The 144179-nt window shown below is 37.5% G+C and overlaps 1 protein-coding gene across 1 annotated transcript; it reads right to left on the bottom strand.

Moving 5' to 3' along the window:
- Positions 1 to 60884: 60884 nt before the first annotated feature.
- On the bottom strand, positions 60885 to 129129 carry LOC105483595 (transient receptor potential cation channel subfamily A member 1). Its single transcript, XM_011744518.2, has 28 exons — positions 129064 to 129129; positions 114756 to 114919; positions 111167 to 111323; positions 108111 to 108286; positions 104502 to 104609; positions 102418 to 102526; positions 101757 to 101902; positions 100590 to 100726; positions 98350 to 98398; positions 96685 to 96784; positions 95890 to 95990; positions 94706 to 94875; positions 94456 to 94620; positions 92784 to 92898; positions 91642 to 91808; positions 89638 to 89731; positions 86026 to 86085; positions 85421 to 85516; positions 78882 to 78952; positions 78025 to 78187; positions 77153 to 77242; positions 75459 to 75628; positions 72889 to 73018; positions 72284 to 72466; positions 68606 to 68674; positions 64625 to 64738; positions 62463 to 62560; positions 60885 to 61802 (listed from the first exon to the last, which is right to left on the bottom strand). Exons 1-28 carry the CDS (start codon positions 129083 to 129085, stop codon positions 61592 to 61594), a joined length of 3435 nt encoding a protein of 1144 aa, XP_011742820.2. The 5' UTR covers positions 129086 to 129129; the 3' UTR covers positions 60885 to 61591.
- Between the last annotated feature and the right edge of the window lie 15050 nt (positions 129130 to 144179).

Genomic DNA, 144179 nt, shown 5'->3' with positions numbered 1-144179 from the left:
TACTCCACTACCATCAAGCCTTCACCTGAAAATGTCTCCATTTAACATGGCAGTGCTGTCAATTAAGAACCAATTTGACTTAACAAATTCAAAGAACCTACTAGTAAGTTTATACTCATGTACAAGTTCCAATGTACTATTTGTAACTCCTCCCCGGTCTGTTCCATGCAAGAAAGGCTCTTAAAGTCCTTCCCTTTTCATTGTACTACTTTGCTTCTACTACTAATACATATGAATGCCAAAGCAGCTGCCTCTCTAGAATTCCTCTTCCATTATAGAATCTTAGAAGTTGTGACTTTCATTTGTGCCAGGGATCTATCTTTATCTGTGGTTAATGCAAAAACCTGAGTCCTATACTTAAATACAACATTAGAGCTGAACAATAAGGATGTCAAATATTATAATCTAATTTCAGAACTATGATGCTACAGAAATAGTTAATTATAGAATTACTTAGAACATACTAGAAATAAATAGGATATTCTTGAAATACACATCAAAAGTCATATTACTCTTTCTTTTAGACCTATAGATGGGGTCGCACACCATGCTTCAAAGACTGGAGTATCTCCATGAAATGACTTGATCCTATTAAGTGCATTCTGCTATGTGGTTGCCTCACCAACTCCCTTCTTGCCTGGACTATTACAGTAACCTGTGGATTGGTCTCCTTGCCTTGAGACGATGACATTTCTGGCACTTAAACCCATCAGCATCAAGTTGTTCTTTTGAAAACATAAATATGGCCATGTTACATGTTTTTAAACCTTTCAATGGAATACCTTTAACTACAGGATAATGTTTAGATTTTTTTTTTAATATACTTTATGTTCTAGGGTACATGTGCACAACGTGCAGGTTTGTTACATATGTATACATGTGCCATGTTGGTGTGCTGCATCCATTAACTTGTCATCTACATTAGGTATATCTCCTAATGCTTTCCCTCCCCGCTCCCCCCACCCCAAAACAGGCCCCGCTGTGTGATGTTCCCCTTCCTGTGTCCAAGTGTTCTCATTGTTCAGTTCCCACCTATGAGTGAGAACATGCGATGTTTGGTTTTCTGTTCTTGCGATAGTTTGCTGAGAATGATGGTTTCCAGCTGCATCCATGTCCCTACAAAGGACATGAACTCATCCTTTTTTATGGCTGCATAGTGTTCCACGGTGTATATATGCCACATTTTCTTAATCCAGTCTGTCACTGATGGACATTTGGGTTGTTTCCAAGTCTTTGCTATTGTGAATAGTGCTGCAATAAACATACGTGTGCATGTGTCTTTATAGCAGCCTCATTTATAATCCTTTGGGTATACACCAGTAATGGGATGGCTGGGTCAAATGATATTTCTAGTTCTAGATCCTTGAGGAATCACCACATTGTCTTCCACAATGGTTGAACTAGTTTACAGTCCCATCAATAGTGTAAAAGTATTCCTATTTCTCCACATCCTCTCCAGTACCTGTTGTTGTTTCCTGACTTTTTAATGATCGCCGTTCTAACTGGTGTGAGATAGTATCTCATTGTGGTTTTGATTTGCATTTCTCTGATGGCCAGAGATGATGAGCATTTTTTCATGTGTCTGTTGGCTGCATAGATTTTTTAACGTGGTATGCATGACCCTTCACTCTCTGGTTTCCACACATTCTCCAGAATTACTTCGTGTTGCTCCCCTATGTCTATTCCTGCCTCCAAGAATTCCCAGCCTCTTGTGCTGTGGACTATGGCTCTCTATGCCTCATACCTGTGCTGTCCTGGAGCACTTCCTTCAACTGATGCACAAGGAAATCTTGCTTATTCTTTCCTGATCTACCTGGGTTTCACCTTCACCTGTATGCAGAGTTAATGCCTTCCCACCCCCTGTTCCCATATCAGGCTGTGTACTATTGAAACATTCATCAATCCCTTCAGGCTGTGGCTTAATGTGCCCATCTCCTTATCAACCTTGGCAATTTAAGGACAGAGGTTTTGTTTTGTTTTGTTTCTTGTTTTTTAATCTCTCTCATTTTTGTGTGTTCTCAGGGGCAGGAGAGAAGGGATGTTAATATGTTGAATTAATGTTCGTCATTAAAAGGGTCACAGCCCCAAATTTCTTTAATCCCTATTTATTCCAAATTGATTGAATTTATAACATTCTTATGAATTTTGAATGATCTTAAAATGAAATAATCTTATTTCACAAAATAATCCTTTGTTGAAATATCATTCAACAAAGATATTATTCTAAATACTGAAAACCAAAAGATTTTTAATTGGAGAAAGCATAAGTCATAGAGCTATTTGGTGGTCAGTTAAGAAGAAACTTGGACAGGATGCTACCAACAATGGGAAAAAAAGAAAAGCTCCGATAACCATCCTGTCTTATAACCTACAAATAATATTATATACAATTTTAAATTCAAATGTATTTGTTAGCATGTTTGAAACCTATTTTTGTTTGTTTGTTTGTTTGTTTTTCTGGGCTCCTCAGATAGTGAATTGGACTTAGGAACAGATTGTGAAGAATAAACTAGAATCAGTCAAATGGATGGAGGGTGAATGTCCTCTAGGGAGGTAACTTACCAGAAAAAGAGGCCGAAGAGTAGGCAGCGAGGGAAGAGCTGGTGGCTCCTCATCTGCAGCACAGGGTGTTGTGAAAGTAGGAGAGAGAAGGCTGGCACAGGGTCGAGGGAGTCCACAGTAGATCATGGAGGGTTGTACAAACCTCACTAAATTCCAGAGACCACAGGAAGTCTCAGAAGCATTTTTCCAGGGGAGGGATGCTATCAGATTTGCAAAAAAGCAGACTTGAAAATCATTCTCAAGGTAGCACAGGTGCTGGAAGAATAATGAAAATTATTGACCCTTAAAAAGTCCTTATTCTGTGCCTGGTATTATTCTAGGCATATTACATATGCTACTGCATTTCATTTTCAGCAAACTAAGAGGCAAATACTAACATTTCTTCTTTTACTAAGCTATATGCACATTAAGCAGCAACACTGAGATCCAAATCAAGGTAATCAGGCAGGAGAGTCCGTGCAATTACCCCTGCTATAGTGCCTGCCCCAAGCCAGGAGGAACTGTAGCCTGGAGGTGGATAGCTTAGTTAAAAAACAAAACCAACAGTAGAAGGAAGAAATAATAACCTAGGGTAGTGATGAAGCAAAAAGAGAGATAAACGTAAGAGATATTTAGAAGGCAAAATTAATTAGGTTTGATAACCCCTTAAAAATCAGGTAGAGGGTGACGTTCAGTGTCTGCACCAGACAGGTGGAGGTGCTATTTGCAAGAATAAAGAACAGAAACAGCATATTGGGTGTCAGGTGGAGAGGGAGCTTTTGGCAATGTTTGGGATTCAATTTGTGAAGCTAATATTATAAAACAGTGTACCAAAATGATATATTAGCAGTTATAAATGCACAGAGGAGGAAATGACTCATTCTGATTAAAGAAGACTCAGATAAGTTATCTGAATTTTGAAAGATGTGTAGATTTTCCTCAGTTGCAATATGAAAGAACGGGTATTACAGGAATATGTGCAAGTTAAAACATTGTAGGAAAGCAGGGTGAATCCCAAAGTACAGTGAGAATCCGGGCAGGCTGCACAGTGCATGGCAGAGAATGGGAGCTGATGCTGAAGGAAAGCAGGAGTGAAACTGGGAGAAGTTTCCACGTGCTTAGGAGCTGTTCCTCTCTGCTCAGGAGCGAAATACACTCTCATGAGTCCCAGGGTCGGTCAGTGCTTGTGTGTAGGTGTCCCTTTGGAAAGTTATGCACAAGGCAACATGTGAAAGCTGCTGGCCAGGTTTAGGGAATCATGAAGGAATTGAAGGCTGAAGCTCACAGGCTGGCCAGCCCCAGAGGAACTTCTATTTTTGCATGAGGATTCTGCTTTGCACTCTAGCCTCAGAATGTGCCATGGTGGCAGCTGTCATCAGTATAGCATCTTACACATGGTGTGCTCCTTGGCTAGGAAGATATGCCCCTTAAGAGACTTCTGGACAATGGCGGGCATCATTTCCAATTCCCTCTCCAGGTCCCTACATCTCTCATATAGGAGTCTGCTACTGATGACAAATCTGGTTTTCTGAGCAACTTATTATGCCTTGCAAGCCACCTTATGTATTAAGTGGCATGCTTTCCTCCCTTTCCTGGCTTGTGCCCCAGTCACTCAAGTCTCAGGAATGTATTCTTTTCATTTCTTTTATTTTTTAACTTCATCTCAATTTTGTTTTTTTGTTTTTTTGTTTTTCAACTTTTATTATAGCTTCGGGGGGTACCTGTGCAGGTTTAAAGGAATATTGTGTGATGCTGAGGTTTGGAGTACAAATGAATCCATCTCCCAGGTAGTGAGCATAGTACCCAGTAGGTATTTCTTCAGCCCTTGCCCAGTTCCTCCCTCCCTACTCTTGTATTCCCCAGCATATATTCTCATCCTTATGTCCATGTGTACTTTATGCTTAGTTCCTAATCATGACTGAGGACATGTGGTATTTGGTTTTCTATTCCTGCATCAGTTCACTTAGGATCATAGCTCTAGCTGGAACCATTTTGCTATAAAGGACATGATTTTGTTCTTTTTCATTGCTGCATAGTATTCTGTGCTGGATACATATCACATCTTTACCCAATCCACAGTTGATGGGCACCTGTATTGATTCCTGGCCTTTGCTAATGTGAATAGTGCTGCAGTGAACATAAGGGTGCATGTGTATTTTTTGTAGGACAACTTATTTTCCTTTGCATTTATACGCAGTAATGGAAACTTTTCTCTATGCTTTCAAATTTTATGCCCTGCCATCATTCTAGCATCTATCACACTTGGTTTAATTGTTTGTTTAAGTCTATGTGTCCTCCCCTGGACTGTGGTTTTCTTGCCCCTACTCCACGCCCACCCCCTTATTTCTGTAACAGTTGTGCCTAGAACAGTGCCTGGTACATAGTAGGCACTCACTAAAGTTTCTTGTTGAAAGTCGTTGAATAGTATGTAAGAAAAAGGGAAGCTTTTTATTTATTTACCATGGAAATTTATCTCAGTGTGATTAGTAAGCAAACTTTCCTTCTTCCTTCACTTTTCCCCATAGTCAGAACCTCTCACTGCAGGCTTTGGAAATGCGATCCTTCATAGAGCTTGATGCTTGGCTACTCTCACAGTGGATCAAGACTGCACTCTTATTCCCGTATTTCAAATGATAATTTTTCTTGATTATGTGTGAAATGCACTTATCTGTGGAGGAATCGATCAGTTCTGACTATTTACACAGTTCACATCTGCAGGAGGAAACTCTTTCATAAATAAGATACAGCAAAGTCCAGAATCTGTGAAATCATTTTAGTCCAAATGAGTCTTTTGTGTCCTTTGTTCATGGAGATTGTGTGAAGCAAGGCGCACCTGTTTCAATAGTAACTGCAGCCCCACACTGAGAAAAGAATTTTTGAGTTGTGTCATTAGAAGTCATAATTGCATATGTGAGAGAAGAGAGGAAGGATAGGGCAGGATGCAGTCACATAACAGGTAAAAGGGGAAAACACTGTTCTCTTAAAATAGTGGAGTGCTTTAATTTGGCCTTAAATAGCAGTTGTATGCATTTTGCTTCCAATTCCAGTGTTCTCAGTGAAAAAAAAAAAAAAAAAAGGGAAGCTGACCATGGATTTATTCCAGGGCATTTATGCCTGATCTGCTACCTGTTGTGGACAGAGCATCTTGTAGGTTCTTTATCCTCATGTATGGACATAGGGGAAGACAATACTGACTAGTTAATCTTGACAGGTAATTATTAGGAGATGCCTGTTTTGTTTGTTTTGAATGTCTAAATTATCCCAGAAGGAGAAAAAAAGCAGGCTTCTCAAAGGGGTTGGCATCTGAGCTGAATTTTGAAGCATGAGAAGTTATCAGGCAAAGACTATGGGGAATGAGTATTCAAAACCTAGGGCACCAACATGCACATGCAGGGAAAAAGAAACCAAGGTGTTGTACTCAGAAAATGCAGAAATACTGAGAGTAGCTCAATAAGACTAGAGTGTAGCTTAAGGGAGTGAGAAATGAACCTAGGCAGGCATGTAGAAGCCTGATGAAAAAAAGACCTTACAAAACACCCCAAAGACTGTGCCACTTATTTAGAAGTGAATGAGGAGTCAGTTGAAGATTTTAAGAAGGAAAGTCACATGGTTAGGCTTTTATTATAGAAAGACAACTTTGGCAATGGAACCCAAAAAACACGTAATTGAGGCAAATCTGTAGACAGGGGGAAGGCCCGGCAATGCCAGGCCCAGTCCAGTATGTACACCTGAGAAAAACTTCCACATGTGCATATAAGACACAAAGAGATTTGTTTCAGCCTTCTTTGCAATAGAAGTACTAGAAACAGTCTAAACACTCACTATTAAAGGATTGTGTATATAAAATGCAGCAGTGTCACAGAATGAATGTATTACCACAATTAAATGGCATGAACTTGATCTTTATATATATCAATGTAGATTGGCCTAAAAATAATCATGTTAAATGAAAAAAGCAAGAAACGTGAAATTTCAATTATGGAATTATCTAAATTTATATAGATTTAGAAAAAGCACACAGACCTAAATAACATATGGCTACCTGTGTGTGTAAGTAAAAATTTAAAGTGAAGCGGAAGGTTATACACCAGTCTCACATAATGTTTGTGTGAGGAGAGGGGGCAGAGAGGGAAATAGAACTAAATAAAGGTGGTGAATAAAAATGGCTTTAGCTTTTTCTGAAATGCAATATTTTTGTATGTCTTTAAGGGAAATATAGATTATATTACTTATGTAATTTTTCTAAATATATAATTAGGGAAAAGAGATTAATAGCAAATATGATACAATATTAACAGGTATTCTGAATTGTGGGTGTGTTTGTTCAATTATACTTTGTATTATTTTATACTCGAAAAATAATTTATCTATCTTCTTATAAGTAAAATTGTGTGTATGTGGTGTGTGTATGCATGTGTGTATGGTGGCCAGATTCATGTGAGTATTAGCTGAATCTGCTAACTATGAAACCAGGTGATAGGAGAGTTTCAGATGCATTGTCAACCAGGTTACGATAAGAACAAAAAGAGTTGAATCAGTTTGTGACTTAGCAGGTCAACACTGACCTTGATAGGGATGACCTCAGCAGAGTAGTACAGGTGGACATCAGATTGCAGTGGATTCAGAGAATGAATGAAATATGAAGAAGAGGTGACAAGTGTCATCTATGTCCAGAAACTTGGCTGTAAAGAGGAAGAAATAGATGGACTAGTACGTAGAGGAGGATATAGGTTTAATGAAGGTGGTTGTTATTTTTACGAGTAAGGAAACTTGATATTGCTTATCTGAAACAGGAATAATATAATAAAGAGGAGAGGTCAAAGATACAGCTGAGAGAGGCAATAAGTGGTGAGGTTAGGGCAGAAGAAAATAGGAAGGAAGAGAGTCTACTATGGGAAGGTGGAGCCTCCCTGAGCAGTGAAAGTCAAGAGAGGCAAGGAGAAACTCAGAAGTGCAGAAAGGAAGGCATGATATGAGTTTGAGGAATTTCAAATGAACAGCTTCAATTTTTTTAAAAATGCAAATTGTGTAATTCTGCCTTGACTGAATATTCTCACTTGCATGGAAGAAATATAAGAATGTGTACTTTCTTGTACATAAATAACTATAGCTATTTATCTTCTTGTTATTATAGAAAATTATCAAAAGCAGTAGTAATATTATTGTTCTTGCAATTACAGCAATTATGGTTTTGGCAAGTATAATGAATATTAGAAAGAAAAGCAAATTACCAAGTAATGTGGACAGGGATGTGCTTTTAAATAATAGAATCTGTGCTTAGACCATGAAAGTTGTTAGGTCTATATTACACCAATATATCATGTTGGACATTAAACATATTATATTTTACCATGTGCTAATTACATGAAATACTCCATAGAACTACACTGATGTACAATTCTTAACTGATTTCTCTTTCCTCCTTTTCCATTTGTATCCCACTGAATGTATTCTTTATTTGACCTAATTGATTAGATTAATGGATATTTTTAGCACTTTTTAGTGACACCTTCATATATAATGCAAAATACTTGGAAATACTATCAATTGACTTCATTCATTTGAGAATACCAGTGGAGCTCCCAACATCATAATTTCTCGTAACTTGATTTTCATGGGATCATGGAATTCTAAAATTGGAAGAAATATGTTTCTAGTCATCTAGTATAGCTTCCAATCCATAGGCTGAATCCTTATGGCTAATGAAAGCCTGGAAGAACATTAGAACCTCCATGAGGAGGTAAGGAATGAGCAACATTTTCTTCTTTTTCTAGGCGAGGCAATTATATATGACATACTGTCTGTTGACGAATATGCTAAGTGCATCAGTAAGCATTTATTTCTATTCATTTGGCCAATAGTGGCCAGGCATATATTTATTGAATCAACATATAGTTACACAGGAAATGGCACACTCTGCCAACTAGGAGTTTCCAGTCACATACAGGAGACAAGACATCAGATAGCTAATAAGACACACAAATCCTCAGTACTCAAAGGATAACCCAACTTGCTTTATAGTCATACAGAAACAATTATTTGTTTGTGGACATGGAGCATCCTTGGAAAGCTATTAGCTTCCATGTGAGGAAAGCTACATGAATGCTGATTATAACATGTTACAATTGAACATCAGCACTGCAAAGAAATGTCTGTGCTTTCACTGTTGGACTGCCTAACAGTTTCAAAGAGTTCCCAATCAAAACTTTGTGTGGTGGTATTCTTGAAAAGGGGGAGAGTCATTCGTGAAGCATTCCATATTTTAAAAAAAAAAAGTAAAGCAAAGAGGGAGAGTGGGTAGAACTTATGAGAGGAGCAAAATGCTCAGTTAGGGATGTTGGCCGGGTACCATAGCTCACTCCTGTAATCCCAGCACTTTGGAAAGCCAAGGTGGGTAGATCACTTGAGGTCAGGAGTTTGAGACCAGCCTGGCCAACATGGGGAAACCCTGTCTCTACTAAAAATAGAAAAATTAGCTAGCACGGTGGTGCATGCCTGTAATCCCAGCTACTCAGGAGACTGAGAAGGGAGAATGGCTTGAATCCAGGAGGCAGAGATCGCACCACTGCACTCCAGCCTGGGTGACAGAGCGAGACTCCATCTCAAAAAAAAAAAAAAAGATGTTTACCATGAGCCCAACATTTTAAAAAATAATTGTGCCCCCAAACTGGGATGCAAAAAGGAAGAATAAATTAGTCATATTTTCAGTAAAGAAATTGCATTGTGAGGCCAGGTACGGTGGCCCACACCTGTAATCCCAGCACTTTGGGAGGCCGAGGCAGGCGGATCACTGGAGGTCGTGAGTTCGAGAACAGTCTGACCCACATGGAGAAACCCCATCTCTACTAAAAATACAAGATTAGCCAGCGTGGTGGTGCATGCCTGTAATCTCAGCTACTCTGGAGCCTGAGGCAGGAGAATTGCTTGAACCTGGGAGGCAGAGGTTGCGGTGAGCCAAGATCTCACCATTGTACTCCAGCCTGGGCAACAAAAGTGAGACTCCATCTCAAAAAAAAAAAAAAAACAAAAAACAAACAAACAAAAAAAAAACCACTTTCATTGTGACGTTGGAACCCACGACTCTTTCTTATAAAGAACTAAACTTTTTTTTTTTTCTTTCTTTTTTTTTGAGATGGAGTCTCGCTCTGTCACCCAGGCTGGAGTGCAGTGGCCCGATCTCGGCTCACTGAAACCTCTGCCGCCAGTGTTCAAGCGATTCTACTGCCTCAGCCTCCTGAGTAGTTGAGACTACAGGGGCCTGCCATTGCGCCCAGCTAATTTTTGTAGTTTTAGTAGAGACGGGGTTTCACCGTGTTAGCCAGGATGGTCTCGATCTCCTTACCTCGTGATCCTCCTGCCTCGGCCTCTCAAAGTGCTGGGATTACAGGCGTGAGCCACCACGCCCGGCCCAAGAACTGAACTTTTAATATAGCATTTAATTTCAGCCGAGACCCTTACGAAGCTGTGCTTTCATACATGTTACACTGTTTTAAGCAGATGATCTGTTGATTCAGAAGAGTGGGAGTTGAAGTCAAATGACTCCTTTTTTTCCTGAAAGCATCTTCATACTCTATTACAGAGAAGGCTGAGGCAAATTTCATGGTTAGATTCATATTTGAAAATTTTTTCGATTGCTTTGACATATTTTATGCAAAGTATTTTATATTCTATAACTAAAGTTATAATTTTTGTAAACAAAAACAAAAAAGGTAATTAGTTAAGAAGATGGGGGTACATCTTACATTTCCAATAAATCAAGGAGCAAAGTTTGCAAAGCCGAGCTATTATGCGCAAAACCACCATCTAGTGACTAGAATGAGTAACTGCATGCACACAAGCCATAAGAATATAAAAGCATCAAGGACCCATGAAGCGGCGGGTACAGGGACTTGCTCCCATGTTCTCACTCATTAGCCAATATGAATGAAAAGTAATTTGTCAGTAATTAGTCTCAAGTCCTACTCTCTACACTCAGTGAGCCCTTTGGGTTTTACAATTTTATGCAGTCTCCCCCTTTTCAGTATTGGCTGTATTTTGAAATGACCTAATAATCATATTAAGTTGCAAATGACAGATAATTGACTTAACACGTTCTCCTCCCAGGACATATTTAAATTTTGAAAGACATTACTAATCAATAGAGCAGGGATTTTATGTTAGTAGGGCCTTAGCTATTTTTTTAATTAAAAAAATAAATCAACTTCTAAATAATTGACCAACTATTCATTGCATTTCCCCTGATTAACTGGCATGGTCATTAGAAAACCTTTGAAACATCACTCGGACATTAAAGTTCTGACTATTAGTGCTTTTCTCTTACTTAGGAAGGCAATACATACAAAGCAGAACACTATAAAGTTAGATTAACATATTTTGGCATGATGTGTTATCATATGTTACCTTGTATGCAATATCACATTTTTTGTTGTTTCCCTGTGTCAAAAACATAGCTACCTGGCTAGGCTCAGTGGCTCACGCCTGTAATCCCAGCACTTTGGGTGGCCAGGCAGGAGAATCGCTTGAGCCCAGGAATTTGAGACCAGCCTGGGCAACATAATGAGGCCCCATCGCTATGAAAGAAATTACAAAGCTTATGAAAAATCTAAGAGATGGCTGATATGCCTTTTATGAAGAAGAAACAGATTCCTGAGAGTGCATTACAACAAGTGTATTATAATTTTTTTGGGGGGGGGGCTTGGATTTTCAACCTACTGCACAACCTGCCCTTTCAGAACACTCCTAAATGCTCTATGGCTCAGAAAAATGTCTTCTGATTATCAGAGGGTATCCCTACTACTTGTTCAGAAAATAGTGTCCACAAACTAAATGTCCAACAATAGCAGAATGTTTAAATTAAACGCAGCATATCTTCATGCTGGACTAACTTATAGACAACAGAAGTCAATTGTCTGCAAATATTCAATGACAGAAGAAGTCTTTGAATGTAATTTGATGGGTTTTTAAAACCCCTATAATTGTATTTTTAGTAGGATTTCAAGTTTGAAAAAAATAATTTTTTTATCCCTAGAAAAAAATACTGGAATAATGCACTTGAAATGTTAAGAGTGGTCATCTACGGATGGTAGGATTTGGGGATGCATTTTAATTTCCTATTTTACCTCACCTGTCTTTTCCAAAATGTCAGCTACCATGTTTTCCAGATTGCATTAATGCCCCCAGTTCTTCACTCATGTCTGCATCCATGCGCTTCCCCTCTAATTTTGTAGTTCTTCCAGTAAAAAGGTAGAGTATTTTCCCCACACCGTATAGTTGGGTTCATCCCTGTGGGTGGCTTTGGTTATTGGAAAGTTAGTGGAAATTTCATGAGTCAAGGCCTGGAAAGTGCTTTTATTGGTCTTACCCTCTTGTACCTCTGCCATATGCATGAGAAGACTGGCCTGAACTGGAGGATGTTCTCCAGTGGAGGATGACATTCACAAGGAGCAGAGCTAAGCCCCAAGCTGGGCCCAGCCGATCCCCACTTACCTGCACATCTTTGCTGCTGGGATTGTTGAAGCTGATTGCTACGCAGCATTATTGTAGCAATAGCTATCTAATTCACTGTTACTACAAATAAGCAATATGTGTGATTCAAAGTAGTATCCAGTGTAATTGTGGAGTAGGAGGAGAGACCCAAGGATCGAACAGTTGTCTCTTTGCTGCAAAACAAGTACAATGCTTCCCACTCCCTGGGCTTCCTGCAAATTTTCTTTTATAGATGTCTTCTTAGATATTGAGTTCAAACACACACTGAAATCTGTCATATGGGTAGGTAGAGACTGCTAGGACCACAGGTCAACTCAACTCAGGTATGTGCTTTTCCTATAATTTTTCCTCGCTTTTCCTGGTATTAGTTGTAAAAAAGGAAAAGTATCAATAATACATTTACATATATTCCTTGTCAAAATCACTGTATTATTTTTCAATTTTTCATGCTCCAATTGCTATCTTCACCCTCTCTCTCTCTTTGTCTCTCCTTCCTTTCTGCCTCTATGGTTTCCTGTATTACCATGGGGAAACAACACAAAGGGGCAGCAATGACAGAGGGTTCTTAAGAAGAACCCCTCCTTGAAACAACTCAGCTTAGTACAGCAATATTTCACTCCCTGAAATATTTTTCCCTGAATAGGTGAATCTTATGTGCCATCCTCTGGTTTATGGGCACTCCAGTGCATTTACAGAAGATATTTGACTACACTGATCACCCATGCTAAATGCAACAAATTCACTCACCATTCCATTTACCTCATGCCAGCGCTAGCAGAGCTTTAGTGAAGGCTGAGGACTCAGGACCAAATCAGTCTATCCAGAGTGGGTTTGAGGGACTACTAACACGACCGTTCTAAGACCTGGGGTATTACAGCTAGTCCTGGATCTTCAGTGATGCTGAAGAACCAACATTGCACCCGTCCCACCCCTTGGCTCTGGGCTAGCTGACATTTGGACACTTGACAGAGAGAGGGTACTGTAAGCCACCCATGGCTGCATGGGGAAGCTGTGAAAAAGGACAGAAAATGAGGACAACTTCGTCACAGTCTCCAAGGAGGCTGACACTATCTGGTCTCCTCTTTCCTCCTCCTGCCAAACCTCAAAGGAGTAGGCATACGGAAGAAGGCGTCCCATCTTGCCTCCACCCTAGGCCCCTCTGGCTGTGCTGATTTGTGAATTAGGAAAGCCTAAAATGAACATGAGATTCAAGTTTAGAAACAAAACAGCACTAAAGTATACTTTAAGAGCTAATACACAATAGTTTTGATAAATTGAAATGACTTAGATGGACTCAGACATGTACTATTAAGGAAAACTGAGAGCCAGCTAGAGGGGAGCATTTGACAGACAAGCGATGAGAGTACATATTGGAAAACTAAAAGTGTTTCATGTTCAGACTCCCAGCCAGTTGAGACTGCTTGCTGAACCACCTTCCTCAACTGACTTAGCTATGGATTTGGGTTGGGGAAGAGAAGAAGAGGAAGAAGGAAACAGATTATGAATGTTTCTTTTTCTTGGCCTGCTCCTGGCAAAATGTTTGTCCCCTGCACTTCCCTACTATCTCTTTCTGGCCCCTTTCTGCATGCCCCAGTGGGGACTCTGCTGGTTTTGTGACCCAGTGTCTTTCATACAAGTGACAATTTCCAGACAGGCATGTTTCGGTCTTGTAGGAAGAGGGACCAGCTGGCCACATCAATTTGAGAAGATATAGTTGATGCTCCACATACTCTGTGTTCCTTGTAAGACCCCCTTCTTCTTTATCATCCATCCTCCTCTTGTACTGATGTGTGTGGGGAGAGAGGAGATTGGTGAGGAGGGGGTGCTTGTCCCAATTATCCTGAAATGGGGCTTTGGAAATCTTCAAACCTAGAATGGAAGTGCCACTCTCCTTTTGCCCTCATACACAGGCTGTAGGAGTTAATTCCAGGAAAACAAGAAGCACTTCCTCAGCCCCTCACACTGGCTTGTTAGAATTCTGTAGAGACCACCCAGGCAGGGGCATTGCATTCCAGGGCTCATCCCCACTGCCTCTCATTTGCCCAGTCAGCCACTTGGCTTGGCCCACTGTCTTGGACTTGTTTTTATTCCCACTGCCACAGCCACTAAAGGTAACAGTAGTTTATAAAAAACTACCAGAGTGGTTCCTCTGTGCAAGGGTCCTTCACAGCCACACCCTGCCAAGGAATGTGAGGTTACCCTTGTCTTACCTGTCAGAAAAGGATCAGACGGCAAGAGATTTTCCAGACCCTACACTAGGTTCCAAGGCTTTACAACAATAATGTCCGTATGTTCTCTTGAGAATAACATGGCAAACTATTTCTTACACATTAAGATAAGATTGACTCCCTAGTGTGTGGGCAAGAGGTCTCCCACTCTGGTGGCTTTTTGCTCCCTGACTCTACTAACTTAGGCCTCCCTTTGTGGGGCCCATCTTTGTAGCTTTCTCTGTGCCCTGTCCTGCTTTACTCCAGTGACTTCCTTTCCTGCTTGGTTCCCACTTCGGGTATCACCCAGAGAGCCCTTGGAACTGCTAGATTGAGCCATATGAGAGAGCCATGTTTGTAGGTCAAAAAGTCAAATATTAGGATATTTGTATGCTTTAACTTAAAAAACAAACAAACAAACAAAAAAACACTGTGTGCACCTACCAAGCCCAAGGAGAGTACAATGAGGGATTTATGTTGTGTGAAGTCAACCACTATACATTTTATTAGAACTGTGTCAGAAGATCCAATATTTTAATAAGCCTAATGGAAATCTTTTTATTCCTTAAAATTTCTTTTTCTAATATGAATAAGTATCTGATGGAACATCTTTATTTGGCACATGGGGTCATTTTCTTGCTAAAGTCAAGCTCATCAATATCTGTTTAACAGAATTAACTATGACTAATTCTGTCAAATATCACATTAGATCTCATTGCATGTCAAGTTGAAATATCAATAAAAATATATTAATATGCTTTCTTAAGTAAAGGCTAAACCCAAGGAAACCAAGTCAGGAAGCATTCATGGACTTGTCCATTTGAGAAAACTTACAACTATTGTTCATGAAAAGCAACTTTCGTTTACTTCAGGTGTTCTCAATTCTAAGAAGTTCATGTTCTAACTGAGAAAGAATAGAGTTTAGCGTTTCAGGGAGAAAGAGGTTATTTGGAGTAGGTTAGTTTTCTTTAAATATGACTTAACCTCAGATTCCAAGTGAGCTCCTAAGCTGCTTGCTTCTCTCCAATTCTAACTTGAAGCATTTAGAAAGGCCCTTTCCTTTTGGTTAAAGTCACACATCCTAAAATCCTGCAGCTGTTCACCTAAGATTGCCAGCGAGATAACTGCTATAAAACTCAAACCATAAGATGCAAAATTTTGCACATTTTCTCAATTCCAGCCTCTCCAAAATATTCTGCATCCTTCCCTGCTTTGCAGGGTTTTGTGGGAAAAGGAGCAAATTTGCAAACCAGCTGAGCTCACCATGTGTCTCGGCTTCTTCAGAGCCTACGATTTGCCCAGGAGTGACTTAGTTGATAAATGCTGTGTTTGTTTCAAAGGATGGTAGACGCACTAAGGACCATCTTTGAAGTGAGTGGATATAGACCACCCTTTTTTGTTCACCCAGTGAACAAAAGCGCTGCCTTTCTAGTTCTAACAGTTTACACTAATACGGTGTGAAAAACTAAATATAGAATACTTTTGTTAAAATCAGATTAGACTAATTCTATATGAAGTGCTTTAATGAAAAATGTTTAATGGTTGAAATACTATAACTCTGGAGTTAATGTGCAGGTGCAAGAATGATATTCTACACTCCCTAGAGAGCAAACTAGTACATACTGTGAAATATCAATTAAAGTTTATAGTTGCCTGGGTCAGCTAAATGTCTTTTTCATGGGAAATTTTCATTCTTATGAAATAATCATTTGGGGTTAAAATATGTGCTGAATTATGTGGGCATTCTGAGTTATTAAGAAATGGATTTATTTTTACAAGCAAGCTGTAAGCATTCTTTGCTGTTTTTATGAGGTCATCGACATGACTTTTAAGTGGGGCTCCAGGCCAACTCTGATTCTCACATCAGTTCATTAATTCACACAGCTGTCTCTAAAAACTACAAGAATAATATATACTGCAGACAGAGGGCCAGCAAGGGGGTGGGTGAGATTTAAGGCTGTATTTCAATCGAGAGATCCTGCTGACATCATAAACTATGAGAAGACAGCTTAAGCTGTTTGGGGAGCAGCAGCAGCCCCCCTGATGGAAATATGGCTAGTTTAATTGATTCTTTTCAGTTTCAGAATATACAGAGTGGGGACACCCAGTCGTTTTTATTCTGAGCACAGTCAGAACATTAAAGGCAGGCACTGCAGGAATGCATTAGCAGGGAAACCCAAGCAGTGACTTAAGGTGTGGGGATGGATTTGATTGTGTTAATGATACATGAGCAGCCGCACTGACATATGAAGGGCATGGCAGAGTTTATCGCACAGGGATTTTGTTTTATAGGCAGTTGTGAACTCACTGCCTCTATGAAGAGTTTTACCAAATGAGTTGTGACAAGGATGATATGATTGTAGCATGAGTGAGGGGTTGAGAGAACCAAGTCCTCTCTCTACTTCCTGATTTGTAACAAACATTGAATGTGGGGGACTAAACATACCCTGTGATGGGACTTCTGACAGCTTTCCCCTCTTGATCAGAAAGGGGAATAGCTAATTTTAGCACTAAAAACTCATTCTAACACGAGCCCACATTCCAGAGAATTTCGTACCAAAGTGAATTTGGAGACAACTTATATGCAACTAATGAGAATGTCCTCATTTCTGATGCTTCATTCAGCATTAATATGATATATTTTTTAAAAAAGGATATCTGTAGTTTCATATCCTTTAAATTCCAAATTTGTTTCAGTTGACATTAGAAGGTGAACTAAATCTCCCTGAGAGTAATTTCAGTTTTACAAATAAATGCAGCCAAGTTTTTATGTCTTTGGATGGGGGAAAGTTTTATGAAATGTGACATTTTAAGTGTGCTCTTCAGTAACTCTCCATTAAAACACTGACACCTGTGTACATGTGGATACAGGAGATTTGGTTACTCTTATCTCATTTGTATACACAAACGTCTTTTTGTACATGTGAATTGAAGCTTTGCATGAAAAACAGATGTGTCCTTAAAGAGTCTGAGACTGCTAAAGTATAAGAAAGACTGAAAAAAATGCAAATTAATGAAAAGATTGGGGTTGTGTCTCTTCTAGGCAACCCCTACATATATGCTTTTATAGTCCTCCTATAAGTAATTATCTTGTGGACAGTTGCTGTGGACTTTTCTCTTGGAAGTTTGAGAATACATAAAAGCTAGTGACACACAGGCTGCAATTGCCAAGTGTTCCCTGAGAGGCTTTCGAGCTGGCAGAGCTGGCTCTGCACCCACCACTCAAGGGCCCTATCACACTCTCTGCAGCCTCTTCCACAACTCGGTGGATGATGGTGAGACTGGGCCAGTCAGCAGTACTTCCTTGTCAAGACAAGGTTGAGAACTCCTCATGAATGCATTTGAAACCTTATTAAGAAGCAGGTCCACCCCTTGATAGTAATATTTTGAGAAATTCAAGTTTAGTTAAATAGACTGTAATTTGTTTTAAAAGATGTTTTGTGTTACATTTGTTTAGATAAAGGAAATGGGAGGACCAGGTATGGTGGGTGATGCCTGTAATCCCAGCTTTGGGAGGCTGAGGCAGGAAGATCACTTGAGGCACACAGTTCAAGACCAGCCTGGGCAATATAGCAAGACCCAGTCTCTGGTACATATATATGTGTGTGTGTGTGTGTATGTATACATTCATATACAGTATGTACATATATATAGTGTGTATATATAGTATATGTGTGTATATATAGTATGCATGTATATATAGTGTGTATATATACATATGGTATATGTATGTATATACAGTGTGTGTATATATAGTATATGTGTGTATGTATATATGTTTGTGTGTGTGTGTGTATATATAGTGTGTGTGTATATATATAGCTAGGCATGGTGGCAGAAGCCTGCAGTTCTAGATAATTGGGAGGCTGAAGCGGGAGGATCACTTGAGTTAGAAGTTTGAAGTTCCTGGGAGTTATGATTGTGTAACTGCACTGCAGCCTGGGCAATTGAGTGAGATGCTGTCCCTCTTAAAAAAAAAAAAAAAAGAAATGTGAATGTGTGATTATAGCTTATTAGTGGATATTCATTTGTCAAAGGAGAATGCTTCTCAATTTTCTTGCTAGAGGAGGCAGTTGGATGGGATAAATGACAGCTCTTGAGGAAGAAGTGACCATCATTAGGCAAAATTGGACAGTTTTAATTAAGTAGGAGTAAATATAAATTCGACCAGGGAGCAGGAACTAAAGAAAATCTAGCACTAGTAAGAACTTTAAATGTTTGTTCAGCAACCAATATTCAGAGAGTTGGTTGAAATCAGAAGCAAATCAGGTTAGTTTTATGAGGGATAAAACTTCTTTAGTTAATAGTTGTCTGGTGTTATGGGACTAAATATTTGTGTCCCGTCCCACCCTCACCCCCAAATTCATATATTGGAGCTCTAACCCTCAATGTGATAATATTTGAAGGTGGGATCTTTGGGAGGAAATTAGGGTTAGTTGATGTCATGAGGTGGAGCTAGTGTCCTCATAAGAAAAGGAAGAGACACCAGGGCACTCACACTCTCTGTCTCTCTTTGCCATGTGAGAACACTGGCAAAGAAGAAGGTGGCTGTCTGCAAGCCAGCAAGGGGCTCTCATCAGGAACTGAGTCCACTGGTGTCTTGATATGGGACTTCGCATCCTCCAGAACTGTGAGAAATCAATGTTGTTAAGCAACCTAATCTGCGATATTTTGTTATAGCAGCTTGAACTGAGACAGCAGGTTTACTACAGATTTTATGAATTTGTTTTGTTGGAGGAGTCTTTTTTTAAGCTATTAAACTTTCTTTTTGTCAAAAGATTAGTTTATTTTATTTATGGATTATAGGTACCCACACTTTTGAATTGTGTAATTGTAGCCAAGTTGTCTAAGGTAAAGATTTCCAAATTGCTATTCAGGTCATTGTTCGTGCTGTGTCATTCGCACCTTACCAGCAACTGGTAGCAGCAAAACTGGTGCACCAAGGTGACGATGAAGGCATCAAAAGCATTCCAATAAAATCAGCATATTTTAGGACTTGTGGATCTTTTATATGCTTTTCCAATACAAATCTAACATTTTCCTTGGTATATATAAAAGGTGAGGGCATTAGAAATGACTCCTTTTTTTGTGGGAATGTGTGATATTGATTCAATAATGATTCAAGCCCTATTTTTGCCCCTCATTCTCAAATAAAAAACTACTCTGGGCATGATACCCCAAACATTGCATAAATTCATTTTGGGAATATTTATTATTTTATCTATTTCAAATATAGAAAATCATTGCAAGTCTGATTTCAGGTACTTTTCTTGTAAACAACAGTCTAAAGTTCTTTGGAGACTGATAGTATTCCGTAATAGCTGCCCATTCCTTCTGAGATTAGATTGCATTTTTTTTGACTGACATCCCTCTGGTTTGTTCTTAGAAAGATAGCAGACTACTTGAGATAACCCCATTATATTTTTGCAAGGATTCTTCAATATCAATTTTCTTTATCCTCAGGAGTACCTGAAAATTATTTCTCAGTCATTGACCATGGGCTTTGCCAATCTGGTGTCTGGGTTTGTGGTCTTGTGATGAACCAGATGGTTGGACCAATATCCAGCTATCAAGACCAAGTGGCCTTCAGCCTTTCCTCCTCTGCCCAGGCCTCCCCATTCCCTTAGTTATCCAATGTTTTCACGTGGGCCCCTCGTGGCTCCCCTTTACTGTGTCTGAGACCCTGAGGAGTAGTGTTAATAGTAGTTAAAAGCATTGACTCTGGTTTCAGACAGATCTTGGTTCTACTTCTGAAATACTGTATGATATTGGGAATGACTGTTTCTCCATCTATAAAATGGGCATACGACCTCATGAAATAGTTGTGACGGGCACAGTGAGAACACGTATGTTTAGTACTTGAGAGCACCTACACATAGTAGGGGCTCAGGAAATGTCAGTTCTCTTCTGATCTCTGCACCTGGATCCCCTTATTTTGTTTCTTTCTCAGTTTCAACCCAAAGCTGACCTCTTGTGGCTATCCCATTGTACCAAATACAAAAGGTTTTACACATAAATAGCAGTAACTGATGAAAGAGTTTCTGGGAAGCTATGTAACTTTCCCAAGATGATAGAGGAAATGGCAAAGTCAGACTCACAGTGGTTTGACAGCAAAGTCCATATCCTTAACCAGTATACCTTAAAGCCTCCCAGGAGCTGCCACTCTACCCGCAGATAATGGGAACATTCTCCAGAGGCATTTGGACATATAGATGGTAAAAAGAGCAGGGTGGACAATGCACGGCCAAAAATAAGCACATGATCTTTATCAAAGGTTTTATAGTACCACCTTTCACCAATAGTGGGGAAGTACATCCATTTATCCACACACTGGCCAACACTGGATATCACTGACCTTTTTTAGTTTTGACTTTCTGATGGATGACAAAATATCACTTTACTGGCCATTTGTACTGATTTTTCAGTAATAGGTTACATTTGAATTTGACTGATTTCTAATGTCCATCCATTCAAAGACGTTTTCCAAAGGAAAGGCCTATTTTCTAAAGGAAATAACAAAACAGCTTTCTGATAAAGTGGTCTTTACATGGTTTAAAATGGAATTTATTATGCCATTATTATTCAGAAGATAGCAGCTCTTTTTTGACTCATGAAGTTAAAATGACAGAGAGTATATTTAATATGCTTATGGTGTGGTTTTTGAATAAGAAAAAAATAGAGATATGAAGAATCCCTAGAGCTAACAGTGGATTCCAGCAGACCCACACCAAATCTTAGAACTCTGGTGAGTGCTTGGCACAGTACCTATGACAGCCATTTATCTCTCTTAGGAAATTGTGTTTTCTTCAAGTTGTACCATTTTCTTAATACCTTACACTCTTGGCATCAGGAACTGAGCATCTAGATAAAAGCAGTATGTGTTTGGAATTTGTTTTTCAACAATTCATATTTACAGAGCTTTGGGATAACAAGTGATGCACACTGGTTTGACATCTCATGAAAACACGTGTATACGTTTCTATACACTGTGTAAATAGGCATATAACCACATTGATTTCTATTAGTAAAATGTCCTGTTGGGACCAATGTAACATTCATAAACACACTTCACATGCCAGAGCACAAAGTAAGTAACAAATATATAATAATTTTTGTACAATGAGACAGGCTATATTCTCTTGGTAGAGTGCAATTACGTGAGTGACAATTAACCAAAGATAGCCTCCAAATGCTTTTGGACCATTAAAAATCATTCCTACATAATTCCTCAGTCAATGAAAAAAATCATAATGAAAATCTTACTTTTGACTATAGAAGAAATTTCAGAGAAAACATTTGCATGTTGAATCAACCAGTGTATAAAAAAATGTATCAGGACCAATTGTTTGTCATAGGAATGCAAGGATGAGTTAACATTAGAAACTCTATTCAAATAAATTAATGCACTAACAATTTGTTGGAATATTGCATTGTAAGTTAAGAGGAAAAGTGGTGGACAGTTAAGTTAAAACTTTTAGGAAAATTGGCTAAAACCTGGGAAAAATAAAATTAAGTCACAAATTCACACCATACACAAAAATGAACTCCAAATAGCTTAAAGGACTTAACTGGAATAGTAAATTTTAAAACTTCTAAAAATATGTGTAATTAAATCTTTTTACAATATCAGGATAATGAATGATTTCTTGAGCACAACATAAAATGAACAAAACATAAAAGATTAACAAAATTTACATCATAATTTTTTAAACTTTGATGAAAAAATATCCCACCATGAACAAACAAGCATAAGTCATAGACTTATAGGAGGTTATAGAATATAATAGGCAAGAAATAATTCATATAAGGAATGTATTTTAAAAGTCTTACATCTCAATCAGAAAAAAAGAGAGTGACCAATAAACATATTAAATTCATTGACCAATAAACGTATTAAAATATGTTCCCTTTTATTAGTAACAAGGAACAGCAAGTTAAAATAACAATGTGATACAATTTCACAATCACAAGTTTAGCAGACGTTCTGATAACACTAGATGTTGATGAGGGGTTGGGAAATGGAAACTCATATACTGCTATAGTGGGAATATAAATTGCTACAGCTACTTCGGAGGGTAATTTAGGAAAATCCACTGAAATTGAAAAAGTACATAGCTTGGAGGCTAGACAGTACTATTATTTTTGTAACAAACCTTTTAGGACTATTTGATTCTCAAAACATATATGCAACTTTAAGAAAATGAAAAAAATTTTTAATGAGATATACAACTTAAATAAAAATTTAAATATTAATTACAAATAAACAGAATAACAAGGAACAATGCCTGGAAGTGTAGGCTAAAGCCAAACTTTCAAAGCCTCTGAATATCAAACTAAACTCTAGTTGTAACTGATGAACGTGGTAATGGTTAGTTGCTGAATGGTATTGGGCAGCAAAGTTACAAAGCAAAGCTATTCCTTGGAACTATCTTGCCAAAATGTGGAGGGGGCAATGATCAGCCACGAAACCTTGCCTTAGTAAGGGAATAGACTATTAGAAGCTGAACTCAGGCACAGTGCTAGGAATTGAGAAGAGAAGACAGATTGGAGAAACAGCCCATCTCTCTGCCTGCTGCCCTGTGCTACCATTCATCTCTTACGAGTGCAAACTTCTGCCCTACTAAGGACAGCCTGGCTCTCACTTGTCCCTACTGGCCCCTCAGCCCCCAGAGTCTCCAGGCCGTTTTGGACAAGGTAGCCCTTAAGACCATTGCCTGACTCATAACCTCATCCTGCTGGCCTTTCCGAGGTTTGCCTCTATGCCCAATAAGTGTCTTCTCACTCTTTTGGAAGATAACTTTGCTGAACTTCCTCCCATGCACACCAAAGAAGCAAAGAAGCTGGCCCCTCTGTTTTCTTTTTATCTTTGGTAGTATGAGCATTCTGTGTGATCTACCTTCAGGATTCCAGCGCTTCTACATCTTAAAGCACATTCTCAATGACTAAAGTCAACACTTTTGCAAGAAAGAGTTAATGTCCTGTGAACTAACAAAAAAAATTTAGATATACAGACGCTCCTTGACTTACAATGGAGTTACGTCCTGATAAACCCATGATAACTTGAAAGTCTCATAAACTGAAAATACCCTTAATACACCTAATCTACAGAACAACATAGCCTAACCTAGCCTCCATAAATGGGCTCAGAACACTTACATTTGTTTACAGTTGGGCAAACTCATGGGGCAACACAGTGCACTGTACAGTATCAGCTATTGACCCTTGTGATCACGGGGCTTACTGGGAGCTGCAGCTGTGGCTGTCCAGCGTTAAGAGAGAGTATGATACCCATATATTGCTAGCTCAGGAAAATATCAAAATATAAAATTCGAAGTATCGTCTCTACTGGGTGCTTTCATACCACCATAAAGTAAAAAAACATCCAAAGTCAAACCATTGTAAATCAGGGACCGTCTGTTTGTCCTAGAGAAATGTTTACACACATGAACACAGACATGTGTGAGAATGTTCAATACAATATTTTTATTTAGCAAAATACTAAGAACAAATTTAATGTCAATCAAAATAGGACATATTCATAAAAGGGGATACATAGCAGCTAAATGGATTAATAAGACACTACATTTATAGTGATGAATCTCTAAACAATAAAAGCTGAGGGGAAGAAGTTACAATTGTGATAAGAGTTTTGAAAGGATATGTAATAAATTTATAAGTAGTATCTCTGGGAACCGAGAGAAGAGAGTAGTGAAGACTGAGTAGGAATTGGCTATACCCTTGATATTTGATTTCTCAAAGAAGCATAGAAAATGACTATTAAAAGATGAAGTCTGTGTCATAGGCTGGGACATAGTGGCTACTAATGTACTCCATTCTCCCTATTAAAATGCCATTTTGAGGCCAGGCATGGTGGTTCACGCCTGTAGTCCCAGCACTTTGGGAGGCTGAGGTGGGAGGACTACTTGAGCCCAGGAGTTCAAGACCAGCTTGGACAACATAGCAAGACGCTGTGTCTATTAAAAATAAATTTAAAATGCCAGTTTGAGATAGAGCTGTACACCACCATTTTCCATAACAAAAGCCTGGGCTGGAAACCCAAGCCGCAATCCAAGAAAATCATTGTGATTGTACCCATAGCTAGTCTCAGGCAATCTGGAGAGACTTGCATCCTATCCTGGGACCCAATAATTGGGAAAAGACAATCATTACTATTGCTTTCTTACCAATCACTTTCCCTATAATGAAATAAACACTCTTGGTCTTGAAAAAATAAAAAAAACATGAAGCCAATAATGTAAAGTGCTAATATTTGCTAATGAGAGGTGGTAGCAAAATAGAGTCCATTATATTATTTTCTTTACTTTTCTGCATGATGGAAACAATTTTAATTAAGAAAATAAGCAAAAGCATATGCTTCAAAGTCCAGCAGACATTAGTTTTAAAGACAACATCCCCACTTAAGCGCTACCCATTGAGAGTAATAGCAGCTCCCTCCTAGGTTTCGGGTTAAGTGAGAAAATAGGTGTAAAGTTCTCTCACAGGGTCTGACATATTAGGCTCAATTAATGCTAGTTTCTTTCCTTCTACCTCACTAAGCATGTAAGAAAAGCTCTATAAACATTCAGAGAATTTAAAAACTTATCTATACACACACAAACACACATAAATTATTTATTTATTATTGTAACAACAAAACTTTATCTTCCATTGATATCTGACAGCAAATAGCACCTGATATAAGTTCCCAATTGTTTATAAAATAAACTAATTAGTTTTTATAATATAAAAAGTGAGTCTTTAAAATACTTGATTAATTATTTCTTATGGCATTCACAACACTGAATTGAGATAATAAATGTTTTCTTTGTTAGTACATTAATGTATTTTCAAGGTTAATCTTAAAATCTTAAAAAGAACATATTTTATGTGAAGGCGTATTATCAGAAATTGTCCAATAAATCTAGTAAACACCATTAGAGACTGAAAACTGATACCAAAATACCATGGAAGCTCTTTTTTCTGGAAGACTTCAAATTAAAATGATTCAGATTCTTTCCAAATTAATTCTTCTGGAATTACTTATTATGTCAACTTTTATGTATTTAAACCTAAATTCTGTGGGTAAAATTCCAACACTTCGATGGGTCTATGAGAAGTTTCCATTTTATTTGCAATCAGCACAGGACATTCAATCCTTCTTCCTTTTTAATGACAAGAAGGTCAACTAAGTAAAGCCTAAAACAGTGAAATTTAACTTTTATTTAATCATATTAACTTCCTAAAAATCAAAGCTGATTTTTCAAATTTCCTTATTGTGTTAGGTTGGGATTTTGCTAGTGTTATATTTTCTCTTTTAAAAATTATTTATGCATGGGAAAAAAATAATACGTAACTGGAAATTGGGCACAAAATTTCAAATCCATTTCCAAATGTCCAAATGTTCCAATTTTACTTAGTAGGTTATAATCAAATATTGATCCTATCCTTGATAATAAAGAACCACCTTAACAACAATAGTTTTATTAATGAATACATAAAATACAATATGAGGAAGTGGTTTAAGTACTACAATTTCTTTTACAAAATAGATTTCTTTATCTCATTTTAATTTAAAATGACCAACTTTTATAACAGTTGAGTTTTTAAATGGTGATATATGTAAATATTTTTGTTTGCTTATTTTTACAACTAGAAATTCTTTACTAAATTGTATATGGCTCTTAAATAGGATTGTTTGTAGCACAGCTTGTATAAATAAATACAGTTAAGTTAGTTCATTGAGGTCAGTTTTGGTTCATTTATGGTTCTATGTAGTACTGTTACTTTTCTTCCCACTTTTAAATGAGATGCTTACAACAAAAATATTGTTAAGGTATAACAAGAAGAGAAAGTCAGTTTATATGAAATTTGCCTCTTGTCTGGTACCATTTGTGACCATGAGGCTGATGATGCTGACCACAGGCTGTGGAAAGAGCTTTGTTTTCACAGGTAACCAAATGCACACAAAAGAATGAGTGTATGTAACTTGCCCTAGATGGAAATGGAATTTCACATTGAAATAATTAATTTATTGCATATTTGACCCATTAGATCTTATGAAGAAAAAGTATTCCAGAAAAAAATGTAGTACCTCCTATAATGAACTTTTTAGATGGATATCCTGTGCTATTCATATTTTGAACAGATTGTTGTTTTCTCAGGTCCTTGTCAGATAAAAGAAAAATAGTCCTCTATCAAACTAAAAATGAAATTACATATTTTAAAGTTTAATTGAAGATGAACTTTCTCTGGGTCAAAGACTGAAGCTTATTTATGTAAATGCAAATTACACAACTGACAATAGAAAATTGTGTGTAACTATTACCAAAATTTTCTTTCAAAATTAACTCAGCTTGTGGAGTTTGAATTCTTCTTTTCCATAATGTCGGAGTGGCTTCCTGAGTAGACACAGTTGTCGTTTATTTGAAAGGAGGCTTTCAATAACCTCAGGAGAGACTTTCTTGCTTCCGACCTCTTTCCCATTCAGTTGCCACAGCATCTGGTATTTGCCATTCTGGATCTTTCTATTACTTTAAGCAATTACTTAGTGCAACAGAGAAATTACCCACCTAGCTGCTCTAGCTAGAAATGTGTGTATCCTCAGTCCCACTCTCTCTTACCAGCCCCCACATCCAACTGATCACCAATTCCTTCCAAATTCTGTCCTCCTTCTGCACCCCTCCAGCCATTTCCTGGTGCCTCTGAGGATCACACTTCGGCTCCTGCAAGGCTGCTCCCACGCACTGTGCTGTCTCCCTCATCCCCGCAGCCACTGCTGTCACATCTTCGTAGCTTCAGCTGCACTAAGTTTTCACCTTTCCCAGAACAGTTCTGGCCCTTTCACAACTTTATGACCATCTCTTCCTGGATATAATTTTCTTCTATTTAGGCTAGAAAAAGTCTTCTTACCAATGAATATTCATCTCAAGTGCTACCACCTCTGTGAGGCCTTCCCTGATTGTCTCTTCTGTGCTCTGACAGCACGTCTCTTACAGCAGGACCATATTTTGGTAAAATTGTTTTTAACCAACACCAAGACCACTATACCAAGCTGCTGGGGAGCAGGGGTGCCCTCTTACTCTTCTGGGTCACTGTCAGGATGGCATCATGCATCACTGTGCCTGGCATACCATAGGTGCTCAATACATGTTTGGTGAATAAATGGCTGAACCAAACTCCAACATTCAGTAGTAAAACATGAACCCTCTACCTCCAAATATGTTTACTAGGCTCAGTTCTCTGGGCCTGGAGGTACCAACTAGCAAGGTAACACTGGGGGTGTTTGGGAACCTGATGGAACACAAGAGAGGACAGATGGGACTGAAGAGGCCATCAGACATGCTTCATCTACCTCACAGCGGGACCAAGGCAAACCTGGCCAATGTGATCAATACCTGGTTGCTAAAAATAGTAACCAAAAAAAAAAAAAGAGAGGAGGAAGAAGGGAGAGAGGGGTTGTTTCTAGACATTTAGATCACTTAATAACAACTCTGTGGATAAATACATTTTAAAAAATTGTGAAATTTGAGTAACCTAAAAGTAACTGTTTTAAAGAGAAAAATTCAGTGGCATTTAGTGCATTCACAATCTTGTGCAAGCAGGAGTGATGGTACTCTTTTAGAGCTAGATGAATACATATTTTTAATTCTTCACTCCTGCTCCTAATCCACACAGTATCTCTTCAGTAGTTGAACACACTCTATAGCTATTCTCACTTTTAATCGTGAAGCAAATGTAAAGCCTGGGTGTTTTCTTCAAATGCCCAAGACGTCTAAATTCTACCTAACTGTGATATAATTGCATGAGGCTGAGAGAGGGGTTGGAAATGCCTGTTGGATGAATGACACTAGATCCAGACTGAAAGACTGAACCTCACATTTCCGCTTTAAAGTTTGGGACAATAAATGCATTTATTGTGGGACTTCTATGTTTGATTTCAGATGACAGATGCCACACAAGGATAATTCCTTTATTTCAGGGAGAAGCAAGGGGCACAAACCACATGAGTAGTGTGGATTTGGAACAGATTAACCTCTACCTGGCCTTCTAGGGAAATACAGTGGGGTGGGAGTAGAATGTGAGTATAAATCAGCAGTTAGATATAGTCAAGGTATTCTCTTTATAATGGTGTATATGTTGTTAAATTTGAACTTTGTAAATGCATAGCTATGATTCTACTTCTCTGTACTTTCTAATTGGTAAAACACCCAACATAGCAGAATGTAGAGACCAATATTGACTAGGGCAAATGTAAGTATACAATATTACAGCCCAGCCATCTGTCGAAATATCTGAAATATGATAAGTGCAAAGAGCATATCTGTCACAGGATATTGAGATCACATGGCTATAGATCAGTTTTAATTGATGAATTAGATATAATGAATGTAAAATACTAAGAGGATGTATATCAAATCTGAAAATCACAACTGACAACCTGTGCTAATATATTTATTATTTTGATTTTTAATTTTAATTTTGATTACATTTCTTCCCCTCACAAATTTATTTTTTTAGAATTAATTGCATATATTCATTCTGAGACATGGAAATCCTATCACTAAGGTAACATTGTCCACAAATGCTTGGTCTGGAATAATATTAAATGACAAAAGAGAATAGGATTCCACCACCCCATAGACAACACTCCATTGCAAGGGAACTAATAGGCTGTGAGGAGATTTATCCTGATGGTCTGTGGTTTCCTTCCAATAACATTGTTACTTGCTCATTTTAAAACATGACTTAATAGATGCTATGAAACCACATCATATTTTCTAGCTCCTGTAAGAATTCAGTGCTTCTGAGTATTAACTTTGTTTTCTTAGTGACATCAGTTTGTTTTAACGTTTCTATCAGGAATTCTATTGTGAGAGGAGACATAAATTAGGCTTTACTTAGTTTATTCTGAGTTTCTCTTGGGCAGAGTTTTGGTGAAATAATCTTGGAAAAATTTTAAAAACCTGCACACTATGGTAGCATAATCAAGTTTCTCCCTCACTACCTCATTTGACACCCTTATGGGGAAAAAAAAATTGCTATTTTAGGCAGGAAACAAACACAAGGGAAAGAAGGGATGTTTTGGGTGAAATTGGGGACAGATGAGAACTCCATGTGCTTTGGTGAAATGTAGCTGCTGGGTGTACCAATTCTCAACCTTCCAGCTTCCTCTACTTTTCCACCCTTTTTGACTCTCCCACCTGCAAGGTCAGCTGCTCTAAGGAGCAATTTATAAAGTTGCAGTTCATATTGTGCTTGCAGTTCCAGAACTGACATGGAATTAAATCAGTCTTGAGTGCTGTAGGATACAAAAGCTACCTTCCTAGTTTACTGAGACTTCAAGACTCCTAATAAATCTTGGAAAGGTAGCATTCCACTAGTGACTGCCCAGTTTCTCCCCTCACAAAAAGACCTTGAAATGGAAACAATGAAGTTTTTTTCGAAGTCATATTTTATGCCATGGAGAGAAAGACATACATGGAAGCCACATTCTTAAGCTCCCTTTTCCAACTCTGGGGCAGGCACTTCATGAGACAGTATTAAATGAGCTCTTACCTTACTCCTCCACCTTCCAAAATTGCTAGGGCCACACAGTGTGGAAACATCCATGAAAAGCTTACTGTACTCACAAAGGTTTTTGTTTCTCAAGAGCAGAAGGTAAGCCTTTAAAAATTCTCTAAGTCTACAAATACACCCCTGCTACAAATATGTAGCCCCTCAGTTTTCAGGGACACATGAAGCTTACTGGTGGAGGTTCAACACAATATGTCTGCAAAGGAATCTGAAGCAGATGCTGTCAAATGGTAACACTGAATTATACCCAATAGTGACTCATGTTTTCCAATATTTTAGAATTTAATCTTAAATAGTTAGTCAAATCCACCTAAAATCTCAGAGTACAGGGGCAGTTAGTGAATCTCTATTTTGTGCCATGTGCCATGCAAAATGTTTTGTAGATATTAGTGCTTAATTTCCCCCCAAAGCTCTCTAAGTGAAGTATTATTATAACCCCCTGAAATGGTACGGTATCATACCCTTGGTACTCAGTTTTGGTCAAACACCAGTCTGTACATTGCTATGAAGGTATGTTTTAGATGTGATTAACATTTAAATTAACAGACTTTGAGTAAAGCAGGTTACCCTCCAGAATGTGGGTGAGTCTTATCCAATAAATTGAAGACTGTAAGAGAAAAAGACTGAGGTCCCCTCCTGAGGAAGAGGGAATTCTTTGTCCAGCATGCATTTGCAACATTGGCTCTTCCCCAAGTCTCCAGGCTGCAGGCCCCCCTTGTAGATTTCAGATTTGCTACACCTCAAAATTGCATGCTCCAATTTTTCTTAAAATAAATCTTTCTCTTTTCCTCTTCTATATGTATATGTGTGTGTGTGTATGCGGTGTGTATGCATATACATATATACATGTTTCCTCTTGGTTCTGTTTCTCTGAAGAACCTTAACACACCACCAGTTTAAAAGTGATGGAACAGAGTCTCTGAGAGGTACACGTTTGCCAAAGGCCACATAGCTGGTGAGCGATTGGGCAGAGCACAGGCTGCCCTTTCTTTCTGGGCCATCTTCCTTCCAGTCAAGCTGAAGTCCGTGCTTCTCCCAGCCTGTGGCCAACAGCCACGTGAAAGGCATGTGAAGAGTTGGTTGTGTTTAATCCTGTCATCGGTTTTATTGGAAAGCTTTTCACTGCAGCCCACGTGAGGGAAAATGATTTGCTCAGGATGAATGTGGCCACCAATGTGTTATTTCCTTTAATCTAAACAGAGCCTCAGGCACACTTCATTGATCATGCCTCCAGGCTGAAAGGCCCCCTTAATGCTGGCCAGCAAATATTATGTTTCTGAGGCAGCCCTGTGCTGTCAACCACATTTCCTGATCTACTCTGATTAGATATATAAACAGCTTCAGTAAAACAGAGCCTGAGCTTTGCTGTTAAAAATATAAGATAAGGCTTCCATAAAGATTCATCAACAGCAGAAGTGCTGTCTGAGTTAGCGCTGAGCCCTCTGAGCTCAATTTGTTTTTTTCTTTTCCTTTTTTCTTTCTTTTCTTTTTTTTTTTTTTTTTTTTTTTTTTTTTTGGTGTTGTAAGAGGGTCAACGAGCACACAACCATGATTTATAATCATGTTTTAATAGTGGCTGGTGTACTCACTGACTAAGGGAGAACTTGGGGAAAAGAAAGAGTTAAAAGAATTGGGCAGTTCATGTAGTGGTCTTGCATTAATGGCCCAGCACAGGACTGACATCACTCAAGTTTACGTAGTCATTTTATATCTGCTAAGACGTGTCACACTGTCCCAGCTAAGAGCAAGGAAGAGATGTGCTGACACCCGCAAGTTGCAAAAGCTTATGAAGAAGGACCAAGAACTCCCTGAAAAGCAAATGAAATGGTCAGTTAGGGAAAGGAAGCAATTAAAACCAAATGTTCTACACCTTTAAACCATGTATGTTTCAGATACATTGTGTATCATAAACGTGTGCCAGCCAAAGACAAGTTAAGATTTTATTATAGATATATGTGTTTAATTAGAATATGTTTCAAAATCCTCTTCTAACATTAATCCCGAAGATGAAGTCTATTATCTAAAGGATTTTTCCAGCTCAAGTGTCTTTGAATGAGAATACATGCCTTTTCTAGATAATTTTTGGCATTCGTTCTGAAAAGAAAAAATTCAGTGAGAGTAAGAAGAGGACTATCCAATATTGCTTGGTGGGAAAATGTAAGAAGTTAACATACTGCAGTTTCGTTATTAATATACATCAATATTTTAATGTGTTTCAATACTTACATGTAATATCTAAAGGGATTTTACTCACTTAAAGAGCTGCTTACTCCCCACTTTAAAGATCATTTACAATTGTCCTAAATTAATCAATACTGTTTTTATTCAATACTAAAAATAGTTGCTAATATTTATTATTTACTTAATTGACTTAATACTATGTACCAAATACTGCTTTAAGCCCTTTACAAAAATTGGCTGAGAAAATTCCTTCAGCAGCCAAGGAGCTTGCTGCTTTTTCTCCCCTATTCATTTCAGTCTATGAAATTATACTCAATAAATTTAAACCTTTATTGAATTAAAATAGTATTCTCCTGGGTCCATGCCTGGTTTGGGTTAACTAATGTCAAATACAAATATGCCTTTTATTTCCCATTTATAATAGTTTTTTTTCTTGGAGTTATTGTAATCAGTGGTTCTTATGTCTGTCTGTGCATTTAAATCACGTGAGAAGTTTTCCAAAGATACAAGTTCCTGGCCACACGTGTGACTGTTGATTTTCTAAGGATGGAATGCAGGATTCTACATGCCCAACAAGGAATGAATCTGATTTTCTTGTCACAGAAGAGGTAACTGCATTGTCTTAGTTCATTTGTGCTGCTATAGCAAACCACCTGAGACTGAGTAATTTATAAAAGAGAAATTTATTTTTTACAGTTCTGGGGGCAGAAAGTCCAAGATCTCTGTGCCAGCACTGGTGTCTGGTGAGGGCTGTTCTCTTGTTCTCTGCTTCCAAGATGGTGTCTATTGCTGTGTTCTTACATGGTGGAAGGCAGAAAAGCAAGAACGTGCTCCTTTCAACCTTTTATAAGGGTGCTAATACAATTCGTAAGCCTGGAGTCCTCATGACTTTACTGCCTCCCACAGGCCCCAACTTTTAATACTGTTGCATTGGCCATTAAGTTTCAACATGAATTTTGGAGAGGATACTATCATTTAAACCACAGTACAGTGTCATGAAGGTTAAGTAGCCTAAAGTTATACTGATAGTAAGCAGACATGCTAAATGCAATTATAGGAGGAGCTGCAGGGTTTTTAAAAATTATGCTTTAGTTAATCTTATGCTGTTTGTGCTTTGATGACAAGCAACATATTTTCTTTGTGCAAGCACTCAAATACTAAGAACTAAATTGATATTAGGCTATATTGAAAGAATGCGTTTGGATAACTTGGGCCACCTCACTGAGGCTTCCAGAAAAAAATGCATACGTGTGAATGGTCTTTCGTTTATTCCTTTACATCAAATATTTGTAGGCTTGGTTTACACATGCAAATGGTTTCAGATATTAGATAGATAAGAGAGAATATCTGAGATTGATATGGATCTATGAGTAGGTCTGTAAAGAAGTCAGGGACTGTCAATGTTTTACATGGCTGGATTAGACATAACCCTGAGTCTAGGTTCAGAAGCCCAGGGTGCTAGTGCTGTCCTGGTCACTTCCTATTATTATTATTATTATTATTATTATTATTATACTTTAAGTTCTAGGGTACATGTGCACAATGTGCAAGTTTGTTACATATGTATACACATGCCATGTTGGTGTGCTGCACCCATTAACTCGTCATCTACATTAGTTATATCTCCTAATGCTATCCCTCCCCGCTCCCCCCACCCCACAACAGGCCCCGGTGTGTGATGTTCCCCTTCCTGTGTCCAAGTGTTCTCATTGTTCAATTCCCACCTATGAATGAGAACATGCGGTGTTTGGTTTTCTGTTCTTGCGATAGTTTGCTGAGAATGATGGTTTCCAGCTGCATCCATGTCCCTACAAAGGACATGAACTCATCCTTTTTTATGGTTGCATAGTATTCCATGGTGTATATGTGCCACATTTTCTTAATCCAGTCTATCATTGATGGACATTTGGGTTGGTTTCAAGTCTTTGCTATTGTGAATAGTGCCACAATAAACATACGTGTGCATGTGTCTTTATAGCAGCCTGATTTATAATCCTTTGGGTATACACCAGTAATGGGATGGCTGCGTCAAATGATATTTCTAGTTCTAGATCCTTGAGGAATTGCCACACTGTCTTCCACAATGGTTGAACTAATTTACAGTCCCACCAACAGTGTAAAAATGTTCCTATTTCTCCACATCCTCTCCAGCACCTGTTGTTGTTTCCTGACTTTTTAATGATCACTGTTCTAACTGGTGTGAGATAGTATCTCATTGTGGTTTTGATTTGCATTTCTCTGATGGCCAGTGATGATGAGCATTTTTTCATGTGTCTGTTGGCTGCATAAATGTCTTCTTTTGAGAAGTGTCTGTTCATATCCTTTGCCCACTTTTTGGTGGGATTGGGTTTTTTTTTCTTGTAAATTTGTTTGAATTCTTGGTAGGTTCTGGATGTTAGCCCTTTGTCAGATGAGTAGATTGCAAAAATTTTCTCCCATTCTGTAAGTTGCCTGTTCACTCTGATGGTAGTTTCTTTTGCTGTGCAGAAGCTCTTTAGTTTAATTAGATCCCATTTGTCAATTTTGGCTTTTGTTGCCGTTGCTTTTGGTGTTTTAGACACGAAGTCCTTGCCCATGCCTATGTCCTGAATGGATTGCCTAGGTTTTCTTCTAGGGTTTTTATGGTTTTAGGTCTAACATTTAAGTCTCTAATCCATCTTGAATTAATTTGTGTATAAGGTGTAAGGAAGGGATTCTTGGTCACCTCCTATTTGCTCATCCCTGAACAAATCCCAGGACCTCTTTGGGATCACTTCTAGCTTTTGCCTCCCAAAGGATTCTCTAACAAAGAGATTGACGGCTTCCCCCAAGGAGTACTCAGAGCCCAGGTTCAGGGCAAGTGTTTGATGATCACATTTCTGAATAAAGACAAATTCCTCATTTTGGACAAACAAAAATGAATCTCTGAAAAAATACATGTATGGGAAACCTTAGGGAAGATTCTTACTTTCAATTCAGTTATTGACTCACTTGACACATAATTGCACCAAGTGATACATGGTGGAAAGGAAAGAGTGCACTTAGCTTTTCCTCACAGAACAAACATCTTCTTTTATTTTATAAGCTCACACAACACAGTTTCCCACATTTTCTAAGGAAAGGAATGTTGTATGATAAACATTATACTCAGAGCCTTTACTATAACAGTATATTATTTCCTTCATTTTGTCTTAATTTTCAAGTACACCATGTTGAGATCAACAGCTCTAGCTATTTACTGTTTAAAGCTCTGAAGTATTAATCCGTAAATTCAGGAAGCATTGCCATCTATAGTGTGTAGTTTGATGTACAGCAGATTGCTGAGTCTTAACAGTGCCTGCCTTGGCTGCAATTTCCCATTTGCTCAATGTAAACGGGAGTCTTGCTACCACAGACTGGAATCAGACATAAGCCATCTGCTTCCAAGAGAGCCAAAGTTATAAGAACCATCTCTGTGAAACAAGTTGTGTTTACCCCAGCTTCTATGGAGTTTAGCCTTGCCCAACCCCTTCCTCATGTTTATATTTCATTGCTCCATTACATATTTCTCCCCAAATCTATCAGGCTTGACATGATGGTGCATGCCTGTAACCCCAGCACTTTGGTAGTCTGAGGTGGGAGGATGGCTTGAGCCCAGCAGTTCGAGACCAGACTGAGCAACATAGTGAGACCCCATCTCTACAAATAATTAAAAAGTTAGCTGGGCATGCTGGTGCACACCTATGATCCCCGCTGTTTGTGAGGGTGAGGCAGGAGGATCAGTTGATCCCAGGAGGTCAAGGCTGCAGTGAGCCCTGGTTGTACCATTGCACTCCAGCTTGTATGACAGAGCAAGACCCTGTCTCAAAAAAAAAAAAAAAAATGCCCCCAAAATCAATCCTATGATTTCAGCGGCATTTCACTGTGATTTCTTTTCACTATAATGTAATACATTTCCTTATATATCATATTGTGCAACTACTGCCATATGACATTGCCAGATCCATTTTCTTCTACCATTCACTGTCTGTTGATTACCCAGTAACATCTGAACCAAGTGTGAAGTTCATAATGACTAGGTTTATAAAATAAGGAATGAGGACAATTCTCGGTGCCCCCCAAAGTTCATGAAATACAATTTATTTCACGGAACCTCTTAAGTTTAGTTAAATTGAAACAAATATCACCTCCCCAGTTGAAGTGTGAGCAACTTGACTAATGAGGCTGAGCCTTGCAGCTCCTTTGTACCCTCACCATAATTAGCACGCTTAGGGGCCCCTGCATTGCCGACTGGCTAGCTAGGAGTGACTGTGCCCTACTTTTTACTACAGTGTCTTTCAGAATGCATCTGTGATTGGTGGTTAAACCCTCTGCTTTCGAAACAAGTGCCCAAGAAATCCTTTTTTTTTTTTTTTGCTTCTGACTAATCTGTGTTCATACATGTTGCTGACTAATCTTGCTACTTTCAGATGTGATGCTGAGTGGTCTTCCAGAAATGCCAAGTAAGGAGGTACTTTAAGAACTAGCAAAGGTCCCTTAGTGAGAATTGACCTGGCATGAAGGGACATCACACATTGTGAGAGTATCTTATAATCTTATAACTACTTCTATGAATAAGTGCATGCACAGTGACAAGCAATAAATAGGCCAGTTCTTCTGAAAATTCTAGAGAACAGTTAAGTGATGACCCTTCACAGTTTCTGTTTCTGTTCTGGTTCAGTTTTAACTCTTGTACAGTGTACAGACTTTGATTGAGTACCACTGCTTTAAATTATACTTCTGAAGTCATGGAGGGCAGAGTAGGAGGCAAGCGGCCTCTGCCCCAGTGATGGGCAAGCGTATACACTTCCATAGGCCACATTTAGACCATACAGGAGGGAAGCAGTCACTCCCTATCTTGTAAAGAACCCTCCCAAAGGACTTTCAGCTAGGGATGAAGCAGCCTAAGCCCCCAAAGCCTCAATATATAATATTGGATATAAAAGGTAAGAGTGGGGAGTTGCAAGAGACCAGCAGATGAGACATACGCCATACCAGGGGACTGTAATCTCCAATTGCTCTCACAAAACTGTCTCCCAAGAGAGCCAGCTTTAGATATCTCTCATACCCAAGCAGTATCCGTGTTAGATTAGAGCTGTCCTGCTCAAGTAAGACTTCTCCTTTCCCCTTCTGTAGGAGCCAGGGGAAGCACACTGAGTGTGGAAGGAGGGATTGGTGGGGAAAGACAAAAGGGGCAAATTATAACCTATCCCCTCTATACTGCAGCCTTCTAAGCTGGAGGCAAACCAGGCTAGGAGAGGGGAAACTTTAAATTTGGTGAGAATCTTTAGTTCTCATACTGAACTTTTTATTCTCTAAAACAGGCTAGAATAGAAAAAGTTCACAGAGTGGTTTTCAGGGTTAGAATTAAGAAAAAATAATATTGTTTTTAGTTTATCATTTGCCATGTATTCAAATACTATAATAGGCATATTACCAAATTTGACATCTCCTAATGAAATGAAAATGACAATATACTCCGTATTAAAATTGCTGTTATGATATAGAACAGAGGTTCCACAGAAAAATAAAATGCCCTAAAGAAGAAACACACTGGCTTCTGTCCGGAGATGGCACAAAAATTTTCCCAGCTCCATCCTATCGTGAGTTCCTCTGCAATAAATTGTTGGCTTTCCTGGATATTATATTCTCACTTATATTTGTTTGAATGTCTTTATTCTGACACTCATAATGATGAGGCACATTACTACCCTCTGTCCTCTCTAGGTATATTTAGAGAATAGCCATAAAGCTCTTGCATCTCTGCTCTGAGCCTTTTAAAGGACACATTAAATAGGTGGGATTGTAACTATAAGAAGGTAATAAAGGTGTGGAGAGGTCTAGATAGAATATTTCATTAAATAGTATTTGGGGAAATTAGCATGTATATAAAGAAGAGAGAAAAAATAAAATAATAGGATACACTAATAAACTTTTAAATTGTAAAGCTAAAGAAAAATTTTCACTAACCCTGTGAGGCCAGTTAGAGCAGAATTTAGAGGAAGCAGTTGTAAGGTTAAAATTTGGAGCCTCTTTCTTTCTTTCTTTCTTTCTTTCTTTCTTTCTTTCTTTCTTTCTTTCTTTCTTTCTTTCTTTCTTTCTTTCTTCTCTCTCTCTCTTTCTTTCTTTCTCTCTTTCTTTTTTTTTCTTTTTTTTTTAAGATGGAATCTCACTCTGTCGCCTAGGCTGCTGGGTGCAATGGCATGGCGTGATCTCGGCTCACTGCCACTAATTTGGAGCATCTTTCTAAGACTTTGCATGTAAATGTGACTGGATGGCCATCTGTCAGGAAAAGACTAGACAAACTGAATTGGAAAAGTGAAAAAAATAAAAGTGGATGAAGATGTCATTATTTTAGTCAATTCATTTACTGATAGCACTTGTGGTCCCAAATGGGCCCTGGGTCTGGTCTGGGGCAGCCTTGGGGTCGCTGTTTATTATGATCCTCATTACCAGTTCCTCCTTTCTGCATCGAGAGAGGCTACGCCTGCCTTGTCCTCAGACCAGCTCCTACCCGTAACTGCCAGCCTTGGTCTGCACAAGAAAGCAGAGCAGGGCCACTGCATATAGATCATGAATACATTGTCTATCCAATAAGCCACTCAAAGATTTTTGCCTTTCTCTGTGCTATCAGATACTGAACAAGAAGAAAATGACTTCTTTTTATTTATCTTCTCCTTTTGGAAGTCTAGTCTCTCAATCATGAACTTCAGCACCTCGTGCTCCTTCTGCTCTTATGCAAACTCTCTTTCAGATAACTAATGATATCAATAGGATAATTTAGTATGGCCATGCACTGATGAGATGAGGACTTCAAGCCCTCTGCCTGGGCCATTAATCAGGGAAGTTCATCCTCTATGCCCATGTCCTGCTCCTGATAATAGACACTCAGTAAATATTTGTTGAATGAATGAATCAGTTAGCCCAGAAAGCTAATTTATTTTCATTTTTATTTCTGGCAAAATAAAATTTTTTGTTGCACTTATAATAGTAATAGAATGAAGATGTGTTTTGAAATAATGTCTACTAGTTAATTAGGAGGATTAATCCTATGCTCATTGGAAGATAACTATCACAGTGATGAATTGTGTTTGACCTCAAGTTCTATAGAAATAAAATCAGTTGAAGCATCACGTGTAGAAAAGGATGAAAGCAGAATTGCAACAGAACTAGCAGAGTCTGAACAAAGGAGAGCTCCAATAACATTCAATTACTACAGAAAACCAGAAGTTACCTACAGCAGCGCCTGGCACATGAATACCAAGTGTTCAGTAAATGTCAGGATGATGATGATGATTGTTATTATCATTCCCATTATAACAAGATAATTTAAGTGATATTCAGATAAGATATTAAATGTCAAATCACACATTGATGGATTTGTTTCCTTTTAATTTTTTGAGACAGAGTCTAGCGTTGTCACCCAGGCTAGAGTGCAGTGGCACGATCTAGGGTCACTGCAACCTCTGCCTCCTAGGTTCAAGTGATTCTCCTGCCTCAGCCTCCCAAGTAGCTGGAATTACAAGTACCCGCTACCGTGCCCGGCTAATTTTTGCATTTTTAGTAGAGATAGGGTTTGGTCATGTTGGTCAGGCTGGCCTTGAACGCCTGACCTCAGATGATCTGCCACCTCGGCCTCCCGAAGTTCTGGGGTTACAGGTGTGAGCCACCATGCCTGGCCATGTTTCCTTTTAAATTTGATTTTAATTATTCTGATGACCTCAAGAGAAATGTTGCCGGGTGACGACAGTATGTTTATACACCTATTAATGTTAAATCTTTGAGCAGACCTGGAGCTCAGAGCTGGAAATTAATAGTATTATTTTGTTTTCACTGCATTTATTTTTAGAATCACTTTACATTTATTACAAACAACATTGGTTTTTATCAATGTTAAGGTTTTAAGTATTCTTTAAAATAACATTTGTGTGGATAAAACAAGTCCATTTAAAGAAAACGTGAAGTTAGTGATAGGGTAGGAAGTACACAAATCAGGCAAAATCCTGACGGAGAAGGGTTATGTCGTGAGTTTGGGAAAGTGTATTGGGGAGTTTGCTTGAATGCTCAGATCACTGTAGTCTAAACGTTTCTGCTTGAGAGAGACACTATGCCACATGTGGGTGCCCACCACCACTACCCAGTCACCTGAGTAGCATAGGTTGCCGAGGAAGTAATCTCTCCAGCATCAGATAACCAGTGGAGAGGAGGAAGCAGCTCCAGTGTAGGTGGCTGTACTACACTAGTGCCAAATGTCATTGCTCCCTTCCCTTCCTCTCCAACCCAGCTGGCAGTTAGGTATACTCACTGCATCCAGTTTGGCAGCAACGTGCCACAGGGTACAGACACTTATCTCCAATGATAGGCTGTAAAGGGTTAACAAAGGGGCTCTCGGGGAAGACCAGGTTTGTGACATTTGCTGATTGCAGTGATCTAAGTATAATTACCTTACCTGATTTTAAGTATGGTTGGTTGTTTCCAACAACCGGCTGGCAAAATTCCTGAAAATTTCAGTTGCCTCTGGGGAACCTGTGCCAGTGGGCTCCAGCACACCAACCCATTTTCATTCTAAGTACAGCATTTGATTATGTAACCATCCCGACAACCTCCCCGCCCCACCTCGCCCTACCGACTCCCCAAGTCTATCTTGTCTTCTAAACATTAAGCTCCATGAGGGAAGAAAGCATGCTGCCCTCTTCACCATGGTAATTCCAGTGCCTTCCTGACACCCAGCATACACCCCGTAAATACTGATTGGGTATTAAGCGCATAATATGAGATTTAAAAGAGTTCCTACAAAGACCCTTAAATCCTCCAGATTTCTTAAGCTTAGGAAAGTTTTTTGCTTGTTTTTTTTTTTGTTTTTTTTTTTTTTTTTTTTTTTTGGTTATCTTCTTCTTATTTTGAGCAGCAGACCAGCGTGACTCCACAGTTTCAAAGAGCAAGCATCTATGTTTGTGTAATCCCGAGCCAAGCTGGGGAAAGGGAAGCAGAGCAGCGCTGACCCAGCTAGGTCCCTGGTGCAGGTGCTCAGCTCCTTACAGCGCGCCGAACTCCCCTGTACGAGCGAACCTCAAGTCACTGCCGTCGCGCTTCTTGTTGCGCGAACTCTCAAGGCTTACAGGTCGTCTCCAGGAGTCAGAGAAGTCCGGACTCCGGCGATCCCTGCTCCGCGGAGAACTGGGGAGCCCCCGTTCCTGTGCCACTCTTAGACGGGGTGACCTCGGGCTCTGGGAAGGAGGGCTGTGTCCGTGTTACTAGGGGGCCCCGGCAGGTGGCGCGCAGCACCGAAGCGCAGGCCAGGACGCTAGTTTCTCGGTGCCCTCTCCTGGGTCACTGGCGCATCCACCTCCCCGGCCACCAGTGACCAGCAGGGGCGTGCGCAGCTTCAGAGATGCAGAGTCTGGAACTGCCCTCCCCCTTTCAGTGTAGGACTGGCGACACCCCTTTCTTCCTGCAGGCAGCGATCTCCAGAGACCTCCCCCACCCTTTGGAGGGCGGTTTTTTCAGCGGCTCAAAGAAAACACATCTTTCGTGTCCCTTGTCAGACTGTCCTGCCTCTAACTGCGGTGTGCAGAGAGCCTTGCGAGACCTTTGTCCTATCTTACTGGGCTTCAAAGCTACCAAAGGCGGTCGTGAGAGAGGAAATGACCCGAGGCAGGACGGTCCCCCAGCTCCATATCCCAGCCTGGAAAGACCTATTTTTTCCATTCTGCACCTTGGGCCTGGCAGCTTAAGAAATAATGACACATGGCCAACAGGCCAAAATACCTTGGTTCCACTCCCAGCCCTGTCACTTACGGGCTGTGTGACCTCCGACAAGTTGCTAAATCTCTCTGGACCTCAGTTACTCCGTCTGGAAAGGAATGGAGTTGGACCTCGTGACTAATAAGGTTCCATTTCAGTTCTGATCTCCTAGGATTCTAAATCTCTGCTTCCTGAAAATATAAAAATATACCACACTCGTTTCCCCTAGGAATACAGTTTTAATGAATAAGGCTAACTATACAGTTAATAAGACTTAATATACAGTTTTAGTGAATAAGACATACATGTAGAAAACAAATGCAACATGCTTGTTTCACTTATGACAAACAACTAATAAAATATATATTTGAAAGTTTCAACAAAGGACTCATATCCAGATTCTACAATGAACTCAAACAAATTGGCAAAAAAAAAAAAAAAAAAAAAAAAAACCCATAATAATCCTATCAAAAAGTGGGCAAATTACATGAATAGACATTTCTCAAAAGAAGATATACAAATCGCCAGCAAACATATGAAAAAATGCTGAACATCACTCATCACCAGGGAAATGAAAGTTAAAGCCACAATGAGATACCATCTTACTCTCCTAATAATAATCATTATTAAAAAGTCAAAAATCAAGTGTTGGCATGGATGTTGTGCAAGGAGAATGCTTTTACACTGCTGGTGGGAATGTAGATTAGTACAACCTTTATGGAAAACAGTATGGAGATTCCTTAAAGAACTAACAGTAGAACTGCCATTCTTTCCAACAATCCCACTACTATGTATTTACCCAAAGGAAAAGAAGTTATTGTATGATAAAGACACATGCACCGGTATGTTTATTGCAGCCCAATTCACAATTGCAAAGATATGAAACTAAACTAAGTACCCATCGACCAATGAGTGGATAAAGAAAATGTGGTATATATACACCGTGGAATACTACTCAGCTATAAAAAGAATGAGATAATGTCTTCTGCAGCAACTTGAGTGGAGCTGGAGGCCATTGTTCTAAGTGAAGTAACTCAGGAATGAAAAACCAAATATTGTGTGTTCTCATTTATAAGTGGGAGTTAAGCTATAAGTATGCAAAGACATGCAGAGTTGTATAATGAACTTTAGAGACTCGGAAGAGGGAGGATAAGAAGGGGTTGTGGAACAAAATCTACATATTGGGTACAGTGTACACTATTCAGGTGATGGGTGTGCTAAAACCTCGGAGTTCACTACTATATAATTTCTTCATGGAACCAAAAACCACTTGTACCTCAAAAGCTATTAAAAATTTTTAGAAAGTTTTTTAAAGAAAAAATGTTTCAGTATTAAGAGCCCTTCATGTGACTAGGAATTGAGGATCCCAACAACTAAATAAGTAGATAAAATGACAAATAAAAGGATTAACAGCTGTCTCTGTGTTCAAAGAGCCTACAAATAGATGTATAGACATATGAAAGATCACAACACAAAGCAGTACCAGCATGAAAACTAGATAAATTGAGTGTAATGACTTTTGTATTTTGTTTGGATTATAGCTAAAACAGTGAAAAGAGGCAAGGGTAGACGTGGTGATACTTTTTCTCTATCAAGACTCAGGGCAGCCCAAGTACATCCATAATGTCATTACTAATGACACCCAAGGCCTATTTCCAAATTATTATCATTCAGTGCCATCTAGTGTTAAACTGATGGATGGACTTTTTCATATTATTTTGTTTTTGTAAATTCCTTGTCCAGCTCTATGTAGTCAGATTAAAGTGAGGCAAACAAACTCTGTCTCCTACACATCTAGTATTGTGATGTCTGTGTTCTGAAAACTCATGTGTTTCCTGCCCAGCCAGGCACAACCTGTGGTTCAGGCTCTCAACTCATTCTTTGCTTATCTTTCCTGGACTGCCGTCATCGGTGCCAGCACTCTGTCCATGGTCTTTTCCTTCAGACAGCAGAATTTCATAGGACTAGATGCATCCGTTTCTGAGCAAAAAGTTTGTAATAGAAAAAGAAAGTCTCTAACTCATACATAAGTTGGAGAGATGACTCAAAATAGTACTTCTCTATTTTTGCAAGTGAGTTTTTACATTCACTTGAATAAAATCCCAATTGCAACAAGCCTTTCAAATTTGTGTTTAAGAAATACTTGAGTTCCGAAGGTCGCAAGATGTTTTCTAAAATCCAACGGAAAGTTATTTAGGTAAACACCAAGTTCCTTTTATGTCTGTCTTACAACCGTAGTAAATATACATCTGGGCATATGCCTTTGTTTAAAATGTCTCCAATTACTGAGTTGCTGATATAAAACTTCTATTTAAGTTGTTTCAGTGAACTTGTTAAACAACAAAGGCAACAAAATACTACACTTATACCAACTAAAAAATCAAAGAAAAAGGAAATGATTTATTCATAATAATCAAATTTAAATACTCTGCATGTATAAAACACCATTCTAAGAACTGACATTCTATCAAGCTTCATTTTGAACAATTTGCATAATTCCTTAACAGCAGTGAAAGTAAAATGTAAAAATTCAAAATCACATTTTATAAGAGATAAAAAGTAACTACTGTTGTGTTTCTAGATCTTCAAAAGTAAGCTTATCTGAAGATTGACTCAACTTCTACTTTCATGTTAGAGGGATAAGAAAACAAACCCAACATTTGACAGAAAGATATTTTCATATTGTTAATGGAAGGTCTATTGTAGCAGGAGAATCTCTTGTTTTTACTTCATTCCTTCATTCGTCCTCCAGTTTTCAGCTTCTTGAGATAGCACTTTTATGCTTTCCTGATGATGGAGATTTTCATCTGCTATGGTTTGAATGTTTGTCCCCTTCAAAACTCATGTTGAAATTTAATTGCCATGGTAACAGTGTTTTGAAGTGAGACATTTCAGAGGTGATTAGGACATGACAGCTCCACTCTCATGGGTAAGAAAATTGGGGCCATTATAAAGGGTGAGATTGGCACTCTCTCCCTCTCTCCCTTGCTCTCTTGCCTTCCACCATTTGATCATGTAACAGGAAGGCATCACAAAATATCAGCACCTTGATATTGGACTTCCCAATTTCCAGAACTATGAGAAATAAATGTATGTTCATTAAAAATTACCTATTCCCTAGTACTCTGTTGTATTTTATAGCAGCACAAAACACACTAAGCCACCATTCAAACACTCTTTTATGGACACTGTATTAGTCAGGGTTCTCCAGAGAAACAGAACCAATAGAATTTATATAAATACATAAAAAGAGATTTATTATGAAGGATTGGCATTTGTGATTATAAAGGCTGAGAAGTCCCGAGATCTTCCATCTGCAAGCTGGAAGCCCAGGAAGGCCAGTGGAATAGTTCCAGTCAAACCTCAAAGGTCTGAACACCAGGGAGTCAATGGTGTAAGTCCTGACCTGAGTCTGAAGATCTAAGAACTGAGGAGAGACAGTGGGTAATATCTAAGGGTGGGAGAAGAAGGATGGCCCAGCTTAACCAGAGAACAAATTTTTCCTTCCTCTGTCTTTTGGTTTTAATAAGCCTTTAGCAGATTGGATGATGCCCATCCATAATGGTAAGGGTGATTTTCTTTACCCAGGCCACCAATTTGAATGCTATTGTCTTCTGGAAACACCCTCATTGACGTACCCAGCAATAATGCTTTACCAGCTATCTGGGCATCCCTTAGCCCAGTCAAGTTGACACATAAAATTAACCATCAAAGCTACCTGAAGCTAGTCTTCATCCTTCTAATATATCTGTAAGGCTATTTTGGCTCCAACCACTTCAGAGTGGATTTTGATGCAACTCCTAGAATCTGGAGTAAATCTTTTTGTAATGTTATCTATTAGTTCAGCTATCATTGGCATGCTGGGCTTTTCTATACCTCAGTGCAAGGGCTGATTGTTACATTTTCGGAAATTGTGCAAATTTCCATGTATCTTTCTTTCTTTTTAAGAGTTAATTCTGAGATTATCAGGGCAGGGAGAAAGCTACTAACTAGCACTTTTGGTTAAACATAGTGGTAGCCATGGACAAGCAGCTACTGAAGTTAACCATTGAGCAGAGGGTCAGAGGAGAAATGGAGAGAGAGCTCTGGGAGTGAACGTGTGTGCAATAGACTGTGGAAGCTATTAGCTCACAGTCAGGTAAAGTGGCCCTCTTTAATAAAACACCCACACACACTTCAAACTTCCAAAGTTCACTCAACAGGAAGTTCCACTAGGAGGAAAGAAGGGGGTAATGGACCATGCAGTATCAAATCTGCAATTAGAGTATAATAATTACCACTATCCCTATGATGTTGGCCTTGATGGACTCTGTTTCATCATTTAAATATTCTTAACTAAGTGTGAGCAAAATCCCTTGACTCAATAACTTGCTCACACCTAAAAAGGAATAACAGGTTCAAAAAGAAGCTGTAGGAAATTAGTGAGGAAAAAGAGAAATAAACATACAGAGTGCCATAAAACTGAATAATTTGGCTTAGTTTAAAAATGTGCTTGCTCTCTACGAACTTTCAAATGTGATTCCATTCCCCATGGATTTCCAGAAAGAAAAAGAAGATCTTATCTAAAATATGTCATTAACTAGTTTCTACCCTACTTCCTTAAGACTGGTCTTTCTACTTAACAGTTCACTTCTTGCAAGCCATTGTGGACAGTTGTGCCTTTCAGAGACCAGACTGGGCCAAGTCCTCTCTGTCTTTTAGTGAAAGCCCCCTCTCCCAGGAAATGCTTCTGTTCTGAGACTCAAACATTCCCTGTTAGGTGAGGTAACTGACATTAGAAATGGCCTCCCCCTTTAGAGCTGGCCCTCTATACACAGGTAATGTAATTTTGTATTTTTTCTTATTCACTGTGGTAGAGATTGCTGGTTGACTGCCAACATCTATTGACCCATTCCTCTAAATAACAGAACATTTATCTGGGCACACACCTGCATGGAATTAGCATGGTATTTCCCAGTCTCTCTTAAAGAAAAATGTGGCCACTTTACTAAGTTCAGGTAATGGCATATAAGTAAATGATGATGTGTAGATTGCAGGAGCCTTCTTTAAGAGACAGCTGGTGTACCCCTTTTTCCTATCCCTTCCTTTAATCCACTGCCTGGAACATGGATGCTCACATTTTGAATCCTGAGGACAAGGACTACTTGCCTGGATAGTAGGGTGATAGGATTATGTGGAACAGAGTTGCCATATTAGCCTATTAGTCTAGTAGGACTCACTTTTAGACTTTGTTTATAGAGATAAATAAATTTTATTTGTATTATTTTTTAAAGCATCGTTATTTTGAGTTTTGCGTTTGCAGACAGATCTGTCTTGTATTGTATTCCCCTCCTTCCTCCAAAATTCTTACGTTGAGGCACTAACCCAAGGTACTTCAGAATGTGACTTTACTTGGAAAACGGGTCATCGCAGATGTAATTATTAACAGTTAAGATGAGGTCATTAAAGTGGTCTCTAATCCAATATGATTGTTCTTCTTATAAAAGGGGAAATTGCGACACAAAGGCACACACACACACACACACACACACACACACACACACACACACAGAATGCTCTGTGTAGACGAAGGCATGGATCCAGGTGATGCCTCTATAAACAAAGAAATGGCAAAGATTGCCAGCAAATCACCAGAAGCTAGGAATGAGGTTTGGAGTAGATTCTCTCTCACAGCTCTGAGAAGGAATCAAGCCTGCTGACATCTTGGCAAGCTTCCAGAACTCTGAGACAATAAATGTCTGTTATTTATTGTCTAGCCCTAGCAAACCGATATACAATCTTAGTCAATTTAAGACTGGCTAGAGGCCGGGCGCGGTGGCTCAAGCCTGTAATCCCAGCACTTTGGGAGGCTGAGACGGGCGGATCACGAGGTCGGGAGATCGAGACCATCCTGGTTAACACGGTGAAACCCCGTCTCTACTAAAAAATACAAAAAACTAGCCGGGCGAGGTGGCGGGCGCCTGTAGTCCCGGCTACTCGGGAGGCTGAGGCAGGAGAATGGCGTGAACCCGGGAGGCGGAGCTTGCAGTGAGCTGAGATCCGGCCACTGCACTCCAGCCTGGGTGACAGAGCGAGACTCCGTCTCAAAAAAAAAAAAAAAAAAAGACTGGCTAGAATAACCTTAGCTTAATCTAGGGCAATTTTCACACCATTCAGACAGCAGAAACTACATACACATATCCATGTGCCCATCTGAACTTCTATCATAATTTCTCAGCCTATCGATTTTAGCAGTGTGGCCAAATGTCAGTTTCTTTGGAATGCCAAAATAGGGGAATTTTGTTGTGGCTGTCCTATGAAAATGAAGCTCTGTCACAGAGGAGTGTGTGAGCCAAATCCAAATACTGAGTTTATTTTACCCTCCAAATAGAATATTTTCACCCCAGTGAAGCAATTGTAAGCATCTCATCCAAAGCATATTCACTATCCTTGAGTATTCTTGGTTGCTTATTGAATGAATAAGTGAATGAGGTGGATTTGGCTGACACTAACCTTTGGGATTACCTCACAGCTTGCCAGTGGCAAGCTTAGTAAATACTGGGCCATAGTGTCTGAGGATAGGTCTCTAGAGTCATATGTCTCTAAGTACAAATGCTAGCCTCCTGTATTAGTCTGTTTTCATGCTGTTGATGAAGCCATACCCAAGACAGGGTAATTTACAAAATAAAGGGTTTTAATTGTACTTACAGTTCCACATCACTGGGGAAGCCTCACAATCATGATGGAAGGCAAGGAGGAGCAAGTCATATCTTACATGGATGGCAGCAGACAGAGAGAATGAGAGCCAAGCAAAATGGATTTCCCCTTATGAAACCATCAGATCTTGTGAGACTTATTCACTACCATGAGAATAGTATGGGGAAAACCACCCCCATGATTCAACTATCTCCCATCGGGTCCCTTCCACACACAACATGTGGGAATTCAAGATGAGATTTGGGTGGGGACACAGCCAAACCATATCACCTCCTTTTCTAGTTGCTTGGTTTGGAAGAGTTATGTAATCTTTTTGAGCTTCAATTTCCTCATCTATAAAATAGGGAAGAACTCTCTTATAGGGTAGTTATGATTTATTTTATGTGAAATGTTTAGAATGGTCCATGTCATGATGTACTGCAGTTGGTTTGTACTGGCTCACAATGACCGATAGTGCACCTTTTTTCTGATTTTGCCAATATTCTCATCCTCATATCCAGTGACATCATATTGATAGCTTGAAATTAATTGGCCATGGTGAGAATATTTACACTACAGATATTTGCAAATACTATACAACAGAGGCTAGCTTGCCAGCACACCATCAGTTAGATGACATCGGTAAGTTCTGTGTAAAATTTAAGATTATTATTACTCAGTAGGTACTCCTGCTCCCTTATGGTTTTGAGAAAGCATTCTGCTAGTTAAATAAATCATTTTGAATTAAAATAACACTGATAGGACTCCTTTAGCAATGTTTTACCTCTTGGGAATCACTGCCTACATTTGTGGTCTATAAATCTGAATCCTTAATTCACTCGGATAGATTTTTGGCTCAATGAAAGTAAGAGCTTTTCTCACTGCTGTAGCCCCAATACATGGCACAGGCCTGGGACAGAGTGGGCACTCATAAATATTTGTTAAGTGAAAAAATAAATGAATGAAAGTATCTGAAACACTTGCATTTTCAAAAGGTTTTGACATCTATTTCCTTTTCTTCTCAAAGCTACCCTTTGAGATGGATAGGTCCTATTTTATCTCCATTGCATCGATGAAGAAACTGCAATGTAAAGAGGTGTCTAATTAGTGATTTACTTCCTTTCATCATATATGTCCATTACACCAGTGTTTCTCAAAATGTGTTCTATAGATCATAAATCCTGAAGGATGTTAATCGTTATTATGTGCCAGGGGACCCATGGGTATATAAGTTTGGAAAATAGTGAAGTAAAAACAAAAAAATGGTTTACTTACTATAGGTTTTCTCAGAGCCTTATTAAGCCAATGTGCATTGTGAATCCGGGAGGTAGTGGAGACAGCTTAAGTATGCAGCATTTCCTATATTTGACTATAGTTTGCTTGATTGTTTTTTTGTTTTTTGTTTTTGTTTTGAGATAGGGTCTTGCTCTGTCACCCAGGCTGGGCTGGAGTTCAGTGGTGTGATCTCTGCTCACTGCAAGCTCCACCTCCTGGGTTCATGCCATTCTCCTGCCTCAGTCTCCCAAGTAGCTGGGACTACAGGTGCCCGCCACCACGCCCCACTAATTTTTTGTATTTTTAGTAGAGAAGGGATTTCATTGTGTTAGCCAGGATGGTCTCGATCTCTTGACCTCGTGATCAGCCCACCTTGGCCTCCCAAAGTGCTGGGATTACAGGTGTGAGCCACTGCGCTGGCCACTTGATTGATTTTAAATGAAGCATCCAGCAGTGTTAGTGTGAAAGTTCATTAGGTAGTACTTTTCAGACCCTAACTTGCATATGAATGGCCAAGGGAACTTATTAAAATACAAATTCTGATGAGGAGGGAAGAGTGCCTAGGGCGGGGACCTGAGATCCCACATTTCTTTTTTTTTTTCCTTCTTCTTCTTTTATTTGAAACAAGGTCTCACTCTGTCCCCCAGGCTGAGGTTCAGTGGCATGATCACAGCTCACTGGATCCTCAAACTCCTCGGCTCAGATGATCATCCCACCTCAGCCTCCCAGGTAGCTGGGACAACAGGAGCATGCCACCACATCTAGCTCATTATTTTATTTTTTATTTTATTTTTTTGAGGCACAGTCTCGCTCTGTTGCCCAGGCTGGAGTGCAGTGGTGCATCTCAGCTCACTGCAAGCTCAGCCTCCCAGGTTCACGCCATTCTCCTGCCTCAGCCTCCCGAGTAGCTGGGAGTACAGGAGCCCACCACCACGCCCGGCTAATTTTTTTTGTATTTTTAGTAGAGACGGGGTTTCACCAGGTTAGCCAGGATGGTCTCGATCTCCTGACCTCATGATCTGCCCACCTTGGCCTCCCAAAGTGCTGGGATTACAGGCGTGAGCCACCACGCCCGGCCATCTAGCTCATTTTTGTATTTTTTTGTGGAGACGGGGTCTTGTTTTGTTGCCCAGTCTGATCTTGAACTACTGAACTCAAGCAATCCACGTGCTTCGGCCTCCCAAAGCTCTGGGATTACAGGTGTGAACCACCATTCCTGACCAGAGATCTTGTATGTCTAACAGGCTCTCAGAGGGTGCCCATGCTGCTGGCCCACAGGTCACACCTTGAATAGCAAGGCGCCAGAACATACAAGAGTCAAGAGGAAATGGCATCTTATTGAAAGAGCAAACGAGAACACTAAAACACCCTATCCACCCTCAGGACCAGCTGTTAAAGAAGCACGTTGTTTAGAGGGGTGAGGAAATAAGGGACAAACCTCCATATGATGAGCAAGTAATGGAGGAACATAGAGCTAAACTAAATCGGTGGAGTAAGGCAGGTCCCTTCAGCTGAAGTCTAGGTGGTGAATTAATTATTGAAGGGACGCAGAGATGGCTAAAGGGACCCTGGATTTCTTTGTGGACTCAAGTAGCTTCATTTTTGTCATTTTAAAACCTAGGTTCAAGGAGAAGAGGGCAAGGCCCACTACATTGTTTTCCCTCTCTATCCACAAACTCAAGTTCCATGAGTTATTAGTTTTTTAAAAAAAAACTTTTTAATTATTCAAAATGGAATATGAATGTTAGAAATTGGAAGGGAAAAATGGGGACTGACATAAAAAGAGATTAGCCTGGGCCAGGTGAGGGAGTAATGCTATACAATGTATTCAGCTATTTAAAGGCTTCAGAAATGCTCCTATCTCATTCAGACTCATCTTCCTGACCTCATCTGGTCCCTGCTCTGACGTGGAAACTTAGCTTGGATACCTGTGTTTCTCCAGCAGTGGTTGTTCTCTGCTGGTGCCTTGAACTAGCATACTTTTCTTTCCTAGTTCCTTGGCAACAGTGTTCTAATAACCTTTGCAGGTCACACAGTTCCTAAGTGTGGAGCTGGGATTAAGCTAATGGAGGTGTGATAAGACTCTCCCACAATGTATCTATCAATGATTCACTTCTACTAATTATAACTTGACATGTTTTGATAACTTAATGAAAGCAAAAAGGTTAAAAACTCATTACTTCCTTGTTGGTCAAATCTTTATCCATGTAAAGCAATAATTTTGCATAATTTTATATTTTTTCCCTTGCATTCTTTGGGTTAAGTTCATTTTGTCACTCCTGTTTATATTCGTATATTTATTTGTTCATCTTTTTATAATACTAGTTTAGATTATTCTCTAGGGATTATATTTTTTAACCCAGAAAGGGAATATTTTGTTTTTTACTGAAGTTTAGATTAGTTGTCAGAACTGATAGATTTTATTTTACTTGTGTAGTCTTGTTTATGTTTTTACATTTGTGTAGGTCTTGATGTTTTCTTTTAATTTTTTAAGTTTTTCTTATATTGCATGCTTTGTTTCTTTATATCTCTTTTTGTATGTACTAATGAGTACTTATTCTGTTTAAATTATATATATATATATATTTTTTTTTTTTTTTGAGGCAGAGTCTCACTCTGTCACTCAGGCTGGAGTGCAATGGCACGATCTCTTGCTCACTGCAAGCTCTGCCTCCCGGATTCACACCATTCTTCTGCCTCAGTAGCTGGGACTACAGGAGCCTGCCACCGTGCCTGGCTAATTTTTTGTATTTTTAGTACAGACTGGGTTTCACCATGTTAGCCAGGATGGTCTCAATCTCTTGACCTCGTCATCAGCCTGCCTTGGCCTCCCAAAGTGCTGGGATTACAGGCGTGAGTCACTGCGCCCTGCCTAAATTATATTCTTGATTATCTAACAATTAAAAAAAGAATTATCCACCCTCTATTTTTTAGTCACAAGTATGTTATGAAGCAGTATCTTTAATTTGAATAGAATTGAGTCCATGCTAAGAAAAATGAATGAGATAAGGTATTTCATCTTCTGTTCACCACCCGTACCTGTGAAAGCCAGTCTGACTTTTTACATCTGTCAGTGATCAATACTGAAGATATAATCTGTAGTTACAAAGCGGTTGGCTTGGGCTTTGAAATGTAAACAGTGATAATTTATGAACGGGTTTGTCATCTTCCCAAAAACATCTGCCCATGTGCCCTGTGTCATAACACATTCATGCTACTGCGTTCCTTGTCTGTTGTAACATTCGTTGATTAGTAAATATTTATAGGTGTCTCTTGTAACAAAGTTTGGCTTTGGGCATGATCAATTAAAAATAAATTTTAAAATATCATAAAAGAACTATGTAGTGTCCAAGAAGAACTTAGAAAATATTCTTTTCTTCATGTTTCTGCCCTGTGTTGTATTGCTCTTGTCTTATCTGGTAGAATTGTCATATATGTCAAACGGGTAGCCTCATTATGATGAAAAATGAAACAAAGGGTGCTTTTTTCCATTACCCTATACCCTGAAATGGCAAAATATACACATATGGCACCAGAAGAACAGGGAGTTTGCCTTTTTCTAGCCTGTTTTAAAAGTGCAGTGCAGACAAACTAAATCCAGCTGGGAATTCTGTGGGTCACAAGCATGAGGCGGTGCAGAACTGAAACCTCTGTCTACAGCAGACTCTCAGAAGATTTACGTGCAAGGTTAAGCTAGCATATTTTTGTTTGTGTTGCCTTAAATCTTCTCCTTTGAAGGTTATGATAGCTGCTCAGTGACTAAGTGGTTATTTTTTTAAATCAGTGATACATTCGTTGTTTAGAAAGCATCTGATACTTCTTGTCTTAATAAAAATTTTAACAGCAGATAAAACTCTGTATATAAGCATATCTCAAGTGTATAATCCTAGTTTGCTATTTACCGATCTGATTTGTGTAACATTATACTGTCATTTAAAATATACTTTTTAAGCCAGATTTCACATTTCAAAAGTTATCTTTAGTAATAACTCTCAGTACACTTACTTGTAAATAGTACCTATAAAGTTTTTACAGACTGTAAAAATGTATTTACTCATCCCTGTAAGCTTACATTTTATAGCTAATTACTATTTTCTGATACTTTATGTATATATACATATATTTTTTCTTGAAAATGATTTCCAAAAATATTTATTTAAATGCAAATCATAACGGTAAGTGAAAACATTTAAAACATGTACTTATTTTTGTAATTGCCATTCTAAATAATTTAATCAAAACACCCCCATTCTGATTTCATTCCCATTCATCTTTTCCAAGAAGTTAAGAACCTGAGTTTTAAAAAACACTGTACCCAAGCAGCAAATTTGCAACAAATTGAAAGGCCTGCCACACGTTTTGGTTCTATTGACCCTAATACTTTTCCAATTAAAAATAAAAAAAACTTAACAAAAAATAGACTGGAATGATTACCTTAAGCCACTGGGCACTTTGGGGCTTTATTTTATTCTGTTTTCAAACTGGCATATGATAATTGAATTTTCTTGGGGAAAACTCGAAGCAGCAATCCAGCTTTTTAGGCAAAAACTCCACAAAAAATACACTCCACTTGATGAATCTCCACTCGCAAAGAACATCAGTGAAGCCCGGGTGGTATTATCTTCGATAACAAAGAATCACCACATTTTGATGATTCTCATTCTAAGTGCTAAGACTTAAAATGACAATATAAAACATGGCTCAAAATGTTTTAGTAGAATTTAGCTTTATCTCTTGTTGACTTTTCTTTACAGTAAAAAAAAAAAATAGAAACCACTTTAAAAGCATAAAATTTTGAAAAAGTAGACATGTCACATATGCAATTTACTTCATATTGTGAAATTAACATGGTACATATTTCAGAGGTTTGATAAAGCTCTGTGTATTGTCATTCACTAGTTGATGGAAACTTTCAAAATCTCTGATCCTCTGCCTGGTCATTTACTGACAGTGTCCTTTATGGGCTTATGTCATATCAACTTGAAGAACTGATGTGGCAGCATAGAAACAGGATGTTAAAAGGTACAGTCAGATCTTGCACACTGAGTGTTAAGTTTACAGTAATTTGGATGAGCGAAGGGCCATTTCATTATCTTATCAACTGAGAAGGAATGGCAGAGCTGACCACTAGACAGTGATGCTATAGAGGTTTTAGAGGCACAACTCGGTTTTATACTTGGGAATGAGACAGGAGTTCAGCAGGACTGGTTTTACAAGATACAAATCACAAATACCTTGCTGGTAAAACAGGATGCAATAAAGAAGCCAGCGAAAATACGCCAAAACCAAGATGGCCAAAAAAGTGAGTTCCGGTCATCCTCACTGCTCATTATATTCTAATTATAATACATTAGCATACTAAAGGAAGAGCCCACTGGTGCCACAACAGTTTACAAAATGCCATGGCAACATCTGGAAGTTAACCTATATGGTCTTTTAGTGGGAGGAACCCTCAGTTCTGGGAATTTCCTGCTCCTTTCTCAGGAAACTCATGAATAATCCACCCCTTATTTATCATATGATCAAGAAATAACCATAAAAATAGTCAACCAGCAGCCCTTAGGGCTTCGTTGCCCGAAGAGTAACCACTCTTTTATTCCTTTACTTTTTAATAAACTTGCTTTCACTTTACTCTATTGGCTTGCTCTTGAATTTTTTCCTGCAGAAAGCCAAAAACTCATGTGGCCTCCTGGGCTGAGCCCCAGTTTCGGCATTTGCCCTGTGACAAGTAAAGAGACTATTTGATTTAATAAATTTTCCATCTTATTTAAATTTGGGTGACTTTAGCATATTTAGAATTGGGAAAGTTTTCAAAGTGATACAGGATGGTGATAAATGCACACATTTTTACAATTCAGTATTATAGCTTTCCAAGAGTTTTCTGGTTTCTTTTACCACACTCAGAATTTGAAAGGCAACCATCTGGGTCATGAAGATGCTTGCTGATCAACTGCTGGAGTAGAAGAGACTGCGGGGGTAGAAGAGACTTTAAGTCCCTTGCTGAAGACTGCAGTTTGGCTTACTGGTTTTAGTTATTTATACGACCTAACCTGTATCTCGAGGACTGTGGACGCCACACAACATCACAGAAAACTTGGTAGTTGGAGGTTTATCGGATTATGAAAGATTTTGTGTCTGCCTGTGGTATCCTGAAAGTACAGACACTTGCAGTCTTGAACCGCAGCTTCTGGATTATTTCAATTATGAATTCTTTAGAGAGTTTTTTTTCTTTTTCTTTTTTATTTTTGAGACAGAGACTTGCTCTGTTGTCCAGGTTGGAGTGCAGTGGTGCAGTAACAGCTCACTGAAGCCTTGACCTCGCTGAGTTCAAGTGACCCTCCTACTTCAGCCTCTTGAGTAGCTGTGACTATAGGTGCCTGCCACCATGACAGGCTATTTTTTTAATTTTTGTAGATAAGGGGTCTCACTATATTGCCCAGACTGATCTCGAACTCCAGGACTCAAGCAATCTTCCCACTGTGGTCTCTCAAAGTGTTGGGATCATAGACATGAGCCACTTCCCCTGGCCTTAGGCAGTTTTGGTTCCTTCAGAATTAATGATCTGCATCTGCCATCTGCAAAGCCTGTGGATCTCCACTGATTTACAGAGGGTGTGCCATTACTGAGTTGACTTGTAGAGAGAAAAACAAACTGCCTTTGTTGAACCGTTTGATTTTTCCTCATATTTTTCTCTTTTGTGAAAGGCCTTAACCAAAGATCCCTGCTTTGCCTCTGGAATATGCCTGCAGTAATGTTTGTTAAGAAATTTGAGTTTGGGAGTAACTGTTCCTGTGGGGCCGTAGAAGAGCTGGTTGTTATTCTAATAGATTCCCGACCCTTGCTATTGCTTCAAATTAGATTGTTGCAAGTTTAGAAGGTGCAGGTGAAGTTTTCCTTTTAGATTTTGCTGGTACTGACACAAGCACAGACATGCTGCCCATGAGCGATAATCTCCGTCTTCTTCATCCTCTTTCTTCCCCATGAATTTTTAAAACAACCCAAATTACCTCTGATAACTGTCTCTTCTGAGAGTTTTCTCCCTCAATACTTACGTTTTTCAGACTTGGTTCTGGAGAGCGGATTATGTCTTATTTAAGCTGTTAAGTATTTGTGATTCACATAAAAGTATAGTGTTCCTCCCTTCTCTATGGGGGGAATCATGAATAGCACTGAACCCTATATATATACATATATATGTATATACATATGTATATATGTGTGTGTATATATATACACACAGTATGTTTTCTCACATACATACATACTTATAATAATAAAGTTTCATTTACAAATCAGGCATAAAAAGAAATATTAACTAACAATAAAATAGGGCAATTATATAACAATATACTAAATTTATGTGACTGTAGTCTTTTACTGTCAAAATATCTTATTGTACTGTACTCACCTCTTTTCTGATCATGGTAGACCAAGGATAACTGAAACTTTAGAAAAAGAAACTAGGGATAAGGGAGGACTACCGTACCACTTTATACACCTGTTTTGTGCATCTGTTTATTGGCAGTCTGTATTATCTGAAGTAATTGAAATGAAAACTTTTTAAATAAGTGCCACCATCTGCCTTCAGACTTGCAGATTCTCGATAAATCTCAATAGAAAAAGGAGCAGAAGCATACGTTAATGTCGCTATAGGTTTTCCTGAGATGAGAGATCCTCCTGCACACAAGGGAGGTCTCAATGAGGTCTTTTGGTTCCAGCTCAATATCAATTACACCCCTAGAGGGACCGGTTTCCCTCAGTGGTTTCCTTGTTGACGTTTGCAGCTCAGGATCATGCCTCCTTTTGCCTCCTAGAAACCTGTGGAAATGCTGGACACCTTGCGTAGGGTGTCTGGAGCTGGAAATAGCAAGGGGTAGCCCACATCTTCCTGTCTTCTGTTGTCTCCTATCACTTCACTAAAACTATCAAGCAAAATCAGAGCCAAATGACAAGACGACTGGCTTCAGATTCTAGAAATCAGCCCAGTTTAGTTCACTCTGTGGCTTCATGATGGTTTAAACTTCATGATGGGTTAAACAACTTCACTCAACTGTACCTTCAAAAATTATGCCCTAAGTCTGAAGTCTATGACTCAGGCTTCCTGACTTCAGTGTCTGCTCACTTGTTTTTATTATGTTTGTGGTATCCCATGTCTCTTAACCTTAAAATGCCCTTACCTATGAATGTTACATTCAGATATCCACTCAGTAACCTCTGAAGTATAAAGTCAATGAAGAAAGTGTGCTCTTTTTTCTGATTCTTATTTAAGAGATAGTATAGCTTTGCATTAAGAACACAAAATCTAGAAGCAGACTGCCTGAGTTTTCATCTCAGCAATGTGACCTCGAACAGGCTACTCAGCCTAGAAGTGTCATGATTTGTTTTACAAAACAAGGATGATAATTATCATAGCGCCTACCACATAGGTTTTGAGAATCAAGTGAGTTAGTACATAGTACTTGGAACAGTGCCTGATACACAGAAAACTTCATAAGCCTTTTCTTTTTGCTATTATTTAATGTGCTCACATCAAAATGTCCAAAATGATTAAAAAATATTCATTGATGATGATTTACTCTGACTAGTAAGGAGTTGGTGCTCCATCAATGTTTAATGAATTGAGTCTAAAGCAAAAATAAAGATGACAAAAGTGCTGAAATATTTTAATCAAATTTTTCTCTAAATATAAGGTTTTTATTTTACTACACACATTCCAGGATTTGTTTCGCTAAGGGGATTCAGAAGTACATGGGAGCTTCAATTTATATCAGGCTGCTAATTAATTAACTGCCAGAGAAATTCCATGGGTAATTGGTATGATGTGAAAATCCTAGTGCTTTGTAACTCCCTTTATCTCAGGTAAATCAGTTTTCTTGAACACATTGCAATAGTGTTTACTGAGTTAGGTACTCTGTATGCGTGTGGTTGTCCAATTCTACCAACACTATAAAAAATATATTCTATCATCACCATTTTAGAGAGGAGGACACATGCCCAGAGTCACTCAACCAATAGAATTAGAGTCAATATGAAGGCACAAGTTGCTTCTTGCAAAACACAAGCCTTTCAAGTGCCCATGCTAATCATAGTTAACAATCATTAAAACAACAGCCCAGATTGAAGTGGTGGGAACAAAAAGGCAGAAAAGTGGTGTTTAATGCTTCTTCCACCACTGAGAGGCAAGTCATTCAACTTCTCTAGGACACAGTATCAACAGAAAAAGGACACTAAACCACTTTTCTGAGGCAGACTGAGCCAGTTTTCTTGCAGTCTCTTTCAGGTCTGCAGTATTTATTATTTTCACTGATTTCTCTGATTTGCCTGTATGTATTTGTTGAGCATCTGTTATGTGCAAGGCACAGTGCTAGAAGCTCCACAAGATGAAAAAAAATGAAATATGATGTAATTCTTTGCCTCCTTTGAGACTACTGGTGATAGTGACCCATAAAGCTCAGGGAGTCTACCCTCTAGTTGGGGGAGGATGTGGCAAGTCACAGTCACCATTAACAGGCTGCAGTAGCAGAGGAGAAGTGCAGTCTGTGCCAGTTCAGAGGAGGCAGGAAGCATAATGAGTGGGGAGCATTAGGAAAAGACTTCAAGGTGGAGATGCCATTTAAACTGAGCTTTAAGAGTTAGAGAAGGGACATTCTGGCTGGAAGAGAATAGAGTTGGAGGTAGGGAGTTGGGAAAACATAGTGTCTTCATGAAACAATGGTCTTCCAATTTGGATGAAATGAAGAATACTGGAAGATAAAGCTAATTTGGATTGAGAAGCCAGGTTAAGAAGATTAGGTTACTTATGAAGAAAAAGAAAACGTTTAAGCTTTTTAGCATGGGTGTGAAGGCTTAGAGCTTCACTTTAGGAAGATTAACTCAATTTAGTATGTTGAGTCCTTTTGAGTCTAGGAGCCGGAGAGAATCCTGGTACCATTGATGGAAAACAGGAAGTCCAGAGGAGTTGGTTTGTTTCTCTTACCACCAAATTCAGGTTTCTATGTAATTAATTTGAAGAACTGCATAAATGTTGGACTGGATTTTAGGAGAAGGAGCAGAAGTGAGGAAACAGAGGAAACAAAGCCAGGTACAGACCTCAGGGATGTACACATGGAGTTAGTTGGCATGAAATAGAAGCCAGTCGGGAAAGAAAGAAGCAATCAGTGGAAAAGCAGTTCTGTGTTTGGGGCTAAAGGAGAAAGAACTGAGAAAATCAGTGAAGACCATTGAATTATAAGCTTCTTGAGAGTACAGGTTGATGAGATTGTTGTAAGACAATCCGTTTATTTAAATATTTCCCACGACAGGCATGGTACAGTGTTTCTCACATTCTTGGCACTCAGTGAATGTTGACTGAGATCTGTATTGTGCAATGCCACACAAGGTTTGAGGAGAGGGAAGACTGAAAAGACTGTTTGTCTTTATGATCAAGAGATCTTTGGTTATTGCTCCTGTATTGTGATTTTCCAGCCTTTCTGTTTTAAGAAATATAAAGAACACAGATATTATTCATATCAAAGATGAAGGCATATACAACATTGCCTCTAGGCCATGTGTTGTGTTGGACCATGAATGTAAAAGTATCTGGTTTTGTAATAGTACATATTGTCCCTCAGCACTCTGCTGGTTTGTATGAATATCAGTATGTTTGAGAATGTGTGCAGGAAGGTGGAAGTAACCAAGCTGTCCAACTCTAGAAAAGTCCAGTGTGGTGGGTGCCCACAATGAAATAGTAAGCCACATCGAAAGCCCTGTACTAGATGGAATACAGTAACACAATTGTATCTTGTAAACATCATGTCCAGTGAAAAGGAGTAAGAAAGAGAAATGAGTAAAAAAAATAAGAAATAAGTGAGAAGAGAAATAAGAATAAAAAAACAGAAATCAGAAATAAAAGCTATAGCATAATAACATCTGTGTAAATAATAACAGACTCAAAACAACACTGTATAGCATAACACAAGGACACATACTTAGCCAAAGACATATCCATTAGCATGAATGTCTCCTGGGGGTAGTGAGGGAATAAACATCCAAATCAGGATGATGGAGAAAATCAGACAAAACAAGAGAAAGACCTTGAAAAGATTAATGATGAGGTATGTGATTAATTCATGATTTGAGTAGACATCAAAAGAAAAAAGGGAATATGTGATGCAGGCGTGTTTCTTCAAATCTCAAACAAAGGTTCATACAATAATGATAGGGATACTATATAGGTTTTACATTTATTATGCTCACTGGCAAACAAAAACAGAAACAACATATATTATCTACAGTAAAATTCGTGCATATCATAAGGCCTATTAATTTTTGCTTCAACTATATGGTTCAAAGTGACATCAGGTGTGTTGGGGACAGCAAGAAGGGTGGGGCTATTCATCACAGTAGGAACAGAATAGTGCACATGGTGCCACCCACAGGTTCTTTCAACATGAAGAAGCTTTCCAAGAAGAAGCTTAGGTTAGGTAGACCTCAACCTAATATTTAAGACTATCATCTAAGGCATTATTAATACTTGTGACTATTTTCTAGGGCATCACATATTATGCAATTAGCAAGCAGGAATTTAGTACTGACATTTGCATTCTAGCTTAATAGTTACATTTATTACTTCTTTTCATTAAAAATTGTGTTCTAGCAAATTCATTTTCTACCCATTCAAATAATGAGATTATCTCTCATCAAAGTCAAGTCCAATTTGAACATATCTGCAAAGATATCCCCAATATATACTGATTGGTAGAAAATATGAGTAGAGGATAAAAGATGGTTTACTTTTATAGAGCATGCAGGAACCACGATTTCACACGTAGTGAAATCAGATTTTTGCGTCTTCCTCACTCTTTTTAAACTGAAAATTAGAACCAGCAAGTCATGCACCCCCCTATTAGAAGCCTCATTGAAGGTCTGAGGAGCTAAGGCTCAAGATGGTGTGTTTTTGCCTTGACTGCTCTCAACACAGTATTCCATCTGCTATTTCTTTGTTCCATCTGCTCTTTCTTAAACCTGTCTTGAAAAGAACAATGGTTATCTTCATCCTCTGTCTCAGAGATGATCTCCATCTTCTGAATGATCAGTTTAATGAGCTCATGCTGTTTTTCCAGGAGAAAAGTAAGATCCTTCAGCCTAAAAGGACATACACATTTCATGAATTTATTTTCAGTTCTTCTTTTAGCCCTTCTGATTGTAGGAAGGCATAGGTTTTAACCTCGGTAGTCACAATCCTTCCAGGAAACACAATGTTTTTGAAGTTTAAACGGTTTTTCCCAAAGTTACACTGTTAGTTCATGGCTAGTTTATTTTTGTTCCCAGTTTACAGGTAAGAAACTATTATAGAGAAAGGTTAAGCAGCTTGCCCAGTGTCATAGTTATTAAGTACCTGGTTGAATAGGGGTTTGAACTCAGGTACTAACTAACTGTAAAACCCTCATGCTTAACCACTGCCCACCACATAGTTACTCCAGGGATCTTCAAAAGCTTTCAGAGCTTTGCTTTATGAATTCAGATGAAGAATACAGTTTATAATACTACCTCCAAGAGAAAGAAAATCAGCATTTTAATTTTTATTCACTTATTATTGGAAGCCAAACTGATTGGTGAATAGAGGCAAATATGTTGTTGGTTCTAGAGAATGTCTCATGACCCTCAATACACTAGCTACAGCTGTCAATAAAGCATGACAATTATAAAATAAATAAACACCAATATAAAATATAACCTTATATTGTGCATTATTATTTATGAGTTTTAAATTTCTCAAGTACAGATAGAAGGAAAAATACATACCGGTATTTCTGCTTTAATATTTCCATTTCTAAAGACGTATCAGCATTTGGTATTTCTTGTCTTATTTCTCCAGTGCAAAATAAAAAATAGAATATATGCTGTTGGATAAAAAAATAGTAGTTACTCAAATTGAATTCAATTCAGGAACTTTTTCTTAAGCATGTGCCAAAATTCAACCACCACTGATACAAATATGCATAAGGCATAGCTATGCCCTCAAGGAACCCACAATCTGCCAGGAGAAAGAGACATGTGAAGAAACAGCTGTGAAAGGAAGTCATACATATAGTCAGACAGAAATAAAACATGTACAGATAAAACAGAAGAGCAGTAAATTAGGGTAGAAAATTGTTTAGAAAGGGGCTTAGCTGAATTGTTCTGTACATTTTCATGAGAAATGCCCATCATGGAAGGTGGTATTCTATATGAGATTCATCGCTACTTTCTAAAACTGCACTGCACATTATCCAATACAACTCAACCAATCAACAAAGTTTCACCTGGAGAAATTTCTGAAATGTTATTTTAATACATTTCATTTTAATTTAATAGCTTTTAAACCACAGTTGACTGGAGAGGGTCAAAGGGCAGATGTGAAACGATCAAGAATGAGGTAATTCTAGGCTTCCAGGCAAGAGAAAATGGTGACTTGCACAGGACACCCAGGAAGTCAAATGGACCAGACTGAGGGGAGAAGGAGAGGGAGGGGGCAGATCAAGGGTGACTCCTGGGTGGCTGGCTCTCACAGGCTAATGAATGGTGCTGACATTGTTGCAAGGAGGAACCAGGACTTTTTCACTTCTTTTCCTGTAGGGGATATGTGAGGAGAGGGTGAAACATGAAAGCATTGAAGTTTGGTTTTGAACCTGCTGAATGTGAGGCACCTTTAAAACATGCAAGTGGAGATGTCAAATAGGCAGCTGGGTGTAGGGGCCAGGAACTGAAGGGTGAGCTCTAGGATTGAGAAATCAGTTGCTGAGCATTCTGTTTCGGTAGTAATTGTAACCATGGACATGTGTAAAATCAGTTGGAGAGATACTGTGGGGTTAGAATAAAGCCTAAACTGATACTCAGGGCCACTTTATCACCTTATGACTACACAGGGGAAATTAACCTGAAAAGAACTCAGGAAGAACAGGTGTAGAGATGAAGGGAGCCCAGGCATACTAAGGATTCGCACCCAGTTATTCTGGCTCTTCATATGGCCCTTCTTGCATTATAATGCAATGGTCTTGCTTAGTCTTTGATCACTTAATTAGCTCCTTTTCTATAGTGGACAGTGTGTGTGTGTGTGTGTGTGTGTGTGTGTGTATGTGTGTGTGTGTGTTCGTGTGTGTGTGTGTGATATGGTTAGGCTTTGTGTCCCCACCCAAATCTCATCTTGCATTATAATCCCCATAATCCCCACGTGTCAAGGGAGAGACTGGGTGGAGGTAACTGGATCATGGGAGTGATTTCCCTCATGCTGTTCTCGTGATAGTGAGTGAGTTCTCACAAGATCTGGTGGTTTTATAATTGTCTGGTAGTTCCTCATGTGTTCGTTCTCCTTCCTGCTGCCTGTGAAGAAGGTGCCTTGCTTCCCCTTCACCTTCCGCCATGATTGCAAGTTTCCTGAGGCCTCCCCAGCCAAGCGGAAGTGTGAGTCAATTAAACCTCTTTCCTTTATAAGCTACCCAGTCTCAGGGAGTTCCTTATAGCAGTGTGAAAACGGATTAATACATTGTGTGTGTGTGTGTGTGTGTGTGAATGTGTGTTCTTTATTGTGTATTCTAAACACTTGGCTGTATATACACACATATATATCTACACATAAATGTAAATGACATGTGACTGGGAAAAGCAAATAAAGTATACCTGTACTGTAAAAAAGACACTAAAAGGGTATGGCTGGTCCCTGGCCCATCTGCTCTAACAGGGACAGCATGCATTTAACACAGATGCCATGGATGAGCCACCTGAAAGGGGAGAGCAAATATCACCCTTCTCTCACCCAGCTCTTTCACGTCTTGGGTTAATCATATCCTTTTTTTTAAAGCACAACTTCTCTGCCCACAGGCAGAGAAGACTCAAAGTCTATAAAAGGGCCCCCTTAGGGTTAACACAATGAATGAATGTCAAACAGTGTCATGTTATTGATGTTGTTATTTGTTATGTGTACTTACGAATAATAGCCCACCACATCTGGGTTTGTTGGGATACACGATGATGGATTTCTGATCCACTTTGCGTAGAAACCAAAGTGGCAGCTTCTTCTCTAAGCTGGTATGAAGTTCCACCTAAAGTGCATTTTGGGTTTAATGATAGAATCACTAGTTAGTATCTGGAATTTTTATATGGCACAGAGGCAATCATTAATACAGCAAAATGAAAACTGATTTCTATGTCCTGACTTCTGTGCCACAGCTGGGCTGGCCAGGCTTCCTTATCCCCTAGCTCACAGTCACCTGCTCCTTCCTCTCACCTCACCCACTGACAGGGCAGCAATCTGCCTTGGAGCAGGAAAAGAAAGAGAGGAAGAAGTTGCTTAAAAAAGGAATTCAATATTTAGTCACTTGCTCTTTATTGTTCAGGGATAGTCACCTGATGTTTTATTGTTCAATGCTGGAGATTTAAAGAAGAAAAGGGTAGTTCATACTCTTGGGGTATTGCAATACTACAAAATGTGCACAACTGGACAGTGTGAATGCGTGTGTGCATGCATACATGTGTGTGTGTACATATGTATACACACGTAGCGCAGAAGAGAAGGAGTGCTTAACTGGAGGAAGACAAAGGTAAGCAGTAAAAGAATTAGAACTCTCAGGCCTAAGAGTATGTCATGCATTTTTCATGTCTGTGCTATCAGGTGCAAAATGGTTTATCTACGATGAATTTTAAGTATAATTACCAATTACTATTTGCAGGGATAGCAAATGAGATATTTCCCCACACTTAATTTTTTTCATTTATTTTTGCCAAATTTATCTCTGCTTTTTTATACCCCTTTGTATCTGGTAAATAGGTATGTTTACTGTAACTACTAGTGAGATTTGCTTTCTAACACCAAACACCTTCCAATATTAGCAATTTATAGCCATAAACAGTGAAATGGTAAGAACTTCCCTGACACTACTGCTTAAAATTGTGGCTCCCCACTGTCCCCCACATGACTTTCCCCCATGTGGCTTCCTTGCTATTTTTACAGCACTTACCACCATTTAACATACTGTGCATTAGTTCCAGCTTCAAGAAAAGCTATGTTTTCTTGTATTTTATTAATAATACCAGTTAAATATTTTCACTGATTTTCTATAATAATTTCTAGGGTTCTTTTTTTTCCCCTTTGCTCTTTAGGGTGATACTACTTTCCCCTTCCCATACATACAGTTTTAGAAGTCACGTCTTATTTCCTGACACTTGATTGAAAAAGATTTACTCAAGCTTGATGTTTGCCAACAGATAAAATACATAGTGTGTCTTAACCTGTTCATTATCTACATAGGTCTCTCAAAGATGGTCCTGGGGGAGGCTGGCAAGCAAAGCCCCAAGTCCAGTATGGGTCTGGCGGGACCCACTGAGCCTGGCTCCGCTGGGCTCAGGGAGCATCTTTACCTCCTCTAACTGGTGGGTTTTCCATGCTGAAGGGTAAGATGCACTCTGTGGATTTCCCTTTCTAATTTGCAGCAGGGATATAAATGTTTATGGACTGTCTGCAGCTGCCAAAACTGTGGTGGAAAGTGGAGATACCAACATTTAAAAACAACCAAACAGTTTCAAGTCCCTCAAAATACTCATCACACCTATCCCTAAGGAACTGACAGTCCCCATATAGAACACACCTCCCAGCATGCGTTGTCCCAAGGCCTGTCTCCACTTCCCATGGAGATGATTCCCTGAGAGAACTAAACGGCCCTTCGGAAATGTGTGCTACTTGTCTGGTTCTGCTCATGGTTCTGCTGTGGGCTCAGACATAGGTTTCAGAATGGATGCAGAGAGTTTCTTAAGAAACCACTCAGGAGAAGTAGGAGAATGGCTTTCTGGTTTTCCAGTCGATGCTGTTTTTGATCCAAAACAAGGCATAGATAACATGGGGGCACTAGGATTTGTGCCATTTACTTTCAGAGAGCAGAGTAAACAATATAGGTTTGTGCTTTTCAGCTCAACCCCACTGACACTGTAATTGAGTGAGCTTCCCCAACTTTGCTTGTATTATTGTTTTTATCTATTCCCCAAGGTATTTTAAAGAGCTGTTAGGGCAGTTATGAGGTATTGCTGACATACCTGCCAAGAGGTTTATACATCTCCTCTCCATATCCATACACCTGAAGTCCTAAACACCATCTTTGTGACAGTAATAACCTGCCATTAGCTTTTCCTGCCTTCAATCTTTCCTCACTAAACCAAAATAATAACAGATCACTATAAACACCATTTTCATTGTGGAAGGGCTGAGAATAACTCTTTGCTAACTTACAAAATAACCTGAAGCACTTGATCATTTAGTGCCCTTTGCTAAGGTTTTTCTTTGCTGGTTTTGAATAAACCCCCCTATCATCTGGAGCAATCTAATCACCCACTAACATGAATGATCCTTCCAGGCAAGGGGGCCTTGGGCCGGGGCCTTGGGCCAGTGCCTTGGCCGTTTTCCCCAGTTCTGATGTGGCCCTTTCTTCTTGCTGGCCCCTCCTTTCAGGACGGTATCAATGTCCTGTTAAATCTCAACTATCTTTCAACACTGACTCATCTCACCCCCTCCATGTAGCATTCCCTTAATTATTTTTGCATTTTTTTTCTGTACCTGATAATCATTTGTGTTTGTTCTCTAAATGTTCCAATCACTCTGTTATCTCTGTATAATATACAGCCATGTCATAGAGCATATAATTTACAAATGGTTCTCAGTTGATTTTTGATATTTAATTCTATGAATGCCTAGCTGGTGTGCTAAGTAGAATAGCCAGGGATCACATTCCTCTGTTTCCTCTGGGCTCTCATAAGTTGTACTGGACTTTGTATACACTATGTATTGAAACATTGTTTTTCAATAAATAAATATTAGTGTATGGCTGAATGAATAACAAAGAAGAAAGAATTTGGACAAATAAAAGTGAAGAGGAGACAAGAGTGAATAGAAAGTTATATCATTACATGACTTTTCTATCTCCTCTCTCAAACTGGCCAAAGTTTCTGAATGCATATAGTCAACTGGTCAACAAATATCCTTGAAGCATCAAAAATGGCCATTTGAATTTGAAATTTAAAGACAATCCAGTCAAGAGCATAAAAATAACTTTGTGTTGTATGACAGAAAGGTACCTCACAGTATTCAATAGCCAAATACCTAGCCAGGAAACTTTGACACCAAATTTTACATCAAATTGTCTATAAAAATGAGAGCGATGTCACAAGAGAACAAAACCTCACGGATGCAATTAAAACGTCAACATAAATCATGCCGTGGGTACCCTGTGATTTCCTGCATAAAATATAAGGAGCGCCTTCGAACAGTGGGGCTAGGATGCCAGTGATGCTCTTGATCCAGCAGCTAGCTACCTGGGTGGCCACATTTTAACATGGGTGGCCACATTTTAACATAACACAAGATGCTCAGGCAATTTCTCAATTTCTCTGCTAAGATTGTTCTAGGACATTTTTTTTCATCATCTTTTATTAGAGCAGGTATACCAGATAACATGCAAACAGACACAGGATGTGACTCCTCAGGATTAAGAAAGCTTCCATGCTAAATAACTGTGCTCTCAGAAAAGGAAGAAATGATAATGGTGTTAGTTTCAGTAAGTTTAAATAAACGTGATGCAGACAATACCTAACTTAGGATGGTCTGACTCATGATTTTTGACTTTATGGTGGTGTGAAAGTGATGTATATTCAGTAGAATCTGTACTTCAAATTTTAAACTTTGATCTGTTCTGGGCGAGCAGTGTGTGGTACTCTCCTAGGATGCCGGGCAGTGGCAGCGAGCCACAGAACCCAGTCAGCCATATGATCAAGAGGGTAAACAGTCCAACTTTACAGTGTAAGTGGTATAAATTTACAACTGGCATATTCCTTCAAAATGTCCATTTTTGACTTGTAATATTTTTAACTTATTGTGGGTTTACCAGAAGATAACACTGCCATAAGTGGGGAAGCACTGCACTTACCTGCATAGCTATCCTCTTCAATGATGCATGTTTCTGGACCTCAGCAATGTCACCAACTGCCAAACCAATCTGAAGTATGACACAAAATTTAATCACCACAGTTTAACGGCCCACTGAAAAATGCATGTAAGGTCTGTCTTAGTCCATTCACACTGCTATAACAAAATAGTTTAGTCTGGGTAAAGTATAAATAGCATAAATTAATTGCTTACAGTTCTGCATGCTGGGAAGTCCAAAATCAAGACTCGGGCAGAACTGGTTTCTGGTGACAGCCCATTCCTCATAGGTGGCACCTTCTATGTGTTCCCATGTGGCAGAAGGACAAAGGAGCTAATAAGCTCCTTCATAGGAACTAACTCCATTCATGAGGGCTCTCCCCTCAGGGCCTAATCACCTCCGAAAGGCCCCACCTTCTAATGCCATCTTCTTGGTGATTAGGTTTCCATATATACATTTTGGGTGGGACATAAAAATTGAAACCATAGCAAGGTCTCTGTGGCTAAAGTGGGAGGGTGGGCATATGATCTACTAGTAGTAGTAGCTGCAGAATACTTTGGTCATACACCTTACAGAAAACTACAAGGCCTATATACCTCTGCAACGGTGATGGCCACATTCGGAGGTTCAGTACTCTTAAGTGCTATAAAAACTTATGACACATAAATTAATCTGAAATTCATTTCATTTAAGATAATCTGTTATTTTTTGAAAGGACAGGGATGATGTGATATCACATGCAATTGGGTGTAGCCACACAACATGGTGGGAAACTCCAGGAGTTTAGTAACTAAGGTAGACAAGAGTGATTTAACAACATGGAAAATAATACTAAACTGAGAGAATGATACATATTATATCTTACATATGTTCAGAAGGGAAACATATACTATAGGGGCAGGAGAGGCTCTGGTGAGAAACCAGAAATGTATGGCTAGATAGAATTAGGAGGGGGGAAGCTGCTAGCTCAGTTCTACTCAATCTGTTGAATTCGCTGATTTCACTCACTCATTTATTTTTCTGGTACTTAGTTCCTGCCTTTGCTGAGCCAGCATCTTGCATGCTGCACCAGAAAGAAACGTCAGTGACTGCTCTTGAGGAGCTCAAAGTCCAGTAAACTCTATGAGACGAGGGATCTGTCAAGCTCACCACTGTATGCCCAGTGCTTAGTATAGAGCAGGGCATGTAATAGGTAAACAAAACAGTCACAGAATGAATGAAGAGAGGGAGAATACATTCTAGGGCTTGCAAACTAGCACTGAGAACTGGATATAGTCAGGAAATAGGTTTCACTGGGCAGGATAATATTGTTTTGGTTTTTAATTTGCAAGTTTTCAGATGGGTGTTCTCTCCAATTTACATTGGCCCCCATCAAAACCAACCATCTCTGCCAGGCGCAGCATCTCACATCTGCAGTCCCAGAAATTTGGGAGGCTTAGGTGGAAGGATCACTTGAGCCCAGGAGTTCCAGACCAGCCTGGGCAATATGGTGAAACCCCATCTCTACAAAAATTAGCTGGGTGTGGTGTTGAGCACCTGTATTTGCAGCTTCTAGGTAGGCTGAGGTGGAGGATCAGCTGAGACTGGGAAGTGGAGGCTACAGTGAGTCATGATCACTCCACTGTACTCCAGCCTGGGTCACAGAATGAGATCCTGTCTAAAAACAAACAAACAAACAAAAAACTAACCCTAAAACTAACCATTTCATACCTGCTGCTTCACATATTTTAGATACTTGCCTGGGCTCTGAAGACATTTGAGCTTATAAGCCATAGAAGAGATCAATTATTAACTTTTAATGGTCACTAACATTTATCAAATGCATATCATGTCCCAAGTACTGTTTTAAGTTCCTTGTATTAGCTCATTTATTCTTTGCAATAATCTAGGAAGTAGGTTTTATTATTATTATTTGTTTGTATCCTAAAAACTATGGTAACACAAGGAAAGAGCACCCAATAGAGTAAGGTAATTGGAGACGGGTGGGTGGTTAAGGAAGTCTGCTCTGAAGAAATGATACCTCAGCTGAGTTTTGAAATCTTAGAGCTAACCCATGGTGGGATGTTTTCCAGGCAAAAGGAAGAGCCTGTACAGAGTCCAGACAGCATGAAGGAAAGTGTGGCGCACTCAGGGAGTGTGCATTTCTGGGTAAATCCTGGGAACAGTGAGGTGTTGGGAAAGATCTTGGTAAGATCCAGCTCACAGGGACCTTTGCCTGCTATGCTGATGGGTTTGGACTGGATTAAAGCTTTTGGAAAAATATTTAAAAGAGCCACTGATGGGATTAGCTTTTCATTATCAGGGCATCACTATGGTGGCCATTTGTAGGAAGAATGAAACAAAGCAGTGAGGTATGGTGGAGATGCTCTTGAGGCTGCTGGAGCAATTTGGATGAGGAACCATGACAGTCCAAGCCAACTGGAAGCAGATGTGAAAGCCAAAGAATTATTGAAAGAACTGTGGAAAAATGTGGGAGAGTGAAATAGAGACTATCTGCCAATGATCTGAGTAAGATAACTAGGAGATTCTACTGAGAGGCAGTAGAGATTCTGAAGGAAAAGATAACATTCGTCTTGGCTCTGTTGGTTTGATTTTCCTCCAGGATATCCAGGTAGAAATGCACAATGGATGCCAGATGTGTGGATCTTCAGAATGGGGCCAACCTGTACTACTGCTAAGCCCAATTCTCTTCTGGATAATTATCTTCCAAAACATAAACAATTATCAGAGAAGAATGTGGGCTTTATGTCATTCTCCATTATTCCTATTGCCATCCTTTGTTTTCCTAGGTCACCAGAATAAAACTCTGGAGTTGTATCAAATAAATGAATCAAAATACTTACTCATCTGCATATTTTTTTTCCTTTCCAGAAACACTGCCTAGTACAGTCTCTGATACATAGTCAGACTCAAAGAAAGTGTGTGGAATATGTACAGGTGTGCATAAATGGATAAAGGAAAAACAGGCACAACAATGCCAATCAAGACTCCCCATGGACCTGGAATGGGATGCACCTTTGCCTGCATCAGCCAACATGCTCATGCCTTGAGCAGATTCTCTAGAGAATTCCATGTGGAAAGGCACTCTCATGTCTGCTGATACTATCTAGGCTTTGACTGGGTTCAAGGTGGCATCTGAACGTTGTAGACGCCCTCTGCATGACAGACTTCCCCACTTGAATCTCTGGTCAATGGTAAATTCGAGCATAGAGACAATATATTCCATAAAGGTCTCTGCCTAACCTCTGATCCCCTTTCCAACTCCAAAACATCACACACCTTCATCTTTATTGCTTTTCCCTGCTTCTTATTTCTTCATAGCATTTATCACTCCCATGACATCATGCAACACATTTATTTGTTTATTACCGAACTTCCTGACTGTTTGTAATCACACTGGGACTGAATATTGGTCTGCTTTCTTCATCACTGGTTCCTAGAACTTGTAACAGTTACTGGCATTTAGTAGATCCTTGATATTTGCCAAGTGCATGCATCTTTGCATGCCCTGAGCCTCTTGATATGCCTGATGCTTCCCAGGCACCAAATGAGTGTTGAATGAATAGATTTTGTAGTAATCATCTCCCCAGTGGAGGGAGATTAAAGAAGTTAAAAAATAATTATCATTATAAAATGTTTCAAATGATCAACAAACAGAAAATACAAGAACAAACTACTTACAAGTAAATTCATGAGGACAATTGGGACAAATATTGCGAAGCAAATAAGTTGTGCAAAGGACAGAAATGGATGTGCCAATTCATTTCTCAGATATGGTTCCAGGAAGGACTCTCGATAATTGATATCTCCTAACATCATGCTGAAGGTCTGGATTATAGAAAGCAATGGAGAGCTGAAGGGATCCTGAAAACACATGGTGAGGAACAAATGAAATGCAAAGTTTCTACCATGAAAAAGTGTTTCCTGGAGGTAGAATGATAAAAATTATATTCAGAATACATTTTTAAAGTCATAGGTATATAGCTACTGAAATACAGTGATAAAATATTAGTAAACAGTGGTAAAGTCATCAAAAATATGTTACCTGCATAAATAATAAATCATCTGCATTATACATAAACTTTTTGACAATGGACAAAGTTACTTAACATAACTATACATTTTTTTCGGCAATAAAAGTCATTTGAAAGAAATAGCAGATAAAAACTAAAGTATTCGAATACTGTTATGCAATTAAGAATTTTCTAGACTATTTAGATTTAAGTATAAATATATATTTCCATAATTCACAGCAACAAAATCAACTACTGATGCAACTGTCTTACCTGTAAATTCAGGAGGATGTAAAAGCTGAGTCCAAAAGCCAGAAGAAGGAAGATAAATACAACTGTAGACCTCAATAAAGTTTTCAAAATTACCTCCAACATAACAATAAAAATTCCACAATTTTCAAATCTAGAAAAGTAAAAAAACACACAGACACACACATTTACTCACTTTTGTAGTCAAAGTGTATTCATTCAGTGACAATATTTATCATGTATTAAATCAGGTATTAGATTTCACAGATGAGATCCTTGAGGCCAGTTATTTCGAAAAAGAAAACATAAGAATTAATTGAATAATCATGTCTTAATTTTCAAGCTGTTAGTCACATTACTTTTGCTTTTATTCTCATTATTAATGTTATCTGTTTTTTTTGGATACAGGGTCTTGCTTTGTCAACCAAGCTGGAGTACAGTGGTGCAATCATTGCTCACTGCAGCCTTGACTTCCCAGGCTCAGGTGATCCTCCTGCCTCAGCTTCCTGAGTAGCTGGGACCACAGGCATACATCACCCCCAGGCTGGTCACGAACTGCTGGGCTCAAGCGGCAGCCTTCCTTGGCTTCCCATAGGGCTAGGATTATAGGCGTGAGTCACTGTGCCCAGCCTTAATGTTACCTTAAATGATTTTACCACTTGACGACTGGACATTACTTCGACTGAAGTAGGAGAGAAAAATAATAGCTTCTCAATATCAAAGAAAATGCTACCAAATTCTTAATAAAGAAATTAGAGAGATAAATTGTGTACTGCATCATGCAGAGATTGAGTTCATGAACCGGAAGGCACCTAATGCAGGGGACACACCACATGATTTGCATTTTATCCTCTTCATCTCCTTCGGTTTTCTTTTCTACCCCTTGCATCCTATATTGTGAAATGTTTGGATAGATAATGGGTGTGCCATCTGGCCTCTAACTTGTACTTTGCCTCTGACAAAGATGACTTTTAAATGAGGAACTTACAAGATTCTGAAGTTGAAAGGGACTTCAGCTAAATTCACAGAGACATATAATGACTCACCAAAGCCACTAATAATGACAGAGCCAAGGGTGCGACAGTGCCTGAACCTGTCTTAAATCCTATTTCTGGGCCACTGCCTTTCTCACCATACCATGTACTCTCCAAGGGGTGGCACTGAACTCTCTATCACTGTGCTCATGACACAGTAATGCAGAGCATATGGTGGAAAAGACACGTTCCCTGGAGTCAGAAAGACTTTGGTTAAATACCTGTATCTTGACTGACTCGCTGAGATCTTCAGCAAATTACTGAACTCAGTGCTTCAGCTTCCTCTTTTAGAGAATGCAAATAATAACACTGACCTCATTATTGGAAAGATTATGTGAAATAACATGAAACTCAACATTACCAACTGTCAAAGGCCTGGGAAATCTAGAATTAGATTCTTTGGGCTTATTTTTTCTTGTATACCACTTTGATTCCCCATATATCTATCAGTTCATTTTGAGTGTTTTAATTCAAAGTAAATGTTTACAAAATAATATCAGGTAAAACAAGAATAGCCAATACTTTTCCCATTTACTCCCCCTATTTAATCTAGATTTGTCTAGACTAGTGTTCTTGACCAGGGCTTATTTGGCACACAGGGGACATCTGGCATTGTCTGCATTCATTTTTGGTTGTCACAACTGGAGTAAGGTGGATGCTACTGGTATCTAGTGGGCAGAAGCAAGGAGCCAGGAATGCTGCTAAGCATTTTACAATATACAAGACAGTCCCCCTCCACAGAGAAGAAGAAGGAGGGAGAAGGAGGGAGAAGGAGGGAGAAGGAGGAGGAGGAGGAGAAGGAGGAGGAGGAGGAGAAGGAGGAGGAGGAGGAGAAGGAGGAGGAGGAGGAGAAGGAGGAGGAGGAGAAGGAGGAGGAGGAGGAGGAAGAAGAAGAAGGAGGAGAAGGAAGAAGAAGGAGGAGAAGGAAGAAGAAGGAGGAGAAGGAAGAAGAAGGAGGAGAAGGAAGAAGAAGGAGGAGAAGGAAGAAGAAGGAGGAGAAGGAAGAAGGAGGAGGAGAAGGAAGAAGGAGGAGGAGAAGGAAGAAGGAGGAGGAGAAGGAAGAAGGAGGAGGAGAAGGAAGAAGAAGGAGGAGAAGGAAGAAGAAGGAGGAGAAGGAAGAAGAAGGAGGAGAAGAAGAAGAAGAAGAGGAGGAGGAGGAGGAGGAGGAGGAGGAAGAGGAAGAGGAAGAGGAAGAAGAAGAAGAGAAAAGAAGAAGAAGAAGAGAAAAGAAGAAGAAGAAGAAGAAGAAGAAGAAAGAAGAAAGAAGAAAGAAGAAAGAAGAAAGAAGAAAGAAGAAAGAAGAAAGATGAAAGAAGAAAGAAGAAGAGAATTATCTGGCCACAAAGTTCAATAGTGCCGAGTCTGAGAAACCCTGATCTTCATTCTGAACTCTGGAACCATGCTCCAGCGTTTCCTTAATAGGGTATAAAAAAAATTCGTCATATTTTGAAACAACTAGAAAAGGAATAAGTCAGTTTTAAATTTACACCAGGTACAGTAGTTTTTCTTTTGATATTAAAAATGCTTAAAGGATGTGGAAATCATTCAAGCTTGTTTTACCTTTGAAGATACAATAAGAAATTCATCCAATAGAGGTAAACAGCAATTGCTCCACATTGCCACTGCAGATGAGCTGGTATTTCAACGAACAAGGGCAGCACAAAAATGATGCCCGTTGTGTAGATAATCCATTCCAAAACATTGTTCATATCCATAAAATAATTCCTTTTCTGGGATAAAAAATAATAAAAAATTACCACATATAGAGACCTAGCATCTATAGGTGGTTATATACATGCACCCAGTAATAAAATTTTTCTAGCTTTGCAGCCAGCTGGGGAGAAGTTTAGGACCAAGGAGTAACCTCATGCCATCCTGGATTGACCTCAGTGCCCCCAGGGTATGAATCGGTGTTGGAGATGGCCCAGAATCCTCTGTTAACCTGGTGTTATGGGAGTCTGACGCCTAAGGAAATCTTACAAATTGCTGGGCTTTCCCTGTGGAGTCCACTCCATCTTAAGGAAACTTCTTGGGGACTGCAAGTTGGTTTAGTAATTCCTGGGCCTTTCTACCCATATAACAACATGAATGTGGAGCTCTCTTTACGAACTAAAGTTATTTCTAAAAAGGTTTGGGACATGCACTGAAACTTAATTAGGAAATAAAAACAAATAATAATGGTATTTTCAAACTTTTTATGTATTGGGCATTAGATTTCCAACAGAGTAGATCATTTAAATATTAATAAGAAAATGTGGAGATCAAATCTGACAGAAAATTCATGTAACTTTATAGCTCAATTTAAACTATAATCTGTAATTTTCATTTCTGGAAAATGAAAATAACGGCAAGAAAAATTAAGTAATGTGCCTTAAATCGTTTAAGGTAAAATGCAACACTACAGTCTAAGTATCAGAATTGTGACAAATTTCTTAAAGTATCTATATGAAAGTACTTGCAATGTATAATGTTTTAAAAATGCAAAGCAATATTATCAAATTTATAAATGCAAATACCTGTGCTTACATGATGCAACAAAGAAAATTTTCACAGAAAGTGAGGTGTTGTATGAAAGACATAAGATTTATAAAAATAATATTCATTAAAATATACAAAAAAATTGTAAAGACTTTCCAACCTCCATGCTGAGAAAAGAAGGATCTATGCCATTTATCAACCAAAGGTAGGGCCTGCAAACAATTTATACACTTGGTTCTGATCTGAACTTGGCTCACTCATTTAAAAAGTAGAATATAAAGTAAAAATTTTGCTGTAAAAAGTTCCAAAATTGTATTAAAACCTGGAATTTTATTTAATCAAAAAAAGCATTTCTGTCAGAAAAGGAATTCAAAGAAAGACTCATTTGAAATGGAGTCTTGGGCCAGATAACTTCTTCATAAACATTTACATTTAAAATTATCAAGTTCAAAATTTAACCATTATGTTAGCAAAATCTTTAAAACTATGTAAGAGAAAAGAAAGTTCACTCATAAAGACCATTTGTAGTTAGAGAGATCCTTAAGGACCAGTAAAAGTGGAACATCTCTTTCATAGATATATCAAGTAGGCAGTGACCTTACCTAAAATCATGTGATTTCTACCTTTTGAAACATTTATGCTTGGTGTTTCTAATCTGTATGTTAGTCAGGCTATGTAATTTTATTATGACATAATATAGTAATAGCTTATCAATTAACTTATGTCCTGCATATTAAAATATGTGCAACTTTAGAGATACAAAATGTATTACATACCTGTTGGAAAATTTGCCCCGCTTCTTTGCAATACCCAAATATACTTGATAAAAACACTAAAATCATACAAGTTTTTATTAGATATGAATTCTAAAACAAAAAAGGATAAGATAGTTATGAGAGATATAAAACACTTTAATATTTCCATAATTTTCACTATTAAATTTATTTTTTCTTTTTTTTTGCTTAATTTCTATATACTGTCCACTTTGAGTTGAACAGAAAATTTAACTGACACCAATACTAATATCATTTACTAGAGATGAACACATCCTCATTTCAGAATGTCCTTATTAAGTGAAGTTCAAAAACTGATAATTGAATTAAAAAAGAATATGAATCTGTAGGCCAATACAAATTTGTTTATTGTCACAAAATACATACAACAAAATTTACCATTCTAAAAGTGTTACATTTTACGTGTACATTTTAAAATATGTAATTCAGCAGATTAAGTATATTCACAGTGTATTACCACCATCACTATTATCTAGTTCCATAACTTCTTCATCATCTTGGATGGAAACTACATATCCATAAAGCATCTCTCCCCATTTCCCATGTCCCAGTCCCTGGCAACTGTAAATCTGCTTTCTTGTACACCTATTTTAAAGTTTTACACTTCACTATTTAAGCTGGCATCTAACACATGTCAGTTCCTTTTAAATTAGTTTACTCATTCGTTGACCTGTTTGTTTATATTCCCTCTCCTTCCACAAAGGATTTTAGGAGAAATTAGTACCGTATACAAATTCTTACAGGCTATTTATAATGAAGTCCTGATATGTCACATTTATTATGGGTTTAGTAGTCTTAATAAAAAATACATTTTTTATAATCTTTTATTTTAGAAAGTTAAAATTTGGAATTACCGTGGTATCTAGTATTTCTGAATGATCACTAGTTTCATTGATGATTCCGGTTGAGTTGAAAGCCATTCCTGGTTTTATATTGACAACGAGAATGGTCATAGGTATGAGACCAAGACAGTAAGATCCTAAATTCATCATATGAGCTCTAAATCCATAAGCCAACCTACAAAAATATAAGCAAGCCAGAATTGAGTAATTTCAAACGAAAATATTTACTTAAGATAGTTCGGGAAAAAGTGGTTATAATCTCTTTAGGAAAACTTGTTGGTAAATTCACTGAAGCTTAGAATCAAGTAAATCTTCTAATTCACCTTTTTCATTTTCAGAGAAGGACTCTCAAGTTCTAAGCAAATTATGACTTAACAAATTAATGAAAGAGCCGGGATGTTAACCCATATAATCTGTCAGCAATATGAGTGCTCTTCCTAGAACACACCTCTTTCTTCATTGTCAACTAAATTTCAGGGTCCAAGATATTTCTACATGTTCTATATAAGGATCCTTTCCATGCCCCAAATATTTCATTTAATGTTAAAGATAAATTTTAGTCTCTAAAGAGCTTCTTCATGTCTTATATAATAATTCCCTCCCACTCCAAATATTTTATTTAATGATAAAGATAAACAATGCCAGCATTTTTTAACCTTAACTTCTTTTTATTTGGTCTTTTTCACTTTATTTTATTATTATCATACTTTAAGTTCTAGGGCATTTGCCTTACTTATTTCTTCAAAGTAAAATCATTAACATAACAAAAACCAAAACATTAAAATACCATTACAATATAATTGTTTTGAAGACTTTGTAATAGATCCAATAGGCACAGCATTAAACAAGAAATACTATTCAATACCCACCATTTCATGAGTAAATATTCTTTACACACAGGATGATTGAGAAGCTCTATGCGGTTATTTTGTACCATTGCCTGAGAAATAAAAAAATGTGTAATAAAAACACAATCATAATCAACTACTGAGTATAAACTAATCTTTTTATTGTCTGGTTTTATAGCTGTGTTTTGACATTGTAAAAGTAACATATTTTAGAACATTAAAAAAATAAAAATTAGATCAAGATTTTAAAAAACACAAATTAGAACCATTTTGTACAGGTAAAATTGTTTGATTCAGTCTGATTCTTTAGTTCTCTGACTACTTGACCTAGCATAAGCTTTTTAATTTTATATAGGATTATAACAGGAAAGGACATTAAAGATAAATTAGCAAGTTATACCCTCATTCTGTCCTTGAAGAAATTCAGGCTTATCTTTCTAGAAGGATTTTATGCAGTAGAACATACATACATAGTTGTTAAATTAATCTAGATCATAAGTTTTCATTAAAGTTATTTGTGACTACAAGTATTTATTGAAAAATTAGTTTTTAACTATTCAAGAAATACATAAATAGAGGGACTGATGCCAACAGGGTAGCAAAATAGGAAGTCCTAGGCCCCCCTTCCTCCATAGAGATATGGAATTAAAAACAATACACAGACCATTTTCTTTGTGAGCAATCCAGAACTTAGTTAAGGTGTTTCTGTACCCAAGGTGAGCACGTAGCCAAAAATAACCATATCAAAGACAGTAGGAAAATGCATGGCCTTTACTTGCCACGGCTCCTCCCTCTGGCAAAGCACAGTGCCATTGGGAGAAAACTTCCAACTCCTGCCTTCTCCCTGGAAAGAGAAAGAAAAGGGTGGAACATATCCACTGACTTCTGACTTCTAAGGGGCTGACCAAGGGAATGATTTTTATCTTGCCTGAATCTAAGCTCTGACACAAATGGGTGCCAGCAGGGGATCACTGATAACGAAGTGGATCACTGGGTCTTAGTCTAGCACCAGAGAAGATAACAGTGTCAACAGACAGATCCTAGGCAGTGTCCCAGTATCATGACTTGCTACAGCACCAGAGATACAGGGAAAAAGAGACAAAAAGTCTACCACATACTGAAAACAATTAGCAAAATGGCAATAGTAAGTCCTTTACTGTCAATAATTATTTTAAAGGTAAACTGGTTAAACTCTCCTACTAAAATACAAAGGTTGATTGAATCAATAAAACACAGGATTCAACTATATGCTGTCTGCAAGAGACTCACTTTAGATATAAGAACACAGGCTGTAAGTGAACGGATGGAAAAATATATTCCATGCAAATGAGAACCTGAAGTGAAAAGAAACAGCCATATTTACATCAGACAAAATAGACTTTAAGACAAAAACTGTGACAAGAAACAAAGAAGGACAATATATAATGATAACAAGGTCAACTCACCAGGAAGATACAACAATCATAAATATATACAAACCTCACATTAGAGCTCCCCAAAATATGGAACAAACTTACATAGAACTGAAGGGAGAAATAAACAGCAACACAGTAATAGTAGGAGACTTCACTATCTGACTTTCAGTTATGGATAGAACAACCAGACAGAAGTTCAATAAGGAAACAGAAGACTTGAACTTGAAAGAAGCATTAAAACATTTCAAAAGATTGAAATCATATAAAATAGCTTCCTCACTACAGTGGAATAAAACTAGAAATCAAAAGTAGAAGGAAAATAGGAAAATAAAAAAACATGTGGAAGCTTAACAACTCACTCTTAAACAGCAAATAGGTCAAAGAAAAAATAAAAGAGAAATTTAAAGTATATCTGGAGACAAATGAAATGAAAACATAATATACCAAAATGTATGGAGTATAGCTAAAGCAATACTAAAAGGCAAGTTTATAATGGTAAACACTTATGTTATGAGACAAGAAAGATCTCAAATCCATAATTTAACTTAAAACTCAAGGAAAGAAAGAAAATACAAACTAAACCTAAGATTAGCAAAATGAAGAAAATAATAATGATTAGAGCAGAGATAAATGAAAGAGAGAATAGGACAAAATAGAAAAAAAATCAATGAAACCAAGAGTTGGTTTTTTGAAAAGATAAGCAAAATTTAAAAATTTTTACTAGACTAATTATGGAAAAAGGAGAGATGATTTATTGGCTATGACACCAACAGAACAGGCAACTAAAGCAAAAACAGACCAACAGGACTATATAAGGTTAAAAATTTCTTCAAGTCAAAGGAAGCAATGACCAAAGTAAAAAGGCAACCTATGGAATGGGAGTAAATATTTATAAATCATATATCTTATAAGGAGTTAATATCCAGAATATTTGAGGAACTCCTACAACTCAACAAGACAATAAATAACCCAATTGACAAATGGGTCAAGGCTGTGAATAGGTATTTCTCCAAAGAAGATACATGAATAGTCAATAAGCATTATTGCTTATGACTATTGAATGAGAAGATGCTCGACATCATTCATTATTAGGGAAATGCAGTTTAGAACCACAATGAGATACCACTTCACATCTGTTAGTTGGCCACTATCAAAATAACAAAAAATAACAAGTATTGGTGAGCATGCTGAGAAACTGGAATCTTTGTGTACTATTGGTTGGAATGTAAAAGGGGACAGCCATTTTATGGAAAACAGTATTGGGGTTCCTCAAGAAATTAAAAATAGAATCACCACAGGATCCAGCAAGTCTACTTCTAAATGTGTATATGAAGAGTTTAAAGCAGGATCTCAAAGAGATATTTGTATACTCATGTTTGCTGTAGCATTATTCACAATAGCCAAAAAGGAAAAGCAACCCAATATCTTCAACAGACAAACTGATAAGGAAAATATGGTACATACATACAATAGAATATCATTCAGCCTTAAAAAGAAGGAAGTCTTGTTACATGCTCTAACATGGATGAACCTTGAGGAGATTATAGTAATTGAAATAAGCCAGTCACAAAAGTACAAATGCTGTAAGATTCCACTTTATATGAAGTACTTAAGGTGGAGAAAAATCATAGACACAAAAAGTAGAAGGCTGGTTGCCAAGGGCTGGGGGAAAGATGATGGAAGTTGCTGTTTAATAAGTACAGAGTTTCAGTTTTACAACATGAAAGAATTTAGGTATCTCTTGAGTAACAATGTGAAAATACTTAACACTACTGAACTATACATTTGAAAAGAGTTAAGACAGTAAATTTAACTTTATGCTTTTTACCACAAGTAAAAAAGAAAAGAAATGCCCAAACAAATTCTCTTAAAATACTGGAACATTGGGATAAGGCCATAGTTCTCACCACACCTAAGCCTCAATTCTGGGCAGGACTCCATTTCCCCAGTAGTATCACCATTGCTAACTTGTACATCCTTCCAAATCCTTTTCTGTATTTCTACACAGAAACACCCATGTTCAAAAACTCAGAGGTAGTTATAGAAAAAAAGGATAATTATTTTGTATTTATGTTTTTACTCAAATTATGTCTTCAATTTGCTTATTTATTCAACACAGCCTAGAAACATATCAATGTTATATAAAGATTCATCAAGAACATTGTTTTTAAATACTGCTTAATATTTCATTATTTGGATATAGTAGTTTATTGCGACCTTCCCTTATTTATAAATATTATTATTGTTTGACATTTTATAATTAAAAATAATGCAGCCAGAATTGGTCTTCTTAGCCCTTGGGCAAATTTTTTATTTTAATTTGATGAGTTATATATTTCATTTCTAGAAAATTCTCAGACATCCTTTCAATTGTCTCCCTTCTATCTCTTTTTAAAAATGTTCATCTTTCTGAAATAACTTTTAGATAGAAGTTGGAATTTCTATTTTTAGCTTCCTTGTATTAACTCTTATTTGATTGTACTTTCCAAAATTATTCTACCAAACAACTTCTAGGTTTTTGCACTAAACACCCACTTACATTTTGAAAAACCCTATACTATAGTTTTCATCAGCACTGTGTTAGATTTTTTTCAATCTTAGTGTTCATAAAAATCTTTTCAGAAGCTTATTTAAAATTTTGATTATTAGGTCTACCCTCTAGCATTCTGAGTTAGTAGGTCTAAGATGGGCCTTAGGAAACTTCATTTTAACAAGAACCACAATAATTGTGATTCAAGCAGCCAGAGATTCCAGTTTAAAAACTACTACTGTGACACCAACAATGGATATTTGCAGGTTCACCATTTTTCTTTTCTATTTATTTTTACCCTAACCATTTGAAAAGTAATTGAGATATATGTATATACAATATTCTGGGGGAATAAAAGAACCCCTTGCAAATATTCATTACCAATTGGATGCCCAATGGAGCTCATAAAGCTATATCTCTAGCTATTCTTGGAAAAAAAAACACAAAAACCTAGCAGGATCTAACTATTGTTTTTGAGACCTCATCTAAACTTCCACGTAGATTTGATTTTTTATCCATTTAAAATTGATGGTTTATTCAAGCTAAAATAAAAAATATGGAAAAATATTTGTGAGAGTAATTCAAAATGTCACTATTGATATTTTTAAAACACCATACTAGAAACACACACAGATACTTGTTTTCAATGTGCTTTCATTAAAACAATCCTCATATGTTTCTGAAATCTTGTAACTCTGCTTTTAAACTAATAACAAATACAACAAACCTACCCTTTGATGCATGCAAGTACATTGTAAGTTTAAATATCACCCAAATAAAGTGTAAATAAGACTTAAAGTATCCAGTGTATTGGTAGCTATGCTAATGGATTTTCCATAGTAGCTCTACTCTTGCATGCACCATTAATGAAAATAGCTCTCACTGGCTCCAGTTTGTCTTAATCTCAGTATCTGATTTCTTATGTTCTCTATTTGGTCCATCTAGACTTTCAAATTTTCTGTGCACAGTAATTTCCCATCGGTCAGTTACCTTCCTGAAGAGCCCCACTCAGCTCACTTATAACTAAAGCAAGGTTTCCTAAGCTATTTAGGCATTGTAGAATCAGGTGCTGGTTTGATACCTAATATATTGCATTTATCTAAGTGAACCTATTTTATTTAAATTACACTTTGCCCATTATTATATATTGTCTATTTCTTTTTAGATGCTATATAGATCTTATTTCTTCCTATTCTTATTCTGATAATGGAGACAAAAATAGATACATTTTTTCTGATAGAAGTATTGCCTATTTTTAAAATTATAATTAAAAAACACATACATATGCAATAAATTTTCTAAGTATAACTGTAGTGTAGTTACTGTTAGATCACTCGGCTATCGATTATGAACTATACTCATAGCAAAACATAACACACTCAAGGAGAGCTAAAATGCTTAGAGCAATGGTGAGTCAGTTACCATCACCAGTGTTAAGGGCATAAAATCCCCACGAGTCTGCATTCTCCACACTCCAAGTGCTCAGTAAGCCTTGTAGGTTTAACTTTGGGTGACAGCTGTTACCATGGTCTGTACCAAAGTCTTCAATGTTGGGAAATGACCTCATTGAAGGTGAATAAAAATTCTTCATTGACCTACAGCAATGTTGTGTAATAGAATTTTCTGCAATGATGAAAATGTCTTCTACCTGTGCAGTGCAATATGAGAGCCGCAAGCCAAATGGGCTACTGAGCATTTAAAATATGGCTAGTGTGACTGAAAAATAAAATTTTAACTTTATTTACTTTAAACTAGTTTTTAAGTTAGGAAGCCACATGTGACTAGTGGTTCCCATATTAGATAGCCCAAATCTAGACCAAAATTTGCATCTCCAGTCCTCAAATGGTTTACATGCACACAATTTTAATTTGTTGCCAATATTTACACAATTGTGGGCTGCTGTTGTCACATGGCAATGATTTGTTGAAACTAGTAGCCACTGTCCTTTTAACCAGAAGCCTAAGTTACTTATCTGTTACTGTTTTCTCTGTAGTTATTTCAGTTTGAGACCTTTGATTCAGATTGAAGAGCATCAAATGCATTATTTTCATTGCTTCATTGGCTAGAAACATAAAAGCATCTTTTAAAATAATAGTTACTTTTTTAAAAGTTTCTTGGGAAATTTAAGTCCATGCTGTGTCTTAAAAGCCTACTTCAAACTGGGTTTATTCCTCTGGAATCTAAGATCTAAGAACCTCTGAATGGTCAGAGTTTACCTTGGAACCCAGTGGCTAGCTGAACTTAGAAGCTGTGGCTGTGAAATAATCACCTCTTGCATTTTCCTGTGGTTGACACTGGAGGAAACTCTTGAATATGTAGGTGGATAGAGGTGGCAAGCAAGTGTTACCTGTGTTGCCCATGGTTTATTTGATTCTGGATTGGAGCAGATCTTACGTGACCATTAGAAATGAACTGTAGAACTTTACAGCAATTGAAAAAATGATTGCTTTCTTTATTAAAAAATAAGGGTTTGAGTCACATGGCAGACATAGACATAGAACTATAAAACTGGAATTCTCTTGATCCATCAAGTATTAAAACATTTTAGACTATTGTATCACAACATTTTAGAACCCAACTAGAAACTATTTAGATAATGAAAACATTGAACTTACATTGAGGGCTGTAAGAGGTTCATATATAACATCCTGTGTAGGTGTTTTTTTGGTGAATTCTAACGGGCATTGAAGATATTTGAAATTATACTCGATCTGTAGAAGACAGATTTTTTTTTTTAAAAAAAGTACAGTTAGTCAAGTATAGAATCCCCAAAGTAATTCTTGAAAAAATCAAATACACAAGTTTACAATTCTGCTGAAAATTAAGTGATTTGAAGAAAGTTATTTCAAGTGGAGACAAGAAATTAAGTTATTGCATATTAATTCCAAAAATAAATATCCTGGAAGGCTGTTATTCAATTGCTTTATATCTCATAGGCATGGAAAGAGAGGAGTTCTCAAAAGATCATTTAGATATTTTAGATCTTCAATATTAAGGCACAATTAGTTAAGGAAATATAAAGACTAGAAAAAATGATGCTATTAAAAACTATTAAAATGTTAGGGGAAAACAGAATGTAAGGGAAAAATTCTCTCACAAGTAGATAATACAATAATACGACAAATTAGATCAATACCTTCTACAGTAGGTTACAGATCAATAGTAACAATATTTTTAATATTTTTCAAAGAATTATAACAAAATAATAAAATAAACTTACATAGTAGTCTCGGCAGGACTTGTCTTCTGTAGAATGCAACATGCAGAAATCTAAAAGTACCTTTGAAAAAGAAAAACCAGGTAAGATATTGGGGCAGTACACTACATATTAGGAAGGATTTTACCTTATTTCTAAAATAACACACAAGACATTTCCTTTCCTTGGCCTCTTGCATCTCAAGAAAAAATTATAATCTATGTCATTCAGGAGCAAAGTTTAAAATACAAAATGTTACAAATACTTTTGCATGCCTCAGAAACACCAGTGATTCAGAAAAATACCATGTGCTTGAGAATAAAATTGCATGTACTAAAATCTCGGTAAGAGATAGTCCACTAGTTGTGCCTAAGATTTTATGTCTTTCTGGGCTTTTAGAGGATATATAGATTACAGGTTGAGCAACCCTAATCTGAAAATGTGAAATTCTAAATGCTCTAAAATCCAAAATGTTTTGAGCACCCACATATTTCCATAAGTAGAAAATTCCACACATGAGTACTTAATATAAACTTTGTTTCATGCACAAAATTATTAAAAAACTACATAAAATTACCTTCAGGCTATGCTTTTAAGGAGTGTATGAAACACAAATGAATTTTGTATCTACACTTGGATCCCATCCTTATGATACCTCATTATATATAGGCAAATATTCTGAAATCCAAAACATTTCTGGTCCGAAGACGTTGGGATAAAGGATAGTCAATCTGATTCCTTTTCTGAGTACCTTACAGTGACAACTTATTGTTCCTAATCAAGATTTTCCATCCCAGCAATGGAGTCTTTCTATGGTTTAGGTCCCATCTTCTGAATTGCCCCAGTCTGGAGTAACGTGTTTGCTTCTGTACCTCATGTGCCAAGCAACACGGAGAGAGTATGTGTTTAGAGGAGGGTGGACAGGGGGATAGATGTTGTAATGAGAAATAGATGAAGGCTCTCTAGATACTTAACTTAGGGAAAGAACACTTATGGGGTCATTAGAGCCACCCCTATGGTGTTCCGGAACAATTGTTTTTGTGGGGCTGCATAAACAATGTGAGACACCCCAAATCTAGTGGTCCAAATTTATGGTCCTGAGAAAGAAATACTACCTAGCCAGGCTGCCCTCTTGGAACCAGGACTAGACACGATACACCACGTGGCCCCATCAATGCATCTAGGACCTCCTGGGGCATCTGGTGAACCTGCAGAACTTGAGGGTAGAGGGTCAGACTATATCCAGAAGGGAAAAAACAGGGCCCTGGCTGGTCTCAGGTAGCAAAGGGATTAAGAAAATTATAAGGCAGGCTCTGTTGGTGACTGGATAGCAGTACTAGAGGTCACAACAACCATCATGAACAATAAAGACAAGACTAGCCAGTAGTGCTGTGCAAGGCAGAAACAGGCAGGTCTGGTTGTTATAGTTTGAAAACTGGGTAATAATCAATGTGTGCAAAATAAAGGATGGGCTGTCTTGGGTGGGGGCCAGGGAGATTTCAAGAGCAACTTTTCAGAAATGTTGTATAAGTAATTCAAATGCATTATGTCAGGCTTAAGACATTTAAATTCACTTATTTTGCTGAAAAGTAGTCACAATACAAAAGTAATAAAGTCATTATAGAAAATTACCTAGAAAATGTAGTAGCATAAGGAAGAAATTAAAAACTAATCCTATTCCTGTAACAGATAATTCTTATTAACATTTTGGTATAATTTTGACTGTTTACTATGTTTTCACATGGGAATATTTCAACATTGTTTTACAATTACAAATAATGTTGCAGAAAACATTCTGTAAAAGTCTGTATCTCTGATTATTCATTAAGACAGATTTTAACAATTGTTAACTACAGAATAAGAAAGTTTGAGATTGAGTATTTATGTGTCCTTTGATGAGATGTAGGCACCTAAAAAGTTAATCTGTCTGCCATTTGTGTACTGGACTGCTCAAATTTTCATTAGGCATCATAAAAAAGAAAATGCCCAAAATATTTAGTGCACAGGAAGTCCCTGCTCAATAAATAAAATACAATAAGTGCTAGTAGTACTAATAACCACATAAGCAGTACAAAAATAGTAGGAGGTATATTATGTATGAACCATTATCCTTAGCACTTTATATATTTTACCCCCACTTTTGTAATCACGTTGTAAGATCAGTATTAGCATCATTATTTTAGAAATAGAGAAAACAGAAAATAAGCTCAGAGAGGTGAAATGACTTGCCTAAAACAACTCAGTGAAAGGCAGCACCAGGATTAAATCCCAAGACCTCCAGAAGGCTCCAAATCTGGTCTTCTATTCCCTGCGTCACTATATCTTACTGCCTCCTCCAGCATTTGGATATATTTTTCCTTTGTAAGATATCTGAAGTCATTCTGCCTTTCTTGACCATTCCATGTCTGTCCCAACCCTCAAATCCCAACTTTCCCAGATTGCCTTTTAGCATCCTTTAATACTCATCTGCTCAACAATCTGTGCATGTTTGTCTTGTATGGAGTATCCGATCATATGCTGGTGCATATTTAATGTAGCAAAGAGAGTCACATATTTAAAAACTCACAGAGGCCAGGCAAGCAATGTAAATGAAGGAACCATGCCAGGCATAAGAGTTTTTTTCCATTGTTCTTGAGATGTTGGCTATCCTTGGGCAAGCTTTTATCTTCACAGTTTGGATAAAGTCATAATTCAATACTTCTCTACTATAAGGAAAGCAATTGCATAAGAATGACAATATGTGACAACTAGGCACTGGAGCCCAATATACAAAGGGGAGAGGTGGAGCATTTTATTTTATTTTATTTTTTATTATACTTTAAGTTCTAGGGTATATGTGCACAACATGCATGTTTGTTACATGTATACATGTGCCATGATGGTTTGCTGCACCCATTAACTCGTCATTTACATTAGATATTTCTCCTAATGCTATCACTCCCCCCTCCCCCCACCCCACAACAGGCCCCAGTGTGTGATGTTCCCCACCCTGTGTCCAAGTGTTCTCATTGTTCAATTCCCACCTATGAGTGAGAACATGCGGTGTTTGGTTTTCTGTCCTTGCGATATTTTGCTCAGAATGATGGTTTCCAGCTTCATCCATGTTTTTAAATAGGAGAGTGATTGTCCCACCCATGGGAAGCTGCTGGTGCTCAGCTCAGCAATTCCTGCCTTGTGAGAAGGTAGGCCCAGGTACAAGATCTCATTCTTATGAGAGGCTAGATATTTGGAGGAAAATATAACTGGAGGAAACCAGATACCTTAAGGAAAGCATCCTGGTTTCAAACATTAGCAATTCATGCAAATTTGAAACAACAATAGCATGCATGCCAAGTGAAACATATACGAAGGCTTTATTCAGCCAACAAACACCAGTTCGTAGTCTCTGCTATAGGCGCAGATTATTTAAATAAAAATATTTTACCATATTATTACCTATTACATATAATAATAGGATTCTTTAATCCAAGAAGGCCTTCCTTAAGTAGTTATTGTCTCATTTCCCTTATAGCCTAAGGAAAATGAGAAGCTTTAAAGCTGGAAATTATTATTATTAGGTTGTGATTACAACAATAAATCCTCAGATCATATATGTCAAGCATAAACCCAGGAAGAATTTTGTTTTAGAGAGTTTACCTTCATGCATTCAGGGAGGTATTCTATCATTTCTGTAATTGGACATTTGTTGCCTGGAGAATTATGACTAAAAACCTTAAGACATTCATCCCATCTGTAAAAAATAAATAAGTAAGATAAGCACAGGTCTTCATCCTTCTGTTCTGTACAATAGCTGAAACTCAAGATTATTTCTTTAGGGGAAACCTAAACTTAAGCGTATTCATGAAATACAATGCTCACCCTTGGTTCCAATGGAACCAACATGTAAACCAAGATCAACTCAGTAACAGGATCCTTGTCCATTAATGGACATTAGGAATGTGGGTAAATTTCAGGATGGCTGTTATAATCATTGTTCTGTCTCTGTATCTAAATGCCATTCCAAGAAGCTGGGACTATATCTTCTTTTTCTCCTGAAGTTATGAAATGGTCAGTATTTACAGAGCTGACCACGTTAGGTAGAGATTCCACATTCACATACCTATATCATCAGTGTAGTACTGGTCCCATATTTAATAACTAATGCATGTGTACATCCTGTATTGAGTTAAACTACAAACTAACACGCGTAAAGTGCATTGATAAGCATAGCCTCTGCCAGAACATTCCAGATTTTGCCCATTTTCTTCATCACCATCCAACTGAACAGGGTAAGACAGTGCTTACCATACCAAGGAGGAACTAAATCTATGGCAGGAGGCAAAGAATAGCCCATTTATCTCCAAGATCTTATCCAATTCTCCGTTAAACTCTATCAGTAAAACCCATCTAGTACATCTACATTGTCAAAAGAAAAGTTTGGATTGAACACTTGCATTAAAAGTGCTTTAAAGGGATGATCAGTAAGAGATTTTTTAGACTGCCCATGCTCAAAAACACAGGCTTGATGTGCCTTGAATATGAGAATGTTTGCTCTGTGTCCACTACTAGGTGACACTGGGCCCTTGTGCGTATCTATCTGTGATTATTATAGAAAGTGATACTAAAAAGATATTATGAGAAGTGGAACAAACTATCCTCTAACTTAATCACTAAAACTCCTTGGCGTATGGTTTACAAACCCACCAACTCAAAAGATTACATGTTAAGAGTCATCCCATTATATGGCACTGATAACCAATTCGATTTGCCTTGGGGAATATTTTTGCCAGCATCCAGTTTTAGGGTTTCTACTGGCACGTGTTGGGCAAATTCAGGTAGGGCAGTGCAGAGTTTGTTTGACAATGATATGGTTCCAGACACTACACCTGAACCCCTGGAGTCTCACAAGAGTGATGTGAAGCTTGGTTTTATGTGCCCACATTTTATTTTTTAAGAAATATAAACTGAAGATCAGAGAGGTTAAGCAATGTGCCTGTTGTCATCCAAAAAAATTCATTTATAAATTTAGGTAGACATTCAGAAATAACTAAAGGAGTATAATTGGATTGTAACACAAAGGATAAATGCTTGAGGGGATAGATACCATTCTCCATGATGTGATTATCATGCATTGCATGGCTGTATCAAAGCATCTCATGTACCTGATACATATACACACCTACTATTTACCCACACAAACTAAAAATAAAAGGGTCGGGCACAGTGGCTCATGTCTGTAATGCCAGCACTTTGGGAGGCCGAGGTGGGCGAATCACTTGAGCCCAGGAGTTCGAGACCAGCCTGGCTAACATGGGGAAACCATGTCTCAATGAAAAATACAAAAATTAGCTGGGCATGGTGGCTCGTGCCTATAGTCCCAGCTACTCAGGAGGCATGAGAATTGCTGAAGCCCGGGAGGTGGAGGTTGCAGTGAGCAGAGATCACGCTACTGCACTCCAACCTGTGTGACAGAGCTAGACCTTTTCTAAAAATAAATAAATACAAATTAAAAATAAAAAACTTTAAAGATTGATGCAAACAACTGATATTTTAAATTTTAATTAATGGCCGAAACTCATTTCTTTTCTCTTATTTTCTCAGACTTCAAATCATCCTGATACCAGAGAACACTACATGACAGTGGACAGGAAGACAGTATACCTTTTGCTCCTGATGATTGTAAGAACCACCTCCTTCCTCTTATTGTGAAGTGCAAGGTGCAAAAAGGAGGCCTGCTGCTTGTTCAGGACTATGTCAGCATTGTGGCTCAGAAGAAGCGCAACGGCTTTGGCGTGGCCTTCCCTTGCAGCAAAGTGAAGTGCAGTGTTCTTTTGAGGAAAAAGAGACACAGAAAATGTGGTGACAATGTCTAATCTGCCTTATTTCACCACTTAACTGCTTAAAAGACATTAGCGACACTACTATTTAATACCAAAATACATAGGATTTAAAACTGGTGTTCAGAATCAAGCTTCAAAATAATGAGTTCATAGTTCAAACATGGTGTGTGTGTGTGCATGTGTGGGAAGTGGATCTGTGTGTGTGTGAGAGAGAGAGAGAGAGAGAGAGAGAAAGAGAGAGAGAGAGAGACAGAGACAGAATGAATTCCAAGGTATTTGTTTTGTGTTGCTTTTGCAATGGGATGATTCTACAAGGACAAAGGATAAGCTTTCAGGGTAAAGATGTTGGGTTGAACACAGAAGAAAATCCTCCTGAGACTGATCATTTGGAGAACAGTGGCTTACAGATTTGGGGCTTCACAAGCTTGTAAATGTTTTTTTTTTAAATCAGCGACTGTTATAAGTTTGCCCATTTTTAGTTTCCCCACATAAAGATTTTTTTTTTTAAAGGCAACAACAATCTTCTATCCCCATCATTTTATGAACAAACATACGTTTCAAAAGTCACTCTCCCCAACAGAAGGACATAATAGCACAATAAAGGGCAGTATTTCAAATCAATACACTTCAAAACAACACTTATCTTAATGAAAACTCACCCCTGCCTTCAATTCTGTGGACCTACCAGGGAGTAAACGCTTTGCCATCAAATTTCAATGGCCTGTGGACCTTGCTGCTCTGTGAGACTGGGGGTTTCCTCAACATTCACCCACCCCTTGGTATTCTCTCATTTCTGCTGCCTTTTGATTCATACTTCACCTCAAGAATCCACTTGCTAAACATCCAACAAAAGGCTGGGAATAGAGCAAGGAAGGTAAAAGGTGTCTTGGAGAGTTTTCTGGCAATGTTGGAAGTTTCTGCTATGTCAAGATTTTGGGTAAGCATGAGGACCACAGTGCATACCCCGTCTTCATCCAGGCGATCTGTGCACTTCAAATTAGTATCAAGAATGACCTTCATGGTCTGAGTGTACCCGCCCATGGACGCATGATGCAAAGCCGTCCAGCCATTGTGGTCACTGGTAAAGAGTTAAGAAAAGATATGCGCATACACTTAGCAGACGAAATGTGGGATGGGATGCCATTTGGCTTATTCTAGGTAAATCTGATGACAACAAAAAGCATAAATGACATCTGGCAACTAAATATTTATAAAACATTTATAATAAATGAGCTAATTCCAAGCTTAATGATCTTAAATGACCTATTTCTAACGTGATTCACATGTTTTTTATTTAGTGGTTTAAAATACGAAAGTATGTAAAACATTACCAAACACTTTGGGGTAGGAGAAGTACGCTTAGCGTGTCTGTGTCATACATCATTTTTTTAAAGCTATAATGAACTGATACACATCAATTTAAATCTTGTTTTATTCTTTCAATGAACATTGTATCAACAAATTTTTATGAAGTAATGTTAGTCTTTGTGGTCAATAGTTATTGGTAATACTACTAATAATATAGTATATGGCTATAAGATACTTCGCTTAGTGTCAGTTATTATTCTAAGAGTTTAAATCTGAAAAACTTCCCTCTTGTGCTCTGAAAGATGCTTACTCATTTGCTTTGAAAAATGTTTATCCTTTTCCACAGAAATTCAAGATGTAAATACAACGAAGCCTTATCATATTAGTTATCTTTTTTCAAATTACACGGAAAAAAATTCCTGACACTATTTGATTTCAGTGCTAGTGAGCAGATGTTTTAGAGTGCAAGAGCCATGTTGCTATATCAGTTATGATGTAAATAAGCAACAACTGTCTGGCCTGGGTCTACTTGGGTCCCTTTGCAGGCCAGTTTCTTGGTGTTTCTTTGTAAACCAGAAGAAACTGAGCAAAACATTTATTCTTGTAGCTGTAGCACTAATTTGCTGTCATCAATATTATGGTAAGGAAATGTGTTTTTGAACATTAGCCTAATAAGCTCTTTGCTACTGCTATGGTAAGATATTAAATGAAAAACCTCTGTAAAATGTTTCCAGGTTTTTTCTTTCTTATCACAATATCATTTAATTATGCCACGTATTTTCTTATGCTTACATATTTTAACTTTGTTTTGTTTCTTGTGCTTGAGCTCATTTAAGCATAATAAAATTCAGAAATGTTTACTGTCTTCTGTTGTCACTTAAAGGGAGCTTTTTATATCTACCATTCATCAGATTGAATGAAAAGTAGAATATTTGAACTTGTATGTTTTGTGTGTGTGTACGTGCACACACACACATACACAACCATGGTTTTGTCTCTATATAGGAATATGGCAGCAAGATGAGGTAAAATATGAGAACTGTATTTCAAAGAAAGGTTCTGAGAAAGACTGCACAAAGCCACTTATTCTGTGACCTCGAACAAGGTTCTTCAAGTCTAAAAACTTCAAAGTCTTTCAGTTGGAAATAATACTGACTTCCCTTCCAGTATTTTTAGAAGTTATATATGTTTTGATGATAAAATAAAATGGATAAAAGTACTTAGTGAGATATAAAGTTAGACCTCATAATTAAAAATATAATGAAAAGATAGCCTCAAAATGGCTAATTAAAGAAACTATATAAACATTCCAATCATATATCCTCACCTGAGAAACAATGCACCTTTTTTCAGAAGAAGCTGAACTACTTTATCATGTCCATTCTTTGCTGCCAGATGGAGAGGAGTCATTCCATGAAGGTCCCCTTCATTCAGAAGCCTCGTATCACTTATGTCTTGTAGGAGCCTCTGACAGGTATTGATACGCCCGTAACTTGAAAAAAATTAGGTTTTGTATTTTCAAAGCAAATATTAAACGGAAAGAAGACATGTTCATACATTGCTAGACTGACCCTTACCTGGCTGCAAAATGCAGAGGTGATTTCTTATCTTTGCTTTTGGAATGAATGGACACATTAAAGCCAAGAAGGTTATTTACAGAATCAGGGCCCCCCTGTCTACATGCATAATGTAGAGGAGTACACCCATCATTGTCTTCATCCATTACCAGCTCTTTGATCTGTTGCATCTATAGGAAAAAAATTCATATTATACAAATAACTCCGCTATTATGCTAAAATGATGGTTTTAAAACTATTGTGTAGGAAAATATTTTCCAACAAGGGTCAATATGTACTCTTTAGGGCCAAAATTGTAAATAACCTAAAGGATTTGAGAGTAAAATAAATATGAAGGAAGTTGAATGCTCTGTCTTCATGTAATGTACATTACCATATTAATGTACATTACCATATTAAAGGATCTGAGATACCATGCCAATGGGAAAATGTACTTAACATTTTTAACTCAGCATTTTTCAAATATATTGGATCACGGCCCTTCCCTCTGCCCCTCCTCTTATTTCCTCCCACCCCCAAATAACACCCAACAGCTTCATGTTAATACATTCTGTTAGGTAAAATGGATCGGATGTTAACATTAGGTTTACTTTATGTTTTATATGCTTAAGCTTAAGCTTCTCATATTTTGTTATTTTTTTAATGTTCAAATACATACATATTTTTTATTATGAAAGACAATGGCAATATTGAAATCTATTGATGACAAAAATGTGTATTTCACATGCATGTGCTAGTCACTAAGTATTAGCTGGTGAATATAAATATAAAAATAATGCTTTCAACCTCTCCTCAGCAAGTCAAGTATGCTGAGTAATTTTTCTTAATAGATAGTGGAGTATTGATAATTCATCATTTTACTTGGATTTTTCCACTGATATGCAAATCATAATGGTCAAAGAAGAAAATCAAACTAATTAAAGATGTTATCTTTATCACAGATGATTGCATATGAAGTTCCTTTGTAAGTTAAAAAACTCAGTTTCACTACAATTATCATTGTCATCATCATCACCACCACCACCATCACCATGTTGTAACTATTCAAATATGTCATCTTTATTTGAAAACATTTTTAAAATTCCAGAATCAGTTTCTATAACAACAAAAATTACAATAAACAAAATTAGTTTATTTTCTGTTGAACCCAACTCAGTTAATGGAAATCCATAGATATACATTACCTGCATAAATTCAGGTCGCAGATTTTTTAATCCATAAGGTTGCTGTACAGTTAAATGCAGAAAATTACGTCCAAAATTATCTTTTATGTCTACTTGGGCACCTGAAAAAAACACTATGTAAATATAAACTCTATTCATTTATTTAAAGCATTGTTTATGTGGATTCTCAACTTAGCAAAAAAAAATTTGACTTAAAATAATGTTGACCTTTAGTTTACAGGAAATTGTGTTTAGATGAGAAAACTAAACATATTTAAAATCAGGTTTACCTTACTCTGTGTGTGTTTGTGTGTGTGTGTAAGTGGGGTAGAAAATATGTGATGCATTACATAAATACATAAAGCCTTACCTTTTAAAGCATAAAATATAAGTACAGACACATTAGAGATCAAGAAAGAAGAGGACAGCAGAGAAGGACACCTCACTTCTTTCTTATCAGGGGCCCAGGTTAGAATCTAAAACGGGGAAAGTTATAGTACCTACACCACATAGGACTGACACATTGAAAGACAGTTAATTAAATGTTCAGCAAATGCCTGGGATATAACAATTGCTTTATAAATGTTATCTACTATTGTTCTGAAATTGTCTTTTTAAGTATGCTCCCTTACTGGACAGAAAATTATTCTAGATATGAAAAGTGTTCTATTTATCTTTGAAGTCACAACATCTGGCGCAGGGCCTGGCACACAATACATGGTGGCACACAATGAAGGTTCATTTGGTACACAATGAATGTTCCTCTAACCAAACTGAGTAGTACTTCAAAAGACTTGGCTTGGTCCCTCTTGGTACCTTTAGAGAGTAGCAAATTTACAATATTCCAAGATGCAGAAGCAGTTGCTAATATAAGTGGAGAGCGTCCTTCAGAATCGATCTTATTAATATCTGCTCCCTAAAAATCAAACAAATCATTCAACAAAGAGCTTAAAAACAGAAAAACCATCATATATTGTAATCTCTAACTAATGGTAATTCATTGATATAGAGTGTCTATATTATGGCTAGCACTGAACCATATGATTAGTTATAGAATTATTCGAAAGTTTCCCATAGTTCATATGTTGTATCATCAGAAATCAAGGAATTCATTTATAATTTCAACAAAAAATTATTCTCACATATTAGGCTTTTTACTGACACCTGGCAATAGCACTAGTTACTACTTGAACCATAAAAATAATATACTTTTACTTAGATCAATAGTTTCCACTGCAAGAAATAATTTTTAAATGTCTATAATTTTAAGTCTTCCAAATTCATTACATATATGATTTAAGAAACATTTACAAAACACCATCTACTTTTTTAAAAAATCCTATTTTATCTGAAATAGATGAACTGAAATAATTGAATTGAAATCACTCAAATTCTAAAGTAAAATTTTAGCCATTTATTTAAGAAAATTTATATTTAAAAATCACATTAAATATATATTTTTAAATGAATAAGTCAATGTTAACCATTACATATTATAATATTTGATATGACAAGAAATCAAAGGTGTTTAAAAATTTCATGGAAATAATTCTGCATTTTATATAGGGTAATAAAAAATAGCTTAAAATCCAAACATGAATATTTATTTGTTCTTTTGGGGCCCACTAATATAGATGACAATGGGGGCAGCATCCCCTTGGCAAGTTCCATGGTCAGTGAGGCTCTGCCACAGTTCTCTTGCCTGGTGAAAAGATGGCAGCCTTTGCAGGAAATCATGCATAACTATCATTTATGGTTTATGGCATATAACACATAGTTTATGGCATATAATGAGTCTCCCCAGGACTCTTCTGTGTAATTATCGTAATTTCAATAGTTATGATTGACAACACACACATGTTCAATACTACAAATGGAAATCTGTCATTGCTGATATGGTGCAGCTTACATAAATTCACCATACATTCATCTGTATAAAGGGCTTATTAAAATTCAACTCAAAAGCTGACTGATTCCACCTCCCAGAGTGAAAAAGATCCTATGCTTCATGCTTTCACTTGTAATAAATCTTTGACAATATTTTTCAACTCCTCAGTTTTTAAAGGTGGCACTGAGGCAGCTGGGGTAGGAGCTTCCCCCTGTGCTGCCTGTCCTGCCTCCACCTTAAAGCCACCAGGCTGAAGAAGGGTCACCGCCCAAGCTCACACTCCTGTAAGACCCTCTTACAGGCCATGGGAACAGCTTTCCTTGCAATGTACCTGCCAACTTCCTGCACTAAAAACACTGATATGGATATCCAAATTACGCTTTGACACTTCTAAGTTCACAGTAATGTTTGGCCGTTACGTATTCATACACAATATACTCTGCTTCCAAGTATGTCAACCATCCTTTTGTACACTGTTTTTGCTGATAAGCAAGAAATTAAAATTTGATTCATTTTTGAAAATCCATATTATGTAATTATATGATTTCTTCAATTATAAACAGTAATAAAAAACCAGTAAAAGGAATAGTTACCACTGAAATTAAATAGTCTGCTAGTTCATGGTGATCAAATAACGAAGCTCTGAAAAAACAGAATTATAAACATTATAATTAAAGTACTATTGACGTAAATACAACTGTATTTAATAAAGCTACTATATTTGGAAAGTGAATTTAATCATAAAATAACATGATAGACTGTAAGAGAATTAGTAAGTTTTCAAAATTTATAATTTGATTCTGATTAGGGTAGCATTTTCAAAGTAATAATAATAGGAGAACACCAAATACATCATAATATTTTCTTCCTCATCCTTTAAGAAACCTATTTTATCCTGAAAAATCACCATAAAGATGTTCTGAAGTTAGTGGTAACATCTGTCCCAAGATAGAAAAGACAAGGAAATCGCTGGTACTGCTATGATCATGGGGAATAGCAAAAGCTACATGTAACGTGTGCCTCAAATTCACTTGCAGGGTTCAAAAGCCCCTCTTTGGGGGGTTTCTCTTTGGCAAAAGTTAAAAGGCAGTGTTAGTTTTTCTGAGTTTTTATAAAGCCAAAAATAATTATGGAGAGAATTGAAAACATTTTGATATCATCTCACAGGCAGTCATAAGCAACACCATAACAAATGTTAACACTAATGATTCAAAGCTTTGTGTTTCCTATCGCAAATCTCATATCTTTGTTTCAAGGTTCTCTCAGCTATTTTTGGCCTTTCATACATAAATTTCAGAATCAGTTTGTTAATTTGATTGACAAGAGGTTGCATTATATTTAAAATATATTAATTATATTTAGTAATTACAAGGGAACAAATTCTAACATTAAGGCTCCATTTTCCTAAGATAACTTCTCATTATGCGTATTAATATATTAAGGTTGTGTTCTAAAGATACATTTTAACAATAACCAAATCATTGGGTTTGTAAATTGGTGAAACATTGGAAACAAGGAGTTTTCTTCTTTAATTCCTGAGACTCATCTTAAATATTTTGATATATTCTAGATTATAAATTGGCACTGGGATTTTGTGAGCTACCCACATGATTCTAATGTGCAACAGCTTGAGAATTTCTGGTCTAGAGGTTAGTCTATCTATTGAGTTTTCATTTTATTTCAATGGCTTTTTTAAACTTCTTTTTTACTGAATCGTTTTCATATCACCAACCCTGGATTCAAATATGACAATCTGTTTTTCACAATCTTATGTTATCTTCATATATTTAGTTTTATGTAAATAATTATTCCTTTAAATTTTTGAAGGTTTCAAATATCTTCATTTTAAAATTATTTTTGGAATGCCCTATTATTTCTATTTTCTTGGAAAAAAATTGGTCTTTGGTCAAATGTGTAGATTTTTACTAGTTTTATGCTATAAAACTTTAGGTTGAAAATTCATCCTAAGTGGGAGTTTCTTTCTATTCACAGATATCCTATTGTGCCTGGTGGTTTTGCTGTGTACATTTATTAGAAACAGATCTTATATTGGTAGCTAGAGTTTCTTTTTTTTTTTTTCTAAGAGATATTGTAGAATTCCAGGTCCAATTGCCTATTGAAAATATATTGGCAGCTCTGTGTGAGTGTGTGTGTGTGTGTGTGTGTGTGTGTGTGTGTGTAAGAGACCGAGAGAGCGAAGGCTCATCTCAGATACCTCTTTCACTCACATGGGTAGCATCTGATACTTGTCTTTCCAAAAGAATTGAATTTCCAGTCTACAAGTAAGCTTATGGTTTAATACACTTTGCCTGATGTGTTTTTCTGCTAAACTTCAAATAAATTTGTTATTGTTTTTGGAAATTTGGTTATAATTTCCTAAAACTGTATCTTTTGAAACCATTTACCTATAATTGTTGGTCAGCAGGAGGCATTAGCGTGGGGGTGACATATCCATATGTATCTACTCCATTTTTATCACTAAAAATGGGGATAACATAAATATGAGAAATTGGAACAGATTAGAAATGACTTGGAAGACCGTGTATGTAGACTTCTTTAGCACACAGAAAATTAATCTTGAGCCTATATCCGCTGGACTTGAATCAGAATATGCCATAGGTGATTTTATTTTGTGAAATTTCTTTAACATTCTACTCCCATTCCCAAGGAACATATGCGACTCCAGTTGATCCACAGGGTCTTTGTTATCTTTGCCTTTTTCCTTTGAATCACAAAATCTTTGCTAGCATTAGTGCTAACTGCTCCTTGCAATGTCTAATTTCACGCATGAAGATGGAAAATCGGTATACAGAATGACAGGTAGGAAACTTGCCTGTGAAGCATGGTCTCATGACTTCCATCGGTTGTGTTAACAATATCCGCGCTACCAGAATAGGATGATATCATCAATTTAACAATCTCAGTGGCTCCCTGGGTGGCAGCAAAATGAATGGCTGTGCACCTTCCCTTCTGTAAAGGATTTTAATACTAGAATCAATGTTTAAATCTCAATATAAGGATATAACTTACATTTGGCGTGAGCTTTTTCTTCACAGATTCATAGAATCAAGGAATATCTATCAGACTGATCACCATTAATCATCTGAAATGTGATAGATATTCCTTGATTTTATGGACCTGCAAAGAAAAGCATCCATAAACAAATGGTAGCTGACAATTGTGCTTCCTTCTAATACAACAACTCTTGGCATATACTTCCACCATCGTTGTCTGGGTGCCATTCTTCCCCCAGGGAACATGAGAACAATGTCCCAACCATTGCTGTAAGCATTCAGTGTCTGAAGTGACTTCAGACCCCATACCACCATTGGCAGCTCTTCATTTCTATATTGAAGGGACAATATAGAAAGAGTGAAAGGCAGTGTTAGCTTTTCTGAGTTTTTATGAGGTTTCCAGAAGCCACATGAGATTAATATCCAATCTTCTCTTCCTACATAAAATACAGGCCTTTGGAGTATCTTGGAGGGGAGCTTGTTGCCACTCAAAACTCAGACATTGAAGGAGAAAGGGCCAGAACTCTCCACTTTTGGTCAGAGATGCCTGACATAAGCTCAGCTCCCAAATACAGTCAACACTTTCACATACATATTTTTAGAAATTAGTTAAGTGGTCCTTAATTTAAAAATGATAACTCTTCTGAGTAGAACTAAAACCAAATACATTCATGATTGGGCTTTAATGTTCCTGGCTGAACATTATTGTCTTCTGAGGGTAGGCCTTAACTTCTTTTAATGGCAACTGCACTAGATAAATATTCTTTGTTGTATCTATATTTGTGTCTGCAATTGTTTTGGGGAGCACTCAAAATTTTTTACATAGATTGAAACTTGGGGTATTCTCTTGTTCTGCTTCTTCATAAACAGAAGGAAATATGTATTTCTTGCATGCATTTCAATCTAAATTAACTGTAAAAGAGCTATAAAGTATTTTACATGCTTATGACAACTCTAAAAGTGTCGTATAGAATATGAAGAGTTACCTCCACTGGGTCTATTTGTGCGCCATTGTCCAGGCACATTTTGATCATTTCCAAGTCACCATTTTGCACAGCCAAGTGGAGAGGGCTGGCTTTCCCATTATTCACAAAGTTAATGTGCAACTGTCTACTGTACCCCTGCTCTTCACCTTTAGAAGAAAATAACATTCAACATAACAAGTATATAAAATAAATAATAGGGAGGGTTTTTATTTTAAAAAATGAACAAAGCATAAAACAAAGAAAGGGCACTGAGACACATAAAAGCTTGTGTTTAATTCTGTTAAATATTTTTCAAATTAGGCTGGGTGCGGTGGCTCACGCCTGTAATCCCAGCACTTTGGGAAGCCATGGTGGGAGGATCACGAGGTCAGGAGATCGGGATCAGCCTGGATAACATGGTGAAACCTCATCCCTACTAAAAATACAAAAAATTAGCTGGGTATGGTGGCATGTAACTATAGTCCCGCTACTCAGGGGGCTGAGGCGGGAGAATCACTTGAACTTGGAAGGATGAAGTTGCAGTAAGCCGAGATCACACCACTGCACTCCAGCCTGGGCGACAAAGTAAGACTCCATCTCAAAAGAAAAAAAAATCAAATTAATAGCATCCACCAAAATAGACTTATTTATAGTGTATAACATAGAAAAAGCCTCAACTCACCAAACCTTAGTATTATTTCCATGCATTCTTTGGAACCTGAAAATGCAGCTTGATGAATAGGGAAACATCCCCATTTATTTGATTTACATGGCTTAGCTCCTTTGTTAAGCTGGAAGAAAAGACAGAATGAAAAATGACACCAGTTAAACCCCAAATCACAAGGGTCTATTTGTGTACCATTTAAGACGAGAATTTACGTGCCTCTCCCATATCATTTTACTACTATGTGTCTATGTAAAAGTACACAGAGAGCTTCATATGTTATGAAATCTAGGCAAGAAGGTAATTTTGAAGTAGACTAAGATTCTGAAATAGAGATATTTTATATCTTCCAAAGAAGTAACAATGTAGACACAACAATATCAATCTTGATACCCCAGCAATAAAGTCAACACATTTTTCAATGAGATTAAAGAGATTTTTGAAGACATTATCATGACTTCCATGACCATTTTCAGTTTCTTATGCAAATAAAATGATATTTCCTAGATTCTTTTCCCTTTATTTATGCAAAATTAATAAATGAATGTGCCACTACTCTTGTTAAGCCATAATCAAATATTTTCACTAATGACATTTCTTAAGTAAAAAGATGTTAGAAGAACTGAATGTTATATTACCTTTTTATGTGATCCAATCATTTTAAACTACCATTTTTTGTAAATCATTAGCCTTCAGTTTTAAATACCTCTAATTACTACAAAAAATGATTTTGAAAAAGTATAAAAGTGTGAAGAAGCCAATACCACCTGTAATCTCAGCTTTTAGAGGTAGTATCAGTTTACTTTATACAACATAGTCCAGAAATTTTATATATATATAAATATATATATTTAAATATATAAAATATCTATATATAAATATATAATATAAATATAAAATTTTATATATAAATATAAAAAATATATATATATAAAATATCTATATGGAGAGAGTCCAGAAATTGAAGATGCACTTTGTAAAATCATATTATTAAAGAATATTATTAAGTAAAAGCTTTTTTGAACAATATTAGTACACAGTATACACATAAATTAGACTTGCAAGGAAGCCAGACTTTAAAAATATATTGTTTTCTGTAGTATTTTCAACAATACTATTTATTTATTCCAATTTTGTTTTGGTTAATTTAAGGCTCTTTTCTTCAATTCTTGGTTTGAGTGTTACTTATTTTTATTTTCTTTATCATTTATTCTCTTTGTGGTCCAATCATGACAGCTTAGAGTATGTACCTGTTTCTAAGTCCATCTAGTAAAGGTGCTAAAACATATTTGTACGGCACATTTAAACATTAGGTAAATAGTTTTAAATTATTTAATTGTATTTTCTTATTCTCTGAGATTGTGAAGAGGCAAAATCAAGTGGTGAAAATACAGATGCTGGCCTGGATAACATGCAAGTAACTGAGGAATATTTGAAAACAGTCTATTTGCCGGCATTCTAACAGCACACTCAGATGGAGCACTGCCAGAAGCAGGAGGAAGTCATGTAGACAAGCATCTCCATCGCTTCACTGGACCATGCCAGGAAGCCTCACCAGAGAGAAGGCTGGCTCTACTCTCAGGCATGTGGCTAAGAACCTTTGCCATTACATCACACAGGGCTCTGTTTTGAGACCCAGTGACAGTGTCTTTAGGTCATGGGAGCTGTGTTTCCTTTGATTTTTCTCTTATGGGCCAAATAAGTCTGCAACTGACTATATTCATCTTTCCTTTGGCTATTCAGAAGCTCAGAATCATACATTTGATCCATCTTTATAACATTCAGGCCATTATACTTTGTATTTTGCATTCTAGCCTGACCACCAGCTTCATCTCAACTTTTCCTGCCTATATTTTCTTTTCACTTTGATTTTCTCATAATTTTCTTTACTGCTTTACTATTAGTCTTCTATAAGCAATATCAGATCCTCTTAAGGGGGGAGTACATACACAAAAACACATAGAACAACTTTTTTCTGACCTAGTTTTTGTATTTTATATTTTTCTAAGGAGAAAAACTTAAGAGCTTTTATAAATAATAATAATCCATGTTGTATTCATGAAAAGATAAAGAAAGCAGAAAGATATGACAAATATACAAACCAAACTCTGCAGTGCTTCACTATTATTTGTGGTGCACGCAATGATCACAGCTGTGTTTCCATTTTCTCCTTCCAAATTAATATCAATAGTTCTGTGTTCAAGCAAGACCTGCAAAAAGGGGGGAATAATTGTCAAAATTCTTGCAAATTTCCAAATAAGGTACTTGCCTTCCACTAGAGTTTCAGTTTTCAAATGCCAGTGACCATGTCTGTTTATCTTTTATTCATCCTTCTCTCACACAATCTGGCACAAAATCTTGCACATTGTGGGTACTAATTAATTTCCCCATTAGATGAAATAATCATGATTTCAATGTCACAACAATCAAGGCAATACTGAGTTCTGGAATTGTAAATAAAATAAGAATTATAGATACTAGTTATCATAGCTTCACTTAATACTTCCGACTTGTATTAAGTGAAATTATGTTAACTAATATTTTCAGGAAAATAAATGTGTGGAGCCATTAGAATGTGTTCATGGTGGAGGGGAAGAGAGTTAGGGAAGAAGGAAGAGAGTAAAACAGAGAGAAAGAAGGAGGGAGGGAGAAAGGCAGGAAGGGATTTTTTTTTTCTCTTCCAGTTATTTTTGTTTTACCTGGATTGTAAGAATTTTAGGAAATGTCAGTGGAAACTCTATTCTCTTTAGTAAAGAAAACAGAGTTTTGTGTGGCATAACCCAATTAATTCAAACTTGTCCTGGAATGGAAACTTTCTCTACAATGTAAGAAATTAGCATCCTTATAAAATGGTCAAGTAATTTTTCTGATGAAATTTCATTGAAGACCTGTTACCTCCTCACCTGACTGACTGCCATCTGATTACTGACCAAGTATCTATAGATCTTTGACTAGTCTTTCTTTTACATTCAATGTAACAAAATTATCTCATATAAACGTCTTATCACATCTTGAATTGGCCTACTAGAGGCTTTTCGTCTTGCAGAAAGACTATGATAAATGATGACATGTCTTTATAATTAAATAATGTTAAAAGAATTTATTAAATAAGCTGTTTCTTAAAAACCTTCACTTCTTTGAAAAAAGTATGCAACCTCCTACCAGAGCCTCTTGTTAACAGAATATATCTCTTGTGTCAGCAAATAAATTGGATTTATTAATTAGCTCTGCTCATAAAAGAAAATTAAACTCAGATTTTAGTACATAAGAATATGTGGAGAAATGATTGACAGAGTAAGGGAAATGAGAACATAAGATTCCTTCCATGGACTTTAGGCACCATTGCATTCTGTTCTTAAGCAGCTCTAGATTCATATAGAAAATAGCCCACCAAAGTCTACAAGAAGAGGGTTTTCTCTCTTTGCCCTCTTAGAATCACAGATCATAAATGTATAGCTGTGTTAAATTATATGTGGCAGGGATCCCAGAGAGAGCAACTAAACTGTGCAGCTACTTCAAATTCAGTCATGACCAGGCAGGTCTGGAAGGTTCGGAGGTGAGCTCTCCACAGGTCCCTTTGTTGAGAATCTGGAAAGCCTCATGGAAGGGTCAAACAACTGGATACTTTGAAGTAAAGCCCCAAGGACTAAGGCCTGCAGGCCACTGAGAGACAAAACCACCCCCTAATCCCCAGGCCAATGTGTCCCAGGGAATATTATGCATACCATAAATAATTGTGCAAGAACTTGAAGTGATGCGTGGATGACAGTTTTTTTACTTTACAACTATTATAGGCAGCAGAGGAAGGTTTAAGGGAAGGTCAGTGGAGCAGTCCACAGAGCAGCTTCTAAACTGGCAGGGGCTGGGTGGGTACAGGCTGGAACATGGGCATAACTGGGAGAGGCAGGTAGAGAGGATTGCTGTTTGCAAGCATGAGGGGAGACATTCCAAAACACCTTCTCCTCCTTCTATTCCTGTCATCTCTGGTGAGCCAGAGGAGTCTGAAAATATTTTTACACATAGTTGAGGTTGGTAAGACCAAGTAAAGGAGAGTCGGTTTTACTTAGAACTCTATTTTTCTGCTTGCTCTTGTGTCACCAGGAAAATTTGTTTTATGTCCATAACAAAGTTTACGAATCAGTTAGGAGCTTTATTTTCTATTTCTATGTGATACCCACCTTTCTGTATTCGTTGGTCTAGAGATTTCTGCTTTCTAATTAACAACAGTCCTTCAAAAGTTACCTGCCTTCAATTCCCAAACCACACTTTCAGGGCCAATATTAATTAAGTTAATAGGCATGTGTTCTTGAAAAGAGCCTTCAGAGGGAGCAAGAGCTCCATGAGGAAATATTTGATATCTCTGCAGGAGTCCCTGCAGTCACTAGTGACCCAATCCAGATGATATAGAAACAGCACTTGACTCATGAATAATGAATAAAAAATAACAGCTTGTTGCCAGAGAACTTTCTAGTAACCTCTTCAGGGAGCCACCCTGACCCATCTCATAGGTACTGAGACTTCTGATCTCCCCTTCTCAGTCAGTCAGAACTCCCATTTACTCACTCATTCATTCATTCATTCATTCATTCATTCATTCATTCATTCATTCAACAGCCATCATTTACCAGCACAGTACTGAGGAATAAGAGACACTTGAATTAGTAAGACACAGCTCCTCCCTCAAGGATAATTAGCCAGTTGGGAAGAAAAGCACATGAACATTTGATTCCAATATCACATGTTAAGAATTTTAATAGAGCCACATACAAGGTACAGTAGAAAAGCAGAAAGTGGCTCTCTCCCACCTTTTATGCCAGACTTAAAGGAGCCAAAGTTTCAGAGGGCTGAGAGAAAGTTTCCTGGGCTAAATGGAGCCTGAAACTCATGGAACTCTTTGGATATTGTTTCTACCAGAAAACTTATTAATAAGTTCCAAATAGCCTACCTTAGAAATGAATTTCTGGAACATGCTCCATTTGTAAATTGCATTCTTCATCCTTTAAGCATGTTTGTGTTCTAGGGTGTTTGAGAGACTCTGAGATGTAGTTTACAAACCATGGCCTAATTCTTACCCTTTAGCATTTTTCCAGGCTTTCCTCTATTTGACTGAACTTACTCTTACACCTTGAAAACCAATAAGATGTTTCCCAGTGGTATCCTTATGTCTTCTGCTAACTAATCTGTCTGACAGGCCATCCATTCTAATAAAAATAGTGAATCATAATTATGTGTTCTGTTTTCACTGAGTCTCTCATTACCTTCCTCCTTTTAATCATTAAAACAGTCAGGTAAAAGTAATGAAGCCTAAACCTGAAAATATAAAGATGAAAATAAACTTCCTTGGTCTTGCACTTTTACTTGTGGTGTGACGTTAGGCAAGTTATTCAAATTCTTTTGGCACCTCAGTGTACTCAGCTATGAAATAAGAATTCTAGTAGAATTACTTCATAGTGGGTTTGCTTAGATAAGAATTTAATAAACAAACACACATAAAGCTCTTACAAAAATGCCTGATGAATAAGAACTATTCAATAAAGTCAGAACTAATCATCATCATTAGTTACTGAGAAGAAAAGCAAATGTAATAATTACATTTTGTTTGCCATGGAAGCTTAGAAGGTGCTCATCCTGGTGCAGGCAGAGAAAGCTGGATCTGGGTCCCAGCACCTGTGCTGCCAGTCAGGCCCACTGGAGCCGGCCAGTAGCCTTACCTTCATCACCTCGTTGTGCGTGCCCTGCACAGCTAAGTGGAGGGGCGCCATCATGTTGAAGTTTCGGAGGTTTGGGTTTGCTCCTCTGCTGAGAAGAAACTTAACACTTTCAATTTGGTTTTTTTCTACAGCACAATGCAGAGGGGTATTTCCATAATCATCCATTTCATTCAGTACTAGAAAAAGAAACCAAAATGTGGATTAAATTTTGCTTAGACTGTATTCAACACCTCCTGAGTGCCTATCCACTCCAAACGCAGTGCCAAGTGCAACTGACATCAGCTCCATCTTTTAATGGAAACTAAAAACACAGCTTCAGTTCTAATGAAACATTTAATGGGCACCTAGTGGGAATATATAGTAGCACGAGACTGACTTTCTCAATTGAGTGAAATTTCTATGGGTAGCATTAATAAGAAATAGATCCTCCTATTGCTACATGTTTTTATCTATATGAGTTTTGGGATTGTAATAAGATATTGGGATTATATAAAAGCAAGAACCATGTTCTAGGCACTCTGCTAAGTTCACATGACCATTATTTCATTCAAGCCTCCAATAGCCTGCAAAGTAACACCATGACTAATGTTCAGAAGGAGGAAGATGTTGAGATTCAGAGAGGTTAAAAGTCTTGCCAACATCACAGAGCTAGTAAGGAGGTATGACAGTTACCACACTTCTCTGAACCTCAGCTTTCTTGTATTCAAACTTGGTAAAAAAAAAATTTGAAAAAGCATATATTCATATACCTACACACATACACAGGAGGAGAGAGAGAGACAGAGAGAAAGAGAATCAGAGAGAGAGAGAGAGAGAGAGAGAGAGAGAGAGAGACAGAGACAGAGAGACTCTGTGATGTTGCAATGTTACTGGGACAATAATATTAAATCATGTCTCTAAAGATCACAGCAGAGTGCCTGGCCTGTAGCAATGGTTCAGAAAATGTAAATGAGAAATACAACACACCACTCATAAACCACAAGACTAGAATTTGAGCTTCAGACCCTGATGCCACAAGAGGTTTCCATGTATTTCTACGATAGGATATATGGCACTATGTACCCCGTGAGCTCAGCATATAAGTAATATGTCCTTTCATCCTGCAAAGTCCTATAGCTATTCTAAAATAGACATGGCTGACTGCTTTATCAACCTTGTAAATTGGTGACAGTATATCTTTATGTCCAGGAAAGGAGAAAAAGTATTTGCTCAAAAATATGATTTGGGGACTATCTATGATACACGGTACTTGGAACCATACAGCCATGTTTTCTGTTTCTCTCCTTTTTAAAATGTGTCTCTCCGCCATTTCCTTTCATTCATCTAAGTGTTTCATTCTAAATAACACACACACACACACACACACACACACACACACATCTCTTGACCGTTCTGTCTGATCAAGAAGAAGCACTCCATTCATCACTCCATTTGGCACCAAACTTAAACAGGGATCTATACTTACAAACTCCCATTCACTAATTAAATAACTTGAATTTGGCTTTTATCCTCATCACTTTTCAGAAATCATTTTTATTTTTATAGAGGTCACTGGGGCCTTCTAATGTAGAGGCTTTATCTTGATCTCCTTCATACTTGATCTCTTTGTGGCAAGGGCTCCTTCTAACTCTTCTATTCCAGTAACTTCACCCACGACATGTGTATTTTCACTATCTTCATCTTTTTCTGGCTTTTGCTCTGCCATCTGTCTCTTGATGTTGGTACTCTACTCTTAGCTACCTTTGCTAGCCGTTTTGTGATCCCCTAAAGGATTTTCACACATTTCCACTGTCTCAGCGACTTCCTGTGCAATCATGCTCCTGTAGGGCAGCCCCTTTCCTTCTGCATTTCTGTTGTGTGCTGGATATTTCCAAGAGGATGTCCCCTGGACCCTTCAAACTCACTGTGACCAAATCTCACACCTTCGCACTCACTTCCTTTCTGTTCTCTCATATTCCTTCTTTTGGGGGATGATTATATTATTAGCCTAATCTCCTAAATTTAAGAATTTCAAAGTCAGTTCTAACTCCCTGCCTCTTTCTCTTCCCATTTACTCTGCTGTTGAGCACTATTGACTTTACACTAATATCTCTTGAACCTCTCCCTGTCTCGTTTTTGTAGCTGCACAACCCTGGCAAACTCTTATTCTCTCTTTACTATCAAAATAGCTTTTTAGTTTGGCTTCCACTTCTAATCCATCTTCCACAATATTGACAGAATTATCTTATATAGCAAAGGTCTTATCATACCACTTCACTGCCTTCATCTCTGTGGTATCCACCTCCTTCATTGTCTGCAGTTGAATTTCTTTTCCTTTTTTTTTTTTTTTTTTTTTTTTTTTGAGACGGAATCTTGCTCTGTCGCCCAGGCTGGAGTGCAGTGGCCAGATCTCAGCTCACTGCAAGCTCCGCCTCCCGGGTTTACGCCATTCTCCTGCCTCAGCCTCCCAAGTAGCTGGGACTACAGACGCCCGCCACCTCGCCCAGCTAGTTTTTTGTATTTTTTTAGTAGAGACGGGGTTTCACCGTGTTAGCCAGGATGATCTCGATCTCCTGACCTCGTGATCCGCCCGTCTCGGCTTCCCAAAGTGCTGGGATTACAGGCTTGAGCCACCGCGCCCGGCCCTGCAGTTGAATTTCTTAAACAAGGTAGAGTGTACAAGGCTGGCACCTGGAAAACATCACTGTAGGAGCATGGTACACCTTCTTGAGGTGTCAATTTTATTTAATGATGATAATTTAAATGTAAAATAACCTCAATGGAAATAGTATAAAAGAGTATGTAAAATGTACACGCATTCTTACAATCTATCTAAAAACTCAAATGAAATCTGTGCTTGTTGTGGGGTGTCCTAGATCTCTGCAATATGCTTAGCTATATTTCAGTAGAAGAAGTTGAGAAGTCCTGGTGTGTAGGAAAACTCACAATTCTAAGTGAAATATATAGGCTCTTTATAACTGGCACTAATTGCCCTTAAAAATCACTTCATTCCATTCTTTCTAGTGAATTGAATGGGACGAACGATTTCCGGAAGATGCATTGTAATATTTTGTTACCTTCCAAAGAGGAATCTCTGGTGATCTTCTCCATTAGCTCAATTTGGCCTTCTGCTGCGGCATAATGCAAGAAGAAGGTGTCCATGTCATCACATCTTTTTAATTTCTTTTGTTTATTATAGTTTTGTAATCCATATGCACTTCCTTCAAAAACCACCTAGAGGTATTTAAACACCGTTACACCAAACAAGCATAAGCAAAATTGATAGCTATAACCATTTTATAGCCTGAAAGAACTTATTATTATCCAAAACTATCTATCATGCTTATAATGAGGTAAATATTTTTCTTGAAATACACAAAATGTTTACATACACAAAGAAGGTTTGAGAAAATGCCCCAAGACTGATCAATATATGAAATAAATTTTTTAATCCTGAACTCATTCATATATGCTTAGAAATAAAGGCCTTTCTTCCTCGTTGTGAAGGAAATGCAGAAATCTTCCCCAAACAAATGATTCAGATACTTGCTTTAATTCTACCTTTGACCATAACTAGTCACATATGCCACATAATATATATCCAAACTCCAGTTTTTTATTTTAAGGATAACTAGAGCATTTCTCACTACTGAAAATAAAAGCTATCAATGAAAATGAAGTATTAAGGTATTTAATGTATCTTTAATATAACTAAGAAAAGATTTAGAATATTAGGATTTATTCAGCAAATGTTAGGTTGGAATAATAAAACTTAATTTCTTAAATGTTTGACCTTTAGTTTTTGCTTCTGTTATTACAGAATAGTACCTAACAAATCACTTTCCTATGGTAGTCTCTTAAATTGAGATGTGTTACTTTTTTCCATATAAGCTACATATAGCTTTAGTGACTACAGGATATGACAATAAGCATCCAACCACTTCCAAATTTACACATATTCAGTAATAAATTTAAAATGGGCTTCTTGCAGAAGTAGGGACTTTTTCCATGTCTTATCCTATCAAAGAAACTGTTGACCTAAATCTATTTGGAAGCATTTTGGTACTTGAATTTGATACGCTCTTTGCATAATAAAGGGATTATGCTGCCCACTCCCTAGTGCCAGAAAGAGCAGTTTAGGATGTCTGTTCAGCAATGTGCTGTCAACACAAACCCAATTCCACACTCCTTAGAGGGAGTACTAGGTTCATATGCTCACAAGGTATTACTGAATTCACAATGACAAAACAGCATCTAAATACTTTACATGAGCATATCAGATGTACTAGATCATCTCAATCAGTACCTGACGTTGTCAGGCTTTGAAGCGATTTTTTAAAGTTCTGAAAGTCAGCCAAGGATGTCATTTAGACAAAATATATATTCATTTAATGTAGTTTCACGTTGTCACAGGGTCACTTCAGATTCCTTTGGAATCTGAACTGTATGATTAGATTCAGAACATAATAGACTAGATCACTTTTAGATAACCTAATTCTAACTAAACACTTTAAAACAGAGATATCAAATACATCTTTTTTAGGTTGCTTTAATGAAATACATATAAGTAGCAATGTGGCCAAAAGGTTGGAAACTGAGGTGAGAGAGAACAATTGGAAGGTCAAACGCTAAAGTATTCACTATCTTGAAAGAAAATAATTGGAAAAGGCTAAAAGCATCAGTCCAGTGGTTCTTTGTCCACATTTCTCACCTTGTAAGTTTTCTGTGATCCTTCAGTTTTGTTAGTGTTCCTGAGATACTGTGTATGTGCTGGAGAAAATATGTTATACAGCTTTTCTTCTAAATTTGGAAACCACCAAAAACCCTCTAGAGTTCAAAAAGCCCTTTACAGTATTACATATGTTTCTTTGTAATGAGTACAACTACTGAGATTTTTACAAAATGATATGGAACTACCACAGCTAATGAAATAAAATATATAATCTCTCCATCTACAAACTAATGTAGCTTCTAAAAGGCTTTAAAAACATAAGTTGCTCTATGTAGGCGATAAATCTAAATAAAGACAATTAGAAACATGAAGACAAACAATTTTGAGACTCGCTGCTAAGAAATTCTTCAGCAAATATCTCTAGAAAATAAAACCACATGGGTGATTTTAGAAATTTAAAATTTCTCCCTGTACCATATTAATTGTAAAGATACTATTCCAGTGGTTGAAATCTATTCATGACTCAGTTCTCTGGAGTAAGCCAAAAGGCCACAGTTATCATGCTAACATTAAGAAGTACAAAAAATGTCTGTGGCCAAACTGGACATGTCAACAGACTCACCTTGGGAGGCCTGGCTACTTGGTGTGTGTGATTAACTATACATGCCTGACTTACACACACAATTGGCAATAGTGCAAATTCCTGCAACCTGTTTAGACAGCAATTTGTCAATTTCTACCAAAATTAAAGCTGTAGTACCTCTTGACCCTGCTGGGACTTTAACATACAGACATATCCATAAAAGTACCAAGGGACAGACAGAGAAGTCACAGACATACTCTGTCACATGTGTAATAGCAAAACAAAGCTATTTTGTTACATACAAAACAGCCTAAGTGTCCATTAGTGCAAGACTGGTTAAATAAATCATGATCTATTCATACAGTGGAATATTAAGAAGCTGGTAAAAACATGAGGTAAATCTACAAGTGCCGATTTGAAATGTATTCTAAAATACATTTTGTGAGTAAATCAGAGTGGAAATCTGTGAGTTCATAACTTTGCAAATAAAACAAGATCTATTAGCCCGTGTGTTTTTGTGTAAGCATTTTTTTTTTAACCTGGAATATACATAAGAAACTGTTAACATGGTCTAACTGTCGAAAGAGATTTGTGATGAGGGTTTGGAGAGACATTTTTAATGATGTCTCAACCTTTTAAAAGAGCCCCTTTCTCCTGCTGACAATCTGATGAAATCCAGTGGTGGACTCTGAGCACCCAACAGCCTTTATCCCTTAGACTATGCCATCAGGTAGTAGCTAGTGCTGCCTTCAGGTCCGAGAACTGCATAGGTAATATAAGTGCCCATCCTAGAGCCCCAGGCCACCCACCCGTCTTCAAAAGGTCACCTCCTCCACAGCGTTTCCTGAAGCTCCTACCCCCTGGAGAAGGAATTTGCCACTCCTGCCTCTGTTTTATTGGGGACATGTTCTGCAACGCTTTATGTGCAGATAATAGGTTTCTCTGTTTCACTCTGTTAGAGCAGAAGGCTTGTCAACCACCAAAACTCTTAAATAGTTATCCAGCGACTACTAGATACAGTCATTCGGCTGTTTGGTTCTAAATAAAATCTACGGAAAGGTCCAAGTGAAACGGCACACATTCCAAATTGTCCTGATTTTAGGCAGCTGCCCAATCTTGTGCCAGATGATACAGGTACTTTTTGAGTAGGTTTCCCCGGACTACAGTAGCCAGTCCAGGAGCAAGAATTCGGTTGGACAAACAAGCAAAAAAAAAAAAAAAAAAATTGATAAAGCGGGGCTGTGTAGGCGCGTCATGAGTGGGGTCTCCTCTTGGACTGTGAACACATCCCAAAGCTTGCAACCCCCTGGCCACCCCACGCTTTCTCCAAACCAAGTGCCCGCAAGGAAACCTCCAGCCCACCCCCGCCCGGACGTCGGAACCCCTCCCGACCCGCGAGCGCCCAGGGTACCTTAAGCGTTTCCTTGCAATCATCGGTGTCGTCCTGCACATCCTCATAGACAACACCCTGGGACTCCTTCTTTTCTCCAGGGCGCCACATCTTCCTCAGGCTGCGCTTCATTGACCCCACCCCGGACGCCACCTGGTGCAGCTGCTCACCACGCGCGCGGGCACCTGAGGCGAGAGTGCTCTGTCAGCCAGCTAGGCACTGGGTTCTGCGCGAGCTCGAGCTCTCCAGCGTTGCAGCTCAAAGGCAGCGAAAAAGTCCCTCCGCCGGAGTGCCGGAGAACTTCTGGAAGGAGTTCTGAGTACCGCGCTACTTTTGTAGTGCAGGAAGCAGGCGGGGCGCGGAGAGAAGGTAGAAACCCAGACCTCCTTCGCAAAGAGGGCGGCGGCGCCGCGTCTGCCTTGGACTCGCCCCTGCAGGGACAAAGTGACTCGCCCGTCCCGCTGTCCTGCAGCTGCAGCAGCGCGCTCCCAGAGTAAGCGTGTCAGGTCGGGGTGGATGCAGGGAATTTGTTACAATAAACACACTAAGAGCCCCCTTGCCCTGCCCCCCAACCGTGTATGTGAGTGTGTGTGTGGAGTGGGGGGGCGGTAAAGAGAGAGGAAGAAAGAATGACTGTGTACATTGGAAAGATTTTTAGTTTTCAGGAGTTTTTTCTAACTAAAATCGCATGGACCTGTCTTTCCCACCACGTGCACCTTCTTCTGGGGGCCTCTTTGATTTGGAAATAAAGTTTTTAACAAAACTTCTCGTTCCAAACATTTGGGAAAATAGCTAAATCCTAGCACTGGTTTGAGGGACTAGATTAAGTCCCTGTGAATATCAGGTCTCGTTTCCTGTGGATAATAATATTGATCCCCCTCACGCTTTGGTGTTTAAAGGTGGTTAATAAAAAGGTCAGGTTAAACGTAAGCCACCGCTGACTGGTGCAAGTTTGTCCCCAGCTTTGTATGAGAGACTTATATTTATAGGACTGCTCTTCATTAAGTGTCAATTGTGTAGAATAAAAGGTGTTCCCTCTCAATCGAAGAGGCTGGTTCTACTTTTATGTGCAGAGAAGGGAGCCTCTGAAACTGTTGCCGGTAAGTTCAAGTTTACAAGGCTAGAAAGCAAGAAACCTTCTTTCTAAGGCTGATTATACCTTGCACAGGACAGAACGTAGCTTTGACAGTCTTTTGCTTTGACAGACTGTGCTTCCTGAAGGCCCTGGATTGTCGTATTCACCTGCTCATATCCAGCACTTAGCCCAAGACCCCCGTGGATCTAGGACCTGGCATAGAGGTGCACTCAGTAACGGTTTGTGGACTGTCTGACCTAGGGGCTATGGTGGGCTGAGTTTAGAGCCAGGCAGAGTGGATATGATGACGTTGAGGAACCATGAAAGGTCCCCCCAAAACTTCCAATGGGTATGGCAGGTTGCCATCAATTCCACCCCTGAAGTGGAATTCCTTGGAAGGATTATATTGAACTTAACCACATCATGTCCATGAGTATGACTTGCTGGAGGATACAGGTGTTTGACTTCACCTTTGCACTCTTTTCCCACCAGCATCTGTTCCGGGTGTGTAAGACAAGAATCAGTTGCACAGCTTGCTATGATTTAGTTGAAGGAGGTAATGCATTTGGAGAAACCAATAAAGAAAAGAATCCAAGGGTTGGGTACAAAGAATAACTCATTGAGCCATTGCTGTCTACCTGACATTTTCCATATACCGAGTTAATGTTTTAAAATGGAAATGCCTCATAGGAATATTAAGACTTTATTTTTTATCATTGACTATTTTGATCAATAGCTTTTCTCACAACACTTAGCTGGAAAGGGTCACTAAGGCAAAAAGGGAATAAAGAGGATGTTCAAAGTGGTCATTTTGGAAGCTGGGGCAGTGAGCATGTCATGGTAGCAAGCATCAGATACCCTGTTGGCCCCGAGAGACAGGGGGCGAGGGGGGTTGCCGGGCGGGGGAGGGCAGCGTGGCCCGGTTCAGGGAACTCCAGCAATGGACGGTTGAGGGGAATTCTGGGAGAAGATTGGCTCCAGGCCAACAGTACCCCTCCTTTGTAATATCCCCTGGGGTCAGCTGCCAGCACAGAATGATGCTTTCTGCATTCTTGCTTCTCTACCCTATTGACATTCCCCAAAGCAGGTATTCTTTTTAATTTGTCTTCTCTGTCTTTAACACTGAAAAATACAGATGGTTAATATTATAAATATGAGTATTTTCCTGCTTTCTGCTTATAAAAGCAAAGAGATTAAAAGATAGTTTAATTTTTAAAAAATATTACGAGGGTCTTGTTCATTTAAGGCATTTTTCAGGCAGTGTCTTCCTAAGACCTCTCAGGAATTCCCATGACTATTTCTTCTTAATTGTTAAATTATTTCCTACCCATCAAAAATATATTTTTCATAGGCAGGCAGGACAGCTTCCTCTAATTGCAAGATTAATTGCAAATCTTGGTCTTAAAATGCAAAATGTAGACAGGAACAAGATGGTAGCCAGCTATTTACAATCAGGATCTTATTTCATTTGAAGTTTATTGATGAATAGCAATAATGTGCAAGCTTTTTATATCAATTATACTTTTAAAATGATAATTATTAGAGAAAAGAAACCTTGCTAGAAATTTTCTGAAGGGTAATTTTTATTATCAAATTACAATTTGACATCACACAGGACCTTATTCGAGAAAATGAAAAGTAATAATAATAAATAATTTTTTTAAATTATGAGGGAAAATATAGTTATATGCATATATTGTTCAATAACATTTTATGAAAAAATCTAAATTACCAAAATTCTCCTTAATTATTTTGTTCCTTAAATTTAAAAATGTTTTGTTTATAAATTAATTACAAATATATTTATTTTTAAAGTCACTAATCCAGATATATTATTAATGAAAAGGGGCCCAATATACATACTAAGGAAAATAGCATCTTTTATGAAAAAAACCATAAAATGCACCCATGGAAAGTGCACAGTGTGATTATTTGTGTAGTAAATGTATACAGTTATACAACTATCTATGTAATCCGGTTTTAGAATATCTCCATCAATTCAAAAAGTTTCCTTAGACCCAGATGTAGTAATTCCCTCCCCCACCCAGACCCCTAAGCAACCTTCAATCTGTCTTTGGAGCATAGTTTCTATAGTTTAGCCTTTTCTAGAAATTTCAGATACATGGAGTCATACACTATGTAATCTTTAGCATCTGGCTTCTTTTGCTTAGTATAATGCACTTGAGATTAACCCACATTGTACTATGTATCAGTAGTTTCTTCCTTTTTATTGCTTAATAGTATTCCATTGTATAGATATACCATATTTTCTTTACCCATTACCAGTTGGTAGACATTTGAGTTATTTCCAGTTTGGGTCTATTATAAATAATGCTGCTATGAACATTTTCATACAAATCTGTGGACATACATTTTTATTTCTCTTGTTTAAATAGATATCTAGTAGTGGACTTGCTGAGTAATGTGACAAGTATGTGTTTAGCTTTGTATGAAACTGCCAAATTGCCTTCCAAAGTGGATGTACCATTTTATATGGCCTCCAGCAGTGTATGAGGATTCTACTTACTCCATAGCCTCACAAAAGTTAGTATTGTCAATCTTTTTTATTATGGTCATTCTAGTGGTATATACCATTGAGTCTTTAATTTAGCATTTCCCTAATGGCTAATGATATTGTCCATATTATCGTGTCTTATTAGTCGTTCATATATTTTCTTGATGAAATGTTTATTAAATTCTTTTGCCTCTTTTGAAATTGGGTTGTCTTCTTAATATTAAGTTGTAAGAGTTCTTTATTCTAAATATAACTCTTTAATCAGATAATTTGCAAAGCTTTTTTCAGAATCTGTTATTTCTCTTTATTTTCTTAATAGTGCCTTTTGAAAGCAAAACTTAATTTTAATAAAAGTGTAATTTGTTAATTTCCTGTATTGTGTTTTGGGTGCCTTATATAGAAACTTTTGCCAGTGTAAAATTAAAAAGCTTCTCTTCAGTATTTTCTTCAACAAGTGTTAGCTCTTAACTAGATCAATTTTGAGTTAATTTTTGTTCAGGGTGTGGGATAGAGGTCTAAGTTCATTTTTATTGCATATGGATATACAACTGTTACTAGTTGTTAAAAAACTATACATCCCTCATAGAATTGCCTTCGAACCATTGTCAAAAATCAATTGACTACAAATGTAAGAGTTTGTTTCTAGACCCCTATCTTCTTCCATTGATTAATATCTCTATATTTAAGCCAATACCACATGGTCTTGACTTATATATTCAGGTTAATAATCTCTTGTCAGATGGGTAGTATGATGGTTAATGTTAGGTGTCAGCTTGACTAGATGGAGGGATGCCTCGATGACTGATGAAGCATTGTTTCTGGATATGCCTGTTGCATTTAGTCTATAGATAGATTTGGTGAGAAGGGCCATTTTAAAAATATTGAGTCTTCTGATCCATAAACATGGTGTATTTTCAATTTACATAGATCTGTCTTGATTCTCTCAGCAGTGCTTTGTAGTTCTCCATGTACAGTTCATGCATATTTTTGGTTAAATGTATTCCTAAGGATTTTATTAGTTTTAAACTGTTTTAAATGAAATGATTTTTTAAATTTTACCATCAGATGATTTGTTGTTTACAGAAATACAATTGAATTTTCATAATGATCTGTTTTCTACAGTATTACTAACTTTGCTTATTAATTCTAATAGATTTGTAAGGGACTTTTTAGAATCTTAAACATACAAGACAATGCTAATAAAGACAGTTTGCTTCTTCCTTTTGCAAATGTATGCCTTTAATTTTTTTTCCACCTCAATCACTGATTAGAAGCTCTGGGACATTGTTGAATATAAGAGGAGAGAGTGGATATCCTTACCTTTTCCCCAATCTTAGGGGAAAACAGTATCTTTCAACATTAAATATTACATTAAAGTAGGATTTTCATTGATATCTACTATCAGGTTGAGGAAAATATTTTTATTCTTTGTTTTTATCAAGAGTAGGTGTTGAATTTTGTCTGATGCTGTCTCTACAACTATTGAGATGATCACGTGTTTTTCTCACTTATTTTATATTAATAGATATTCTAATATTAAACCAACCTTTTCATATGTTACTGGATTCAGGTTGCTAATATGTTGTCAAAGATTTCTGTGTTTAGGCTCAAGAAGAATATTTATCTGTAGTTGCCTTTTTTTGTGATATCTTTGTATAGTTTTGCTATCAGTAGTGTAACAGTGGCCTCCCTGAATAAGTTTTAAAATGTTGTCTTCTATTTTCTGAAGTAGTTTGTATAATATTGGTTTTTTTTTAAAGGTTTAATAGAATTCACCATTGCAGGCCTTTGGGAAGATACTTAATTACTAATTCATTTTTTATCTTTTATAGAGCTATTTTGATTTAATATTTTTGCTTGAGTAAATTTAGGTAATTTGTTGAGAAGTTTGTCCATTTAATCTAAGTTGCTTATGTATTTGTTGGCACAGAGTTGTTCATAGAATTCCTTTACAATCAATTTAGTCAATCAGTTTCTTGTAGGGTGTGTAATAATGCCCCTTCTTTCATTCTTGTTTTTTGTCATTTATGTAATCTCTCTTTCATAGCTAATAGTTTATCAGTTTCGTTGATTGGTTTTCAAAGAACCAACTTTTGATTGTATTGATTTTCTCTGTTGTTTCTCTACTTTTGGTTTCATTTTTTTCTCTCTTTAACTTTTCTTTCTAATTATTTGGGTTCAATTTGCTCTTCTTCCTTTACCTTTTTGAGGTAGAACATTCAGTTGCTTACTTGGATCTTTCTTCTAATGTAATTATTTAAAGATACAAAATACTTGCTTAACTTTACAGTAGCTGCATCTCATAAATTTTGATTTGGCATGTTTTCAGTTCTGGTTTGTTCTTTGGCTCACAGATTACTTTTGGAACTGTGTTGCTTAATTTTCAAGTATGTGGGATTTTCCCAAATTTATTTCTGTTGTGGATATTCAATTCACTCCAATTATGACCAGAGAACATACTTTGTATTGTTTCAGTCCATGTGAATTCAAATGTAGAATTGTTGAAACATTTTATGCCTAGCATATGGTCTATCTTGTAGACTGTTCTACATACACTTGAAAATAATGTATATTCTGCTATCATTTGGTAAAGTTTCTGAGCAGGTATACTTGAGTGATAGTGTTGCTCAAGTTTTCTATATTCTTAGTGATTTTCTATTTATTATGTCATCAGTTACTGAGAGTATTAAAATATCAAATTATAATTGTTAAATTGTCTGTTTCTTCTCACAATTCTGTCAGGATTTATACTCCATTGAGAGAGTGTCTCTGTTCTTAGAAGTATGCATACTTATAATTATTGTCTTTCCACTTTTTATCATTATGAAATTTCCTTTATGGTCTTTAGTGATATTTCTTATTTTAAAGTCTATTTTATACGATATTGTCATGCCAGATCACTTATGCTTACCATTCACATGGCAGATCTTTTCCCATCCTGTTAATTTTAATCTATTTGTTTTTAAACTATTTCTTATAAATAGCATGTAGTTGAATCTTTCTCTTTTATACAGGTTGACAGTCTCTCCCTTTTAATTACAATATTTACTCATTATATCAGACATTTAATATGATTATTGATATGGTACTGCCATTTTAATATTTGTTTGTTTGTATCACGTCTTTTTCTTTCACTCTTTTTTTCTCTACTGCCTTCTTTTGTATCCAACAATGGTCTTAACATGTCATTTTAATTCGTTGGTAGATTGTTTAGATGTTTTCAAGTTATTTTCATAGTATAGTGATTACAATGTTCATCTTTAACTTATTACAGTCTACTTTAGGTTAATACTTGTTTAATTCAGTAAACTATGGCAATGTTGCTCCAATGTATCACAATTTCCTCTCCCATTTTATGTTATTGTCATATGTAATACATTTGTACATCTATGCATGGTATATACTCTAAAATGATGCGTTATAATTCTTATTTTAAACAATTTCACATTTTTAAAAGAAATTAAAAGAAGAAAAGAGGATACACATACACATACACAGACTTTTATATTTGCCTACTTATTTACCATAGCTAGTGGTCTTCATTTATTCTTATAGATTTGAGTTACTGTCTGCTATTATTTTCTTTCAATATGAAGGATTTCTTTTAGAATATCTAATAAGGCAAGTCTGCTTGGAAAATAAAATAAGGAATACTTTTTGCTGGATATAGAAGTTTTGTTTGATAGGCATTTCTTTCCTCACTTTGAGTGTTATTACACTGCCTTCTGGCCTCCATTGTTTTCAGTGAGAAGTCAACAAATTATCTTATTTTTTTTCAATGAGATAAGTAGTTTTTCTTTTTCTGATTTCAAGATTTTTCTCTGTCTTTCAGCAACTTGACTATAAGGTATCCATGTGTTGACATCTTTGTGTTTAACTCTCTTAGTGTTCATGAACCTTCTTGACTTTGTAGATTAATACTTTTTTTTCAAATTTGAACAGTTTTCAGTCATAATTTCTTCAAATAATTTTTCTTCTCTGTCTCTTACTCTTTTCTTTTTGGGACTTCCATTATGTGTATGCTGGTAAATTTAATGTTGTCCATGTTTCCGTTCAACACTTTTAATCCTTTTTATCTCTGCTTTAGATTAATTTTTATTGATCTGTCTTCAGGTTTACTACTTCTTCATTGTTCCCGAATCTGCTATTGAGCCTACTAGTAAATTTTTCATTTATATTGTTGTCTTTTCAACTCTAGAATGCCCATTTGGTTCTTTTTGTTTTTAGTTTCTATTTATTAAAATTTCCTTATTGTTTTATCATTGTCAACATATTTTCCTTTAATTCTTTGAAAATGTTTTCTTTATCATTCAACATCTTTATATTAGCTGATTTGAAATACTTAACTGCTAAATCTAATATCTATGCCCAAACAGAATTAGTTTCTGTTTGTTGCTTTTTCCTCTTTCTGAGTATGCGCTACACTGACTTGTTTCTTTGCTTGTCTTATAATATTTTGGTTTGTAACTGGACATTTTAGATGAATATTTTAGCAACTCTAGGTTTTGATTAATTTTTTAAAATTTTTTCTGTAACTTTCTCAGACTTAAACTGTAGAATCTGTTTCCCACATGGTTTGTAGCTACTGCTGTTTCTGTTCAGATATTTTAAATTTAAATTTTAGTTTTTATCCTGAATTCTTGGAGTCATTATCTACATGAATGTGTATTTCTTAAGTAAAATAATCGCTTTTTTATTGTTATTCAGTGAGTTGAAAGCTGGGTACTAGTTAGAAGAGCTGAACATATAGTCACAGAAATGAAAGTTGACAAATTTCTATAGATCAGTGTATCTGCTTCTTATTCTTATAGTCATTTTAAATTTTATTTCAATCTGGAATTTCATTAGGCTATAGAACTGTTTAGGTTATAATCTATTTTAGTTTTAGAAGCACTCACCTATTATACCATTAAAATATGGTATATTTTAGGGATCAGCATTTGACTGTATTTTTTATTTTTGTATAGTTATTGTCTACTTAGATTTTTCTGTCTTCTTGAGTTAAATTTATCAATTTTTAGTTTCCTTGAAAATAATCCATTTAATGAACATTTTAAAAAATTTATTAGGATTCGTAGTATCCTCATAAATTTCTAAATCTTCCCTATATCTGTGGTTCCCACTGTCTTGCTTCTAATGTTCATTTGTAATTTGTAAGTTTTTTTTTTTATTATTTCTTAGATATTTGATTTTTTAAAGAAATAGCTTTTGGTTTTAGCAATCATATTTTCTATTTTTTGTTTCTTATGAAATATTTTCGCTTTTATCCTTTCTATTTAACTTATTTTACATGTGAAATTATTTCAGAATTGATTTTGAAGTTTTTCTAAAAAATTATCTTGGTTTTTGTCTGTTTTAAATTATTTTATACATGCACTTAAAGTGATTTTTTTTTTTTTTTTTTGAGACAGAGTTTAGCTCTGTCACCCAGACTGGAGTGCAGTGGCACAATCTTGGCTCACTGCAACTTCTGCCTCCCTGGTTCAAGCAATTCTCCTGCCTCAGCCTCCTGAGTAGCTGGGATTACAGGCGCCTGCCACCGCACCCAGCTAATTTTTGTATTTTTAGGAGAGACAGGGTTTCACTGTGTTGGCCGGGCTGGTCTCGAACTCCCAACCTCGTGATCTGCCTGCCTCAGCCTCCCAAAGTGCTGGGATTACAAGCATGACCAGCGTGCCCGGCCAGTGATAAAATTTTATTTGAGACTCACTTTTTTTGTCTCATCAGTGTTGAAAAGGCATTGTTTTAAAAGTTATGTCTTACTAACTCTAACAGTTGAATTCTAATTTCCTTTTCAATGCAAACATTGAAAATGATGTTTTAAATTTTCAATGGCTAGGAACTTTTTTAAACTAACTTTTTCTTGTTAGTTTGTTGTTTTATTGATAGTGCTCAGTTATCTTATATTGCCTACAGTTTTAAAAAATTTGTTGAGATTATATTGTCCAATATATATGGCTGAAGTTCCATTTAAGTAGTATTTTTAATATGACATTTTATACAGATTCATTAGCTTAATGTTATCAATTGTTCTTCAAGTCTTCTACCTCATTATTTTTCATTTACTTGATATGCAAACATCTATGGTAAGGAATTCCACCACAGCTGTGTAATTGACAGTTTAGTCATGTATACAATCAGTTACTTAATTATATACTTATAAACTATGTTTTTAGTACAGAAATGTTCATACCAATGGTGGTAAATTTATACCTTGATGAATTATAATCTAATCAATATGAAATATATATATTTATCTTCTTTAATTTTTTATACTTGAATTTCATTTATACTAGATATTAATACTGCCATACCATCTTTCTCTTTGTTACTATTTTTCTAACATATTTTTTTATTTTCAACGTTTATCTGTACTTTTTTTTCCTTTATATGTGTTGCATGCAAGCAGCTTAGAGTTGGTTTTATTTTGTTTTTAACCTAATCTTGTTTTTAATTGGGAAGTTTATTTATATTTATTGTGATCATGGATACATTTGCATTTGTTCTTTTTATATAACTTTTAAAATTTTTCCTGTTTTCTTTTTTATTTTAATTCCTCTTCCTGGTTAGGTTCACCTTGTGCATTTTCTTTTAACCTTTACTGTTTTGGGGAATGCACATTCTACTTTTTCTTTTTTTTTTTTTTTTTCTTTTTTTTGAGATGGAGTCTTTCTGTGTCGCTCAGGCTGGAGTACAATGGCTTGATCTCGGCTCACCGCAACCTCCGCCTCCTGGGTTCAAGCAATTCTCCTGCCTCAGCTTCCCGAGTAGCTGGATTGCAGGCATCCGCCACCATGCCTGGCTAATTTTTTTGTATTTTTAGTAAAGATGGGATTTCACCATGTTAGCCAGCATGGTCTCGATTTCCTGACCTCGTGATCCATCCGCCTCAGCCTCCCAAAGTGCTGGGATTACAGGCCTGAGCCACCACTCCAGGCCCTTGCGCATTCTACTTTTTCTTATGATTTTCCTTAATTTTAACAATCGCACTTAAGCTTAAGATTTTTGTCAAACTCAAGAGTTAATGATTATCTATATCTTCCTTATTTAAAATATAATAAGCTTAGGTCTTCCTTGATCACTTCTCCCATCTGTATTTATACATTCTGTATTTTTTTGTAATTCTTTGTCTTGTATTCATATTAGTTTTTCGGTATTCTATACACACATAATTCTTCCAGACAGAGGTGGTGTGTTGATACTAAAATTTCTAAGTTTTTGCATGTCCTTAACTGTAATGAAGCTGTCCTTATTTTGGCCTCCTATTGTTTAAATAAATACAAAATTCTTTCAAAGTCGTTTTATCTCAGAAATTGGAAGATTTTGATGTTACTTTTTAATATCAGTTTTGCAGATAAAGTATCATATCAATCTGTTTCTAATTCATTTCTTTGTAAGTTATTTAATTTTCTCTCTAAAATCTTTTAGAATTTTTATCTTCTTGGTGTTCTAAAATATCACCAGTATGCAACTCAATAAAGATCTTCTATTGTTTACCTTGTTCAGTACTGTAAAATAATTATCTGGAAATATCATTTCAATCTAGTAATTATGCTTCTTTGGCTTTGGGAAATTTTATTCCATTATATTAGTAGTAGTATTTATTTCTGCATATCTCAGGCATCTTTTCATGGCAAGTGGTAGGAAAACACAACTAAAATGACTTGACGAAAAGATAAATTAATTGATCCCAGTATTAAAATGGCCTATGTTGGTACTTATTTAAGACACAACTTTATCCAGAGTCTCACTCTCATTAAAGTGGATTTTCTCTTTCTTTTAATTTTTTTTATAGGAAGAAATTTTACGACATGTTTGAAGACTCACCTCTCTATCTATGGCAGTCTCAGGCTGAAATCTGCCAAGTTTATGTCCAGTGGTATGATCACTGAATTTTCTACCAGCTCTATAAAATTCTATGTATATTACTGGCTGTAATTGGGTTATGAATTCAATTTCTTAGCTAGTCACCATAGCCAGAAAAACAATAATCTGATTATCCAGACCTAAGATTCAGACCCTGTGTTGAAATCAGGCATGGAGCCAGCTGTACCCAAATTGAATTTGAGTAAACTCAAAATGGATTGAGAATGGTACAAGAATAGTTTCCATTTCCCTGAGAGAAACTGAAGTATGCCATTGGCAAAAGAAAGGAGGAATTGATGTTGACTGTCTATTTCTAGCTGAATATATAGATGCTCCTATACATTCCATTTTCTCTGTTTGATTTTTCTTAGTGCATATTAAAATTTCTTAACCCATTTTCCTTGCATCTTAAGCTTATCATTAACATTTTTTTCTTTGTCCTTTTATATTGTATTATGGGAATATTCTTTGAATTGATCTTTCAGCCCTCTGTTGTGTTTTTCAGTTATATGGATCTATCAAGTATGTGTGTGTGTGTGTGTATATATATACATACATATATTATATATATATTTCATGAAGAAAGCTTTATTTCAAAGTTTCTAATTGAGTCTCTGTCAATGTAACATATTCTCACATTTTAAATTATATTTTATTCTAAAGCCCTGCTTTGCTTGTCCTGTTAACCTCTTTTTCTCATTATAATAATGTTAGTTCCTTCTAGTGTTCAATAATCTCTGCTCATTTTTGTGTTTTAGTATTTCTGTCCACTTGCCTCCTCTAGTCACTAAGATCAGTCTCTTATGACAGAGGCTGGCTGGGCCACTAGGAAGACAGTACTGTGTGCTTCAGCTCCCTTTCTGGGAACAGGAGCTCCTTGTCCTCCCTGGAGCATTGCTCTGCCTCAGGACCCACTTGCCCACACTCTGCTTTAGCCTATGGGCAGACACTTTTGCTGCCTGTTGCTTAGTACAGATCAGAGAGGGGAGTGGTGCTTGCTAGCCTAGCTCTCACCTTCGTTTCTCAATTAATAACTTGTCTGATGAATGCTTGAAGCTGTCTTTATATCTTGTGGCAACTGACTTTGTGTTCAAGGCTCCTCCTTCACTCTTCCCATCACAGCATTCTTTTGCTTATGTTTAGTTCATGTTTTGCTTCACTTTAACAACTTTGTGTATTCAATCCTGTCTACTGTCTATCTTTCCAGAATCCTGTAACATTTCTAGTCTGTTGGTGGCATTCTTTTTTTCCATGCTGTTTTGGATTTACTTTTTCTTTTAATTTTTTTTTTTTTTTTTTTTTTTTTTTTTTTTTTTTGCTGTTTTATAGGATTTCAGATGGGAAGGAAGGTAGATATGTGTGTATAGACAACAATCTCAATCCAAGTGCTTTCTTTTAGTTTCTGTGTAATTAAAAATTCTGTTCTGTTTCTTCCAAATCATATGGAAAGGAGAAAATAACTTTATGCCTGTCTTGAAATATTGGAATGACAGAAAAGTATTGAGTCAGGGAGGAAGGAAGGAACTAATGTTCATTGAGAGTCTACTGCTCATCAAGCCATGTCTTTAGTTTGCTGACAACTGAGTTCCAGATGGAAAATTTTTTTTAATATGGATAAGTAATGAGACAAATTACAAACCTCCACCCACACACCACTTTGACATCTATGAAATGCTCTTTTCTACTGGTAATCAGCGAAACTTAATGTACTTTGTTACAAAGAAACCTAAGCATATCTTGCTCTTTCTACTCCCCAGAAGACAAACTGATTTACACAGGTTATCCAAAGCAGCACCATTCCCAGGGCTCTTGGCAACCATGGTCTAGAGTAACTATGAAAGCAATCAATAAAAAGCCAAATCTGATAAGATTATTTAAAATGTGAGATATAAAAAAGCTAATTAAGTTGGCCTCCAGACAAGGGAAATCTTGCTAAGAGTCATTTGTTTTACAGCAAATCGTATTTCAAATTTTAGAATAAAATAAGATACATACATGTATCTTACTTGTATTAAATTCTTGTGAGTGTGCACATATTTTATTAACTTAATCAGATGATGAACTTAATCTTTCTGCTGTGAATTTTTAATTCTAACTATTTAACCTGAAGCAGTTGCCAAAATTTGAAATGCATTTCCGTGATATCTGCCAGTGAATGAGAGATATAGTAGATTTCTTCAAGTACAAGTAATACTTTATAAGATTTGGAAGTACATTTTAAGGTACTTATTAATTATAAGAATCTTCTATGATGCAACTCTGTGCACTTAATTTATACCCAGATCGTTTCACACCAGAATCCACAACAGTAAGACCACAAAAAAAAGCTCTTGTCTCATGAAGAATCTTTGCTATTTATTTTAATAATTTTATCATATGTGGAACTTTTAGAAAACTGCGCTACTTTATTATATAAAAATATTTAATTGTGTTTATCTTAAGTAGCTAACACAATATCTTTAGTTCAAAGTTTGTCTTCAGTCTATAAAGACATTCAAACTTGTTTGACTTTTCAAAAATATACTAATTTATCCCAGTCTAGAGGAAACCTTTTTAGGATTCTAAGACATAAGCTTCTCAATGAATTCTAGACAACCATAGCTCAAAAAATTCAAACAAAATTAGATGTATAGAAGTTTTTACCTCATCTAGTTCATGGTGGTAACTATGTCAGATTGAAACAAAATAACATTAAGTACAAAATGAGAACTTTTTTTTTACAGTTAAAATTCAAACTGGCATTCAGACGTATATGTTAGTGTAATAATTATACTTATTTTATATATCAGAAACCTGTACTCATCTTGTGAAATACATGCTTTATCCTTTAAAAATTGGAAAGTTACAAGATATTGAAGAAAAGGTATGCTTACCTTTCTTCATAAAAATTGACATCCTGTTTCTGATGTTACACAGGCATAAATAATCAAGCGGAGAAGTGTTCCTTTCCTCACACAGGCAATAGGTTGCACCCACTTTTATAGTCTCATATAATTATGTAAGGGGCGGTTCATTCTAAGAGTCAATATTATGCCTTTTTATTAGACTATATGGTGGGTGATCACTATGTATTCATAATGTGAACTTTGAAATTTGATTACTGTCTACTCGAAACCAATCACTTAATTTAATTATTGCTTATAAGTTTGTTTCACCTACCATGGCTCCTTTGTAATGCAAAACCACAAACCAAAGTCCAGTAGTTTCCCCTTATCCATGGGAGATACTTTCCAAGACCCCCCAGTGGATGCCTGAAACTCAGATAGTACTAAACACTATGTATACTATCTTTTTCTTACAAATATGTACATATGATAAAATTTAATTTGTGAATTAGACACAGCAAGAAATTAACAACAAAAATAATAAAATGGAACAATTATCAACATATAGTATAAGAAAATTTGTGTGAATGTGTTCTTTCTTAAAATATCTTATTCATTGTACTTGCCTATGCTTGGGCTGCAGTTGACCACAGTAATTGAAACTGCAGAAAGTGAAATCTCAGAAAAAGGATGACTACTGTAGTTAACAGTAGTAGTCATAGAAGAATTAAATAGCCTTGGTGGAAAACTAATTACCGTCCTCCTACTGAATAAAAGACAGATTATCAAGAAAAGTAAATGAAGAATTGCAGCATTGTCATTTACTCCTTAAAATCTGTTATGCACCAGTAAATTGAAGACAAAACTGAACTATCCAAGAGAACGTATCAAAATAAAATATGGCAAATTCCCATACCATCAGTATGTATCTGTGTCTTCTAGAGATATGACTCAGGGAAGCATAAACTTCTTAAGAAAGTAGTTAACAAATTATCTTGTGAAAACTATAATGTTTTATTAAATCAAGCTAACTTTAGACATCAGATATGACAACTTGATTGAAAATGCCTCATCTGATGCATTCTCTGTTTTCTGTCCCTAGAGCATTTTTATTCACTCTCAGTTATTAATTCAGAAACATTTATTGAGTAGTAACTATATACGACGTGGTATATTAGGATCTCCCAAGAAACTACCAGGTTAATAAGAAAGAAAAGTAGATATTTGCAGCAGAATGTGCAGAGTGTAATATGTACACTAACTGTGGCAATAATGGTTGGTATCTCAAATATGCAAAGTCCTAAACAGTATTCTTAATCAGCCAGAGACTTTTTTCAACTGGTGGTTCAGAGACCAAGCATTCTACCATAGAGTACGTCTTTCATCTTCAATTCATGGTTTTCTATGTTGTCATGTTCACTTGTATTGAACCATGAAAGGGAAAGAGCATAGAGCAGTTCTAGGGACATTGTTTTGGATCAGGTCTGTTGTGGCCATGCAGCTACAATAATTGCAAGGGAGGTTGGAAAGTGTAGTTCCTAGGAGGAAGAGGAAACACATTTGTCAATAGTCCTTTTCCAGGTGCTGTGGGACCACAGCTATGGATGAGGGTTGGTCAGGGAAGGCTCTCTGAAGAAAGGGATGTCCATATTGTATTGATTTTGGTGAGTTAGAACTAACCAGGATAATATTGGATTAGCAAAGAAAAACAAATGCGAGCAAGATCATCGTAGATGGAAGAGCATGTGCAGATCACGGACAGAAAAGACGATGGTGAAATGAAGAAATTGCAACATGGGTTCTCATGAAGGAATGGAAAGAGAGGAGAGCAAGAAGGACTATGGATGCTTTTGTAATGGGGATGTCCACCTTGTAAGGTTTAAGATTCCAATTTTTTTTTTTTTTTTTTTTGAGATCACCCGATTAGCATTGTAGGTGGTGAACTAAGCAGGCCAAGAGTAAGGTCAGTAAAATCAGTAAGGATGACATCACGGTCATAAACTCAGAAAGGTTGAAGTCTTGAACTGTGGCAGTTGAGATTAAGAGTCAGAAGGATTTATTAGACCTCTAGGACATAGACACTACTGAACTTGGAGGACAACTTGAGGGTGAGATGAGTGAAAGTAGGGTCTAATGTGACTTCAAGATTTTTGACTTCCTGGGAAGAGCAGAGGGACAAAAAAGTGGGGTATGTTCAGAGGCAGGAAGAGAAAAAGACTCCGTCATCAAGAAAGCCATGAGTAAACAGTTTTAAAATGGTAGAAAAATATAAATGCAAAAGTTGCAAAAAGGTGAAGAAAATGAGGACCTAAAGGTCTTTTGTCAGTGTGGGAATTAGAATCTCACTGGTGACTTGCTGAATTCAACTTGAGAATTTAAATTGATTGATTAACAGTAAGCACTTCAACAACATTGGAAATGATAAAGCACCACAGTCATGCCAGAAATTTGTTATAAGTAATACAACAGCTTACCCTAGTGTTTAAGTGATTTAGTTATAGAGGCAAAAGGGCTTTAATATTAAATATTAATATTTAATATTTATCACAGTGATATTGGGCAAAGTTTAAAATGAATATGATTATGCTTTAAATATACAAAAATGGTCTTTAGTACAGAACTATTGGAATTCTAACTTTGATATTTATTCATGTGAAAGCTTTAATCTCTGTGTAAATTCTTTGGGAACCTTGATGATGATAATGCATACGATTATTATTACTCAAAAGTCATACCGAGTATTGAAATTTGCAATAATGAATTTAAAATTTCAATATTAAAATGATAGAAAATTACACTATAAGCAAGAGTAATGACTTGTGGAATCATGACAACAACATTTCAAAGTAGGATCAGTAAGGGTATTTTGAAGCCCGCTTATGTGATAATATAATTGAGTTATTATTTAGTAGCCAAAGCTAAACATTTTAATAGCAGACATTTCATATGCAGTAAAAAAATCTCTGAATTATAAAGAACAGCTTATAGACAATTAGCAAAACTGGACTTAGTAGAATAGAAAATCGAGGTTGTATTAAGAAAATCTCTCAAATCTCCTTAAGCTGATAAGCAACTTCAGCAAAGTCTCAGGATACAAAATAAATGTGCAAAAATCACAAGCATTCTTATACACCAGTAACAGACAAACAGAGAGCCAAATCAGGAATGAACTTCCATTCACAATTGCTTCAAAGAGAATAAAATACCTAGGAATCCAACTTACAAGGGATGTAAAGGACCTCTTCAAGGAGAACTACAAACCACTGCTCAGTGAAATAAAAGAGGACACAAACAAATGGAAGAACATACCATGCTCATGGATAGGAAGAATCAATATCGTGAAAATGGCCATACTGCCCAAGGTAATTTATAGATTCAATGCCATCCCCATCAAGCTACCAATGAGTTTCTTCACAGAATTGGAAAAAACTGCTTTAAAGTTCATATGGAACCAAAAAAGAGCCCGCATCTCCAAGACAATCCTAAGTCAAAAGAACAAAGCTGGAGGCATCACGCTACCTGACTTCAAACTATACTACAAGGCTACAGTAACCAAAACAGCATGGTACTGGTACCAAAACAGAGATATAGACCAATGGAACAGAACAGAGTCCTCAGAAATAATACCACACATCTACAGCCATCTGATCTTTGACAAACCTGAGAGAAACAAGAAATGGGGAAAGGATTCCCTATTTAATAAATGGTGCTGGGAAAATTGGCTAGCCATAAGTAGAAGGCTGAAACTGGATCCTTTCCTTACTCCTTATACGAAAATTAATTCAAGATGGATTAGAGACTTAAATGTTAGACCTAATACCATAAAAACCCTAGAGGAAAACCTAGGTAGTACCATTCAGGACATAGGCATGGGCAAAGACTTCATGTCTAAAACACCAAAAGCAACGGCAGCAAAAGCCAAAATTGACAAATGGGATCTCATTAAATTAAAGAGCTTCTGCACAGCAAAAGAAACTACCATCAGAGTGAACAGGCAACCTACAGAATGGGAGAAAATTTTTGCAATCTACTCATCTGACAAAGGGCTAATATCCAGAACCTACAAAGAACTCAAACAAATTTACAAGAAAAAAACAAACAACTCCATCAAAAAGTGAGCAAAGGATATGAACAGACATTTCTCAAAAGAAGACATTCATACAGCCAACAGACACATGAAAAAATGCTCATCATCACTGGCCATCAGAGAAATGCAAATCAAAACCACAATGAGATACCATCTCACACCAGTTAGAATGGCGATCATTAAAAAGTCAGGAAACAACAGGTGCTGGAGAGGATGTGGAGAAATAGGAACACTTTTACACTGTTGGTGGGATTGTAAACTAGTTCAACCATTATGGAAAACAGTATGGCGATTCCTCAAGGATCTAGAACTAGATGTACCATATGACCCAGCCATCCCATTACTGGGTATATACCCAAAGGATTATAAATTATGCTGCTATAAAGACACATGCACACGTATGTTTATTGCAGCACTATTCACAATAGCAAAGACTTGGAATCAACCCAAATGTCCATCAGTGACAGATTGGATTAAGAAAATGTGGCACATATACACCATGGAATACTATGCAGCCATCAAAAAGGATGAGTTTGCGTCCTTTGTAGGGACATGGATGCAGCTGGAAACCATCATTCTTAGCAAACTATCACAAGAACAGAAAACCAAACACCGCATGTTCTCACTCATAGGTGGGAACTGAACAATAAGATCACTTGGACTCAGGAAGGGGAACATCACACACCAGGGCCTATCATGGGGAGGGGGGAGGGGGGAGGGATTGCATTGGGAGTTATACCTGATGTAAATGATGAGTTGATGGGTGCAGCACACCAACATGGCACAAGTATACATATGTAACAAACCTGCACGTTATGCACATGTACCCTACAACTTAAAGTATAATAATAATAAATAAATTAAAAAAAAAAAAAAGAAAATCTCTCAAAAATTAAAAGGTAATACTGAGTTGTCTGTGACAAATCTCAAAGAACAAAAAGTAATAGAGAAATAATGTATATTTAGTTATAGAATCTTTGATCCTATTAAAAACTAAAATAATATGCCTCTTATATTCTATTAGAAGTCAAAAGCTTCTAATGACCTGCATCTTTACTAAAATTATAATATGGTGGATTATTATGAAAAACAGTAGTAATCTGTCTTTTGTTTGGTTGTTTTGGTTTTATTTTTCTGCTGGCTCACCAGGCATGAGATAAATACAATGCTCCCATGTTATAAAATAAGACAAAACATAGACCAATACAGAGAACACTACAAAAATTGATCTATTTCCCCAATATGAAATCGGCAAACCATACCCAAATTACCTGGCTATCCACAGAAGACTCCACCAATGCTCTGCTAAATCAGACTTTTACAGGCCAGGAGAACAAGGGTTGTGCAATGATGTAACATTTGCAATAAGACGAAGTTTTAGCTCCCAACCTGCCACCTGAAAGTTTTATAACCTTAGGTTGGTCATTTTATTTCTCTGAATTTCGGATCCCTTATGCACAAAATGGAAATAATAAACTCATCTTTATTAGAGTTATGTTAGAAACAAAGTAGACAATGTATCAGAAAATCTCGTTATGCTATAAAGTACTATATAGCATAATCATCTGGGGTTTACAAGTGGCATTACATAATGCTTATTTATTATGCTGATGATCCTTTTTCAATAATACAAGAAAGCATTAGGAGCACAATACACGATAGACCATTAATGAACCTTTCAGGTAGAGAAACAATATATCTTGGACTTTTCTAAAGCCAAAAATGATTTATTATTGTGGTCTTAGGAATAAGATAAATCTTTGGGGAAATGGCTATAGAGTAACTTTTTAATTGAGTTGCTGTAATAACAGGAAAACTAATGCAGCTTATGCTTTCTCAGAACTCTACATCACCAAGATATTTACAGGAATTGGCAGACATTGTTCACATTTATTGAATGACCACAATAACCTATTTTATATGTATTACTTCATTTAGATACTTAACATTTGTTATCCCATTGAATTCTTACAGCAACTTATGAAGCTGCTCTTATATTTTTCCCATTTTACAGATGAGGAAGCTAAGGCATAAAGTGGTGAACTGACTTGCCCAAAAGATCCTTAGAAACAGAGATTCCATAAATGTCTTTGGTTGCCAGTTCTAACGTTAATAATCTCCAGGCATCAATCTCCAGGCCTCCCCTCCTGCTTTCATTACTCTACTCATGTAATTATTATTTTCATCTGTAAACATTGAGCCTTCATAGTCTGATTCATCCTGACTATGCTTAATAAATACGTCCACAAAAATTGCCTGCCCAAAAGGAAATACTTCCAGATAAATTTCCTGTGTTGTGGTTAAAGAAAATGAAACAAATTACGATCACTTGCTTGTTCATTAAGGTAAATATATCCAAATTAGAGTTAATATTGAATGAACTATTCATTGCCCCCATTGAGATATTCCAAGCACAGACCCCAGGTAAATAACCAGTTAATCTATAATAAAGACCAAATTGAGAGCCAGTGTGAGCACAGCTGCCCCATTCCCTTACAAATCTCTTCATTTTTGTTGAAAACATCAAAGGCAATATCTGTTTTCTTTTATATCTAATAAATTTAAAATAAGTCTCAGTGTACACATTGAAATAAAATATTAGAATGACCATATTGCCAAACATTAATCTCTTATTTTATTCAATTAAGATTTGCTGAAGACCCTCTGGGCTAGTTGATGGAAGTCTACAAAAGACTGGTTTCAGTAGTTTTAGACATAGTTTCTGGCCTGAAAACTTTCTCCTAGAGAGAAAAACACTTAGGTGTGTTTACAGGAGTCAAGAAATGGTGGCAAAGGCATTTTAGGGAGAAGAAACTGTGTGGATAAAGGTTTGATACCCTGAAAGAGTCATAGTTTTTCAGTACTCTTGGTGCATGAACCCTACAGGGGACAGACTGCATAGCAAAGTAGAAGTGAGATTGTTAAAGGTTTTATCTTCATCTCGCAGTTTGTATGGGACCCCAAAATATGTGGAGCAAGATTAAATTTGCTTCTCAGAAAAGTCAGTCTGATGCTTGTCTGAGGAATAAATTAGAAGGCACAAAAACAGTTAGAGGTCCTAACAGGCAGGAGATCACGAGGGCGTGACTGAGGGCACTAAATGGGAATGGTGAGACCTGGTAGTTGCAGAAGCTTTATGGGAGGCAGAGGCATCATGAATTTTAAGGAATTTGATGTGGGTGAGTGAAGGAGGATTTCTCATTTCTGAGATGATTCTGTTTCTGGGCAGTGGGGTCTCATTTATCTGAGGATCAATAGAGGTCCGAGTTCAAGGTACAGTTGAGGCTACCAGAGCAAATGGAATCAACCAAAAAGAATCAGTAGAGCAAAGATAGCAAGCCAGATGAGTATCAGAAATGAGTGGGTCTAACTCTCTAATAGATCTAAGAAAAAAAAATTTAAGAAATAGATGTAGACAGGTAGGGAAGGAAAAATTACTGTGCAAGCCACTGACAGTGGGGAAACTAGTGAACCCATGTACTTTTCAAAGTCCATCTACTCGAAGTGTGGTCCACAGATCTTCCATTGTGACATCACCTGAGAACTTCTTAGAAAGGCAGAATCTCAGGCCCAGCCCCAGAGCTAATTAATCTGAATATTCATTTTAACAAGATTCCCTGTCAATTACCACCTCTGAGAAAGCACTGGCTTTAAGGATGCAATTGTTTTCCTGCTCTAGGTCATTGTTTTGATGTGCAAATATGGACCTGGTATTGTCAAATCTGCTTTTTCATGAGGCAATACCCCGATTTTAGAACTTAGCAGTTAAGTGGTCAGGGTCCCAGAAGGGAGCAGAATTACCCCAGATGAATCAAATGTAGAGACTTAAATAAAGGACTTCTTGCAGAGGCTGGTTAGGACAAGCATGGGATGGTGAGATGTCCAGTGATAAGCAGCAGTGCAGTGGGAAGCATTACCGCCTTCTAGGGCTGAAGGAAAAGGAGAAGAAAGTGAGTTATCAGAGCCCACTGAGAGCTGGCAAGCTACAGAAAGGGCTGCTTAAGGCTGTTGCCCGGAGACACAGCACAGAAAGGAGCCAGCAGGAAAACATCCTCTGAATTCTCTCTTGCAATTCTTCAGTTTTCTACTGATGTCTTAAGTTGGCCAAACCCATCTGGCAGCCACTTATAAGGTAGCTCACTGGAGTCACCTCCCAGAACAAGTGGGCAAGGCAAAAACAGATTAAAAACAAACACACAAAAAAAGTAGAAATACTGTGCAAGCCAAACAAAAAGTACTATGTAAGCCAAACCAAAAGTCCTCTGGTTCTCGGACCAAACCGAAGGTAGGGCTGCTTATTCTCTGGGCCCAATAATGAGATGCAGATGAACTGGCAAAGAAGAGAGTTTATTTCTGTAACTGGATACAGGGAGAAGGCTGGGAAAATGTCTCCAGAACAACTCAAAATTACAAAGTTTTCCAGAGCTTATATATCTTCTAAGCTATATATCTACGAGTATGTATACCTGCATCTAAAGACATAAGTCATTAACCTCTTGTAATGTATAATTAAGTCAAAGTTTTGAAGACCTTGCTCTGGAACCTTAGTAAATTTATATAATCTAGATGGGTCCAGGTACTGGGGTGATTACCCTTATCTTATCTCCTGCTAGATCATGGAGGTTTGGGGACTTCCTTCAGACCGCCAGTTAACTTGTTTGTGGAGGCCTGGGGGTTTTCTTCAGATCCCCGGTAAAACTTGATGAATCATAAATGGGTCCTGTTAAGAATTCCTTCATTATCTTGTCATGCTTCAAGGCCCAGGAAAGGCCCGGGCAAAACTCTTGGTGAGCTTTTGTTACACTCCAGTCTTTGTATAAGGGCATTGGCTCTTTCAGCTTTTAATATTTAACTTAACAACTTGGTCAGTGCTGAAACAGCTGTCATGGAGGCCTGCCTGCTCAGCTGTTAGTGAGACCTGGCCTGCCACAATCCCTACTGTCAATTTGCACATATTTTCTATCATGCTTGTATATTTATTTATTATGAGAATTGTAGGCAGATGGGGTGTCATAATCTTTCTGGCTACTTCCTGATGAGAGGGGGTCATTGTTATGGTGCACCGATCTCAGCGTTGGAGTGGAAGAGGTCGATTTGTTCCTGGTAGTACTCTCTCTTTGGGGGGCTTAGAGGCAGTGCCTGCTGAAACATGATAGTATGAGCTCGAGAGATGTTTTAGAGCAATATGCAACAGCGATGCTTTCCACAACATAACATTGTGCCCATGCCTACAAGGGTGACCAGGACTGCAAGGATTTTCTGCCACCAGGAAGGCCTTCCGCTAAACCATGATGCAATCCTGTCATTAAGTGATAACCCAGGACTACAGATTGCCTGAATCTGTTGGTGCATATACTTTAAGGCCAGAAAAATATTCCCAGAATTGTCAGGTACATACATGCAAAATTCAGTTTTGGTGAGGGTGCAGGTTCTCCCTTGGGCTGCTGTTATAATGTCTCGGGCCATTCCATTTTGCAAGATAGCTTTCTGCATATGGTACATTTCAGCATTCGTAAGGGAAATACTTCGGAGACTGTCGTTCAAGGCTCACTGCATGGAATTAGCTAGTGCCTCTATGTGCCATATGACAGTTTCTAAGCCTATTGAGGGCATAAAGATTGAGGTCAGATGATTGTACTAGTGAAAACTGACCTGGTCCATCTGTTAAGCATATGTAAGAGATTAGCTGGGTTTTGGATGTTTTTTATCCAGTGTCCCTGCGCCAATTAGGAGACCTAGAGTGTAGCACCCCAACAAGCCCGAGGGCAGTCATGGCCATAAATTGGTGCCACAAAGACATTGGGTTCTGTTAGGGGGATACCAATTTTGGCCATGTTGTTGGGACCAGTCGGTGACAAATCTCTTTGTTGTAGCGCTATACTATGTTGGCCTTGTTCATGAGGAATGTGTGGAATCCATCCCACAACTCCAGTTAGTCCAGTGGTCAAGGGAGTGGTTCCATTGTTTCCAACATAAGGCAGGTACTTGGCTTAAATGTCCAGTGGAGGCAGTTAGCCAAATAAATCTGTCTCCAATTTGAATAAAGCCATTTTTATACTGGACATTTTGTGGTATCATAGTCTGGACATACACCTTCAGATTCAGCAAGGGAGTAGCTAAAGCTATTACATCATCCCTTGTTTTGTTTACAGAGAATGGCTTTTTTTTGCCCTGGGCCTTCTAAAGTTTTGTTTATGGGCCACTCTTAGACATTTGCCATGGTTACTCCTGTCATTTGTGACCCAGTCCAAGATTTTAGATTTCCCAGAAAAGTTTGCAGGTAAATCCAGTCCTTCCCCTGGAGGTATCCCCAGCAAGGCAACCTCATGGTGCTAGAAAGGAGTAATAGGCCACCGACCCAGCAGGAGCTTCTTTGCAGGTTCTCTGCATGGTCCTGTGCCAATTGTAAGAAAAGATTAGAGGTGAGAGCAGAAACAATGAGAGGCATAGCGAGGAGCATTATGAGAAAGTCTTATGAAAGTCTTATCGTTTTCCAAATAGAAACTTCAGGTCTTCTCGGGGGTCGGCCTCCCATCTGTCAGTCGGAGACTCCTCTGCCACAGGGCTCTTGGCTGGCAGGAATCTTTTCACTCACATGTGGTGGACCCAAGGCTTGATATCTGCCAGTTTCAGTGCTTTGCCCGTGGTCAGGAGCATGTCTTAGGGCTTTCTCCATTTCTCCTGTAGTTGTTGGGCAGGACCAGCTTCCCTCCATTCCTTCAGCAGCACTTGATTGCCAGGTAGGAATGGGTGACGGGCTTTTGCAGAATTCACAGTGTCCCTGTTAGAAGCAAACTTATGCAAAACGTTAAGAGTTTGTCTTAAGTGAGCAACATAATCCTTAATAGCCAACTCCCTATCTAGGGGCACTTTGGTGACCTGAGATGGGTTAGCTGCAAAGGGTCTCTCAAAAACAATTTCATAAGGACTTATTTTAATCCTGTTTCTGGGGGCCTTCTCTTACCCAGAGCAGTTTAATAGTAAGTATCTGAATCTATTTCAGCTGAGTCTGTTGACACAACTTGGCAATGATTGTTTTTAAGGTGCGGTTCATTCTCTCAATTTGTCCAGAAGATTGAGGTTTCCACGCTAAGTGCAGTTTGCATTTTATTTCCAAAGCTTTGTTTACTTGTCATCTCAGAGATGAATGAAGGCCCATTATCACTATGAACTACATCATGGAGCCTATATTGTGGTATGATTCCTTCAGCAAAACTTTAACTACTTTAGTTGCTCATTCAGTGTGACATGGGTATGCCTCCACCCAGCCAGAGAAAGTGTCCACTAGAACTAGAAGGCATTTGTACCCCCCAGGGGCTGGTGGCATCTGTGTAAAGTCTATTTGCCAGTGCCTCCCTCCTTCTTGCTGCCCAGCAGGTGCCTCCCTCCCTCTTGCTGCCCAGGCCGCCCTAGATTATCATTATTAGGCTCATTCCAGGTGCACAGATGACAATGCTGAATTATATTCTCTAAGTGGGCCTTTAGTCCTTTCCCTTTCAAATAATTTTGTACAAAGGCCAGCGAAGCATCTCTTGCCAAACTCATGCTATCATGAATGTACTTTAACAGAGGGCAGATGTGATGCGCTAGTGCCCAGACTAGGCCTGCGTTGTTTACTCTCCATCCTTCCTTATTTAATTTGAACACCTTATCTTCTGCGGCTTTCTCATCTTCAGAAGTGTACCAGGGCTTGAAGGTCATTAAATCTATTTGGGGAATTAAGGGCACCTGGATTTCAATGCTGGCACTGGCTAAATGCCTGATGGTGTGGTCTGGGAAAGCATCGTCCCTTGACACTTCGGAATTACTGTGTTAATGGTCAGGGCAATGCATTACAGCTATTTCCTGTGGGGCCTTTATCTCCTCTAGCAATTCTAATACTTGCTTAGCATATTTAACATCAGTGTTATCCTCCCTTAGCAGCCCTCTTTCCCTCCATATAGTTGTGTACTTGGAGTCAGTGTGTATGTCGACATTCTTACCTTGGAATAGTTACAAGGCTCTCATGAGGGCGATTAACTCAACCTTCTGTGCTGAGGTCCCTACTGACAAAGTTCTTGCCTCTATTACCCCTGAGGAGGTCACCAGAGCATAGTTGGCATTTCTCTTCCCATCAGTGACCAGGCTACTCCCGTGTACAAACAAAGTTCTATCTGTGCATGGGAGGGCTACATCCTTTAGGTCCAGGTGGCTGGAAAACACTAGGTCTATGACCTCTGGACAGTTATGCAGGACTTCCTCCAGCTCCCTGGTGGGAGGTAACAGTGTAGCAAGGTTTACAGTTCCAGTGCTTTGCAGCTTTACTGTGGGTCATTTAAAAGTATGGCTTGATATCTACCCAATCGGCCTGCTGTCAGCCAGTAACCTCTTTTATTCTCCAGTAACAGTAACACTGGGTAGGGCACATATATTGTGACAGGCTGCCCAAGGTTAGTTTTTCAGCTTCCTTGAGTAGCAGGCAAGTGGCAGTCACTGCTCTAAGATAAAAGGACTTTGAAAAGTATTCTGTGGGTTGTAATACTTCACCCAACCTTTGCACTGGGACTCCAAGCACTAAACCCAATCTCTCAAGCACATAAAGCTGGAAGGGATTATGAAGATTTGGAAGCCCTAAGGCAGTGGGGGAGGTAACTTAAACTTCAGTTGCTCAAACAAATATTGGTGCCTTGCTTCCCAGTCAGAAGGATCATGGTTGGCTCCTTTTAACAGTTCATATAAAGGTTTTACCGTTAGTCCATAATTAGGAATCCAAATCTGGCAAAATCTGGCCATACCTAGGAAGCCGCTCAGCTGCTTTCTGGTGGTGGGCGTGGCAATGGAAGCAATTGCATTCTGCCTTTCCACAGTCAGGGCTCTGGTTCCTATCTGTAGGAGAAATCCTAAATATTCCAGAGTTTGCTTGCATACTTGGGCCTTTCTGCTTGAGGCCTTGTACCCACAAGCTGCCAGATAGTTTAAAGTTTTAATAGGGTTATCCTGGCACTGTTGCTCAGAAGGGCTAGAAATTAACAAGTCATCCACATATTGCAACAATACTTCATTTTCCAGTTGTAGAGTTCTTAAATCGTAAGCAAAAGCCTCTCCAAATATATTTGGGGTGTTCTTAAACACTTGAGGGAGTACAGTCCAGCAATACTGAAATGGAGCAGCGGTCTCAGGGTCTGTCTACTCAAAAACTAACAATTGCTGGCTGTCTACATCCATTGATATGCAAAAGAGGTCATCTTTCAAGTCTAGCACTGTAAACCATTCGTGATTCCCAGGCAATCAGATAAACATGGTGTATGGGTTAGCCACAGTGGGGTGAATGTCTTCCACAGTATCATTAATCGCCCTTAGGTTTTGCACAAATCTGTACTCATGTGAGTGAGGCTTCTTTGCTCAGGCAAGATAGGAGTATTGTAAGATGATTGGCAAGGCCTTATTAGGCCATACCATAGGAACCGGACTCAGACTAGCTGGATGGCTTCCCAGGCTTCTCTCTTTGAGGGGTATTTTTTTCTTTTTCCAGATAGGTTGGGCCCCTTCCTTCAGTTTTTGATTTTTACCAGACTCATATAAATTGCCCTCCTGGGTTGGTCTGATGCCCAGACCTCTGGTTTTATCTTGTCGACGACTTCCTGAGGGACCATCTCTACCTTAGGGCATGCGATCTCAGCACTTGCCAGAAGTACTTGTAGCTACAGTCTGTGTTCTGGAGGTACTTGGAGACACATCTGACATTTCTCAGGGTTAAAGACGATTTGATCTTATAACTCGCATAGCAGATCTCTGCCAAGTAAAGGAATCGGGCAGTCTAGCACATAAAGGAATTGGTGAGTTATTCGATCATTATCCACTTTACATGAGAGGGGGCACAGAAACTGCTCAGATCTTGGTTTCCTGCTAACACCAACTATGTTCACAGATGTGTCAGAAAGTTCAGTGATTGGTGTATTAACTACCAAATAACTAGCAATGGTGTTGATTAAGAAGTCCAATTTTTGTTTCCTGACCGTTAACTCTAACCAAAGCTCCTGTGGGGAAATTTTGATGTCAGATATATTTGGAGCTGCTGGGAATTCCAGCATCCTCAGTCTTCCTCTGATTCATTCCTGAGCTTAATTGCCATCATTGGCGTGGGGTCATTTTGGCTTAAATTTGGCTAATCCTTTTTCCAGTGCCCCATTTCTCAGCAATATGTGCACTGATCATTTTTTATTTTCCCTTTTCACTTTGCAGGTCCCTTCCCTCTTGGGGTTTTCCCTGCTGCTGCCATGAGTATTGCTGCCTGCCACAGCACTTTAGTTTCCTTTACCACCCTATTGTGGTAAATTTTGTATGTGATATCAATCAGTTGAGAGGCATTCATCCCAATAGCCCCTTCTATTTTCTGCAGCTTCTTCCCAATGTCAGGGGCACTTTGCCCTATAAAAGTTAGGTTTGCCATACTAACATTTTCAGAGACCTGTGGGTCTATATCTAGATGCTTCCTGTAGGTCTGACAAATACGCTTCATAAACTCAGATGGATCCTAATTAAGCCTTTGTTGGAGCTCTTGTACTTTGTTTAAGCTTTTAGGTTTGGGTACCCCTGACTTAATGCTCTTGAAGATGCACCTCCTGTAATGCTCTAGGCAGGAATTCTGCCTCCATTAGCCTCACTTGGGTCCCAGTTACGGTTAGTATGGGGTATTGCCCTGTCAGCGTCTGGGGTATTGTCTGGGTTTTCATTATGAAGGTGTTCTGCCTCTTCCTTTGCCTTATCCAATACTAGCCTCCTCTCATCTGCAGAGAGCATAATGTTTAGGAGGGCTTGCACATCTGCCCATGTGGAGTAGTGAGTGACAAAGAAGGTGGTGAACAGCTCGGTCATTTTCTGGGGGTCCTCCCTATAGCTCGGGTCAGAGCTCTTTCCGTTTAACAAATTGGATGTGGAAAAGGGCTGTAGGCCCAATAATAACCAGCCGGAGCCCCCTGCTGGTTAACCCCTACAGGGTACTGTCAAAGTGGAAATTGCCCAGCTCCAGGTTGGATGGTTCCCCTGCCAAAACTAGTGCCTTGTTTGGTCCAAAAGGGAAAGATGAGCCTTGCTACTT

The sequence above is a fragment of the Macaca nemestrina genome, chromosome 8 (genome assembly GCF_043159975.1).
Source record: "Macaca nemestrina isolate mMacNem1 chromosome 8, mMacNem.hap1, whole genome shotgun sequence".
In the NCBI taxonomy this organism is placed as follows: domain Eukaryota; kingdom Metazoa; phylum Chordata; class Mammalia; order Primates; family Cercopithecidae; genus Macaca; species Macaca nemestrina.
This window is presented reverse-complemented; position numbering and strand designations above follow the sequence as displayed.

Coding starts and splice junctions, on each gene's coding strand:
- LOC105483595 (XM_011744518.2), bottom strand. CDS start 129,085: ATGTCAATTTTTATGAAGAAAG. Junction 92,899..94,455: donor AAAGGTGCATTGTTTCTCAG/GTGAGGATATAT, acceptor ACTCTTTACCAG/TGACCACAATGGCTGGACGG. Junction 78,188..78,881: donor GAATATTTACTCATGAAATG/GTGGGTATTGAA, acceptor ATATTTTTGTAG/GTTGGCTTATGGATTTAGAG.